General features: G+C 42.3%; 4 protein-coding genes across 5 annotated transcripts; 2 read left to right on the forward strand and 2 right to left on the reverse strand.

Annotated features, from left to right (window-relative positions):
• Nucleotides 1–134: 134 nt before the first annotated feature.
• On the forward strand, nucleotides 135–5,416 carry nudc (nudC nuclear distribution protein). Its single transcript, XM_085149563.1, has 9 exons — nucleotides 135–345; nucleotides 1,014–1,091; nucleotides 1,201–1,410; nucleotides 1,509–1,580; nucleotides 1,698–1,811; nucleotides 2,833–3,027; nucleotides 3,122–3,205; nucleotides 3,310–3,428; nucleotides 5,127–5,416. Exons 1-9 carry the CDS (start codon nucleotides 271–273, stop codon nucleotides 5,176–5,178), a joined length of 999 nt encoding a protein of 332 aa, XP_085005689.1. The 5' UTR covers nucleotides 135–270; the 3' UTR covers nucleotides 5,179–5,416.
• Nucleotides 5,417–14,719: 9,303 nt separating this feature from the next.
• tbxta (T-box transcription factor Ta) lies at nucleotides 14,720–18,184 on the reverse strand. Its single transcript, XM_085147990.1, has 8 exons — nucleotides 17,757–18,184; nucleotides 17,224–17,488; nucleotides 16,779–16,913; nucleotides 16,608–16,669; nucleotides 16,460–16,521; nucleotides 16,173–16,346; nucleotides 15,960–16,083; nucleotides 14,720–15,869 (listed from the first exon to the last, which is right to left on the reverse strand). Exons 1-8 carry the CDS (start codon nucleotides 17,939–17,941, stop codon nucleotides 15,611–15,613), a joined length of 1,266 nt encoding a protein of 421 aa, XP_085004116.1. The 5' UTR covers nucleotides 17,942–18,184; the 3' UTR covers nucleotides 14,720–15,610.
• Nucleotides 18,185–55,766: 37,582 nt separating this feature from the next.
• Nucleotides 55,767–112,502, forward strand: arid1ab (AT-rich interactive domain 1Ab). Its single transcript, XM_085148023.1, has 20 exons — nucleotides 55,767–57,091; nucleotides 79,644–79,865; nucleotides 82,150–82,875; nucleotides 83,704–83,811; nucleotides 99,367–99,607; nucleotides 100,386–100,460; nucleotides 100,911–101,081; nucleotides 101,585–101,885; nucleotides 103,359–103,507; nucleotides 103,647–103,744; nucleotides 103,828–104,037; nucleotides 104,175–104,379; nucleotides 106,213–106,345; nucleotides 106,693–106,868; nucleotides 106,954–107,083; nucleotides 107,207–107,326; nucleotides 107,507–107,603; nucleotides 107,774–108,593; nucleotides 108,880–109,010; nucleotides 109,107–112,502. Exons 1-20 carry the CDS (start codon nucleotides 56,195–56,197, stop codon nucleotides 111,042–111,044), a joined length of 6,948 nt encoding a protein of 2,315 aa, XP_085004149.1. The 5' UTR covers nucleotides 55,767–56,194; the 3' UTR covers nucleotides 111,045–112,502.
• Nucleotides 112,503–118,913: 6,411 nt separating this feature from the next.
• LOC146493641 (uncharacterized) lies at nucleotides 118,914–120,424 on the reverse strand. 2 transcript variants are annotated; one of them, XM_085148028.1, is made up of 4 exons: nucleotides 120,297–120,424; nucleotides 120,156–120,214; nucleotides 119,033–120,072; nucleotides 118,914–118,967 (listed from the first exon to the last, which is right to left on the reverse strand). In XM_085148028.1, the coding sequence occupies exons 1-3, from the start codon at nucleotides 120,335–120,337 to the stop codon at nucleotides 119,036–119,038; spliced, it is 1,137 nt and encodes a 378-aa protein (XP_085004154.1). In that variant the 5' UTR covers nucleotides 120,338–120,424; the 3' UTR covers nucleotides 118,914–118,967; nucleotides 119,033–119,035. The 2 variants fall into 2 exon arrangements, with proteins under 2 accessions (XP_085004154.1, XP_085004155.1); XM_085148029.1 differs by having other exon boundaries at nucleotides 118,914–118,986.
• Between the last annotated feature and the right edge of the window lie 8,653 nt (nucleotides 120,425–129,077).

The following is a 129,077-nucleotide window of genomic DNA, read 5'->3' on the forward strand; positions in this document are numbered from 1 at the left end:
TCAACTGAATAAATTTAAAGTTTCAATCATGGCTCCGTTATCTTCTCTAGAAGCCCGAGTCCCGCCCTAAAACAGCGCCTTCCTTTTATTGGTTGCCTTAGCTATCAGTAACAGTGTATTGCTCCAATTGGTCGAAACAAGAGCAAGAAGGGGGTTGTCTCCAGGAAGTGTTCAGCGTGACTCTCACAGAACAGCTTTGCTTTCTTTCTAACAGAACTTGCTTTGCTTGATTTTCGCGCCGGTCCTGATTCCATTTCTCAGTCAGTCAGCATGGGTGAAGATGAAGAAAAATATGACGGCATGTTGCTTGTTATGGCGCAGCAACACGAAGGAGGGGTGCAGGAGGTAAAGCAGTGCATCGCCGTGCTAACATGCTAAAGCTACTGTACTAACGCTAACGTGGTTAGCCTGTAAGCTAGTATGTACACCGTGCCTATAACTAGCCACAAACACGAACAAAAAATAATGTTTTAAACTGTTTTGCAAAGTTTAGAAAATGATTTTGTTATTAATAACCATGGCTTTCGTGGACTAGCTTAGCTACTGTCTGCGGAGTGTTCTGGTGAATTTGGCATACATGTGACTAAGGAGACAGCACAACTTAGCAAAAAATGAACTTAGTTCTGTTTGAGCATGTCTATTAGATACTCCATAGCCCCGATAGAAACTATTAAAAGTAATGTTCGTTATTAGTAATTTTCTTACTGCAGTAATGTGACGTTGTGTCCCGGATGAGTGAAGGTTCTGGAAGAAAATGTATTTGCTAAAGGAGATCTGCTGTTATGAGGAAAAGGTGAAGGATGTGATCTGGAAACAGATGCATAAGCTAAAGCGCAACGAATGTTTGGTAACAATGGTGTATTTTAAGAGTCGTGAACACGCAGACACCCAGCATAGAAAAGGAAGGCTCTCCCATCCAAGCAGTAATTTATTTCAGACACAAAGTCCATAATAAAGCTGTAATCTGTTATATGGGTTTTGTAACTTATTCTTGACCTATTTTCTGTCAACAGTTAGTAAACACATTTTTCAGCTTCCTCCGCCGCAAAACTGATTTCTTCACTGGTGGAGATTCAGGTGCAGCAGAGAAGGTGAGCATTGCTGGTCCAGCTATACCTCGTGTCACATTCAAGAGTTCAGTGATAAACGCACAACTCCACCCGTCCCTCAGTTTTAAATGAAATCCCTTGTGTTCTTCAGCTCGTCAAGGATGCCTTTGCTCACCACAGCAAGCTAGCGCTGAAGGCCCAGAAAGAGAAGCAGATGAAACAAGAGAAAGAAAAGAGAGAGAAAGCTGAAAGAGCGGCCAAGCTTGCAGAGGAGGAGAGGAAAAAGAAGAATGACGACGGTCCAAGAATCCAGGAGCTGACAGACGAGGAAGCAGAGAAGCTTCAGACTGAGCTTGATAAGGTGAAATGCGGATTTCAAAATTTTCTGTCATCAGTGTGTCTCTGAAACGGTCAATTACACTCTGAACTGTTAATTTATGTCTGCCTTTTTTATGCTAGAAAAAGAAGGAAGAAGAGAATACAGCAGCAGCAGCAGAGATGTCATCTGACAAAGCCGAGAAAGAGAAAGGCGTGAGTGAGGAGTTTGACATGTACCTTATTACTTAGTGTTGACTGAGCAGTAAAATGGGGTGCGCTTAATGTTTTGTGTAATTAACTCTTATTCATGTTCATTTTCTTTTCCTTCAGTCTGACTCTGAAGGAGAGGAGGATGAGAAGGACAAGGATAAACTGAAGCCTAATTCGGGAAATGGAGCTGACCTGCCCAACTACAAGTGGACGCAGTCCCTGTCTGAAGTCGATGTGAGTTCTTTCTGGTTTCAGCATCATGCTGGACTTTACCTTTTCTCAGCTTGTGTTTACTGAACATCTGAATGGTTCTTTGAGCATCTCTCACCTCTCAGCTTTCAGTTGTATTCTCACCAAACGTACAGCTCCATCATAATGTTGTTATTACAGCTCAGTAATGTCACCTTTGCCTGAGTTTGCCAGTTGGATAGCACAATACGATGCATATTAAAACCCTCTTAATGTTTCCTGTGCATTGCCCTGTGCCTCTTTCTTTCAGGCGATGTGTTTCCTTAAACAGAATGCTCCAGAACACATTTGTATTTGTTTTCCATTGGCCTTTGCAGAAGGGGAAGATCATGACACTTGTTATGTGAATTCTACATTATTATTCCTTCCAGCTTTATTCAGATATGCCAAGAGTGTTGTGGAAAGAGTCAGAATACATACAGAATACTGGATAAATAAAAGGTGCTGGAAGTTGTCTTAAATATCTTTTAACATCGCCATTACATTTGAGTACCACCTAATGTGTTTGGGGTTGTTATAGCAACATGCGAGAAAGTTCTGTGACATTATTTGTACGCGACACAAGCGCGAAAATGGAGGGCGTCGACGTAATCTTATACCTCCTGCTCGGTGCGTGACTCAGACACCACAGTGTTGTTTCTTGTGTGGCCATATTCCTCGTTGCCAGGTTTCAAGGGCAGTTTTAAATTCATAAGGCGACACTGTCATAAGTGATCGTGCGGTACCACTGACTAGCCAATCAGTGGCATGCAATCTGTTGAAATCACATTATCAGATCTACCGAGATCACTCCAGCTCATTAGGTACTAAAAAGTGCCTGTTACCAGGTACTACCACTTATTGGAAAACCCTAAAATTCAAGTTGAGCCTGACAGTTTTGAGTGGAAAAAGGTTTTATTGGAGAGCAGTGGAATTTTTTTTCTGTGCAGACGAGAGTTTTATAAGCTTATAAGAACACATGTGCGCGTGTATAATTAAAATATTAATAATTAAACTCCTCCCACAGGTGGCAGTGCCCTTTAGCGTGAACTTCCGCATTAAGGGCAAAGATGTGGTGGTGGACATCCAGCGGCGCTCCATCAAAGTGGGCCTGAAAGGACATCCTCCAGTTATTGATGGCCAGCTCTACAACGAGGTGAAGGTAGAGGAGAGCTCCTGGCTCATCGATGATGGCAAGGTGGTTACTGTCCACTTGGAAAAGGTAAGAAGACATGTAGATGTGTGGCACACTGTGGAATTACTCGGTCAACTGGAGAGAGAGAGAGAGAGTGTGTCAAATCTTATTTTGATTTCAGATTAACAAAATGGAGTGGTGGAGCAAGATCGTCACTACAGATCCTGAAATTAACACCAAGAAAGTCTGTCCCGAGAACTCAAAGGTAAACATTCACACTAACTGTTTATTGTAGAAGGAACTAAAAGATTACTGACACGTGTGGCTCTTTCTGCTCCTTCCTCACTGTGCGTGCTTCCTGTTGAACAGCTGTCAGATCTGGATGGAGAGACGCGTGGTATGGTGGAGAAGATGATGTACGACCAAAGGCAAAAATCAATGGGCCTACCTACATCTGAAGAGCAGAAGAAACAAGATATTCTTAAAAAGTAGGTTTCAGTGTTGGTGCAGATTTTGTGTCTGAAGGCTACAGTAGACGCTAATAAACACCTGAACAATGGAGCCATCTACTTTTGAGCCACACTGTGGGTAAAATGGGCACCGGTTTTTAAAATTAAAGAAGAATCCAAACAAAGCTGCAGGAGAGATGATAAAAAATGAAATGTCATGAAACTAAGTTAATCACATTTTAAAGATGGCAAAAAAAAAAATTGGAAAAAAGATGGGAAAAGAATCGGTTGCCTTCATGTGAAATTGCAAAAATGTTTCTCCTGCAGGCATGTTTTGATAGTGTAGTGAAATGAACTGATACCACTGAGTAAAAAGTTTGTAGTATACTTTGGAAATTAGCAATAAAATATAAGTAAGTATATCCCAGTCAGTGAAATTGCCTAGAAACAATGTTACAAATGGAGAGCTGAAGTAACACGGTGTCTTTCTTGAGGCAGTAATATTTAAACAGTATGTATCCCAGTAGGCTGCAGGTCCATGTAGGATATGGTAAAGATGAAGAGTATCACGTTTGAATCCGTACATTAGGGAAGTTAACGTGCACTTGGAGCTTTATCCACCTCCACTCTCCAACACAAAAAACTGGCACAGCCTTACTTCTGCTGAGAGAGACAATCCATGAAGTTGCACTTGCTGTGTTTAGAGGAAAAACAAAACTTAAGCTGCAGACACTATAAAAGATTTAGCTTCTGGATCTTAAAAATTAAGCCTTAAACTTGCAATCCTTTTAATGGCCACCAGAGGGCGATACTTGTCTATGGAAATATGATCTTTATGTGCTCTGTCGCACATTTCGGCTCATTTTGAATATAAAATGAATTCAGTTGTGTTGATTTTTGTCATCGTGTCATGATGATTAACCACAAAGAGCTCATTGATTTATGAGTGCATGAACCCACTTTTGTTTTTGTACACAAATAATGATATATGAAGCTTTAAATTTCACAGCAATCTGTTTAATAAATGGAAACTTTGTTTTAGGCAAACAGTGGATGGTAACAATTAACATGACACAATTTCCTGTTACTCTGTTTAAAATTAACTTAAAAGAAATACATTGTCTACTGCTAATTTTCCTCTTATAAAAATTCTTCTATGTAGGAATTTTCCTGAGTGGGGGGGAAACAAACAAACTTCAGACTGATGTTTCAATGACTGTGTGAGTCAATGGTTCATGTGCAGCTTATTACTGTTTGTTGGGAATGACCCCTTTCCCTCCTCTGCTTCCTCTTCTAGCTTGTTAAAGCTGCCTCTGAGGATCTTGTTTAATTTTATAAAGGTTAAACAATACTACCATAGGAAGCGCCGTGGAGGTAATTGGTCTGAGAGTTTCTTTAGTGACACAAAGGTCAAATTGTGTCTGTCCAATCAAACATGTTGTGTGAAGGTGTCATCTCAGACGAAGCGTACAGCTTTTCATTCTTAGTAGAATTAAAATAAACATTCGCTTTGCAGCAGAAAACAAAGGCTTTTCCTCTGACCAGCCTGGAATGCAGAAAGTTTTTAGAATAATTTTACTTCATAGAAATTTGAGAAAATGTAACGTGCTCTGTTCCTTCCCAACTGTCATGCTCCATAAATGAACGAATCTCCCATTCACTGACTTCACAGGCTGACTGGACTTCGCCTTCTCACCTTCCCTTTGTTTCTGACTCTGACACCTTCTGTCTCTGCAGGTTCATGGCTCAGCACCCAGAGATGGATTTCTCTAAAGCCAAATTCAGCTGAGGCTTTCTGTTGTCAGAGGTTTTAGATTCTCGGTTCATGTAAATGACACCAGAGCTGACATCAGGCACCAACCAACTCCCCCTTCATCTCTCTGCTGGACATGCTTGTGCTGACGTGCATGTCTGAAGTGCATAGATTCATGTTTAAATCTAAGAGTTTGATAAATGTAACAGCAGTGTTCTTCCTTTGCATGTTGTTTCCATATTTAAAGATGTGTCTGGATTTTTTTTTTTTTTTTTTTAATAAATGGATTTAAAATGTAATTGAGTTCTGTTTCTGAACCATCAGTCTGAAGAAGTGCAATCATAAAACCAGGAAGCCTTTTCCTCCTCCTGCTGTGTAGATTTTGGACGCTCACGAGCTTCTGCAAGCTCGTGAGCTTGGAAAAGCCAAACGTAACGCTGCAGTTCCAGTGCATGAATAATTGGAGCTAATTTATCTGAATTTCAGGGGCGGGACCGCATCTCGGAACCCCAAGCGCTACAAGCCGTTCGTTTTGCTTCGTACCCACCCTCACCCCCTCTTTCAATTCATTCACTTCTCTAAAATGAACCTAAAATGAGGATGTGGTCCCAGCTAATGAAATGCAACGACATCATACAAAGGTTGAATAAGATGTTTCATTTTCAGCCACAAGAGGGCAGTGTCTTCCTGAAACATCAGGAGATGTATCAAAGGCGTTAGTGTTGGGTAGTTTTTGAATAGAGGACAAATCCAATCAATCTGATAGGAAACAGAAAAAGATGGCACGTTAGATTTTAGCTTTAACTGTTACAACAGAGTCACTAAATAGTTAAAATCTTAATTCTGAGGTAACGGTGAATAAGGGCAGGTGTAGCCAATTACATGCAAGGTTTTTTAATAATAAAAAAAAGTTTTAAAGTTCGCTTTATTTTACCCCATTATACTTGTAGTAAATGACATAAATATCGACTATATCTGTGACCACATACTGATTAATGAACCGGGAATTCACACTGTGATGAAAAAGTAGAAAATTCTTTAAATAAATGATTCAGTCAATGCTCATATTTGTTTGTTGTTTGCAGCTGGTGCAAAAATAAGCGTCTGTGTGTGCTTGAGCTAAAAAATGTTTAAAAATCAACTCTTTCATCTTGTAAGATAAAATAATTGGACTGGCTCTTATATTGCATTTTATTCACGATGCCTCACTCACACAAGCAACTTTTTTTCTGTGCTGACGTGCTGTCTAACATTCTCACGTTCACACTCTGATGGATGCATCAGAGAGCAACTTGGGGTCATTATCTTACCCACGGGTATTCGGCATGCAGACTGGAGCAGCCATATATACAAATAATTATTCTAACTAAACTGAGTATTAGATGACCTGCTCTCTCTGCTGAGCTACAGCCACCCTAATTATATTCTGAGTGATTGTGTTTGCAAGTTCTGATCAGTTACAGAGCAGCTAAAAGTGTTTCCACTCTTGTGTCTCTGAACTGCAGCAATCCATCATCTAATCAATCTGCCAAGTTGCACTTCTGAAGTTGTTGGGATGCAAACGGTGCTGCTGATAGCAGTGAGCAATAATTAAACATATTAAATGCATTCATTAAACCACATTGCTCTCTGAGGACTATTAGCCAGGCTATAACCAACAAGTCAAAGGCAGGCTGTCTTACTGAGACCACGCTGGATATCATGCGCCTCTGCTAAATGTTCCTTCCCTCAGGACCAGTTTGCTTACAAGACTCTTCGGCTTGTGTGACTGTCCACAGCTAACTGGACTGGGCTGTCAGGATGGTGAGAGGCTGTCAATATCACTACAGCTACCAGAGGGAACATACATTAGCTTATGCTGGTTAGCAGCTCCTCCTAATGTGTGAAATAGCTCATGTAGTTCAAAAACACTGTGCAGTCAGCAGCCTCATCAGGCTATCAGGCCCGCTGTCTGCCGACCACAGGTAACTATGTCAGTATTTGTCAGTATTTATCCTGCAAGCTCGGTGCGCTGTAGGAAAATTACAGGGCACTGGGCTTTCATTTATTCTGTCACGGCTGTCCAATGGTTGACTGGATGGTGTTAAAGTAGCAATCACAAAATCACAAAGTGGCCAGCTTGAATTAAAAAGCACCAGGCTTGTTTAACACTTACACCAACTGTGATAACCTTTTCAGCTTTGAGGCTGATTGAAAAGAACTTTAGACAAGTTAAATAGTTTTTGGTAACTAGACCCTCCTCATTATTAACAGTCAAATATTCATTTGTGCTTTAAATGCCATTTTTATTCTGTTCCCAGCTCCACTCTCTCCATTGTTAGTTTACACCCTGACATAGTAGCAGGTTGAATTCGATTGGTGCCATATATTTTAGTGAGAAATGTCTCTCTTCTTCTTTCTATCTAAGCCAAGTGACGTCTGAGCTCAGTCAAACTATAGACGAAGAAGAAGAAACATAATTAATCTGGAAAGCTCACTGTCGGTGACCAGTGAAGTGTGGGATTCACAAAGCTTCAGGTCACTTTGATTGCTGGCCAGGTCCCAGTTTTTATTATTGAAAATTTGTATTACACATATTTGCACTGCATTCACCAATCAAAATTTTAAAAATGGAGCCTATATAATACACTGTGGTCTATTAATCAGCTGCCAGAGCTCATAATTGTATGAAAATTATTATTATCCTGATTCATTTACATATTTTTGCCTCTGCTTGTCTTTGTATATTCAATATTTATATAAATATATATTAAATATTAGCATTTTAGTTTTTGAAGTAGCTCCATCCTGGTCAAAGAAAGTCACCCTGAAGCTTGTTGGGATTGTGGTTGGGTGGGGCGGCGGTATGACTGTGCAGGGGCTGAGGGCACGGAGGAGCCAGAATCTGCTCAGCTGACAGCAATGTCTCACCAAGGTACCAGAATTTCTTCATTAACAAAGACACACAGACATCAGAGGGACGGGGTTGGGGTTCTGGGGTGGGCGAGGCGGACGTTCTGCAAACACTCCTCACCGCTGCACTGACTCGCTGTTCCAGACTTGGCGACTTGTTTTTTTTGGCAGCAACCTCTCGTAAATCACCCACAAGGCCCGTAGCACAATGTGACTCACCGTTGTAGTCATGGTGTTTGTGAGCACTATTTCACCTTCTTCCGTAAGGCTAATTGGTGAAATTATTCCTGGAAGTGGAGGATGGATACGTGAGGGTACACCAGGACAAAGATGGGATGGGATTAGGAGAGGCTGTCATATTTTGATGCTCATGGTGCATTCATAGATGATAAAAACAAGTTTGACTTTGCCTCTCGTCTGCATCCAGCTTCTTTCTGACAAATCTTAGTTGGATCAGACTCTACACGGATAAAACTTTATAATTAGACCTCTCCGAGCCAATCCAGCATGTGGATGTGTTACTTAGAGTTCTCCATCCTCCACACCTGGGTGCTGAGCACACTCTGTAAAGCGTATTTGGAGCACACACTTCCAGGGGCGGCGAGGAGGCTGATGTGCAAAGTCAAACTCCAATTGTCAATTAGCAAAGGCCAACACAGGCTGCAGGCTCGGGCGTACAGAGCAGATCAGCCATCGTGGAGGACAAAGGCTTCAGTCAGCAGAGGGTCCTCTGGCCAACACACACACACAAACACACACCTTAACTGAGATGGCAGAGAGGGCCACTGAGCCCAGCAGGACCTGTTTACCATTCCAGACTGAGCAAAGACCAACCGCAAACATCCTCCAACTGCTCATAAACACACAGACACACACACTGAAGATGAAAATAAGGGTCGAGTGAATTTTTTGCTATTTTTTTTAATTTGTTTGTTTAATTTGTTTTGTTTGAAAATATATAAATACTGTACACAGATAAGAGTCAGGGTGTGTTTCATGCTAGTGTTGCCAAATATAACCGTAAATCCTCACAAAATGTCTGTTTTTTACTGGTCCAGTGAGAAAAATGTCTAAAAACATGTCAAAGTGTCGAATGACATTTTGACAAAGCTAATTTACAGCTTTATAAATCAATATGATCTGTTGCATATACTAAAGTCGGCTTAAACATGTATGCATTCTGTCCAGGAAGTGGCTCATTGTGTCTCACCTGAAGAGAATTATCACCTGATCCTGTAGCGCTACAGTCTTTTAATGTCTTTTACCTTCTTTCTTTGGTTTTCCGACCCTGCCAGCCCAGCCTCTCCTCAGACACTGCTGATGTGTCAGATGTCTGATCACCTGCTGCTGGAATATAACATATTTATAAGAACAGTAAAGTTCTTGTCTCCTCTAGGAGCTTACTTTACACTTTTAGCCCATTCCAATGTGGTTGATGGGCAACTTGATGATGTCATAATATATTGTGCATAACTATAAACTGTCAAATAAAAATTATACAATGCCTTTCTTAGATGTTATAGGTGCATAAAGGTATGAAACATCTCATTTCAGCATGTTGCTCGGTAACTGCTAGGCAACATAATGAGATTTGATACAGATGAGAACCTTCAGAGACCTAAGATGTGCTAAGTTTGGTTGCTCAGTTCCTGATCGTTTACAAAAGTTCACGGTGAAAGAAACAAACAAACACACAGATTGTGTATTCATGGACACAGCATAGGAGGATGTGCAAAGGCTTTGAGCACTGTTATTATTATTATTAATAATTTTATTAGTAATAGTTGTAGTAGTAGTAAAATTAGTATTAGTCGTAGTATTAAATCCTTCATTTAAAAATCAGTAAATGAAATGAAATCTGGATTTTCTTCCAAGAGAGCTCTGGGTACAACAAATATAACTTTAAAATAGATAATACAATAAATACACAATAGATTTTCAGTATTAAGGAAATGTTGAAGAAGTATTTGTGATCATAAACATAACCCTTTAAATGCTATAATGAAATAAGAGAAAGCAGCTTTATATGTTTGTAGCTTGTTAAATTTGTAGGCAGCAGAATCACTGAACTCAGTTCCTCTAAGTTCAGTGTAAATGAGAAGTGCAGCTAATGTGAAGAGTGTGTTTAAATGAAATAAGAGAGCAGGATTAAGTGGGCATTTATGAAATATAGCCAAGAGATGAAGATGCATGAACGTAAATAATCTACTGCAGACAGTAAACTTTGTAACACTTTTACACGTACGTATACAGAAGTCAAATTTGATCTGGATTTATTTCCACACTTCATATTATATGAGAGCTGCTGCTATGACAACTCAATTTCCCTCTGGGATGAATAAAGTCTCTCTGATTCTGAGTCTGGCATCAGGTATTTCAGATACACAACTTAAGTTCTGTGACCTTGAAGCATTTGAATATGGACGGGAAGCTGGATCATTTCTAAATAGCATTCATGCCGTTACATCTAAATGATATTGACTCCTACAGACAAAAAAATTATCTATCTTGTCTTTAAAAAAACAAAGGTGACATTTATGGTATGTACCAAAAACCGTCTATACATTATTGGGTATTATTTATGTATACGGTGAATAAGAAGTCCAAGAAAAAACCCTGAGGAACACCTGTGCTGCTGTGTGCTTAGTTCTTCATAAAACCATTTACCTGACAGCTCATCTAAACCAGTGATACACTGTAAGGGCCAGGGTGCACAATGAAATCAACAAAATGGAAATATCATTGACCTGATTATTCTCAATACTAGAGGATTTAGAGGATCATCATTTAGCCTGGAGAAATAGTTTGCTGATTTATAAGAAAGCCCTCCGCAAAGCCAGAACATCTTACTATTCGTCACTGATCGAAGAAAATAAGAACAACCCCAGGTTTCTCTTCAGCACTGTAGCCAGGCTGACAAACAGTCAGAGCTCTGTTGAGCCAACCAATACAATTTTAATCATTAGAGAAAAAAATACCAATAATCATCCCACAGATGTAATATTATCTACAGCTACTCTTAGTACCATTGATGTTAAGTTAGACTCTTTTTCTCCAATTGATCTTTCTGAGTTAACTTCAATAATTACTTCCTCCAAACCATCAACGTGTCTTTTAGACCCCATTCCTACAAAACTGCTCAAAGAAGTCCTGCCATTAATTAATTCTTCGATCTTAAATATGATCAACCTATCTCTAATAATCGGCTATGTACCACAGGCCTTCAAGGTGGTTGTAGTTAAACCTTTACTCAAAAAGCCATCTCTAGACCCAGCAGTCTTAGCTAATTATAGGCCAATCTCCAACCTTCCTTTCATATCAAACATCCTTGAAAGAGTAGTTGTCAAACAGCTAACAGATCATCAGCAGAGGAATGGTTTATTTGAAGAGTTTTCAGTCAGGTTTCAGAGCTCATCACAGCACAGAAACAGCTTTAGTGAAGGTTACAAATGATCTTCTTATGGCCTCTGACAGTGGACTCATCTCTGTGCTTGTCCTTCTAGACCTCAGTGCAGCGTTCGATACTGTTGACCATAATATCCTATTAGAGCGATTAGAACATGCTGTAGGTATTACAGGTATTGCACTGCAGTGGTTTGTATCATATCTATCTAATAGACTCCAATTTGTGCATGTAAATGGAGAGTCCTCTTCACACACTGAGGTTAATTATGGAGTTCCACAGGGTTCAGTGCTAGGACCAATTCTGTTTACATTATACATGCTTCCTCTAGGCAGCATCATTAGAAGACATAGCATACATTTTCACTGCTATGCAGATGACACCCAGCTCTATCTGTCCATGAAGCCAGATAACACACACCAATTAGTTAAACTGCAGGAATGTCTTAAAGACATAAGGACCTGGATGGCCGCTAACTTTCTGCTTCTTAATTCAGATAAAACTGAGGTCATTGTACTCGGCGCTGAAAAGCTTAGAAATGTGGTATCTAACCAGATTCTTACTCTGGATGGCATTACCTTGGCCTCCAGTAACACTGTGAGGAACCTTGGAGTGATTTTTGACCAGGATATGTCCTTGAACGCACATATTAATTATTATTACTTCCAGGCTGGACTACTGCAATTCATTATTATCAGGGTGTCCAAAAAACTCGCTGAAAAGCCTTCAGTTAATCCAAAATGCTGCAGCAAGAGTACTGACAGGGACTAGAAAGAGAGAACATATTTCTCCTGTTTTGGCTTCCCTTTATTGGCTTCCTGTTAAATCCAGAAATGAATTCAAAATCTTGCTCCTCACATACAAGGTCTTAAATAATCAGGCCCCATCTTATCTTAATGACCTTGTAGTACCATATCACCCTATTAGAGCACTTTGCTCTCGCTCTGCAGGCCTACTTGCTGTTCCTAGAGTATTTAAAAGTAGAATGGGAGGGAGAGCCTTCAGTTTTCAGGCCCCTCTTCTGTGGAACCAGCTTCCAGTTTGGATTAGGGAGACAGACACTATCTCTACTTTCAAGATTAGGCTTAAAACTTTCCTTTTTGCTAAAGCTTATAGTTAGGGCTGGACCAGGTGACCCCGAATCCTCCCTTAGTTATGCTGCAATAGACGTAGGGGATTCCCATGATGCATTGTGCACTATGTGTTAATAGACCTCTCTACATTAAATCATACTTGTTATTAATCTCTGTCTCTCTTCCACAGCATGTCTTTTATCCTGTCTTCCTTCTCTCACCCCAACCGGTCGCAGCAGATGGCCGCCCCTCCCTGAGCCTGGTTCTGCCGGAGGTTTCTTCCTGTTAAAAGGGAGTTTTACCTTCCCACTGTCGCCAAAGTGCTTGCTCATAGGGGGTCATATGATTGTTGGGTTTTTACGTCTATCTTCTGTACAATATAAAGCGCCTTGAGGCGACTTTTGTTGTGATTTGGCGCTATATAAATAAAATTGATTTGAATTGAATTCAAGTATAAATAATAAAATTGGAAAAAAGTCCATCTGTGTCCATTTGTTGCATGCAGTAAGCCCGTATGGCCCTGGATTTGGAACAGCAGTAAAGTGGAGGGTTGGGAGACATCAACATTTTATGACAGGACCTTTGCTGCTGCGATCTGCCCCACCAGCTGTGGGTCACATTGCTGCTTCATTGCTGTTTGCCTGTGGCCCCGTGACCCGCCAGCCTTCATTTGCACCTCGGTGAGGACCACTCCATCACTGTACTGTGGCCAAAACCTCCATGGGCCTGACACACACACGCACACACACACACACACACACACGACACCACTGACATCATGAGTGTGCAAGCCCCTCAAACCTGGAATTGGGTTGATTCAACCAGAAACCTGAATCATAAAGCTCATTTGGCTTTCTTGTGTGAGTTCACTGAAGCTGTAATTGTTTCTTCTTCTTCTTTTTTTTTAAATTTACACTCTGATGTAAGCTGTGGTCCCAGCTGTTCAGATCCAGTTTTCCAGTTATTGTTAATCTTGAGACTCTCTGTATATAATTTTATACATAAAATACTTTTGAGTATTTACTTAATTATGGAAATTTAACAAACTGCTTATTGTTTATAAACCCAAATTCATTCACTATGTGAATAATTTATAAACTATGAAAGTCTTTTTTTCATTTACAATTACCCACCTTTGTGGGATCAACTGACGATAGTGCACAATGCACATTATTATAACATGATGGTTCAGATTATGCTGCCAAATGAAAAGCTTGGTACAGTGAATAGATTCTGGTTTTGTTCCACTGTGTCCCTGCTAGTATTACATAGTTGACTTTGAATGAATGGTTCCATTAATTAGCATATCCCAGTGTATTTCATTCAGGTGTTAGCATATTGGGTCCATGTTCTTTGACTTTCCTCGCATGCAGTTCTGAACGTGCTAACTGTACGTCGCACATTGATGCAGATTATGACAAAAGGGTGCCAGTGATGGTAAATACCCCTTATAAATTTCTGAAATTGGACCATCAAATCATCATCTCAGTCACACCAGAGAAGCCGCATTCACTTTTAGTACAAGCATGTGGTCGGTGATATTTAAAGAAAGGTTGTGTTGCAGGGCCAAAGGTTTAAAGTTGAGGGCAAAGCGACACAAAGTTACACCTCGAGAACAAAACCTGTGGGGTCTAAAATAAGAACAGGTGTTTGGTACATTAGGAAAGTGTTTCTGTTAATTGAACCAGTGTTTTAATCAATCACTGTAATGAACAATAAAAAACAATTCAGCCAATGGCACTTGTTTGGTTTATGTAGTTTCCAAATTAAAGATTGTGTCCATCTTTAACCTCCTAAGACCTGGCGTCCACATATGTGGACATCACATTTTGGGTTGTCTAGACCAAAATACTAAATTTTGCTCTACAAGGGCTTGATATCCACTTACAAGGACATTATATTGCAAATGAGATCCACATATGTCCTCATATGTTGATCTCATTTTTCTCAGAAACAAAAATCAGGTAAAAAATAAATTAATTAATGAAAAAATTTATGTAATTCTTTGTTTTTACATTCATTAGATCCCAATCAGCCCAAATAGCCAAGAGAAATTAAAAATGCAGCCATTGAAAGAGTTCGCATCTTAGGATTTTTTCATAGTCTTCTCTCTGTGCTGAAATGTGAATCTGAATATATATTGTTTTACATTAACATGAGGTGCCAAGAATAAAAAAGGAAGAAATATTTGAGAAAACAAACATTTATAATTTATTATTAAATGACATAAATAAAACTCAAGAGAGTTCACCAGATACAAATAAGATAGGTTTATATATACAGACTCTTGTGTAGGGGGCATCTTTTTATTCCCTTACAAGATGTAGAAGGCACATGTCGCTCAGTCTGAACACAGAACATTTATATTGGACTCACAAAAGGCACATTTATATGAAAAAACACCGGACATTAATTTATTCTATATACACTCATATACACATTAATATTAGCAGAACCTTTCCTCTTATACAGTTAACAATAAAAGTGAAATGACTGAAGAAGTCACTGGGATGAGTGACGAAACCTTTGCAACGCTCCATCCAGATGAAGGGATACAAGTTTGGGGTATTTCCTTACCTGGATGATTAGCATGCATCAAGATACTCTTCAGTTCACTTTAGCTGTGTGATGTCAGCAAGGTGGTGATGCCACACAACCATGTTACAAATATAAAATAAGCATAGAGGGTTTACTAAGAGCAATAATTTCTGACTGTGCAGCTATTCTAAAGCTTATCTCTTAGAGGGAAACTGACTGATTGTCATCAATTTCAAAGTTCTCTCAGCTTTATTCAAGTCATCTTGTTCAAATATCTCTAGGGGTGGGCAATTATTATTTCCCAATGAGCTGGATTTGAAACTGGGACTGTTGTGGAGAGCCACACCAGTTTGCTTATAGAGTGCAGCTCTCCACAACAGTCCCAGTTTCTCATGTGGCTCCTTGGGAAAATTATATGCCCTCCTCTGCTCTAAGCTGTTTCACAAAATCCTTTTAGACGTGGTGAAATTTCCACATATTCTCCAGGAGCTGCGTTCATGTCTGTGGTCCTACTCCAAATCCCTCCGACCCCTGTAGACGATGGCCAGGTAGCTTCATCTGCTCAGTAGGTCTGAGCTACAGGCGCCCAGCTAGCAGTCAGCCTGGCAATGGAACTCTCAAACTGGGCTTCCCCGACCCCAACCTCACCCAGGCTGGGGTCGTACATTGGGGAAGGTGAGGAGACAGGCAGCGAGGAGGTCAGGCCTGTGTATGAAGAGCCCCTAAGGAACTGGGAGGTCAGACCTCCAGGTATGGAGCCCGAAGCCGAGCCTGAAGGGGTGAGCGTGGTGCCAGCTACTGACCAGAGGCTAGGGTACTGACTGTGGACCAGAGAAAGAAGAGGGTTGGAGTGACTTATTGCTTCAGTGCATTCCCAGCCTAAAGTGCAGCATAAAACCAAATAAGCTCACCTAGAATTGGATGTGGAGTTGGTGGTGTGGGACAGAGTGCCCATGCCTGTGGAGTTGGGGATCTGAAGAGCAGACCAGCTGTCATGAGTTGGCAGAGTCCCTGAAGTGTTGTCCATGTAGTTATCTGAAATTAAAATTAATGCACCACAAATCAAATTCCAGTTCTTCCATTTATTTATTTCATCAATATAGTATGTTGACTAGGAGTCTTACTTGTACTGGTGGTGCGGTGGGGGTAGTGGCTGGGGTACGGGGCCGCTCTATGGCTCCTCAGGCTGGAGTAGCGCTCGCAGTAGGATCCAGAAGAGTGGCCTGTTGTGCTGCTGAACTGAGGGGGGCTGCTGCTGGGGCAGATGGGACTCTGGCCTGGAATGAACCAACCTCCAACTGTGGAGGAAAAACGTGTACAACTGTGTTACGCATGGAAGCTGTCAGAATTAAAATATATACATATAACAACCAGCATCAGCCTTGATGCAAAGATGCCATCCAGTACTCACGTTGAGAATATCCAGACTGTTGACTGTCTGTGCTGTGATCGGACACTTCTTTATGGTCACTCCTGCAATCAAAAAGACAGGATTAGATGCTACATAAGAGCATGCTAACTTGACTCATTGAGGAGTAAGCGGAGTTCTCGGCCTTAACCTCTCCTTGGCATCCAGGAAGGCTTTAGCAAAGGGATTGTGCTTTATCTTCAGAGCTGTGATCTGAAAGAAGCAAATGGCTGTTAGCATTTCAGTCAATATGTAAAACACGTAAGCACTGATAACAGTTTCAGATGGATATTTATCCTCAGGCTACTCTAACACCACTGACCTCCTCATTCTGATAAGCAGTGACTGCAATGAACTGTGTTTCTGGGAAGGACTGGCTGCTGATCATCTTCTGGATGCCTCCCACCTTCACGATGTGTATCCTCGGCTCATATTTGTGCAGAGAATTCAGCATGATCTGTAAAGGAACTGATGTCACTATTTCATCTTTTTTTGCACTCAAGAGAAGACAACAAATGATGTCAAGTGAAAGTAATAACATTCACTGAATTATGTATATTAAAACAAATCATCTACATTATGATGCCATGAAATAACTCCAGAGTAATCCAACATTCTGAGAAAAGCACAAAACTCCATTTTGGTGTGTCTAAACCAGAACGTCATTAAATCTTTAAACATATCCTATGATTGTTTCTTAAAAGAAAAGGTTTTTTTTAAGTTACTGTTATTGTAACTAATAATCTAACTGTGCGTTTCTCTCTCACCTGACCGCCGCCGTTAAGTTTATTGGAGAGTTTGACTTTGCTGAAGGACACCGGCGCTTTCATCCAGTGCGCTCCGAAGTTTGGGGAATCCGGATGGATGTAGACGCAGCTCGGGCTCTGGGGTTCCGGTTTGCCTCCGGGAACCCACTCCCCGTTCACGTACTTCCAGCGGTTATTGTCTGCGGCGACGAAATCCAGCAGTACCGAGTACATGGCGTTTGGGTCCAGACCTGTTACGCTGGCCCTCAGAACCGGAAACATTCTCCTGAAAAAAGAAAAATAAGAATTTATGTGGTCTGTGAATTTACACTTTACAGAAACACAACTTTAATTAACATCTTTTAAACCTGCAAAGGCCTCAGAAACAACACAAACAGCGCTCACGTGCTCACGTGTGTCAGATTTAAAATCGTGTTTTTATATATTTTCAATTTAATTTCAAATTTGCAAACACATTTAAAACGCCGCACGTAAAATGCGCCCGGCCCCGTTCCCACAGAACACCACCAGGTCTCCCCACACGCTGGGCCTACCTTCCCGTCTTGGTGACAATCATCTCGTTGGTCAATTCTTTAAACTTGTTCCATAAGTCTGCGTCCTCCAGCGTCAGTTTAATATCCCTCTCGGACGCGTCTCCCTTCTCGCTGCCCTTCTGGAACTCGCTCTCCACGGCGCTGAGGAGATGCTCCAGACGCTGGTCAGGGTTGGAAGAAGTCATATTTCCAAGGTGTGTCAACAGACCTAAATCCGAAGGGAAGGGGCTCAAAGACAGCGAGACAGGCCCGAGTAGATACTGGTTTCTATACCTCCAGGCCTCCTCATTTAAGGGCCCTCAGGGACCTCATGGGGATGTGGGGCGTGGTTTATTAGCGGACTTCTCCGTCTCTAAACGCCGCCCCACTTCACACCGAATTTCTTTATAATTTATCAGTTTCTTTTCTTTCTTGTGAAAGAGAAACACGTGAAACACATATTTATTTCAACCAAAGTCCACGTAATCTATTTATTAAATGTATTGGATCATCGAATTCAACGAAACAACTCCGCTGTCAGAAAAGAAAAACTTAATGGGTAAAGTTTGGGATTTTTACTTTAACCCCCAAAAATATATTGCAGCTTGTTGCAGCTGAAGCCTTACACATTCAAAGCTGTGCATGCAAAACAAAAGAAGGGAAGCCAGGAGAGGGAGCCGTGCCTTTGAACTCAGTTGCATATTTGCAAATAGTGCTAATCTTTTGTTGTCTCAAATCCACATGGGTAGAGGACCGGTGTTTACTGAGTGAGGACCATTAGGGGAGACTCTGCGCTGCTGTCGTGCAAAAGTGTTGATGGCCCAACAAGTGATGCCTGAATTTGCATAATGGGCCCTGAAAACTCTTTTCATGGCAGTGATATTAAATATTTCAGAAGCCCTAGATGTTAAATACTTATTTAATAAACACTGTGTAATGTATTTTAAACCACAAGATTTACACCCAACGCAAAATTTGAGCACAAAAATGGGGAAAATGTAATTAAGTTAGTGCAGTTTTAGAATTGCTCCTTTACTTTTCTTTTTCTGTTCTGACATACATGGAGTCAAACTGTGCATGGAAGAGAGAGAGAGAGTGAGCGCGAGATAACAACAAACAAACAAAAAAACAGGAAATAATTATAGATGATCCCCACTATTTTCATTCTAATTGTATTTCTGTTAATTAGAAAGTTTTTTAAACTCAGTATTAATATTATAGCATTATAGCAAAATTATACGTGTGCTGCTATGATGCAATGGGTGCCATAAAATTGTTAAACAACAAGACATCGTTCTGATTTTTTTTTTTACACTAAATACAGTTAAATCAGAAAAAAATTAACAATCGTTTTAATGAGAATCAAAATAATATTTTAGTTATACGACATAAAAAGATGCACCACGCAGTTGTACTACATGCACATTGTTAACCCTCTAATGCCTGAACCATGAAATAATAAACATTACAGCTAGAAAATGATTTATTAAACTTCTGACACATGTTGTTAAAAATTAATATTAATTTGCATGTATGCGTTTTGACTTGTATCATATTTGACTTATTTATTTTATTTTATTTATTCATGCAGTTTGTTTAGTATTTGGGGAAAAAAAATTACAGAGAATAGAGAAATCTAAAAAAAACTCACAAAAACTGTACAAACCAAATATGATGCACTGGGCATTAAGAGGTTAAGTATTGTAATCTCCGGTGTGTGATAATATAACACGAAAAAGCCGCATTTTACTTGTACTTATACTTATACTGGTTTATTTTTGCCACTTTTTTGTGTCTGTGTCTGTGCTTTTCAATGGTGGGAAAGTGACACAGATTACTCAATGCATGATCTGAGGTACTTTAGTACTAAATGAGGTATTTTCTCTGTAAAAATGCAACAATTCACGTTTACAGAACAGAAGTTTGAAATTAAACAGTGAACAATGTCATTAAGGTCAGGTTCAAAATGTTTGTTTCATTTTGTTGACACACTAGTCTCAAAGGGTTTTACAGGTGTGTTTAGGACAGCTTTACATTTACAAAATAACATCAACAGACAGATAAAGCTGACTGTCTCAGTGCTGTAAGGATCACAGGTGAATTAAATAAATGACCTCAGTGTAGAGGCAAGAACAAAACTGGAACGTTTGATGTTTTGTTTTTAAAAACACGTTTTAAGAAAATGTTTTTACTGTACTGTCAGCTTGGATCGATACTCCCATAAACTTACACTGAAATTATTTTTTCAATTGCATTTGCAGCTAAGCATACAAATGATATATTAGCTAATTAAAAAAAATCAGTAATTTGCATAAAGATCCAAAAGCAACTGAAGCGAAACAAAAAAAGTGTTTTATCTTTAGTATTTGAGGTGTGAGGAAAAACCTATGGTAACAGTTTCTAACATATAAAATAATAAAACACAGTTGATTGCTGTAGATCTCAGCCTTTTGGGGGTTTTCTTTTCGTTTGTTTCTTCATTGCCTCTGAGTCCTCAGTCTGTGATGTACTTGGAATTGAGTGAGGGCTTAGGAGTGTGACTCCACTTTACTACACCACTTCCTCCAGTTCTACAGAGGCCATAAATGTAAAGGGGTTCTCTCACACCTTTCCATCCCGTATCATTCAACAGTCGCTTTCTTTTTATTTCAGAAGGCTGATAGAAAGACACAGAGAGCGTTAAAAAGAGGCTGCATACAGAACAGATCCCCCACCGACCGGGCCTTCAGGCTCCGCTAACCCCCTTCAGACACACACACGTCACAGGGAGCCGCCTAATTAAGATTTCATTTGACAAGCGTCGTGTGTGAGCGTTCTGTAGCAGCACCAGAACACGCAGTTGTCATGTGTTGCCCAGTGAGAAGGTGGATACATAAAACAAGACGAAAACATCCTCCCCGGGTGACGGGCAGAGTGTGGATGAGGAGCAGCTGCGTCCCACACGGTGAGCGAACGTCTGCTCCAAGATATGAAGTTTGCTTGAAAAGTTACCTGAGGTTTCTCACCGCTTTTCTCTCTCTCTACACACACACACACACACACTGTGCAGCACAGACAGCTGAGGGTTAACTGATTCAGGCCATGCTCTGGCATCAGCACACACTCACCTAGGTGAGAAATATTACAGAGGTCTGGTGCTTCACAAAGAGACAGTTATATGGATGCATATTTTCCAGAGGACTGCACTGGCCTAAAGAAGTAAACACAGGCAGGCATAGGAGTCAGCTCTGGGAAGAGAAAACATACAGTGTCCCTCTTTATCTCTCTTTGTCTCTCTCATATACACATACATAAAATGTTTTTTGTTTGTTTGTTTGTTTGTTTGTTATGGGGGTGGGGTGTTCTGTGACTGGTCAGAGGGCAGAAGAGTGCAGCTGTTATAGATGTTGTAATCCCAACAAACAGCAACATTAGAAAGAATGAGCACAAGATAATTAAGCTGTACCAAAGGCTGAAGGCACAACTGAGCCAGATGTGGCAGGTAAGAACCAACGTGGTCTGTAAGAGATGTTCCAGCAGAACTCAGGCACAACCTCAGAGGTCTCTGTCCAGAAGAGCGCAGTCCCAGGAACAGCTAAGATACTACACAGAACCCTCAAACTCTCAGGCCTCTGGCAGACGACCTGAACTTGATAAAAACACATATACCACTCCCAGGGGGCAGTGAGCGGTATACATGTATATCTACCATAGATAGATTGCTTAAAACAAGCAGAATTGTTCTTAATTGTGAACACTGTTAAATTGTCCTTCTGCTTCTGGATTAGTGTGAGTGTTTGACATGATGCTGGGTTATGTGCCAATGTTCTGGGAAAAATCTTTCAAGATTTTACCTGTTTCTATTGTGACTGGCACTATGGCAACAGCATCAGCTACTTATGTAGTTATGTCACAGCCTTTAGAAAGATTCATCACAGAAGTCGAAACCAGCCATGAGGTTGAGGCAGCAAAACATCTTATTATATTAACTTAACTGATAAAGTTTTTCCACATGTGGAAAATATAGTCACATACTTAAAGCTGGTCCAGATGCATAAAGCTGTAAAAAGCTGGAACAAACTAGTTTAATCCATTTGTTTGAGTAACTGTTTGAGTAACATAATAATACATAAATAAATAAAGTGAAAACAAATATATTTGATTTTCTTTTTGGAAAATTTTAAAGTAGTACAGACTCTCCATACTGTACCTAAGTAAAGTGCAGTGCATCTATACTACAAAACCTAAGTGTGATGCTTTTTTTTTTGGTGCACAGCAAAATAAATTCTTACTCTGATAACCAACACAGCACAGCGTGCACAGACAATAATTTAATGGCAGCAACTAAAATGATCAATAATAAGATTAAAAGGAAGCAACTAAAGCTACAAATCATAAAAACTGGGCACTTAGTAGATCTAACTGAACAAAGACACAGAATAAAATGTGTTTCAGTCCTCAGTGAGAGTTTATTAACTTGGGATGAATTATCCGTTTTTTATCTGGAGGTTTACAACACAATGCAATGCAGCATGATACTATATTTACAAAATGATACATTCAATATGATGAATGCAACTATACGATATGACATAATACAATGCCTACGATACAATACAATCCACTGATACAGTACAGTACAGCTGAACATCCTACATTGGTGGAGTAGACTGAAACTCTGTGAACTTTATTATATTCACCTGTCTCTCTTTGATTTCCACTGTAGCGTTACAAAGACAGAAGAAAAAGCTGCAAGTAAGACAACTTCCAACTGCTGTTTCCTTAAATCCCAAACCAGCAAAGAGTGAGCAACCCCCCAGCACACAAACACACACACACACACACACACACACACACACATTAGTCCCCTGCTATCTAGATGTGGATTGAGCCCTGAGCTCCGTCTGTCACTTTTGCGTTTCCACTTCAAGTTCAGGAAATCTAAACTTTCCTCTCCTAATCACCTGTCCCTTTGAAGGGGATAAAAAGAATTAGTGGGGACAGTAAATGTCCCCCTACCCCACTACCCCCCACCTCCACCCCCAGCCTAGCCAGCCTTCATCTAGGTTCCCCAAAGTAGATCTTGAGACCTTTGGCATGCTAATGATAAGCGACTGAGCTTTGACACTACAGGAACTGACCCAACCGAATCTGAAGGAGAAGTGCTGACCACAGGAATCACAGTTTCTTACGGCTACATACTGAGCTTTTACATATCTGATAAACTAATAACTGATAAAGCTTGAAGTATTTCTTAATAAAATGCTTTCTTGCCTTTTCCCAGATTAATCCTTCTTTGATATAATGAAAACACAAACAACTAGACGTGATTTCATTTGGGATTACGTTTCTTTAGGACACATTACATAAAAAATATCTGCAGGACGAGTCCTTCAACTTACAGCAGCAAGGAAAAAAAGCACACATACATTTTTTTTATTTTCTATTTGTAAAGTCTCATTGGCTAGTTTGATTTGAATCTTTACTGGAGCTTTGACACAGCTGTTTACGCTGTCATGAATCTGCCGTCCAAAGGAGAAACTTCATTCATTCATTCAAAATCAGAAATTTGTCATTACTTCACCCAGAAGAGGAACAGAGGAGGGGCCCCTCATCCAGGATTAACAAACAACAGAGTAAGATTTAGCAATCACACAGAGTTTTTTTGCCATTTCATTAACTTTCTATAAATAAAACTTGTTAACATTTAAATGCGCTCAGTGGTTTGGCTTCTTTCCAGCTCTACTCTGTCGAGTTATCAAGTGTATTTTTCAGCTCCAGCTGACAAGCAAGCAGATTTTCTTGCTCGAAGGTTTCTTTTCTCCAGCGTGATCGGGGTTGCTTGATGCAAATATGGGCAGCTGAGTTCAGCAGACACCAATGTGTGAAAAAACACAGTTAAATCTCCTTGCTGCAGCCCCCAGCTGTGTGCACATGCACCCACGGGCACACAAACACATACTACCAGCAGACCCTGTGTGAGGTCACGCTGTAGCCTATCTCCCTCTGACATGAAGAGGGATGGTGCTGATGTGCTGAGAGGCCTTGAAAGACATTAGTAAATATTAACAGATATTTCCGGGTGGATTACCTGAACCGGGCCCCACTGTCTGCTGGGCATTTTATAACCTCAGTCCCTGATGCAGAGCGCTTTCTCTGTCTCTCTGTACAGACCTGAAGGAAGGGAAAGTTTTATTGTTTTGTTTTGTTTTTTAGTGAGCAGGCTGAATGGGCAGAGGAGCGAGAGATCAAAAGGAGCGAGGCCAGTTTCCACTAACAAACAGTAAGTGTTAAAGAGAGAGAGGAATAATGATAGGTGCAAGCCGGGAACATTATTTACCCAGAGTCAGAGGACGTGTGACTTCAGAGCTCATCACCCTCTTCCTCTGCCAGCACTTCCTCTCTCTCTATAAATGCACAATTAAAATGAGATGTTCACACACGACGGCGTCACCTTCCGGCGCATGACCATTGAGCTGTCAGCATCTTATACAGAGGATTGGTAACAGCACATTATATATGCAGCCAACCTGGAAATGCCAGTGAAATGAAATGAAAAAGAAATGAAAGAGAAAACAAGTAAAGTCAAATGACTCGGATCCTGTAATGCATACAGCTTCTTTAACCTATGAGTTCTAGTCAAGCGCTACACGATATGGATTTTCTTTGTGTGTGTGTGTGTGTGTGTGTGTGTGTGTGTGTGTGTGTGTGTGTGTGTGTGTCTAACAAAACAAGGTAAAAAGGTGAAATACAAACAGAAAGATGAGTTTCATTGTTGTTGTGATTTTCTGTTAAATTCCCTTTGAACTTCAGCTATAATTTGAAAGCACGTAGCATCATGTTCATACAACCCCTCCCTTGCTCCTTCTCCTAATCTCCTGATTTAAGTAAGAAAGAAAATAATATTTAAATTTATTTATGCAATGTTTGTGTTTCCTTACGTTGGTTTCAGTGACATAACTTTGATAAATCACACTGTTTTGAAAGGCCACGATCTAAACTTTACATATAAGTAATATTCCAGTGTTTCCTCTCTGGGTTAGCGGGCGACTTTATTAGGGATTTTTTAATGAATTGCAACTTTCAGATCTCAGAATCTGTCTTCATTTTAAACAGTTATGTGACAAATGTGAAAAATAAATGCCCTTCAAAAGAAGAGAGGATAAAACAAAACTGATCACTTGCATTACTGACATTAGCGCAAGTCGAAAGCACGCGCAGAATTTCCTAAGCTAACAGGTTTCTCAACAGTTGTGCTTACAAAAATGGGTTAAAGTTAGATATTTTACATATTGGAAACATATTGTTTCCAATATGTAAGTTTTTTACTTCATTCTTTTAAAAACTCCATAGTTGGAGAAAGAGAGACCTCACCTTTATAAGATGTGTCATCTGGTGCTGGGGACTAGTTGTGTAGCTACTTTTGTTGGTAATTAAACTTTAATAATGACTCAAGTAACTAGCTGATCAGTAAATATTCAGTTCAGTTATCAGTTGTGTTATTTTATAAGTTACCCAGCCACCAGAGTTACTCCATCTGGGCCAGTTTCTATATTCTATTTTTAATAACTCCCTGAAAAAGCCGTACTAATCTTTTTTTAATGTTACCACCAAGTGAAGCTCCTGAGATGAAGAATATATTTTATTATAATCTTATAGGTTCAGATGTAACTGTAATGCGTTCCTAACACTGAGATGACCTGTCTATGGTTTCCCCACTGTTGTTGTCGTCTGCTGCTGTCACAAAGCTCTTCTTTGATTCTGTATCGTAGCTTTACTGATGCCTTGCTCCTCAGTCTTATACATCCTGTTTCCAACAGGCGTTGCGTTCTCGGCTGCAAGGAAGCATGACAGCCTGTGAGCCGCGGCAGGCTGCCTCAACCTCTCTGAGTGTCCATGGAGTCTGCAGGACAGGCAGCGTTATAGGTGAGAGGTGGTGTTAGGGAAGCTTCCCTGCACCGTAAACAGAAGTAGGGGGGTAAACAAAGGGGTTTGAGCTGCTTTTATTGCCTTCCCACGCCAGGCAGAGCAGCAGCAGCTGACTGGAAAGTGTTACCTGGAATATGCCTAATCGCGCCCCCCGCCTCCCCTTCACCAGCAGACAGCTCATCTGAATGCAGGCGTAGTGACCCAGGTGTACAAACAGCAAACAGTAGGGCCACATCAAAGGCTCTCATTAAAAGACAATAGAAGCAGATCTCCCCCTTCAAGCCCTGCCAGTGCTTTTTACCACAGAGCGTGGGCGATCCACCCTATCCCCGCTGAGCACACCGCCCTCCTCAGTGAGTCCTGTGGTGAACTGCTGCAGAGCCGCTCAGTGCAACGTATAGAAAATATTTCTGCAAATATTTTGTCATTTGCATGTTTTCATCACTTAATAGATGCAAATCTGTTTTGTGTGAGCTCTCATGTTTCAAGCACCACTTTCAAGTTCACTCCATGCATCAGTCAACATTTATGTCCCATATAAATCCAGCTTTGAAAAAGAAACTTTAAAAACACTGGACTGATATGTTCCTTCACCTCCCCAAACACACACACACGTGTGTGCTCAGGTACAAACACACATACACACAGCTACACAAAGTACTTTGACTGAACTTTCTTTTAGCTGCTCCCTTATTCACACAGCAGATTGATCTGACTACTTGATGTGGCAGATTTTTACATCAGACGCTCTTCCTGGTGCAAAAAAACCCCACTCACTATAGCAGACACTGTTGATTAATCAAATTCAGATTACATTTGAATTAGGAAGAATGATATCGTTATTGAAGCGGTGACTTTTTGGACCTATTTGTAAAAAAAAATTGCAAATACTTTGAATCACAGCTTGCTGTGATCAATTAAAGACATGCTTTACTCAAGTAAATCTTCAATGAACTGTTGTTTTTATCTTACTGATATAGTGACAGAAGCATTTATGTTGGGAAAAAATAGTAAAGAATATTAGAGAAAGAGCCCCACTGGTGACAGTGGGGAAGAAGAACTCCAGTTTAGTAGGGAAAAAGACTCAGAGAGGAGCTGCCCTGAGCCCCAAGCAGCTGGATGGTGAGGAGAAATGAGGAAAAAGGAGCAGGAGAGACGATGAATGAGAAATGGGACAAAACACAAATTGTGCATGTGTGTGTAAATAAATGAATGAAATAAATGAAAATAAATAAATAAATGAAAATCAATGGTTGCCTGGAACAGCAGAAGAATGTGCTGCCAAATGTGCAGTTGGTAGCAGTGCTACATGAAGTCAATTAAATTTTTAAAACAGATTTTTTTAATCAACAGGACATCTCTCTGTGCAGCCATGTTTGTTATAAGCAAAAACAGCTTCTCGCTGGCAGCAAAAAGGATTTCGCCATCATGCTTTTTCTCCTCCTGGTATCAGCGTCTTCATCTCTGACGTGGACCTTGAATTTTAAATTGAGTCCCTAAAGTCAAAGGTGGAAAACCTTTTGGATCGAGCTGCACAACCACTAGCTAGGAGATGTGCACAGCGGGAAGACATCATTCCTGCAACAAAATAAATAAACACACAGACGTTTTAAAGCAGCAGCCTAAAGGCCGGCGCTGCGCCGTTAGATGTGAGCTGGCCTGGGAAAAGCCTATCTGGACTCCACAGACAGCCTCCAGCTTTGATGGGGAAGCCTCTTTGTAGTTGGCCTGGAGATGGCTTGTTAGTCAGTAAAAGTGAGGGCTAAATGGCTCCCTAACAGGAAGCAGTTTACACGGTGACGCTCAACCTGCCTGTGGCCTCTATTGTCCTGAGCCCCATGTCCCACTTCATTACGATTTCCATAAGAAAGGAACAGTAATTGCCCCTTTTCTTCTGCTGGCCCTTCATCTTGGAGTGTCTTTTCTTTTCTTTTTCTTTTTTTAACCCCCCCTCCTCCTTCTCTCACTCAGTCCCTCTCCATCAGTCTGCTCTATGTCCCTGTAAAGTCCAGAGAAACCCACAGGAAAAAAGCTTTTTTCTATGTTCATTCTTTTTAGGGTGTAAAAACCAAGACAATATTTTTCTTACAAACCCTTTTCTTTTCTCCATCATTACAAGTATGATTTTCAAATTTAGGAACTGATTTAATGTTGCTGAGTGCACTTAAATAATATATTTGCAGCATCAACTTCCCAAACTACTGCAAACATTTAGAAGTAAGCATCACAGCAGTTGAAGTGGAGTTCCTGAGATTTTCCTGACCTTTGAACTGAGCTCTGACACGTCTACATGGGGGCCCAGCTGAAAAGTGCAGAGAAAACCTGACATGCTATGCCTGGAAATCCACTTCAGTGAGCAAAATTACTGAAATTTCATGATGCGCCACGGCCTTAAATTCATTTTAAACAGATTTCAGTGCTTTGAGTGAAATGTAAAAACTTTCTGGAATAACGAAACAAACAATTACAACCTCTGAAACCAACAAAGCCGGGTCAAAAACTGCAGTTCCTCTTATGGCCTCTTGAGGCTGGTGAAGATTGTGCTAAAATTTACCATTTAAGTCACTAAAGAAGTCGTTTGTGGTCCAGTCTAGGCGAGTGAAAATGAGTCTGTTACTCTGTCGTAATGTATATATCTGTCCTTTTCACCTGTACAGCTTGCTAACCAAGCCTGTTAGGCTTAGCTGATAACTTAGCACTCTGATCCAAATGTGAACAAGACAAAAAACAAACAAATAGTGACAAAAATGTGGGGTCCTAAGTCAGCGGGTGATGTCATGGTCTGTCTTTTATACACAGTCTACAGCATCCACCTCAGCCACTGTCTGAACTTCTCGTGAAAGGTTTTTATTACCTCTGATGTTTTTTTACCAGATGAACTCTGCTGTCATTACCTTTACTGCCCAAACTTTTCTACCAATCAGTTTGTGACCTAAGTGATGCTGACGTCTTGGAACACTGCATGTCTGTAGGCCCTGCAGTGGTTAAATCCCCGCAAGGATAATAATTATTGCATGTTAGAAAGGCTCTGTGTATCTGGTTATTTTGGCTCGAGTACTTTTATGTCAATGAATTTGTATTTTGAGACTCCATGACTAACACAGCTAACTTACACATGTAAAGGATAAAGACGGGAAAATGAACGTGGTGTTTTGATAAAGACACATTTGAAGAGGTCATGAAAGCACCAATAAGGACTGAAATGAATTAGAAACATATTATCACATTAGGCTATTCACATAAGTAATGCACACCATCACTTTTCTCAACCATTTACTTTGCTGAAGGTTTTGAGGAATCTGTCTATCGCAGCTGTTACAGAGCGAGTAAATACACACCATGTAAAATAGAAATAATTTAAGCGTGCCTGGAATCAACACGTCATAAACAAGGGAGGGGATATACACACTCCCTCACACATTTTCTCACACCGTGCCCCGTCACGGGTCAGCCATGGCTCACTTTGAACTTCTAAGGTGACAAAACGTAAATGCAGCAATAACTTCTGTGTTTCCGTGACCTTATCAAGTCAAAAATGTTGTTTTGCACACTCATTTAGGGAGTGGGATACCTGGATCTTCTCCACACTTCTAAAATTTTTATATATAAACTGATCTGTTTGAAGCTCTTGTGTATCATTAATAAGAATTAAATCCAGGCAGAAGTTCACCTTGGGAAAGGCTGCAGGTATAGTTGACTTCAAGAAAGGGGGAGGGCCTCCAGACCCCCTCTGTGAGTTGAACTGTTTTAATCAGAGCCCCCATGGAGGCCCTGACAAAAGAGCCCGGTCAGAATCACCGTCTGCTCTTTTGTTTCACGGAGAGCCATGGAGGCTGGGAGAGGGCTGCAGGCTCAGCCGCTGTGCCCGTCACCACAGCAGGCCTCCTGTTTATTTGTTTTGGAAACTGTTTTATCCCAGGTGACAGTAAAGGTAACAGATTCCCACTGTGATTTACTGTGCCGTAAGTTTTTTGTGTTTTTTTAACCAAACCACAAAGAACGGCTGTCAGCTGTTTTCATGGAAGGGACGCACAAATAATTTCTTTCTATGATGCACTAATATTTCTGTAGCAGATGTACTGCATAAATGTATTTATATGTTTAAATAAAATACAACATTTGAGCAGACAGTGTTAAAAAAAATATTATGACATAACCTGATATAAACTGTGACGGGCTATATGACCTTCAGAGGTAGTTACTTGTTACGTAAAAATGCACGGATATTTTTCAGTCCCAGCTTCACAAATCTGGGAACTTTCTTTTATATAGTCACTATTTATAGTTTTATACTTGTGTTTTTATAGGTACTAAGAGAAAGTGTTGAAAGGTATTTTAAATGAAAGACATTCTGTAGTCATGTGGGGTTGTAGGATGGCTCTCCTTGGATGTCTCCCAACAAGTGACAAGGACAGGATGCTTCTTGGGTCTTTACGGCAGAGGATGATAGCTTGATCCCCCTAAAAAGCTCATACTTAGGGTCTGCAATCACAGTGTCACCAGCTTAAACTCCTGTACAAATCCAGACTGCAGCCAAGCTGTTAAAGGCTTGTGAAACGAGGTATCTTTGTTGTCACTGTTACCTTAAAGTGACTCTTGTGCATCTTAGATTCTTCCATCCTTGACTGGATTTACTGCAATAAGCATGCCTTCATTTAAAGATGTGGTCAAAGTCTCTAAAGCAGAGGCAACATTAGCAAGAGACAACTCCCCCCAAATAGCAAAAATTGCAGTTCCTCAAACAACCACTTGAGGCAGCCATCTAAAGAGAGCCTATCTCTATTCACCTACATGTTAAAAATGCCCACCTTCACAGCAAAGATATAAGATTTTACAGCTCAACACAAAAACTATTTGTTATTTGTCATCATTGGATTTGTAATGTCAGATCCTGGGGCAAACTTTCGACTTGGTGTAGGAGTACTGGTACCTGGGCACATCAACAACAGGCCGAAGTGGAAGGTGAACAGAGATGAACAGAGAGGCTGTATGAAAGAAGGAGATAAGTAGATAAGTGCACACTGTGCAGGAAAATGAGGGGAGGTTTTGTATCAGTCTGTTATGACAAGATCAGTGTGCTGGGTGAGCAGTATCAGACTGAATAAACTGATCAGAACAGACTCTGTGATTGGCTGCAATCTTAGCTTATCTTATTTGAGTTACTGACCTGGACTTGTTGACTGTGAAATTGTTGTTTTTTATAGCTGTAATAAGCCATATAATCCATGCTTTCTGATAGAAACATATTAAGCTTTGAATGCTAACTGGCATAAACCTGATGACATCATTAGGACATCATCATCTTCATCAGTTTGTCACCCTTGAGAAAGCAACAACCCAACAGATGACTTGTATTCAGACTGTATTCAGCAGCGTGCACGAGCTGAGGGAGACGACCAGTTTGATGGAGTGACCCCTGTTTTCTCAGCAGCTTCATGATGCTTTCGGGGAATAATAAAAAAAAACGTTCATCCATCGTCGCCAAAACATCACAGATTGATTTGATTCAGATGTCGACTTTGTCGGGAGCTCAAATAATTACAATCAAATTGGAAAAAGACACAATGCTGGCTGAAGTACGACAGTGGTGATGACTAATTGCATCGGCATGGCATAAGTAATGCCAAGTAATGAACTGGCTGATTTATAATAACCATCAGGACCTCAGAAATGTGCACATGTATCTCCTACAACTCTCATGTCACTAATCTGCCCCCTTAAAGAGACACAGCTGCTGATACTCTTTCAAGGTTTGGTGACATTTTCATTGATCCTCGTGTTGAGCTCTGGTTAAATTGCCCCCTGGTGTTTATTACAGTGGAGGAAAACATCTGTACAAATGAATGGTTTGTGCTGGCTCGATCTCAGCTCAGGCACAGCTGTCAGGAGGTCCTGCGTTCACGGCCAGTCCTTAAATAATGCATGGCCACCCTCTGGTGGCCACAGCAGATATCGCTGTGCCCTGTGTCGAGTTTGGTGAGCTCTCACACACCAGCCTTTTATTATTGCTGTGCATTACGTTGGGTAGAGTAATTTAATCTGAGCCCAATGTGAACCACAAACAATGTACAATGTGTTATTTTTCCAACAGCACGCGCAAGATTGATGATGAATAAACCACACTCTTATAAAGAGGTGACAAAAATGCATGTGTCTCCACAGTTTCACTTTTGTGGACCTGCTTTTGTTGCCATGAATATTACATTGAGAATCAAATTATGGGTACAGGCTTTGTGAATGATTGATATAATGCAACAGCATGCAGTAAAAATGACTAGTGGATGTTTTATTCATGAGGGGTTAGATAAACAATAAAATCCTGGCAGAAACATGAACACCCACACGGCAAATAGATTCATGAGACTAGCAAACACATTAGATTGTTGTATAATCGTTCTTTTCTTTCTTAGCCTTATCACTTGAAAATGTATAAATTTCCCTAGTTTGAATGTAATTTGAATTCTGGTGTCAGCAGCAGAGAGCAGAATATCCCTCTCCGCTTTGAAGATTTCGACTTCAGAGAGAAGCATTTTTTGAGCACATCTCATCAGGCTTTATGGAATTTAGATAAGTGAGTTTGCATTCATGTTGGACCTCTTTCCCTCTTTCCCCCGATCTCTGAATTGGACACTTTCATTTGCGCCAGTGTCTTTCACTGCCTCCAAACCATGACAAACAGATGCATTAGCTCCCTAATTGCTGAGTATTACCAATGAGATGCCTTATGAGTTACCAGGGTTGCCTCCTAGAAATGAAAGCCCTGGCCAATTTGCATGGGAGGTAATTGAATCGCCTGCAGCGAGAGAAAAGAGAGGACGTGCTACGCATTACAGCCCAATTGGCTTCTCTGAGTGTGTGGCGTGAAAAGCTATTTTCAAGCGCTGAATGCCAAGGGTTTGCTCTCTCATTCATGTAGAGTCCACTTCTCGCAGCCTTTCCCATCCACTCCAGCTCCAGTTTCTCCAGGCCCGGCTGATGGCTGTTGAAAAGGTAGTGGAGGGGGGGCTCAGGGGCCCTTGTATTTATGGGGAAATGACCAATCCCTACTTTGTGCGGAAACCCTGAGAGCCTTCGCTGAGGAAGAGAGAATAAGGTGGATGTGGAATTTGGAATTAACAGTAGCTTTACAATTGTCTCTGAAAAATGCCCTGGGACAGCCGTGAGATGTACATGTCATACATTATCTACGTGTGCAAATTGAATGAGGTGAGGATTCATCTTCAGACTCAGACACATTTGTATTTCCCCCGTTAATGTGACAATCACACACCGGCAATCCCACCAAAGTCGTATCTTTTTTATTGACATTTTGATACTTCTTATTTCTTGCTGCAGCAGTTTATAAATTTGCTGCTTATTTGCATGTTTGGCACCCCTTTGTCTCATCCTACCACTATGATCATTTGTATTTTCATACTGATGCCACGGTCTTGTCCCACAGCAGGCAACATATGATAAACATATCATAACACTTTTTTTCTTTTTGTTAAAGAAAAAAGAAAAAAAGAAAGAAAAACGGCAAATTAGGTTACCAAAAAATGATTAATTTCCTCTTGCAGAGCAGGTGGCAGTGTGCACCTCGGACCAATTTTACACTCATCTGCACACCTACAGCCAAATTATAATCACCCATTAGACCAACAGTTTCTTCCGCCCTTAATGTGGCAGCTACTCTGCCGCACGTATAAACAATCCAATGAATGTATTTCAAACCTGATTATAGACTTTTCCTGACCCGTTCACTTTCCTAACAATACGATCAAGCAGATACTTATAAAAGAGGACCTTTTGTTTTATGGGAACTGGAGTCATGAAGTCCTGCTATCTGAATATTAATATTAGCTGAGTGCCTGGACTTCCTGCTTTTTATACACACATAAGACTGTGAAGCTAAATTCAACATCTTTGCCTGAATAAAACATATCAAAAAAAAGACACGAAAAAAAATTGCTGGCTATCATCATAAGGGATTATTCTCCCCGTTAATCAGAGACTCGTCTTGTTGATGAGATGTCATTTGGGATCTATCATCAGCTTCTTTATTTTGTCTCCTATATCCTTTAAGATGTCTCATTTTAAACATGAGAAAGGTTTCAATTAAAATACTCTGTGTATGTTTAATGCCTTTAGATTAAAAAGACAAGCTTTCCAATGAGTTTTTTCTACTCTTGTGCTGGCTCATCAGCTTCACATTATGTTTTTCTGTCAATCTGGTCAATTTGGGAAATGTGTGCGTTTGGAAGGAGGGGGCTTCGAGACTCAAATTTGGAGCTAGACAGAGAACGATGTGGCTGCACTAAGCCCCAGTGTTAGATAAATAAGGACTATTTTAAAGTCATACAGAGCCCAAGAAAGCCCTCCCTTAATATCCAAAAGTGTACTGCTTAATTCCCGTCAGCTCACTGTGACGTCTTCAAACCTCACGTTTTCTACAAGCAGCAGGTCAGAATTTCTATGCTATTCACTTCGCAGCAATGGAAAGCAACAAGAAAGCATCCGCTATTGTTATTGTTTTATTAAAAAAGGAATAAAAAGGCAAATATAAAAATAATCTCAGGTAATTTAATTTTCTGTTGATCAACCAACAGTTTAATTAACTGATTAATTTCAAGTCAAAAGTATAACTTGAGCTTTTTAATGTTTTACATTTCTGATACTGAATGTCAGCGACAGAGAAACCCTCACTGGCAGGTTTCTTTAGCAAAGAGTTAAAATGCAGGTGAAGGTCTGAGTACACACACATGTTCATATCTTTGACCGGGGCCACTTTTCAGCATATTGACTGGAAGACATCAAAATCGTCTTATTACAATACAGCATAAAATGAAACAGCAGTACAGCCAATAGTGTTTTACAACCTCCAGTCACCACTTGGGTAAAGTCTATGGTATATATTCTTATCTGAAAATACAGAACACTTTAAAAATATGGTTGCAAGCCATATTCAATATTCAGTTCAATTCACTTCAACTGAGTTCAATTGTATTTATATAGCATCAAATCACAATAACAGTTGCTTCAGGGTGCTTTATATTATAAGGTAAAGACCCTACAATAATACAACGAAAATCCTTAACAATAAGACCACCAAGTACTTGGCGAAAGTGGGAAGATGAAACTCCCTTTAAACAGGAAGACCCCTCCAGCAAAACCAGTCTCAGACATTGGCAGCCACTGCCGTGACCAATTAGGAGTCCAATACCATTTTTATACTATCATGCATGTTATTGTGTATTGTGCTATTGCTACTGTGGTGGAAACCTTAATAACCCAAGTATCAGTCAACTTTAAAAATGACATGACTTTAAATATCTGTGTTATGGGTAACGTGGAATATGTACTCACCGAACACCTTTCGGTACAGTTGAGAATAGTGCTTCACCACCGTTTCATACAGCCTCAATAATAACGCCCAATAACTTACAATGTCTACAGAAAAAGACATTGTAAGTTATTGGGTTACTGGTAGTGGATTGAACTGAACTCCTCTGGTAAAGTATGTGAATGATGGTATGGTGGAGATAAAAGGGATTTAGAACTACATAATTGCCAAGTTTATTAATACTCATCATGACTTTGTCCGCTGCCTTTGTATTGCTATCAAAATGTACCCATAATTATCACAAAATAAGTATTTTATAAAAATACAAGCCCGTAATGTAAGGCTTTAGGGGTGATCTGGAACGCTGACTGTGAGTCAGACCTTTAGCCAGATTCCAAAGCATTGTGGGAAGCCTTCCCCGAACAGGACAGGCTTCAACAACAACAGATTCAAACACATACACACATGTCCAGTTACTTCTGACAACATGCTTCCCCGTTAGCTCTTAGCGTTGGCATATAGATGTCTCTATGATGATGAATAGACAACACCAAATCAAATAAATGAAGTCTATTATCAAGATGGCTTCAGAGTAGTGAAAGTGATGTGACACTTAGGATAATATTAATTTCCTGCCCTCTGTGCATCACCCTGACTCCTGTCAGCAGGACAGACAACAGCAGAGTATCCTTCTCCTCTCCATTTGCTCTCTCTGCATCTCTTTTCTGACTGGAGCGCTGAAACGGGAAACACACACCTCTCTTATTTATTTCTAGCTAGTTGTGGAAGTGCAATCGGCCTCGTTCAAGATTGACAATTTTATGCTGTCAAATTAAAAGAACCCTCTGAATTAGCGAGATAATTGCATGCAATCTCCCTTTAATGGGGCTGTCAGTGATTACTGGCTGCCTCAACCAGCCCTATCAGTGGCAGGGGAGGGGAGTGTGCTGAAATGAAATGTCAATCATATTAGCATAAATGAGTAAATTAGTGCAAGTGGCTCATTGTCAGAGCAAATCAGGCCTGATGTGCCACCCTTCGACCCACAGTGGGGACTGACACTGTGAGGAAGGGAGGATGAGGAGGACGAAAAAACAGAGCCGGCAGGGAGGGAGGGGTAAGACAGACAAAGAAATTACATGTGAGCACATGGTGCTGACAGCTTATGAGATGTACGATTATTATCTTCAACTGGTGAAGCACATTGTTGTGGCAAAGAGCAGTCGGCAATGATTCCTCTTCATCTGCTCTCGTGTCCATCTATTTAGGGCCGCGTGTGCTGCCAGCTGCAGATGAAACTCCAGCTTTATAGGCTGGATAATCATGACACAAGAGGAAGAAATTTAAGGAAGTTCTGAGTCAGGCTTTTAAGTGCACTTCCTCAACATTTGCTTAAGAGCTCTTCCGTTGTTTTTTTCTCACAAAGGGTTTCTCAAACACTTACGTCTTACATTTTGATCACATTGTAAACACGAATAAAAGAAGGGCTTTTCCTCAGCCCATATGTAGCTTTTATTAAGGCCTGGAACAAGGACTTATTTAAAATGTACTTAGATGAGTCACCTCAAGTACAGATTCTACGTCTTATTTTCTCACTTCTGTTTTTGAGACAAGGCGAAAGCGGAAGGTAAAAGTCAGAAGTGTTCACACTAACGTGGAAGTTGTTCGTGTATGTTTTAAATAGGCTTTAAAGATGCATTCAGCTGATAATGGGCAGGCTTAGACTAGTAGGTCGTTTGCACACTTTAGCATTGCGCATTATCCTGATGTAGCAGTATCCACAAGCTACTTCACATGTTGCAGAACAGAGGGACCTTTCCTCGTTCCTCAAAACATCACTTATTAGAGTGATGGTTTAAATATAAAATCAAGCACACGTCCAGCATTTTGTGAACAGTTCTTTAATTCAGTTCATTCCTTTGTCCCATCTTAATATTTTTCTCTTAACAGCCAGTCTCAGATAATGCTACTTTGAAGATCAGCATCCTGGAGTTGCAGTTTTCAGCGCTGACAGTGAGTCGGTTGCTTTGTTGTTACCATTTAATAAAGCAGCCGTTCCTCAGACTGCAGACTCTGATGTACTCGCGCCTTCGCTCACTTTGGACTCCCACTTTTCTGTTTCCCACTGTTCTGGTTAGAGCCAGTTTGCACTCTTCAGTTAAGGGAATAGTGCACACTGCACCACACAGTGGAACATTTCTTACAACAACAATGCAGTGGCTCCAAACACAACCAGTCAACTTTATCACTTCAGCAGTGTAACATTAAACGCAGCCTTTAAACGAATACATTTGCATTAGCTGCAACAGGCCATAGGAACCCAGGAGTGATGGTTGCTGAAAATGGGTTTCTACTAAGAAGTCTGATTAAAATCCATTCCATTAATCATTATTTATAGCAACTTCATTTTAAATACATTTCCATCTCCTTTCCTTTCAAAAACACGGATATTTCTAGTTGACTCCAAACATGCATTCGATTATCGTGCGTTTCTGTGTGTATGTGTGTGAGAGTGACACCTTACACATTACAGGCAGTCAGCTAATCCACTGAAAGTGTATAATGCTGATGGGTGCCACTTAAGGAATCAGATTTGGGATTTACTGAAGAGCATTTCTGCAAAGGAAAAGACTTTTGTTTTAGCACTTTTATTAAATCGAAGCTCTCAGAAGAGGCAGATTAAATATCCGCTTCTTTCAAACTGTTGCCTAAGCTTTTTTGTTATGGCCCAGGTTCACATAACCACAAAGGCGGTTATGCTCTCGAGCCTCGGGACCCAACAGACATTAGAAAACTATTTGAAATGCTATGTGTTAGCATCATCTGCCTTAACTGTGAAGTCAGTGCAGTCCCCCTTTAGGAAGTGTTTTTTTTTTCTCATTTTGTTCAGAACAAAGTTTGACAAAACAAAAAAATTTAGTAAATCTAAGAAGCGTTTGGGCTTTGGGTTTGGTTGACAAAATATCTACACCCTCTAACTCTTTGTCTGAGTGTGTGTGTCTCTCACACACACTCAGACGTTCAGACACGCTCAGCTCTTTCCTCTACAATTTCCCACAGGCAGCGGGGACCGAGTGTAAATCAAGGCAAAATTCCTCCAGTTCGACAATTCATTTGTCCACAGGCTTGTTAGGCAGGAAGAAGGAGGAGAGGGAACGCGTGTCAATAAATCATCTGACGCCTGGCTATATTTATGCCCACAGCAATGAGTTTAACAAGGAGAGCAGTCCTTGAAGCAATATCCTAAGTGGCACTTCATCCCTGTCTCCTTCTTCTACACCCTCCTCCCTCTATTACCCACCCCTCCACCACCGCCACCACTTCCTCCTCCTCATCCCTCAGGAGGCTTCTGATTGTGAAGTGGCAGAAGATGCTTCAGTTGGAAGCGCGCAGACGGAGAAGAAAAAGACGGGCCTAGACACCCGCCCGCTGTCTCTCAGCTAAAATTATCCCGCGAGCCGCAGAGATTTTGAGAACTTCATTTCCTTGTTCATAATTAAACTCCTCAACCTTAATCTGACCCAGTCATTCTCCTGCTGGAGCCGAGCTGGGGCTTCCTGCAGCGCTCACTGAGCCCTTCTTATTACAGGGATCAGAATTCATCCCCCACTTCAGCTGCCAAGTGTGGGTCACCCTATTCAATTATTTTTTGCCATTCGTGGTATGTGAGATGATAGATACTGGACTTCCATGCTAGCATTTACATGCTGGTGAAGCGAGCACGAGGGTTCAGGAAAGGTAACTAAATCTCCACTGTGAACAATATCACTGCACAATGCCGCTCACTACAGAAAACCCTTTAAACGCAGCCCTTTCCATGTCATTGCCTGCACTGCACACAGACTACCAGCAGGTGGCAGTCCTGAACCAGCTCTCTCTCTTGCATGTCCTCCCTGCTTCTTTCCCACACTCTCCCACCCACTGCTGCTTTAATTACTGGCATAAAAGAGGGAGCTGTTTGTCCTGTTGGCTCCTCGTGGACTATCAGCATTGCTCAGACTAAGAGAGACGCTCTTCTTGTTTTGCTGTCAAAGCAGTTTCCAAAATTAAGAGTAGCCTGGCTGAATAATTAAAAAAAGAGGAACAATCAACACTAAAAATAGCAGCTGACCCTACCTTCTCTGACCCTCTGTGTCATTTAATCTCCTTCAAAGAGAGATGATTATGAAGAATGAAAGAGCACGAGGGAATCAAACACATCTCCTGTTGTTAATTTTGCCATGAAACCAAAAGGTGCCACGATCAACATGCGGAGTCGGCCGCTGCCACAGCTACACCTTATGACCTACATGAGCATGAGACAACATCGAAGACTAGGAGAGAGCATGTAGGTTATCAGACACTTTGACCAGCTGTGACAGAGCGATAGCCTGGAAGTGCGTCTGACACCGTGGCAGTATTAGTAGATTTGTCAGTGTCAGACCCTGGTCTCTTAGCATCGGTTTAATATCATAGAGCTCCATCCGAGTTAACCCCTCCGCTGTGTGGGAAGGAAAACAGCAGCAGCAGCCATGATGTTCAGCTTCTCCCGCATTGTCTTCGCTCCCTTTTGATTTACCCAGACCCAGAAGTGTGGCCTTGTGCCGGGCAACATGATTTGAACCAGGGTGGAGAATGGGATACAAGCTCAACTCCATTCATGAAGCTCCCTCATCGAGGGGGTCGCAGCGGTGAGCCTCTGACCTCTCCTTTCTCAATGGGTATTGTGTGGGCGCGTGGATCGGAGGGTAAAACAATCCATATAGGTTTAACAGGCATGAAGCAGAAAGGATAAAGCCTTGTAGACACTGGAAAGAGAGGCCGTCGCAGAAGCCAAAGGGCCCTGCCCTCGGCATGCTGCGGGTCAAGGGCAGCAGGGGAGTCTTGCAGGGTTAAAGGTCACCGACATGCTCACCTGACTCGTGCTACTATCTCATCCCTTTGAATTTGTTGCCTTTCATATTTGATTCCATTTCACTTTTATGCAGTCAGTAGCAATGAACGGCTGCATTCAGTGTGCAGCAGCCCAGGCGAGGGGATTAGCATGCTATGACCTGCTTTGCAATCAACACAAAAAATAACCTTTCCTTTGTTTTATATTCATCTCTTTCTTTTTTCATTTTCTTTTTTTTTTTGCACCTTTCACAGTTTCGTGTATGATCCCACATTATATGCCCAACAAGACAGCAGCAGTGCTCCCAGTCTGTATCCACCCCACGTCCCGCTGTAGTCACCGTGCTCTTTAATTCAACCTACTTTTGTTTTTTTTAGTTGCTCTGATCTAAAAATAAATAAATAAATAAATACATTTTTAAAAATCAATCTGCAGTTGAATTCCAGGATTAGGACCTGTGCGTCAAATTAATTCAGTTTTACCGGGCTATGGAACAGATGGCTGTTTCATTCAGGACTCGGGGTAGTTTTGTTGCCTGGCAATCTCGAGCCAAACCAAATCAAAGACCATAAACTGTCACTTAGGGGCAAGTGGAGTCTGGTCCTGCACGCGATCTGACTGCGAAAGCATCATCATTCGACCACATCGGGCTACTTGCAGAACCTGGTCAGAAATTAATTGATAGTTGAGATGCAAAGCCGATAAAGGGAGCTGCTCCTTTTGGCTAGCTGTGGAGAGGAGGGGTAAAAACTCAAATTCAGGGTCTCACCTCAGCAAAACTAGCTGTGAAACCTGGTGTTATGGGGAGTGTTAAGGGACAGCACAAAAGGCACCATATTTGAATGGCACAGATGTACTTTTATAGTCCCCACAGGAACATAGCAGCTAAAGTTTGGGGGTTTTTTTTATTCTAGACAGCCTACCTATGATATTCACGGCTGAGATAACAACAATGCTCCAAAATGAAATGCTTTAAATACCAAATAGCTCCAGTTTAAGGTTTAATGTCAGCTGAAGGACATGTTGACTGTATGATAACTGGAATACTTTCTTACATTTAAAATTATAATACAACAAGTGCAGTAATTACAGGAGTTTGTCCACTTGCTCACACCGTTGATGAAGTTCAAACACACTTCTGGACGTTGAAGCTATTCTCGCTTGTGTGGTGGACAATGCGAGCTGAATAAGCTGTTACTCGGGCAGATATGGCGAATAAATTTATATTTCTCGACAGTTATGTGTGAGTCATTATTTTCTTATGTGATTACTGTGTTCATTGCACCCAGCAAACTTGATGTGTGCTCTATAATAGAATATGAACTCCAACGTGAGTGCTGCGGGCCTGCTTGTTTTATAGGGCTTTTCTACTCGCTCCCTCTCGCCGCTCTCTCTCTCTGTGTCTCTCTGCCTCTCTCGCTCATTGAGTCAAGGCGGGAGTTTACAGGAACAGCAGGCAAGCAGGCAGGGCCTTGTCACACGGCGGAACAACACAGGAATGTATTGTATGCGTTAGAAAGACAGGACAGTGGGGCGAAATAGTGCGCCAAGTTTCCTAAACCTGTTCTGCGGACGTTGAAACGCATTATATTGTCTATCCCGTGAACAGACGATTCAGAGAAACTATTGCACTTTGTTTTATGTGGCGTACCGGGTAAAAACGCTGTCGTTTTGTGTTGTAAAACAAGAGTCACATACACGCACACACAAGTGAGCCGCGGAGGAATCGTTAAGGTTGCCAGTGAGTGCTGCGGCGCTGAAAGCACACACAGTAAATTGAGGCTCCGGCTTCCGGGAAAACACGGACTGGATTTTGATTTTAATCTGTTCCAAAAAACTGTTTTTAAAAGTGGGAAAATGAAGAAGGGAAGTGTAATAATTTTTTACGTTGTCCTCCAAATATATTCCGCCAAAGTGTGACAGTGAAACGTGTCGTTTTCAGTGCTATTTTTGTCATTTTCAGTCGGTGCTAATGAGCTGCCTGCCTGTTGGAGGGAACGGTAGCTGTACTATGACCTCTATCTCGACTTGACAAGCTTCAGCTCAGTGTTGAGAGCACCAGAAACCTGGCTGCACAGGATGTAGAACTGGTTATTCTGGTGGTCGGTAAACTGGAACATCCTCGTGTGGAGAACAGCCTGGGTCAGATAGTAAAAATGCTCCACAGGCATACAATTGAAGCTTTGGAGGGGTGTGGGGCTGCTGAATTTTCTGTACTATTAAATATTCAGGGCAGACATGTTGAGATGTGGTGGGAATGTTAGCAAAAAGCTACCTTCCATGTAGCCTATAAACGTAAAGGCGAGTTTGTCATACTATAGTTTGTAAACAATTATAATGAATGGAAATTAATTTAAGAGAATATGTGTTTGACTAAAGTCAAAGTAGCAGTAACGTTATACTGTCATGTCAGACTGTTGTAGAAAAACACTAATATATATCCATACAGTGCATTTATTATTGTAGATAGATGAAAGTGATTCAAACAGTATGGTTCTTAAAAAAAAAAAATTCTTGCCACTCCAAGTTATTTGTTAAGACGTTTATATGCATGCACTGTCCACGCCATCAAAACAGCCCGTTTTTTTAAAGAGCATGTTGAAGGCCAGGTCTGTGTGACCACAGACATGTTTAGATCTCCACTATCTAGACGGCGGCCCTCATCCTGTGCAATCTCTTCAGTCTGTCTGCCCTGGAATGCCGCCACTGACAGCAATTCTTCCCTGGGACAACAGGGAATTATTTGGAAAGGGTGACAAAATCAACACACCGTCTGCCGATTATCCCCCTGCTATTCTGGGTCCTTTGGCTTGGCTGTGTGTTCAGAGCATCAAAGAGCCGTCGGTCTGAAGGGAGGCGAAGCGCGGTTTAATCAAACATTTTGGGGTGCCTCTGTTTTCAGTGTCATGTGCCACCATTTCAAAGAAATGAAATACTAAGAAAAACAATCGGGAGAAATCACCCCCTTTGGAGCAAAAAGACTTCAAGCCCATGCACATGTGAATCTCCATTTGGGTGCATTGGGTCTTCTTGCAACCGAGATCATCTTTGGGCCAACTTCAAACAGTTCCTTATCGTCTGTTTCTGCGACACGAACTGCAATCATTTTTTAAACCCACATTTTTGCATTAATATTTCAGGTCATTGATGGGCGGCCAATTATCGAGTGCCACAAAGACAGAGCGTGCTACATGACGTTCGATTAAGGAACTAGAGGAAACATTGGAGTCATGTCGCGAGAGACGCTTCTCTTTGGATTTGGACTCCATCACCTGGTGCGTATGCCCCTGCTTGGCCTGATAATACCCTTTCTCTACCCAGGCCCTTTCTTGATTGTCACGTCTGGTTGACACAAAGTGCTGCCACACGGATGGGGGTTCACCCCTCCCTTGAAAGCCCAGCTGTCAGTGGTTACATAATAGCTGAGCCTTGTTGGGCTGGCCGGATGGCTTTGTGTGCTTGTCACTGAATGTGATTGTGGGTAAGATTAAGCGGCGGGTGAGAAGCCACAGTTAAGGGGTTCCTACCTGGTCTCCTGCAGAGATGACAAGAAGAAGCAGAATCAGAGGTTTTGGAGAGTGCTTTAATGTGGCTCTGCGAGAATTGCATCCTCTTTTCACACCACACATTGTGTTGATGAACAGCGCTTCTCGCTTACATCCTTGATGTTTTATGTATTGCCTAAGTAAAGACCTCAGAGGGGAAAGCTCAGCTGCATGGGGGGCCGATGAACTGAGCATTCAGTGGTGATATATTTAAACAAATGGCATTAACCAAATGCTTTTTTTTCCTTTTTTTAAACATGGGTCTAAAGCTGTAAAAAAAAAAAAAAAAATCCTCCACGCAGATTCAAGAACCAAACGCTCTGATGAATTTTTTTAGCCCTTGGCCACAATCAATAAGTGCTTATGAAATATCATATAATGAATTCACCTAAAAGGGAAAAAAGGCACTTTAGAAATCACAAACCAAGACCAGGACATGCGTGTGATTCCAGTAAACATGATTTAATAATAACTCTGTTATTGAGCTTGAAACCATAAAATTCACGGGAAGTGGGTGGGGGTTGCTAATTTATTGTAGAGAAACCTGATTTCCCCTGGGCCTATTGCATTATAGCACTCTTTACCCAAGGAACGGGCAGGAACTGCTTCAGCTGGGGTACCCTCTTGCCCTGAGAGTGGATGGTCACAGTGATTCCTATCAGATCAAATCTCTCCTAAAACACCTCCAAGTCCTCAATCCACAGGCTAATGACTTGGTCTGCTGGAAGATACTCTGCTCCCTTCTCCTCTTCCTCTCCGTCTCCCTCCTCCTGCCATTCCAGACCAGCTTTTTCCTCTCTCCCCTGCTTATAACAGAGAGCCAAGCCTTACATTAAATCTGTGTTTCTGCATAACCGGCCTTGTATGTGTTTTTTTTTTTCTCCTCAGTCTGCTCGGCCCTCTGCTGTCTCCCTCTCTCCTCTTTCTCTTGCAGTGGAAATAGCGCAAACCAAGCCAGTGCCTCACTATCAGCGCTTTTCTGCACAACCTGAATTCTTCCAGCACAACAGCAAATAAACAGCCATGCAAAAAGGGGGTGGGGGCTCTGAGTACAGCACGACAGTGCCATTTAAAACTGTGGCTATGGAAACCCCTCTGTCTTTTCTCCTAATATATGTTTATGTTGCTGGGTTTGATTGACAGATAAAGGCACACTGGGGGAAGAGCCTCCTTTAAAATGCATTGTCTTCAGCACCTCCTCCCTCTCTTTCCTTTTTTTAATTTTCTCTTAAAATAGGCCTCTCTGGCAGGTTAAAATGAGGCAGAATAAATTACTTTAGCTGTGTTTTGCCCTTCTCTCTCTACTGTCTTGATTTCTACAGTTGCAGGACAAAAATCGCTCTCCTCTGTGCCTGAAATTTAACATTGCTGTTGTCCCTGACTGTGTTCCTAGAGCTCCTTTTTTATTGTAACAGTCTCAGCTAGGATTGCGTATGTGGCGCCTGCTGCTATCAAACAAGGGATATCAAAATCTCTCGGAGAGGCATCCGGCCAAACCCTCGAATAGGAAGGTTCAGGGTAAAGATGCTGTTACGCTGGGTTTATAATTGAAGAGATATTAGTTCTCCTTGTCTGTTTTTCATTTGCAGTAATGACTAAAGCGAATAAATGACACTTGTTATTAAGAGGCACTTATTTTTTCACGGCACAGCAACTCTGTAAAAGTTATTTATTAACTTATTTAAATCCAAACCAAATACTGTGCTGTATGCTAAAGGAGCATACAGTCATATATTTGCACCTGTGCTGCTATTGATCCATATTCCTCCACCTCTTGTGTCATGCCAAGAGCTTTTTAATGAATCACTTTCCGTTTGTAATGCTTCTGTAACCTAATGCTAAGTTGTGTTTGGGCCAGTTGTCTGGAGGAGACAAACCATACTACAGAGACACATGCCAAACAAAACCCTTGGTTGGCACTATGATGTGGGCATCATGCCTTTGCCAGCCTTCACTCTGTAGGGCCTGTGCCAGCCTTTTATAAATGCCCTATTTGGCAAGAGCTGTGCCCAGCAGTGTCTCTTAAGGTTCTGGTTCAAATACCCTCTTCAAATGTGAACCCAATCCAAAGCCTAAATGATCCAAATGATGCGTTCCAAATTGTAAGCTCTCATATCACATTCAGAGGAAATCGTGGTTTATGTTTTATCAACTCCACTGGCAACAGATGGAGAAAATCTGGAAAGTCATATGCACAGCCTCGTTTTACTTTATTGTCACACACTACAGTACATTTTGTTCGTTAATCTCAGCATCCTTGTCCCTTTGCCATGTGTGGAGAATAGGAATGGAGCTGCAACATATCAGCGTTCACGGTGGGTTTTCCAGGTATTCAGAGGGGAGGTGCGTCAAACCACAATTGCTGCAAAAGAGCAATTACAGTTAAATGTTCTCTTTCATCAGCATTTCAATGCAAAGATTTGAAATCTGACCCTCAAGCCAGTACCACCTCTATCTTCATCCACCTTCCTGCAGGCCAACAATCAGTACCAAAGAATAGTTTCTGCCCTCAGAAGCCTTGTTGTCCCCTATCTCAGCACCTCCCCGCAGAGTCAAGATAAAGTTTTGTTTTCACAGTTGACTAGTGGGTGGGTGGTGCTGGATTCCCCTCACCCCCCCACATACACACTGGCTGCAAAAGGTCATTCTTGACGTGTGCCATGGGGGCATGCTCGCTGTTATCCCACATGCCGCCTTGCAAATGTAGTGTTTCATGTGACAAAGTTTGTCCCCAACTTTTCCTCCTGTTTCAGTGACTCTGACACTCACATTCATTCCCTTCTTCCTTCCAGTTTTCTTTGTGAGTAAGAATGATCGCACCTGAAACAGCACAAACATCAGCCCCCATAAGAGGGAAGAGTTCAGGCACAACGAAAGGCGCATCTGTAAACAATGGGTAAAAGACTGGGACAAGAAAATGATTCAGCTGGAAACAGCTGAATTATATATCCACTTTCAGAATATGAGAAGATTGGTCTCTTGAGCATCTTCAAGAGCCCAGGGATTGAATAACATCAGCCGTTTTTCAATATAATATCTTGTAACAACATACTGATATTATGTGCTGAAAATGGTTTCTCCATAAAAATAGACTCTATTTTTCCGTGCTGGATAAGTACAGCAGCTCGCAATTCTTTATTTCATTTTTCACACCATCCATTCATTCATGTCCAATTCATCTTCTCAGCCTGCCACAGTTCATATTGATGCATGCTCAGGGCTGTTTTGTAACAGGTAGCTTAATCACACCAGTCTTCAATGTGTCAGTTTTGTCCGTCTCTCTGCTAGCCCACTCTGCTTTTCATTAAGTCTGCATTACAGTCTGCTATTTCACCTCCAAACAAACACAGGTCCCCTGACTGCCACCGCTGATTGGAAACTTGTAGCTCCTGAATCCCTAATTCAAACAATCATATTTGGTTCAATTAAACTTTTAAATATTCATTCATTCTTTCATGAATATACTGCATGAGTGGAATCTAAAGTCCAATCTGTCATGTGCATGTGGAAAGGAGAGCAGCGCCATCAACATCAAAGTATTTTTTGAAATGAATGAAATCTTTTACAAGCGTTATTGTATTAAAGTATTTTTAAGGCAATACAATGCTTTTTTCTATTGTTTTGGTGTTTTAGATTTATTTTCACACATTTAATTGTTTGTGTTTTTAAAATTAATCATTGCTTGAAAGGAAAATATCTCTTTAATTATTTTATAAATCGATAAACTCCTTTTTCAGTCTCACAATGCCAGATTTCTGGATGATCTCACTGTCTGAAAATCTTTGTCACTCCATTGAGACAAATATGAAGTGAGGGACTTTGTGTGATTATAAAGTCATTCAGGTCAAAGCAACAGCCAGCCTCTGACAGCGAAAAGTTTGAAATGACATATTTGGAGAAAAGGAAGTGAACAAAACACCTAGGAAAACGGATAAAGTACAAGAAGCCCTCTGACAGCACCTCCTCCAAGGCAGCTCAGTATTTACTTTTAAATACTTTGTTCTTTTTAAATGTACTTTAAGAAGTTTGTAGTGCAGGAAAAACAAGCACAAAGTGCATGATTTTGTTATTTGCCCTGCTGAAACCCATTACATAGCTAGTATAATTATTGGTTTTATTTATGTGGATACAGTACACGTGTAGCATTCATGCAATTACTTAATACATTTGTTTAAATGTTTTTTTTTATAAGTAATAAATATTAAAAAATCATAAAAAAAAATGAAGTTTTTTTTTTTAATTCTAAAAAAAAGGATTCTTATTCAGGAACAATTTGTATTTAAATGGTTATATCCTGTTACTGTAATGCACATAACAGTCATAATAAAATAATTTGATATTTAGAATCCCCATATATCATTCTTCATACATGGTGTCAGTACAAACAATGGCAGTGAGGAAAATAAGGAAAATAGTTCTATTTTAGCTCTATATAGTATTATTATCACTTTCACCTTCAGATCAATCTATTGACCTTAAAGGAGAAGTCAAAGGTCAGATGTGACATGATATTTTAAATCCTTTAAATCCTACTTTCTATGTTGAAAATAAACATCACACTTGTAAGAATCAGATTCGAATTTATAATGCTTCTATATTGGTGTTAAAAGGGAGTTTTTCCTTCCCACTGTTGCCAGAGTGCTTGCTCACAGGGGGTCATATGATTGTTGGGTTTTTCTCTGCATGTATTATTGTAGGGTCTTCTTTTCAATATAAAATAAATAAATAAATAAATAAAATTGAATTGAATTGAATTATTCAATTTTCTAAAAAATAAATAATTAAGTTAACTTTTAAGACCCTTGGGAAATATAAGCCAAATTTGAATGGATCCTTAAACAGACCAAACCAACTTTTTGAGCTAGCATATGGTCAAAAAGAATAATTCAATTCACTTTTATTTAAAATCACAACAACAGTCACCTCAAGGTGTTTATATTGTAAGGTAGAAGCTACAATAATATATACAGAGAAAACCCCAACAATCATGTGACCCCCTATGAGCAAGCACTTTGGCGACAGTGGGAAGGAAAAACTCCCTTTTAACAGGAAGAAACCTCCAGCAGAACCAGGCTCAGGGAGGGGCGGCCATCTGCTCCGATCGGTTGGGGTGAGAGAAGGAAGACAGGATAAAAGACATGCTGTGGAAGAGAGACAGAGATTAATAACAAGTATGATTTAATGTAGAGAGGTCTATTAACACATAGTGAGTGAGAAAGGTGACTGGAAAGGAATGATTGATTGAGTATGATTCAATGCACACATGCACGTAAATGCTATTTTATAATTTAGATTTTTCAAATTTTCAAATTTATTTAACACAGCTCTTGAGTGCTTGACTTCTGTAAATTAGTGTTTACAGAAGTCCGGTGCTTTCTTTTGATATACATATTGAAAAAATATATTATGAATATGAATTTGTTGGCGGAGTCTTCAAAGATGACTATTAATATTAATGAATATTAGCCAAAAAATTCACAGTAGTTGGCAAGTACAAAATAATATGGTGTATTAAATGCTATGACGTCTCAAACTTTGTATTTAAACATGTTTTTGTAAAGCTAAGTCAAGACTTACAGGTATACATGAATCTGAAAAATTTAGCAGCCAAATCAGTTAACATATAAGTGTTGCACTTACACTCATATAAATCTTTTAAGTTTATCTTAAAATGAGGAAATATAACACAATGCACCAATAAGCCATCTTGAGACTGGAGTCGAAGAGCACAGAGAACAGTAGGGTCCAGAATAAAGGACCCTCCTTTAAAAACGTAACAGACTTTAACAACATAACAGACCTCATGATATTTGTGCAAGTTTACCTCTGGCAGAGTACAAACTGTTCCACGAAGAAGAAACTTTATTACGCAGTTACAGGGTGGTGTTGTTATGAGAGAGCTAATTGTCTCTTTATTGATTAGGATAGCATGTTCCTACACTTCAAAAACTTTGATAATAAGTTACTTGAAGGGAGAAAGAAACTGCATTGCAATGAAAAGAGAATTAAGTCTTTCGTAGAGGAAAATTTTATTTTCAAATCAGGAATTCACTCAATGTTTAAGTTTCATTTTAAAGTAAATTTTTAAAAATATATATTTTAAAAGCAATGTGGTGTTGCTTTGTTGCAGTGCTTTTTGAAGGCTTCTTTATTTCATATTTAGTGGTAAATCTGGTGGTAAATTCCACATACATTGAATGTTACACATTGAATTAGCAGGGGGATGTATATATATATGATGAGATGAGAGATGAGATAGCCTTTATTTGTCAGTTGCAGGTCTTTTGCCCACAACCGAGATGACAGACCTTGCCGACCGTACATACAATACACAAACATCACATTGGGGAGACAGGTCAGGCTAGGTAGCGAGGAAAAAAACATCGAAATATGTAACACAAAAGGATAATACAGGAATGCACAGATATCAACACACCATAGCACAATAAACACAGACAAGCAACATGGGAAAGAGTTCCAGTGTGTACATCTGATCTGCGACCGCTGCAATCTTTCGACTGCGCCTCCAACTGACCCGATGTCCACATCACAGGGGAGGTAAGCGTTGGAGGTGGCGTTGGATCCGGGGTAGGAAGGGTGATGCGTCGGTGAGTGCTTATCAGTATCAGTATATGTATGTGTGTGCGTGGCCATACGCGTGTCCATATATATATACCATTTTGCAAATTTAATCAAAGCAAAATAACTGGTTTGCAATACATCAATTAGTACTAGTAATAAAACTTTGAATACCAAACTTCTGTCTGACTTTCCAAACTGTTTCTCTGACTCTAGAAGCTTCGAGGGAATTTTTCCACTAGAAAATTTCGAATTCATTCCCATAAAACTGACATTTTACAATAAGGCGCATGCAGCTTTTACAAGAAACTCAGCGGGGTGTGTTCAGATCTGATGCTGTAAAATTTAGATACGGTCGGACAAAAGTCGTGCATGTCTTAAAGTCGCTGTAGGTAAATTATAGACTGAATACTCAGAAATTCACTCTGTGAATTAAAAAAAAACTGATAACATATCCACTGCATAATGGTTCTCAGAAAAAAAGTGGATATGAAAGCATAGAACAGAAATTGCTGTGAATGATTTCTGTAACTAGCTAAGCCTAGCAAGTACAGAGACTTTGGCTGGCATGTCTGACCATAGAGACTTCTACAGGAGTCATAAACAGGTTAATACTTAGAAGCTAGAATATAAACTTATTAAAAATAACAAGAAGCTTTAATTTTTTTGGAGGAATCCAGGTTTTTTAATCCCCTATAGAAGCCTGTGGTGGTCTTATTCTTCCCATATATTTGGCTCCTGCTTCATAGCTGAGAGACTGAAAAGATGCTGTGTGTGATTTACGGGGACCTGTGAATCACACACAGCATTGTTTTTCAGTCAATGAGAAGCTCACACGCTGGGCTCTCTGACCCACAATGGAGCAGTTCCTACTATGCTCACAGTGATGAGTTTCCTTACTACAGAGATGATTCCCCTGACGGTTTCTTTTCATCCCTGCTGAAAAGAGAGCGAGTACTTCTCTGTCCTTGCAGGGTGGACACCGTAATTTTGAGTGCTCTTAACCTTGCCTGGCTTTGTTGAGATCGGGAGTCTTTCCTTTGCTTCTCATGAACACACTGCGAGAAAATGGAGTGTTTAGAATTCAGCGCCGGTGCCTGTGTGGACTTTATGAATTTGGGGACTTGGGAAAAAAAATGCCCCCTAGCAAATTATCACCCCACACACAAAAAAGGTGGATGAAAGTGCTCCGGTGTAACCTGAATATGTCCTATCGGCTTTGATTTGAAAGCCTGTCATGGGGCATAGAAGTCCCCTAGTCTAGTTTTCACCTAAGGAACAGAGAGAGGATTTCAGTGCTTAGGAGAAAATAATACAAGGACTGATTGAATGTGTGCTCTGCAGTTCAGGGTGAGCTGTGGCCACTAGCAAAAAGTTTGATTCCATTTGATCAAATCAGGTAAGAACAATGGCTGAAAGATTAACTTGAAACATGACCTCATAAGGTTGCAGAATAATTCCCAAAGTGCTTTTTTAATATCCGTTAATCTATCAAAGCAGTATGTTGGGATTAAATGTATACTGTGGCACCTGACTGTGAAGGCCGGGCCAACATATGTGGTTTGCTTTGTCTTAAAGCCAATATAAAAACTGTTGTCCACATTTATTAAAGAATTGTGCAGGAAACCATGCAGGTCACCTACTGGACATCTCTTACTCTAGCACTGTTTACGAAACAGTGGGTGTATGTTTGCCAGGTGTACATTTAAACAGCAGGTTCCACACACAAACTGTCTGGGAACAAGCCGGATGCCAATTGCACTTCGCAAAGTGGCACTTCCTTCCTCTACACACTCCAGACTATGCGTTGAACTGCTGCCTGGCAACCCTCTGGAAGGGACCCAACTGTTTTGATTGTGTGTGGCCGGGACAGCGCGGGTGTGGGATTGACACTCGTGTTGGGTGCAAGTGTGCGTAAATGATGGACTCTTGACAGCCATAAATTCTCAGCGTGTACAGTATTGTCAGGTGCGTGTTGTGTGTGGCTATTGTACACGTGGGTGTGCACCATGCATGTGCGCCTGAATTCAACTCCGGTCTTGTTAGGGAATTCCACACCACATTATTGGGTTGTCTTGGTGATTGTATGGCTTCATTCCCAGACTGGATCCCAAGGGATTAAAAGAAAAGCAAAACTCCTGAATGATCAGTCACCAGTTAACTCAGCTAGAGTGACACTTTTACAGTCCAGTGCTGAAATTATGTGAACAAAGTTGCTCTATTAAAAATGCATATTTAAGAATATCAAAGGCCTACATAACTGAACAGAAATGGAATATTTTTGGCTTTGTTGAGTTTGTAAAACATTTATGGCCCCAGCCAGTCCAGTGAAATGACTGTGTTGTATAGAAAAACCAGATATGATGATATGAATAACGAACACCCAGCAAATTTTTGCGGCTCTAAATGCAGCTGCTGTTTTCTTTCTTTTTCCCTTCTTATGATCAACCCCTGATAAGAAAACAAAAAAGAGGGGGCTGGATGAAGTCCAAGCTGCTGCCCTGGTGACGGCCAGGAAAGCCATGGCACCAGGGCCGAAGGTGATGCATCAAGCTCATCCTTGCAGGGAGGCGGTGGCGAAGCACAAGTAAACACTCTTAAATCATCGTCCTGGGACACATGAGGGGAGAGTGGGGGGTGATGGGGATGTAGCGAGGAGAGCGGAATGCCACATGACCCCCCCCCCCCCCCACCCCCCTCCAATCCCTTCTGGCTTTCCCTGAGCAGGCATTATCAATGGTCAGAGCAAAGACACAAATCGCAGTCCAGGTGAAACAGCTTGCAGGCCTTCATTGCTTTTTCATCTTTGGTAAAATAATTGCAAATTTGACAAAAGACACAGGGATCAAAACTGTGTAGGTAGTATGAATCTTTTCCTGCGTGTGCCAAGCCAGATTGTGACAGTGAATTAGCGAGTAGTAAGTTATCATGGTAACACTTTTTCATCAAGTCATCTGTGGGAGGCAACAGTTATAGTACAGGGACTGTATACGAGCAGCAGTATCAATTACTGTAGGTGGCTGTTGTCTGATTCAGCTCCAGCACTTCATAGAAAGAAACTCTGCTTTCGAAGTTTCATCCTGTCCCTATTAATTCGGTGCTAAAGGAGGTCCTCGTGCCTGCTGCCGCTGAGCTTGTCCGAACAGGCAGCGTGGCATTTTAAAGAAAACCATATCCTTGTAAAACAAGAGTCACATAAATAAATGCATGGCACTCTCTGCTGCACAGGAGGTCTTTAGCATCATGTTGTTGCTCTCCCACAGAGATTTAACATACCATATGATCTCAGGGCTTTTAAGTCATTTTGCAGCCACACAGGCGGCTGAAAAAACAGATAAATATTTTTCAAGGTGAACCCAGATAAATGGAGCACATTTTGAAGCCTCTTCTAAAATAGGACTGAGAACATGCAGCATAGAAAGCAGATTGCAGTGCGCTTTAAAATATATATATGAAATATATATATATGATATATATGAAAGAGAGAAGAGAGATTTATAATAAACAGCAAGTTTATGCTAAAAAGAAAAAGAAGCTCCCTACCCCCCTCCTCCCTTACAGCCTTCTATCTGCGCTCTCTGCTAACACACACACACACAGCACACACACTCCTCCCTTAGCCTATATAAGCAGACAGCAGCTGAGCTGACCCCCTCCACCCTGCATTCTCTCCTTTATTAAACATACAAAAGCTGTCTTTGCAGCTTTGAAATACATGTGGATATGTTTGTTGATTTCTTAGCAAAACTTCAGGAAGAAAACATGGTCTACTTCTGCACAGATAGTGTGAGCAATATGAGCAGAAAGCCCCGCATTGTAGAGAGAAAGGGCTGAGCAGAGCAGGGCGCTGCTGCTTCCCATCCCCCACATTCACATAGCAAAGTTCTGCTGCTTTTGCAAGCGGCAGTGCTGCCTTCACGTGCTCCACGTGAACGCTGCGAATGCACAGTGTCGCAGCGTTCAGGCGCTACAGCTCGGAAGTGAACGTTATTTTTTCACAGTCTTTTCACTTAAAGTAGTGAGCATTGTGTGTTATTCGATTATATGAAAACGAAAATACTGTGTTGTCAGGCTTGTCTGGTTTTTACATTCAAAGCAAAAAGCACGTGTAATGCGGTTAAGTACGTTATTTACGTTAATGTGCGCTACATTATTTAACGTATAGAAGGAAGGTGTCGTTTCGTGTGAAACAGTGAAAAACATTATAAAATGTTGAGTTTCCTCAATTTTGTTTATTACTTGTAGTTGTCTGTAGAATAAACCAATATTTTTTCTTTTAGCTTGTGACCTGTGTGTACGTCTTTGCTTTAAAGTCTTTGCTTTGCTGTTTTGTTTGTTTTTTAATCTAATGAATTCGACACTTGTTTCCTGTAAAGTAGCTAATGTCACCTTAGACCTATTAGAGCAGAATCTAAAGTGCTCCTTTCACTCCCCTGACATTTTTGTTGTATTTATAAAGGAGATTTGGCACTCTGATCGCACTCTAGACAACATTAGCTTATGGCAATTAAGATGTTAAAACATTTTATAGTCTCTTTCATATTTACTTAATTTTTCACTCCCTATAAGTCTTTAATAATAGACTAGGTGACGTTGATTAGGAAAATTCCGACAGCACTTGAAAGCAGCACGAGGGCTGATGCTGCTGCTAGGAGAGCGCGAGGCAGGCAGGCAGAGAACACGAAGAAAAAGGGGGTGGGGAGAGAGAGAGAGAGTGGTGGAGAGACTTAGGGTGTCTGTTCCTGTTAATTGTATAGGGCTACTTCATGCTTTCTCCAAATATGTCCTGTCCACTGTGTGCTGGAGTGAGGCTCGACTCCTACATGATATGTTCAAATATTCAGCGGCCCTGTCACTTTTCCCACCATCGCTGTTTCTCATTTTCTATCTCCACTTCCTGGTCTGAGACTGGCTCAGTCCATCCCCCATTCTTCTTCCTTTTCTGCTCCCTCTCTCTCGCGCGCGCGCGCTCTCAAACACACACATGCGCCACAAACATGCACAGGTTGTAATTTCATGCTTTCCTCCACTGTACCCACTTCTCTCATTTGCTGTTGTAGACACATGGAAGCAGTCACTTCCACCCATTAGCACACTCTTATAGAAGATGACATTGTAGCCTATTTTGTTCCACCCCTTTCACCAGCTGATAGAAACCCACAAATGTAACAGAAGCGCTCACAGCTTAAGCACGAACTGCACAGTTGTGGCTGAAATTTAAAAAAAAAAAAAAAAAAAAAGTAGTATGGCAAAAGAAGGGACGGCAGAAGTGTTTTGATAACACAAAACAGTCAGTATTTAGCAGTGAGATATATAAAGAAAGACCATGAGCACCAAGCACGTGGCTATTTGAAAGATATTTGAAGTAAAAATGAAATGTGGAAAATTCTGGTTATTTGTAACGACAAACAGAGCTATTCAACATTTACTTTGTAAAGTTACGTGTATCGTAGCAGGTAGTATCCCCAGTATAAAAGCATACAACTAAAATCGTGTTTTATTTACTAGGATTATATTATGTATTATATTATAACGCATATTGATGAATTCCTATTTAAAATGAAAGACAGCACAGAGAATTAGTGTAACTTATTTTCTAAATAAACATCTCTCCAGGAGACATTAGCTTTTTATTAATTTGCGTCATTTAATTACCCTCTGTACGGCTGGCACTTTATGCTAACAAACACCGCTTCTCGAATACGTCGACGGTTTTATGTATGCGCTCAGTTCAAAGCGTATTAGACCTTCAATAACGGCTCTCCTTGTGTATAAACAACAGGGAACAAGCAGTCCGAATCCAGTTGCTGTAGATTCCGCTCCGGGTTTTTATTTTCTCGCGACATGTCGGTAAGATGGCTGTATCTCGCGGAGCCTCGTGCTGGTTTGGTTGATTTCTAGCTCGCGCTCTCGTTCTGTAACAGAAGGCCCCCCTCCAACACACACACACTCAATTGTGTCGGTTAAATTCACTTCCCTGGCTCTGTATTTATACATTTTTTCTTTCACAAACTTTCCCCTCTCTGTTTTAACTTTAAACGGAGTCGCGGTGGATTACCGGATACCGGTCCGGGCGGAGGGAAAAGGGGGGAATGAACCGGGACAACGGGTACGTTGTTATAAATATACTTGTATTTATATTCAATGGTTATTCGAAGTTTGATTGTGTGTGAGTCGCCGTGCTGAGAGAGAGGCAGAGAAAGAGTGGGGGTGAGAGAGAGAGAGGGATATCATGGCCGCTCAGGTCGCTAGCGTCGCCACTCTCAACACTAGCCCGCCATCCGAACTAAAAAAGCCGGATCGGGACACACAGGAGGAGTCGGTACCGGGAGAGAAACAGCATGAAAATAAGGAACCGGGACCTGACGGCGGATCTCCTGGGCAGAAGGAGCTGCAGGACGGGACCGATGCTGGAAATGCTGGGGGAGGAGGGGATCCTGACATGAAGAACGGCAACGGGAATTTACCCAGGGTAAATAATAATAGCAGTAATCAGAATGATACAGGCGGGCCCGAAGGGAATAACCATCCCGGGATGGGACACCACCACCCGGGCCCCTTTCCTCCACCTCCTTACGGTTACAACCAGCACTACACCCGGGCCCCTTTTCATCAACATGGCGGACAACAAAGCCCTGGCATGGCAGCTGCATCGGGGCCGGGCATGATGGACTCTTACCCCCCTAATTCACACGAACACGGCTACCCCAACCATTACAACAACTACAGCCCGTTCCAGAACAGGACTTCTTACCAGGGCCCGGGATACGGGGCCATGAATTCCCCGCGTAACAACCAGCCTCCGGCTGGGGGGCAGCCAGGCAAGCAACAGCCAGCAGGAGGAACCACAGCTATGGCTGCCTCTTATAATAATCAGAGATATAACATGGGAAACCAACAACCTACGTCTACGCCAACTTTAAATCAGCTTTTGACATCCCCCAGCCCTACCAGGAGCTACCCGAATTATCCCCAAGGAGACTATAACAATCAGGAGGGGGCCAACAAGGGACCAGGGGATATGGGCAGCAGTCAGTATGGTGGGGTCCATCCGGCTTGGCAACAAAGGACCCACCATCCGCCTCCCATGAGCCCGGGAAACACTGGACAACCTCCAAACAGAAATCAGGTAAACTTCACTCACTGCACTGACACACTTTGGCTGACTTAAAGTCTCTCAGTCGCTGAGAAAAAGCACTGTAGAGTTGAATATTGCATTGGACCAGCCATTGTCTATGTAGCAAGAGCTCTAAAATGGCTGCCTCTCTCTCTCTCCCAATACCACCCCTGCAATAGTGTTTAGACAGAGAAAGAAGCCGCATATTCCGTCAGAAACAACTTTCCGAGACGTGGGTATCGGTGTGTGTCCCTGCTTGGTACAGGGCAAGAGTTAGACTAAGTAGAGCAAGAGTTAGCGGGGAGAAAGTGTGTGCGTGTGTGCAGGGAGATGAGGTGATATTTGTTCGCGGTATTGCTCTAGCCTCGCTGTCAGTGCTGTAACCGCTGTCATTTCTGCGAGAATCCGCAGCGAGTCCGGTTCTTTTCGTTGCCGAGCTCCCTCCGGTGCTATCAAAAGTTGTGTCAGTGGCTGTCGAGGCGATAAACAAGACGCAAATGACATCGATAGCCGTTAAATAATATTTGCATAATCATTAAGAAAAAGAGCGCTGTGTCTGTTAAAAAGCCGCTGCAGGCCGGAGTAGAGATGTGTCTCAGAGTCGGGTGAATGGCAACAATTCCATCCCGATAAAGTGTTTACTCGGATCAAAGTGTGATTGTGACCGCGATTGATTCGTCTCGACTTGAGGGTTTTCATTCATTGCGGGATCGGTTCGACTCGGTTCGCAGTCTTTTTTTCTCTGCCTCTTTCCTCCATGTGCCGCCTGTAAACACGGCCCCGGCGCTCGGAGTTGGCAAAGTGCAGATTGCCTTTGCTTTGGGATTTGAATTATGGAGGTAAAATCCTGCTGTCAGAGCCAGGAGACAGTTGGTCTTAGGTTGACATGCGAGCCGAGATCTGATTGGCTCCCCCATCCCTCTGCTCTCGGCCATTTATAATTGCATCTAATGGAAGGCTGCAGAAAAACAGCCCCCTCTGCCCAGTGTTCCTCCACTGCGTAAAGAAAACATAGTCTCTGCCTCTCTTTTTTGATTTTTTTGTTGTATTTATTATCATTTTGAGCGATTTTGAATGCAGCTATATGGTCGTGTAATTAAAAAGAATTGTAAAAACATATTTATTATTCTAGTGGTATCAACAGAAATCTAAAACACAAAGACTACTTATTTATCTGTAAATGCTAACCTATGATTTGGTTGCATTTTATTTGTGAAAGCATTTTGAGAATACAGTTTGCTCAGTTCCTCCCACTGCAGTAATTTGCATGATGATGTAGTGATGTGGAGTCACCGTTGTTTTTATTTGTGTGATTAACCTGGCACGTGCTCAGTCACTGCTTTGCTGTTATTGACCTGGCATGTAAAGTTTGGGGTTTTTTTTCTTCATTTTTTCCCATTTTTGCTTGTGGGGGGAGGGGGGTACACAGCGTGCACTGCTCCTTCAAGTCAACTGACTCCAGAACAGCAGAGAGAGTAGGTGTGGTCATATAGCCCCTCTCCTACAACTGTGTTCTGTGCTGTTTCCAGATCAGGAGTTGAGGAGACTGGTGTGGCCCTGAAAGTCTTGTGGCCACGTGATGGAGCCTGCCTGGCTGCAGTTGTGTTTACAAGCAAGCAAGGTGTCAGCCAAGTGTCACAGCTTTTTTTTTTTTCTTCTTCTTCTTCCCGGCAGGTAGCCTAATTTACTTCCACAGGCAGAGTATGTCAACAGTGCTTACCTACATCTTTCTCTTAAGAGATAACCGTCCCTTGTGTAGTGTTTTATGCTACAGTTATGTGTCATAGGCAATGTAGGTAGGTAGAGTTGGATGCGTTTGAGAATATTTTGTGGGTTTTGGCTTAATTAATTAAACATATATAAGCCACAGAAGGATGCTTTATCTGTGTACATACAGGATTGCGGGAGGCATAAAATTAAACTCTTTATTTGACATTTGCTTAAAAACAACATTTTTACATCTCTTCTGTATTCTCATTTACTTTCAGTGTCCGTTTTCTCAAAACATTTTGCACGTGGCTTTTGTAAATGAAACGTGATAGATGGGCTGTTTGTTTTTATTTCCCACCAAAAGATGTTTCATCAGACTTTTCATCCAGAGAGGTGAACCCACCACTTGTTGCTTTAAACTTTTAAGGCGACAGCTTTTCACACATTTTGATTGCCACTTTCGCTGCATCCACAACAAGTTAAATTGCCTGCACTTAGAGCCGGATGGTGCACAGTTGTAGAGTGGCTGCAGAAGTGCTCGGTTCAGTGTGTTTTAGAACAAACACCCAGATATTCCGCAGCAATTGGACACGGGCCGTGTTTGCTTATCGCCATCGCTTTATACAAAAAAAACCCCCACATATTCCAGGACGGATGAGGGGTGTTGCGCTGAGTGCGCCCATCTTTCTCCAGAGGGCCCCTCGCTGCTGTTTCCAGGAAAGTTAGGATGCTCCTTTTTACTTTCAGTTTGTCACCTCCAACATGTGGAATAGTGTCTGTGCCCAGGGACGGCATTAAATTTAGGCAAACTGGGAATTGCTGCTGTCAGGGTGGATGAGTTCAATTTGAGCAGGGTCCAGCCTTTATTGCTGTAGAGTTGCCATATTTACATCACTTGCATAAATATTTGATGTCGGCAGTCAGATACATGCAGATTACGTTCCTGACATAGCATATATATTAAATAGCGCACATCTGAATCCTATCTCGTTTTATTTCTTTTCAGTTGAATATATTTTAGAAAACCTTGCACATTTTTCTAAGTGTCAGTGTGTCTAAATAGCATTTCTTTCATTTCTAAACTGAGCATTCATCAGGTTTGCGTAGTACTCAAGGTGTCAGATTGAGAGTTATGAACTTCAAATAACCCTTTTTTTATATTTTCTATCATATCTGATTGTGTCAAAGAAATGCCCTGCCACCTTTCTTGGAATTTGTTGCTATGTTTGTGGTCGGTGATAGATTGTTAGCACAACATCTTTAACTGATTCAAATGATATTTGTGGGGGAGCTTTAATTAATTATTAAATACGCTGTAGAAGGTGCTCAGCTGTAAATATTTTAATTGCCAAGTACCTTGTTATTGCAGTGTTTCCCACACATAGACTATACTTGGGCTAGCTGCCCAAATGTAGGGTGCACTAGTGTATCTTTTTATTACTTTATCCATTCTTTTTAATGGTAGTGACCAGAGTCACCCTTGGGTAGGGTGGTTAGGTGCCTGCTGTGCTGGTCCTCGATGTCGGTCCGCTGTTTGCAGTGTCACATCTTGTAGTTTGACAGAACTCCACAGTCTTAAACCACACCAGCTGTAGTTTTTGTTTTGCTCTATAGAACCACCATAAGCTAGAGGGCAACTGCAGTTGAGGGAAACACTGCCTGATATGCTCAGCTGCCTCTCCAGTAAGTCTCAGTGGTCCTTGTTCTGCTCTGGAGGTGTGTTGAATGCTGGACGGTCACTTTAGTGTGAACCTTTGATGCAGGTGCCTCTACTGCACTAAATTGACAGCTAAATAGCAGTGACCATAGCAAACTGTCCAGCCAGGAAATGGTACTGGTCAGTGCTTGTTGGTTAGCAGTAAGTGAACTTTCAAAATGAGATACTGTGATGTGCCTCTACAGCTAAGTGTATGTGAAATGCTGCAATTAATTCCCAGAGGGTGTCAAACTCTAAGGCTACGTTCACACTGCAGGCGAAAGCGCATCAAATCCGACTTTGTTGACCCTATGCGATAGAGGTGGGAATCACCATACATCCCACGATACGATATTATCACAATACTTAACGCACGATACGATGTTATTGCAATTTTTTAAAATATTTTGCGATATTCAGATTCTGTACATAAAGGTAAACTTTATCAATATTCATTTTATCTAATATCAAAGTCTCGCACTCAGTCTTTCTCTCATTTCAGTTTTATTGTTGACAAACTGAACGGTTTGTATTACAGTCTAGTCCAACTTGAATGCAACCATCTGGTACAATTATAGCTGTTCTGAACTATGCAATTTATGAAAACTATGCAGCCCCTTCAGCAACTGAAGAATTTGAAAGTAAATTAAAACAAAATATAATTTTACATTAAATAAAAAAGTTTTAAACTTAATTAAAATAAAACATGTCTTAAATTAAAATAAGTAAACTGTCATGTTTATTGCTGCCAAAAAAAAGGTTAAACACATTTGGACAGTGAAGGAATGTCAGGATTCTTGCTCAGAAAAAGGATCAACATGCTCTGAAGTCAGAGCACAAAAACCTTTTTTGTAACAAAATATCGATTTCTGCTGTCCCTGTATCGATACATTATTAGCAAACAAAATATCACGATACTACACAGTATCGATTTTTTCCCCCACCCCTACTATGCGACCCATATCCGATCATGGTATGACAGTGTGAACGGCACAAATCCGATATTTTCAAATCCGATCTGGGTCACTTTTGTATGTGGTACTGAATCCGATACATATCTGACGTTCTAAAACGTCTTATCTGACGTTTTAGAAAGCGACTGCTGTTGAATGGTCATGTCGCGTTAAATCCACCTTTTACGTCACTGACACAAGACAGACGCCAATTATCAGCGTCGGAGAAGACATCATGAACGCTTCCTGGCCATCCAGTGAAACTGTTGGGAAGACAACGTTGGAGAAACGTGAACATTTTATTTGTACTGTATAATCTGCAGACTCTAACAGAAATCTGCAACTATCCTTTGAAGCACCGCTCCTCTCAAAACAGCAACAAGGACAATTATTAGGCCACATGCAAATAACAAAATAACTTTATAACTTAAAACAAAATTGGGAAACGTAAAGTCCGAAACAAGTCTTTATATTAAGGCCATCAGTCAAACAGTACTGTTTGGTCTGGGTCTAAACAGAGCGCGTTGTGTGTGACGTCTTCTTTTGCGCATGCGGGCCGCTTTGAGGGTTTGCACTAGAGCGCGTTTGCTGTTACATTTTATTTGTAGTGTGAACGAGCAGACGAAAAAAATCTGATTTGATCAAAAAATTGGAATTGAGCATTAAGACCTGCAGTGTGAAAATGGGTTTAAAAAATACTGCACATGGATTGCTAAGTGTTCTTTGGTAGCAGTCACCCCCAGTGAAAGCAGTGAATTATCATTAAAATATGCAAACAGAGGTTATGATGAGCTAAAATTTGTTAATAGAATGATTTAGCTTGAGAATGCATTAGCTTTGTTTGTGTTTATGTCCTTTTAGCCTTGTATTTTCTCAATTTCTTCCACAGGAAGACTGATGTCAAATCCAATACTTTTCCTTCATTGGATTTAAATCCGTGGGTGCTTTTCCAATGGGCTAATGAGCCTTCAGAGCAATTCCTTGCAAAAGAATCCAAGGTTTTGCTGGAAAGCTGGAGGATAATTGAACATTTTTTGGTTGTTAAGCAAATGTAAAGGTAGCAATGACTGTATTTTAGCAGAAGGCAAAAGGGCTTTGACAAACTTATCATTAGTGTAACTGAATTGAGCAGACTCACAGTAACTTTAACTCTACAAGAGTTTGTCTTGATGTCAGTGGTCCAGGTGCAGAGAACACATTACCTTAATGGATATGATCTAAGACATGGTGTGTGGAGGACAGGATCTTTCACTAAGGGCAAATAAACACGTGTGGGACCCAGACTGTTTTCAAATCATAGCAAAGATATGTCACATGAGGCCACTGCTACATGCTTGTTATGTTTAGTCAGGGAGATTGTATGTTTGATGTCTGACTGCAGAGTTTGATGTGGCAGTCAGTAGACCAAAGTTCAGGTCAGTTTTTCACAGGCTACGCGCTGCTGAAGTGCTGCCGACTACATTTCAGCAGAGTTTATTAAAGGCTTCAGCTCTTCTGTCATTAGCAGTGGCACGATCAGCCTTTTAATTGGTGGCTCTGGTAATAATTCTGCAGCTGTTGTTTTGTTGTTGTTGTTGTTGTGTTTTTCAACAAGCCCCTCAACTGCCTTGGGCCACCTGCTCAAGATGAGTTAATGCGTTAATTGAATGGTCGATAAGGACTCATATTATGGGTTTCCATAACACCTTGCACACAAACAAATACTCTGAAGTGGATTGTAGTGGGTTTGTTTTGTTTTGTTTTTTTTTGTTTGTCTGGAATGGTGTAACGCCAGGTGTGTCCCCCACCTCCCACCACCAGCACCATCACCAGAGATGTTCAAAAAGTTTCCCTTTTTCACGAGTAAGGCCACAATTACACATTTATTAGTTTATTTAATTAACCAATAATGACAAAGCACAATAAACAAAGTTGTAGATTAACTTGGATTTATTGTTATTATTATTTTTGTATGTACTGTTTGAGAGCGTGGGGATTTTTAATGACATTGTTTGCTGCTGAGAAAATTCTAATTTGCATTTGGATTGAGTTATTTTTTTAGTTTATTTTTTCCACTTAAAAATTGAATTAGAAAATAAGTGAAGATAAGAGAATATTTCCATAGTGTCAGTGACTAGTTTCATTTCAGTCTTTGCCAGCTTTTTTGGGTCCAGCCTCTTGAATCTGTGGAAAATTATCTCTCCTAAAATTAAGCGTGCATAGTTGCCTCAGTTTAGTCATTGACAGGAGTACCACTACTGAGATACCGACTGTTTATACACATCACTGTATAGCACACTATCTACCGTTATTCAGTCGCTTGAGAGCCTAATGCTGGTCTTTGACAGCTGGGCCAGCAGTTTCTGTTTTGTTCCTGTTCACTAAACACAACTCCCAGTTCTAAGAAAACACACAGCACAACTTCCCACTACTGTTTGGACCCCTGTTTAATAGGGCTTGGTGCCGCGGAGAAGAGGAACACTGGGCATTCGAAAAGGAAGTTCACTCTCGGCTCTTTAGTCTGCTCTGCTGAGTAATGATTCTCCACAGGCCTCATGGACAGCATGCTGCCTCCTGGCAACTGTATTTGTGTGTATGTGTGTGTGAGAGAGACTGAATAGTGTGTGTGTGTGTGTGTGTGTGTGTGTGTGTATGTATGAGGGAGAAACGGTGTCAGTGATACCCGGGGGAGGGGGTGGTGGTGGTGTTTTGTGAATGATCTTCGTCTGCCCCTGACAGCTGTGTGTATTTCTGTGTAAAGTGCAGCAGTTACGTGGTTGTTGTGTGTTTGTGTGTCTGCCACTGCCTCAGGATCCTTTGACCTGCTCTTACTCCACGTGTCACCAGCCATCCGTCTTTCTTTACTAACATCGCTCTTTTTTTTTTTTCCTCTCAGCCACAGCACACAGCTGTGTGGTCCAGCTCAGTGTATTTTTGTTGTTCTTTTTTTGTTTGTTTTTTTCCTCAGCTCCTTGCTGTTCCACCGGCATCTCCCAAACTTTATTGATTTCAAGTTGTCTCTAAAACAGTTTGTGTTGGGAGTCTTTGGTTTAATGACTCAAAAGGTTAATACAGACACTGTCATGGTGGAAATGACTCGATCTGAATAATTGTATCCTCTTTGTTGCAATTGAAAATACATTGGGAAAAACAAGCTCCTCGTGGACAAATGTCAGGCTTGGGCTATTGCATCAGGGCAAGCTGGAATGTAAAGGTAATTCATTTCTTTTGACATTTACCTTCTAAAAATGCTTCGGATTAGCATAGTAATATCCTTCTCTGGGCCTGTGTGGGACTACAGACTTCATTTACATGACGTATGGTGTGTGTGTTTTTATGGAATAAAGTGGTTAACCTTTAAATGGGTGCAGTTGTTGATACTCTGTGGTAGAGAATGATGCTTCCTCCCAGCTTTCATGCATCTCTCACCTTTGATCTCCGCAAAGGGGGGAAAAAGCCAATGGCTCATCTATAAAGCAGGGGAATAAGGAATATAAGGGCACAAGATGCTGCTGATATTTCTACCTTCATTTCCTTTGTGGAACTCGGCCGTGATGTGAGCTGGAGGTGTAATTGTGCCCGCTGGTCATTACCTCGCTTTCTGTTTTGCCTAATGTGATATTCATGGGGTTTTTTTTGTTTGTTTTTTCGTTGTTGTCAATAAAAGCAAAGCTGTGGAAATGACAATTCTACAAAGCCCCATGTTTGAGGGGAAAAAATTCTGTTAGTAATTGATAGAAAATAAATGTGTAACAATGAGGTAATAAAAAGCTACAACATCAGAAGCAAATGAGAAAAAAAGATTTTCTGCCTTCAACAAACAGATTAGTTGATAGAAAGTAGTATTAACTGTTCTAATTAATGATCATTTATCTTTTTTTCAACGAATACAGTTGGTTGAACTTTTCAGATGTTAGTACAGTCATTTTCTTTTTTTTTATTGTGTGACCTGCAATTTCTGATCTGAGTCTGACTTTCAGTCTTGCTACAAAGCATATTTTGTTATATAGAAAATTCAGTTTATAGTAAAATTAAAACAACAACAACAGTAATTTGTTAACTTTTATAGATTAGTGAACCTTGATCGCTCTGACAAAGGTCAGTATACTGTAAAGTAGTGTTGGAAAAGAACTTGTTAGCAAACCTCCAGAATTCTAGGTAGCACTGGGTGTTTCTTTCTCACTCTGTCTTTGTGCACTTCAAAAAATGCATACTAAGCTTAATCTATCTTTGACCACAATAAGATCTGAAATAACTCCCAACGAAGGAAAGGAGATCTGATCCGAGTCTTTGGTGAAAACAAGCAAACAAACAGGGCATATTGCTCATTCTCAAATCAATAACTGATCATAGGGACTGTGTAACTGCTTTGTAATTGTAATGTCTAGGTATGTTTTCAGAGAGTCACTGCTGGATACTTTGACATGCACACAATACTGCTAGATAAAGTATTTTTTTTAAGCAACTGGTTCCACATTTCTGTTTTTTCACATTCTTAGTCTTTCATGTTAACAACTACAATTTTGGGGTTTTGGACTATGAGAAAGCGGCTATGTTTGACAGTTTTTGTAGATGAAAAGATGAAGTGTCTGATAGAGGAAATAACTGATTAGTTGAAGCCTTGAAGTGAATCCCCTCTGGACTGTCGGTGAGATAAAACTTAAATGTCACTTTTGTGTCTGGAAATGTAAGAGGCAAGCTTTACTGCTCTTTGACACTAGGGATTATAAAGTAATCTACTTAACAGTTTAATTGACAGTGCACATAATCAGTAGCAACAACCTTAGCAGTAACTGACATCAGAACAGTTCTTACTGCTGGAGTCTGACTTAGACTCTGTTTAAAGTTCAAAATGATGCTATTAAAAGTAAGGTACTTGTTGTTGCTTGACATAAAATAAATATCATACACTTTTACAATAAAAACAGGCCACGTTCCAGTTCAGTATCACAGTTGGTTCCTGTACCAGGTATCAGCAGCCTGTTTGGTTGATGGTTTGTTGGGCACATGGATGAGCAACCAGTGCTCAGTAGGTGCAAAGTTGCACAGGGACAAGCAGAAGAAGCAGTTTACTAGCGGTGTTGTTTCTGCCTTGTGTAGCGGCTGATTTCTGATGTGCCAGGTTGGTGCCAGGCTGCTGCTAAGATTGTGCTGCTTTGGTGATACCTGTGGTGGCATGGCTGTAGAAAGAACAGTAACGGGCGTTGAAATATTTCTCTCTCTACCTGGATATTTGCATGAGCGTGTATGTGAGAGGCGATTCTACCCACAGGAGAGTGCAAATTAACAACCCCAACGGTCTCACTGCTCCAGTTTACTGTCTCTCATTTGTTTTGAAGCGTGTTGAGAACAGTTTTTTTCTTTATTTTTTTTTTTACAGCTGTCTAGCTTTATTTATGTTTGTGTTTAGATTATTTTAAGACTAGAAAGTCCTGCTGCAAAGTACAAAACCCCTTTTATTTCATTAAAATGACCCATCTGTGATTCAGATTATGACCAGGCATGTTTTCCTTATGTTGACAGAGTGTCTGACGTCAGCATCAGAGTTGTGACTCTAACCATGAGGCAGCCAGTGACCCAGCCAGGTCCTTAAGTGGCTTCGCCTCATTCAGCAGCCAGGGTATTTTTGGCATACTAGTGAGTGACACACTTATCGTAATGGGTCGTCCAGGGTTCCAATGGTCAGCCTGAATAAGCATCCTTCTCGGCAGCGCCTGCTGAGCCTCGGCAACGTGATGTAACCGATCGCTGTCTTGCCTCCAATGCTGACAGAGCATTGGAGGAGTTGCTGTGCCGCTAACCCATCGAGTGGCTTATCTCCGAGCAGGAGAGAAGAGCAGAGACCACTTTTTCTTCCATGAGCGTTCCCGTTAAAGTGTTGGTGTGACCAGAGTGCCAGTGCCACTCTTGAACTGTACTCAACAAGCCACACAGGTGTGCTTTACAGGATGAGTGTCCACTGTAACTACATTTTAACAATATTCTAAGGGCTACTGTGTAATTGTTAATGTGTCATTAACACAAGTTTCATCAAGTTTCAAATTTTTCACAGGTTATAATTGAAGAAATGTTTTGGCTATGTTTCACAGTCAAGGTGGGCTTAGTGTAGTTTAAATTAGTTCAGTATTCTGCTTTTTTGAAACCTGATTTGAAAGTAAAAATACATTTTCAAAATGCCTTTTGTTCTGTTTAACAGTGTGTTGATAAGTTCTTCTACAAAGGTGCAATATACATGTACTACTTTCTATTACGCCACTGTTGCATGTTGAACATGTGGTTTGCTGCCTGCTGTTTCTCACCACATGCTGCACTCTTTCCACTGGCTTGCTCTCAGCCCTGCTGATCTCCCATCCAACTCTCCTCACCTTGTCTCACTCCTGGGACACAGCCGCTGTCACCTGGAAATATATGTTTGGCCTGACAGTTTGACAGCTGGGAGTCACAGCCAGTGTTCACTCTCTTGTACCACCAAACCTTAACATTGCACTGACAGGTCAGGGAGTTTTCCTACGCTTTTTTTTAATACTGGGTGGTAACAGAATGATTTTCTGATCTACCTAATTGGAGAGCCACACACACTGAGTCCATCAGTACAGTGTGGGAACCAGTTAGCACCTCACAGCTATGTTGTTAATCATCAGCAAAGAGTTGCTCACATGTGCCAGTCGCCACAGTCATGTTGGTACTGATGAGTTGAGTTTCTTATTTTTAAAGTTATGGTCAAGTAACATTTTTGGTCAACTGTGCAGAATCATGATTCTGTATAGTTCTAACTACCTATGGTCATGCAGTGGTTAGTGAAGTCCTACTATGGAAAGCTCAGCTTATTCACTGTCATGGTTTTAGTTCTTTGAAAGCAGTCGCAGCAGAATGGCAGACACGCATTGGCCATTGACTTTTTAACGGACACGTTGTTAGCATGTTTTGTTTAGTCTTGAACTTAATGAATTGATGCTTCTTTTTTGTAACAGAATAAGTGCAGTCACAGGAAACCCAGTGCCAAGTTTGGGCTTTAATGTAACACCCCAGCTGTATTAATTTAACAGAAACATGATTAAGCTCCTGTATTTAACACATATTAGCTTCATTTCATGGTGCATATATGTTTTAGCATAAAAATGTCTAATAATTGTTATAGTAACAGATCATATTTCTGCAATCTAACCACAAACCACTTTGAGACAGGGGAACTGGAAGTAATTATTCAAAGCTTTACAACATTAATAAAACTGCTGACAACCTTGCTGTAGTTTTCACCTGCCTTCTCTACACGTACTGTCAGAAAGCCAGGTGTTTCCGATTCCGCTATCTTTAATAGCACATGACTAGGGTTTGAGTGGTGCCTACTGGTTCTTTAACTTTATGAACTCATTAGTTTGACAGTCACCCCATATTCACAGGTGTTCTTCATAATTTCGCTTGGAAATATGTCAAATTATACCTGTTTTTAAACCATATCTCTTGAGCTTTTCTTTCCATCTCGAGTGTGGATGTTTAAATCGGATATGAACAAACTTTCAAAATGCGTGGATGGACACAAACCACTTGTACTGTTGTTATTATGTCTGGAATTTCTCCTTATTTCTCAAACTGTCACAGAAGATGGCTGCCCCTCCCTGAGCCTGGTTCTGCCAGTTGTCTCTTCCTGTTAAACAGGAGTTCTTCCTCCCCACCATTGCCATGCTTGCTCATAGGGGACATCTATCCATACCTCGCTTCATCTTGATCTCGGGAGAAGTAGTTTGAAAAAATAAATTTGAGGTTGAGTTGTTACCAGATCTCCCATTTTTTTTGTTGGAAGATTGAGTTGTCTGAGCTCATGATCTGGTGGGATGATGAGCAATTTAGTTGTTATTATCTGAGTATTTTTTCCCCAAATGCAATTGAAAGTTCAAAAGCTACAAAGTAGAGCTCCAGTTAAGTTGTTTTTGTCAAACTACATTGCCATTAACTGAGCCAGCAGCATGTGCAGACACTGCTGTCTGTGCTGCCGCCACGGTTTATTTCTCCCTGTGTGATTGTTAAATGTCAGAGTAAAGTGGAAGCTAAAGAAAGAACCGACTAGTCTTTAAGGTTTTACAAATGTTCTGCTATCAAACCTTATTTTAACAGACCCAGGAATACCTGTAATATATGCGACATCTACCTATGGCTGCTTGTCAATGGAAATAAAAGTGCCCAGAAATGCAAAGGGTCCCTTTTAAGCAGCAGTGCTTTCCTTTATGCCTTTTAACCCAACCCTAATTCATGCAAGAGCAGCGCCTTGTTTTTTTCCTCTAGCTCCTACTTTTCTGTTGTCGCCGCTGTTGTTCTTCTAAGCTTTAAATAGCCCTGGAAAAGCTTCACTTCTTCCTTCATCTCACAGAGATGTGAAAGCAGATTTTGTCATCCGAGTGCACGAGTTCCCTTCTTCCTCTCCTCCCAGAACAGCTTTTGAGTTCTTTGGAACAGCTGGGTGAACATCTGGGTGTGTAGGGTGCTGTTGCCTCTGCTCAGTACGGATGATAGCACCAGCAGGCGCCGGCTGCCGCCCCCTCTACCCAGTCCAATCCTCGTGCTTGCTTTTATTTAGAGTCATGCAACGGTCAGCACCAAGTAGAGGTTGATGCATTTGGAAAGCTAAGACTTAATTGTTTAATTGAGAATGTGCCCCCCTTCCATAGCTTGCTTACTGTAGCTTACAGGTATAGATTTTTCCACAACTATTTGGACACATTGGTAGGCTTTGCTTAAGCTTTCCTTAAGCTCTTCTGAACAAGCACTCTCAATTGTTTACTACGCTGGAGGTGGGACTTTGCTCTGTTTGGCGCTCGGTTCAGTTATTATAATGATCGCACAGTTTTTAACACCCCTGGGAAAATTTAAAAACTTGTCTTTTAATTCGATTTAAATAATGTTATGAATTATTAAGGTAATAAGAATTTTTAATAAGGTTTCCCAAAATGTAATTAGCCCTTAGATACTGATATCCAAATGGGACTAACATTACAGCCTGGGGCAGGTCTTGGTCATCATTTATTTAAATGAATCTGTATGATTGGTCATTGCTGTAGTGCAACTTTTTTTTTTTTTTTGGCATAAAGCTTCTGTTGCGTTTTTATATTACTTGAAAAAATGTCTGTACTGTGCTGATGTGAGACCTGAGTTCTGGTTTCAGGATGTTGCGTTTCCTGATATGTCACGTTGAAGAATATGAATGTTTTTTGTTGTTTTGGTTTTATAAGGACTTTCTTTTATACCAATCACTATAGCCTTAGTTTAATAAATGCTAAATGATGTCAAAACATGGACAACATCAAGATCAGTTCATATTACGGTCTAATGTAATTAGGACACATATAAAGAGTAGGAATGGAAATGGGTTAAAATTACAGCTAGCTAAATTATATTCCAAATAATCTTTAGGTGGAACGTTTTTTAAATCCAGCTGTCCAAGTTTGGTGCTATTTTGTCACTGTCTTGTATCATTTAAAAAAAAAAAAATCTGTTTTAAGTCTAATCTTAAAAGTGCACAGTGTCCTAAATCTAAACTGGGAGCTGGTTCCACAGAGGAGGGGCCTGAAAGCTGAAGGCTCTGCCTCCCATTCTACTTTTAAGGAACCACAAATAAGCCAACAGTCTGAGAGTGAAGTGCTCTATTGGGATGATTTACAATGACTTTAAATTTGCTTCTGAATGTAACAGGGAGCCAGTGAATGCAGTCAAGGACAGCTACAAGCAGCTTAGCCAGCGACAGGATTGCTTACGTGTAACAGTAACTCTGGGAGCGATGAAGGCTAGAAATTCTAAAACAAGTCATCAAATTTATTTGGATGTGAGTTAATGAAATATACGGTTTAGGTATATTTTATGATGATTTTGGTTTTTTCCCTTGCATAAAAGATAGGATGACTACCACCAAAATCAAAAACTATACATGTTCCAGATGGGAGAATAGTTAATTTAAGCATTATTTCCACATTGAAGACACCCATAAACATATGAGTAGGTGAATTGAGAATAAAATAATCCCTACAAGTGTAAATGGATAAAAATTTAACAATACCGTATTTTTTGGACCGTAAGGCGCACTGGATTATAAGGCACATTAAACGAAACAAAACAGTCAGATAAGTCAAACTTTACTCAACTCATTCCTTTTGCTTCCTCCACTTCTATACCATTGATTCATTAATGTTGAATTCTCTGGTAGCGGCTCTATAAACACTGGAACAACAGTATATGTTATTCCAGTGTTTTTCTAATTTTTGCTATTTAACTTTGCACTGTCCACTTTCTGCTGTAACAAAACAAATTTCTCACGTGTGGGACTAATAAAGGTCATCTTATCTTACATTAATGACTAATCTCATATTGTGGCTGGATTACCTCAGTTGTTCTCCCCTACTGAAGTTTGGTCCGTTTACAGCAATTTTCCATGCGATTGCATTTGTCAAAAAAAAAAAAACATCGGGAACTTTTATCAAGTGGAAAAAAGTTAGTGTTACGCTTTGTTATGCTAACATAGCTGTGTCGCTAGCGATCACTAGCACAGCATTATATACCATCTAGTCCAACTTCAGTAACCCTACAAACCTCACTATTGTGTAGTTTTCTGTCTTCATTCATGTTGGAAGTGATAGCAGAGCTGTACGTTTTCATTTTTTTCCAGAAATCTCTCAGTCAGAACATGATATATCATGTTTAGATAACTAGCGAAACAAGCGAGCTAACTTCCTACTAACTTTATGCTAACTTCCTGGTAACTTCTAACTCCATTAAATTGAATAAATTCTGTTTTCATGGATGCCTGGATGTTAAACTTAATTGTTACACCTGGTAAAGCAGCAACACTGATCATTTTATTAAAGATGAAAGAATTTACACAGTGTTCGTTTGACTTTGGGACCTGACGCGGACGAAGTTTTGGACCCAGATTACTATGAGTTGCGAGGCTCCTGACTACGGTAGCCATAATGCTCAAACAATCCATCAAGCGGTGCGGCTTCGTAGCTTAGCAAAGTCCTACTAAAATATTTTTTGACAGATTTTTGAGCACCGTGTACCACATAAAACCGAGGTCAGTAAACACAGCCAGAATTCATAGATAAGGCGCACCAGATTATAAGGTGCACTGCCGATTGTTGAGGATTTTAAGTGCGCCTTATTGTGCGGAAAATACGGTAGATGTAACGGCAATTTTTGCTGCTATACCATTTAAATAAATAAAGACAAGAGGTTTAATATTCAGCCTAGGTTCTTGGTCCTCTGTCTGCTGTATGTGAGTTTAAAGGGAAGTGTTACCAGCATGACTCCTCACACAGCTGTAAAAATGTCACTAGAGAAAGTGGATGAGGAACACCGTCGCTTACTGTGGAGGAAAGTGCTTAACCGACAGCGACAGTGTTCGGAGCTTAAACAGTGAAGTCGGGTCACACTGGGCAGCTCCCACTGTGAACGTGAGTGCCGGCATTAACGTGGGGTCAGTTTTCGCTGCGCAGGTTCACCTGACGGACCCTTAGAAACAAATCTTAGCCTCTGACTTGACATTGGTGATAAAGAGCAGGATATCCTCTCTCTTTATGGATGTGACTTGTATGACGTAGCCACCGTCTGAGAGGGGCCGTAGCCAGCATGTGTTGTTGCTGTAGTGTGTTTGCATGTCCAAGGGCTTTAACACTGAACAGTAGTGTGTGTGTGTGTGTGTGCCGAGTCAAGGCCATGTGGCTGTGTGGCGGATTAAATTAGCAGCAGTCCCCCCCCCCCCTCGGTCCATCTGCTCTGCTTGGCCCCATAGACTCCAGCTTTGCACTCAAGCTTTGCCCCACCCTCTTCACCCTCCCCAGTGCCTGACAAATCCCTTTCCCCAACCCCATGTCACACACGCGCTTTTGACTAGTTGCTATATCCACCAGCAGCCCCTGTTATCATGACACAATATACTCCATGCAACCTCTTCTGCCAAGAGTGCTCTGGCTTCCCTCTATGCAGATTAGCCATGTGCTAATTGTAGTTATTTTTTTATTTTTTTTTATGGAACAGAGGGAAAAAAAGGAGGGGAAGCGTTTCCTTCAGAATTGATTAGATGACTGAGCAGAAAAAGGAAAGAGTACCGTGTTGTGGCTTGAGACGTAATCCAGCACGCATAGTTAAGGCTTCTGTGTGAGGAAGGTTTGTTGTAAACCTTTAAGTCACGTCGAGTCAAGAACGATGTGCCAGGAGTTTAGTGAGATTCTGCCTGCAAACAAACACCTCAGAGACTTGAACCTATTCTGATGAGGGGGTTTGTAATACATTTTGATGAGTGCATTTATACTGATATCCTTGGTTTTAGTGTAAATTTTATTGATTTAAATCTGTTATATATTATTCATGAGGAAATATAGTTCTAATCGTTTTTGCAGTGCCAAATTATTTCCATAGAATACTGGTTACTGGCATATTTTCATCTTTCGCATGATAAGATGCCAGTGACCTTTCTAAAGGTGTAAAAAACAAAAGAAAAATCAACCTGACAGGAAAAAGTGGTTGCTGCAACACTTTGTCACATACCTTTTGATCTGTGTTTGTCAGGGAATTCCCCTACATAACAGAACTTCTTTTTTTCCCCCCCAAGTCACATTACTTTTATATGCTATACTAAAAATTTAATACCCACTGAAAATGAATGTTAACTTATTTTACACTCTGATTTATGGCTAAATGCTGAGGACAATGACGGGCACACCACCTTGCCGGTTATATAACAAGCAGTCTATTTCATGAGAATAGAATATCATAGAATATTTTATTTGTAATTGCAATGAGTTATTTTCAGATACCATGTTTTTTCTTTGTTGTCTGATTTGCTCTTTTATGTTATTTATGTGTGGCTAAGGTAAACCACTGGCATTCACAGGGTCATGGTAAATGTTAAAAATTAATGGACATCTATTATGATCCTTTTCTAAACCTTATTTTTATATTTGGACTCTATCATAATAGCTTTGCATGATTCACAAATCAAAATAATTCTTAATTTATCTTGTGCTGAGCCTTGCTACTGCTCCTCTGTCTGAAATGAGCCTCTATTTAACTTCTTATTTGCTTCTCCTCATAATCTTGCTACAGAAGATGTGTGACATGACCATATAAGGGATATGCTCTCTGATTCTCAGTGGCACCACAGAGATCCTACAGGAGAAAATATATATGTATGTATGTATGTATGTATGTATATGTGTTATGTATGTAAATGACACTAAATGGGGAAAGCAGATTATAAAAGAGAGTTATAATGTGACCAAGCTAATTTAGTGCTATTGTTACCCAGGAGTATATATTTCTAAAGGTTGCTAACATCTCATAGGGTTAGCGATCAAGCAAGAGAGTGCTACCTGTTAATTTGGGGGGTTTTGTAAGTCGAACAATAAATATAACAGTTTCTCTGAGGTCTTTCTTTTCTCCCAAATGCTGTGTTTTAATGTTCAGTGTAATTTGTTTGGTTGTGTCATGCTAACATGCTAAAAGCCCTTTCAAGGTAACACCAAAAAGAAAATGTTAAAATTGGTGAGCGCTCTGCATAGTCTGTTGAATTTAATATTGGATGCATCTTTGTTGTATATGAAAGTAAACTGGAACTTAATGTCTTAATGTTTTTTTCAGTCAAAACATAACATTTGAATTCTCTGCTGTACACTGTGGGGATTTTAACGGACAAAGTCAATTGGTTAGTCAAGAAAGGGGAAATAGTTCAAAGTGTTAAATGCTGTTCTAAAATAGACTCAAATGTTTATCATTCACAGAGGGGCCTTTGTTGAAAAACTGGAATTGAGAATCTAGCTTTTAATACTGTATGCTGTAAGAAAGTAGTCTTATAAATTCCATGAGATGGACCATATTTTGCCAGTAAGTGGCAGGTGGCAGGTTTCTCTGCGAGACCTTTATTGTGGCCATTTGTCTTTCAAAGCACTTGCACTCATCTCAGTAGTGTTGCGTGCCTTATCGTCTTTCCGCTGTGTCCATCTTGACCTCACCACTAAAACCACTGACATTCTCCTGTGATACATCAGAAACGATTCTCTTTCTGTCCTTCGCCTTGAACATTCAACCACCAACCATGCCCATACTGTTAAAGATATGGCTGTTTCACCTTGAAATCCAGTGTCCTTTTAAATAGATCAGAAACTAGCAAATGATATGTATATATCCCCTCTATTGGAATTTTTTCCCTCAACCTTGTACTGCTAATCTTTGCTAACATAATTCTACTTTTATTCTTTTTTTTTTCTTTTTTTGATTTTGATAAAATTCTCAACTTGAGGAGCAGCAGCAGTGCTAATTCTGTAAGCAAGAGAACGATGAACAGACTCTTGTATAGCATTCACAGGCCTCTGTCTACAAGATGCAGTAAACTCTTTAGTTGGGTTAAAGCAGACATTCGCGCACCTACAAAGGCCTCTACAAAAGCTCTCTGGGAATTTGAAGGATGTGTAATGGTATGTCCGATGTGAACAACTTAAGCAATGCAAGGAAAATACTGGTAAACAGATCAATGAAGTGCCGAGCAGTAGGCCGGCCACAGCTATCTCCCAGCCTGCAGAGTACAGATGTGTTAACATGATCGAATGAGGCAGAGAGGTAAAACAAACACCCTGCGTTCCTCATCTTTATGCTGAGCTGTAAACCATATGCATTTAAACCCATCGAGCCAAAACATGAATGTGATAAGATTATATTGAGCGCGGTTTTCGACACGTCCTACCCATATTGTGTGGTCATGATGGCGATTCATTGGATTTTTGGAGTTTGGCTTCAGCTACTTTAATTATCCAAACAGGTTATTGAATGCTAATTGACTGACTACATTGCAGATCAAATTTTTCACATTGCCAGTAGTTGTTGTGATTTAACGCATATGTAAGGCAAAGCCCGCAAAATAGGGCTCAAGGTAGTAGTTATTTTTTATGCTTTACTGATTTCTAAAAAGGTCAGTGACTTTGATCCAGTGACTTTGCAGTTAATTATTACAATAGTTGCGTTACGTAGAAACAAAGTTTAGAAATCTGTTAATGCTGTGCTGCTCATTGTGGCAAGTCATAATCACAAATTATTGCGGTCAGTAATGTCATCGACGATTAAAAACAGTTGCTCAATTCAAGCTTTTGAAACATCATGCATTTATTAAACTTTTTTTTAAGAGTGAATTTCCATGAACTCATGAAGCCTGTCAGGTAGAGACAGCTGCTTGTCCCCACAATCTAGAGCCTACACCGTGGAAGGTCTGCGGGTGTATCAGAGAAAATAAATACATTTATACTGGCTGTATACTGGGAGAACTGGTCCACGTAAAGTGGAAAAACTGCAAAACAAGAGCATTATTGATTCAACGAATACGACAAATTAATTTTTCTTCTAAATTATGTTTTCATAATCTTTAGAAACAAAATTCAATGGAGTGCAGTCTACCTGTTTCTTCTGCTTTTTCACCTCAGAAAAGATTTAGAATGTTTAATAGTTATGACTCAAAAATAAGAAAATGAAGCCTAATTTAAATACGTTAACACACTTGTGAACAGTGCACGCTCACCTTCACTATCTCCTGACCTGATCAAAGCACCCCTATCTGCATCTGTGGAGTGGGTGATAACTGAGACACGAGAGGGAGAAGAGTGGTTGTTTCGGGAGCCGTTACTATGCACGTTCCACTCCGGGCTGGAAACCCCGATTGTAGTCAAGTCGTACTTGCGAGCTCTCTCCCCACTGAGCTGGGCGCCGAGCTGTCATGGTTCTTAATGGAAAAGCCAGTTTGTTCGCTCGTTTAGAAATATTCTCACTGCTGGCAAAAGTATCGACCGAAATTGGTGAGGGGAAGAAAGGTTGATTGTTTTATGGCCCAGTCATCGCTGGGAGATTTTTGTCTAAATGAGAAATAGATTTTACCTTTAGTGTGCCGGCTTTTGTAGTTTGTTTGCATGCTAGTCATTTTTCATGTGGATTGGAGGACATTACCAGTGATTCAGGCCTCGGTGGCACACTTTACAGATGACTCAGGAGGCTCTGTCTAACTGCTTAAGCAGCTCATTAGAAAAGAGCTATAGGATATTTCTGTCCAGTGAAAGAAACCGCTCCAGTTTTTTTCTCCTCCTCTTGGCTCCTCATTGCCATAATTGGACAAAAGAAACTTTTGGAAATGTGTAAAAAAAGAAAGAAAAAAAAACAGCAACAATGTGGTGTCTGCTTCACTGCTTTCTACCAGTCATCTTTAAGCTGTGTAGAGTGATGTTTGGACTCCTATCTTGGCATGACTGGGGGGGGCAGCAGGCATGGTGTCCTTTCTTCGAGTCTGGGGTTAAAAGTGCATTAGAGGTCACAGTGGAGCCTGTTACCTCTACCCCTGGTGCGGTTGGTAATGACCCAAGGGAGTGCAAGATACCCCATCCCACCTCCCACTGTTCCCACCTACTGCTTCCCTGCACAGACATCCAACACAACACACAAACACACACTCTTGTGAACCTGGAGGAGCTCAGGAGAGTTTGGCCTGGGGGAGGCTAGAGGGAAAATCTGGAGTGGAATATGTTATCTTGGATAATGTCGGTTGACCACGCTGACAGCTTGTTGATCCACCCCTTCTCCGCACCCCCCCACCACCACCTCCAACAGCTACAGTCTTCCGCAACACACACACATATTTTCACACACTCGCAAACACACAAGCCTCCTACTGAGTCACCCCCTACCCCGACCTCCCCCTCTTTCATTGCAGCACTGTCATTCATAGAGTGCCAAAGCCTGCTGCTTTATTAAAGCCCAGGAAGAGCAAGCCCTGGCCCGGGTTCAAACAGCAGTGCAGCTGGGACCTGTTACATTTTCGGCAGACTGCCCTCTCCGTCTCACTGGCTATAAATAGCCCCAGTGGTTGTCTCCCTTAACCGAGGAAAAGAGGTTTTTGGGGGAGGAAAAACACACCCGTACGCACACGCGCGCGCAGGCACACACACACTCACACTTGCACACAGATTAATAACCGTGGGAAGCAATGAAACCTTTGTGTCTGCTGCCCGAGGTCAGCAGGCCAGGAGGTGTTGCTACTTCAAAGACCCCGTTGTGGTTTGTACTTTCAGACGCCGCTGCGGTGGGTTTGATGGGAACATGCACAGGCTGTCAGAAGTGTGATGTGTCGATGGCATCAGACCATGGCAAACGAGCAGAAAACTTGTTGTGAATTGCTATTTGTTTATTTTTCCACTTGATGACCAGTTAATAATGCTGCAGTGGAATCCCATTTTATTAATTTTTTAGAAATATTGGATATACTTTTTTTTTTTCTCATGCCGGGGGAGTGTTGTGTCGGAAGGGATCCCACCATGTATTATGTACACACAAACACACTGTCACCGACTTTATGGCATAGACATTTTATGACACTGGTTCCAGCTGCTGACAGATGAAGCTACCTCATTATAAACCACCACCAACCCAGAATATGCCATCTGACTCCGTAACATTCCCTGTTTTTACCACGTGAATCTCTACGAGTCCAGGATGCCCTAGGTCATTCCCCACATCCACCACCCGACCCCTTATCCTTACACGGCTTCCAGCTGAGAGGTGGGCACAGCTCCAGCCACCGCAGACACTTCCACTTCCTTAAGCTTATTTTCATAGAAACCTTTACCAACGTCTCTGCCGTAACAGTATCCACCCACTGGCACAATGATCTCCTGGGCCGGGAAACGCTCCTGGCGGATGTAGTGGGCTTATTCATTCATTCATGGCCAATTTTTTTTCCCTTTCTATTTGGAAAGTAAATCCACTACAGTTTTTTTCCCTCCCTTCTGCTTTTTGTTCTATATTTGCTTGATTACACTGTGGCTGGTTTATGATGCTCATAGGACACACTGCAGTGGAGTCATGCTGAGTAATGCCTTCTCAAGACAACTCACTAAAAAAGGTTCCTAAATAACTCTAGCTAAATTTGACCTGGACTGCATTTTCTCATCCTTTTCTGTCACATCACTGTGCTCGGAACAAGATCCCTTTATTTCTATCACTATAGAGCTTGTTAGGAGGTATGACTGAACCCTCTAATAGGGACTCTAGACATGCCACTACCATCAGCACTAAAATCACAATAATTGTGTGGATCACACAGTTATTTCTAAAGTCAGCTTCACCATACAGCTTTAATGTCAGAATTGTCATTCCAGCAATCTATTTTGTGAGTTCATGGATGTATCACATATTCTCTTTGTATCTTCTCCAGCCTCCAGGCCCAATGGACCAGGTAGGGAAGATGCGCAGCCAACCATATGGAGGACCCAACCCCTTCTCGCAGCAGCAGCAAGGACCTCCCACAGGGCCTGGACCCCAGCAGGCAGGCTCTTACCCAGGGCAAGGCTATGGCCCTCCGGGCCCTCAGAGGTACCCTATTGGGATGCAGAGCCGACCACCCGGAACCATGAGTGGCATGCAATACGGACAACAGGTCAGTAATGATTAACTTGGCTCTCTATTTGTACAGTTTTAATTGAAACCTTACACAACCAATATTTGCTGTTAAGACATTTCTGTGCAGATTATTTTTGAAATATCTGGTGACTTAGGCTAAATTCTTTTCATCAATTATGCTAGTAAATTTATCAGATTGTCCACTAAGTAGGTGATGAGATGTTTTTGTACATTTTGGTTTACTGCACCAATTTAAAAGTCCTTAAAAAGAAATGTAAAATAATTTGAATAAGAAATATGACAAGAAAAATATTTGTGAGGTGATATGTAGCAGTCGAGTTTAAAAAAGCAGCACTGTGCAGTCAGAATTTATTCCACAAATTTGTACCATCTAGTGAGAAGAAGACACGAACTAGGATAAGAAACGACAGCATGGTTTGAGAGGAGAGCCTGTAGTATCGATAGGGTAACACTCTTCTGCCATACTGCCAGAGTAATAGAGCACTGGAACAACTATGTCATTACTAGAAAGTCTAATCCAGGTCAAAACAACTCTTCGTTAGCAGAAGATATTTAACAAATGTCATCCAGGTACAGTGACTTAAAGGAATTGAAAGCCATTAAGGCATGACCCTGTTCTGGCTGTCATAGGGAAGATGGCGTGGTGCTGTGTGTGTGTGTGTGTGTCGATTACGTCGATGTCATATCTGAGCCCGCAGACAGTTATCTTAGCATAACAATTGTAATTAAGCAAAAAGCTAAAGATCTGAAGGACTTACAGTGTGACCCTGTGTCTGTTTTTTTAAACAAGATATATCTTGTAAACTAGAGAGGATAAAGTGCATTAACACATAGCCAAATAACGTTCACCTGCTCTGCTAGACATCAAAGAAATATCGGCATTGTCACCTTGAGTGTCTCTTACCTTGCATACTTAAACAGGACTTTAAATAATAAGTTATTAGGGTGGATGAAAGCCCCAACCAAAATTCTGCCTCTTCTGTCACACCAACCCTTTGCGCGCCTTCCTCAACTACATCCACGAACCTCCTCTGAAGAGTCCAACCAAACTGTGTTTCTGTATCTTTTTCACTTGAATCCCAAAAGGCTCTGAAGAAAGAGGAGGGGTGAAAAAAACTCTTTACAGGGATAGACACAAAAGAGAGCAGCCCATCAGTTTCCCACTGTCTGATTTATTTTCATGCTTGAAAGCCAAAGATGGGGGGGAAATCCAAGCTGTGTCGACAGGCACAGTGGGCAGCACCTTCTGACAGCGTTGTCCAATTGAAAACGGCAAACATCCAGTTTGCTATAGCTACTTACTCATAGCTAGGAATAAGCCCCTTCTTGAACTCTCTCAGCCAGGCAGTTCATCTTAACAGAGAAATGCATGCAGGGAATCCCGTAGAGTGAAGCCTTTTTCTTGTGCGTCCGCTGCCTGTGGTCTTGTGCCCATTGTGTGGTGTGATTATCTCATACTGGCCTGCCTGGTGTTTGACCGTGGACTCGATAAGTGCCCTGCAGAGAAGAAAACGGCTTCCCCGCCTTTGTCAGACAGATACAATACAGCCACTTCATGTTGTTTTAAATGTGAGGCCATTCTTTACTATCTTGTATTTTCTTATAGTTCTTGAGTAGCTGAGAACCCCCTCGCCCCCCTTCAGTCCCCTTGCGAAGAAGAAAAAACCCACACATGGCTCCCCCCCCTTCTTCTTTTCTTATTACAGTGTTTCCTCACAAGGTCAGCGCTTTCTCCTTCCATGTTCCTTGAGGGTAATGAAACAAAAACACTGGTATTGAAAGGCATTCCGCGAGCAGGTTCGGGCAGAATATGAAAAGGCTCATATTGAAGTTCAAGGAGATGAAGTCAAAACTCAATTTTTATTTTCATGCCAGTAATTTAAAGCAATACACGGCTGAATTCCGACACTTGGATGATTTTTCTTATGTGCTTTGACTGATCAGTTTATAGTGAGGAACACACCACTCAAACTGAGGCGTGGGGGGGCAGTTTGTCTTTTCTGTTTAATCTGTGAGGAAGATGAAGAGATGCTCTGATTACTCTGTGGAGAATGAATGGTAAAAAATGAAAAGGGGAAAAAAAACTAAAGAGGTGATTTTGAATATTGAGTTATTTTTATATATTTCTGCAGATCCCATCAGTACACATGCTGTATTCAGGTAGTGACTGATATTCCACAGAGGGGCTCCGGATAGTAAAACTGTGCCTGGTTGTGTCTGCCCGCACTTTCAGATCAAGCATCGCTAGTCTTCCCCTTTGAAGATAAACTACTGTTGATAACTGATATCCTATTTTCTAGATGTCAGCATATGGACAACAGGGCCCAGGAGGCTATGGACAGCAAAGTCAGGGCTACTATGGTCAGCATGGCCCTGCGCCTCACCCTGGACAGCAGCAACCTCCATACTCTGGCCAACCCCAGGGAACCTCTGGACCTTCATACCCCCAACAGGGCCATCCTTCACAGACTCCAGGCCAACACGGGCAGACAGGACCCCCATACCAACAATCTCAAGGTCCCCACGGCCCTCCTCAGAGTCAACCTCCGTATAGCCAGCCCCAGCAGTCTCAGCCAGGACAGCCACCCTATGTATCTCCCCAGCAACAGCAGAGTCAACAACAGCAGCAGCAGCAGGGACCTGGTCCGCAAAGTCAGCAGGGCTCTCAGGGCCAGCCTGGGTACCCGCAACCCTCTGGTCCAGGGCAGCCACCACAGCAGCAAACCCCACAGCAGCAGCAGCAGCAGCAGCAAGGGCCCCCACAACAACAACCACAACCACAACCACCACAACAACAACAGCAACAGCAGCAACAACAACAACAACAACAACAACAACCAGGAGGTCCACCACCTCAAGCCCAACAGCCTCCAGGTCATGGCCAGCAGGGCCAGCCATCACCATATTCTCAGACTCCCCCGCTGCAACAGCAGCAACAACAGCAGCAGCAGCAACCACCACAACAACAACAACAACAACAACAACAGCAGCAGTCACCTTATCAGAGGTTCCCACCTCCTCCACAGGTAATCCTCACACAAAACTCTATTAGAACACTTTAGCTGTAATTTGATGCGATGTTCTGTGTCAGGGGCAACTGTGTTTCCATTAGCAGGAGATTCCTGCGTTGACACATGCTCTTGACTTTACTGTACTTAATCAGTGCTGTAATGATGTCCGTGCCGATCTAACAGTGGCACTGCAAACTGCCTGCTTCCCAGGAAATGCCTTCACTTGATAACTGTCAATAGTCGGTTGAAAAGAACATTGCACGCTCAGCTTTCCATAGCAAAAGCACATGGAAGAAGTGAGGTGCTGCTCTGCAAGGGTTAAACACGGAAACAGCCATGAGAGCTTTTGAATAAACCTTTGGTGTGGCCCACTCAGAGCTGCTTTGTTGGTAATTAAGCTTTAATTACTTAGTTAATTAAACAGGCTCCTGTCTGTTAAATGGATAGTATGAACAACAGGAAATGGACCGCAAACAAGACCGTTGACAGAACGGGGCAGGTTTTAGTAGTTTCTTTTAAAAAATAAATAAAAAAAATATGATAAATTGAAGTTGAAGCACAAGCTGTAGAATAAGCAGCGAGTTTTCCCCATGCCATGTGAGCCCTGTGGCAACACAAACATGACGTACAGTAAATATTCAAATCACAGTCGGTCACGGCTCTCTACATTTATCCAGCCCAGTGGAGATCTGTTATTTGTATCAGTGTGACAGTGGTTATATTAGCTGTGCACTGCAAAAAGGGAACAAGCAGTAATAAATGCTCGACTCTGAGATTTTATTTTATTTATTTATTTTTTTACATTGTGTCCGTTTTGTCTCTTGTCTTCGTTCTTCCAATCAGGAACTCTCCCAGGATTCCTTCAGCTCACAGTCCAGCGCTCCTCCATCTAACCAGCCAAACAAGAGCAGTCAAGAAGACAGCATGCAGGCGCGGCCATCCAGTCTGCCGGTGAGGCTTCTGTCTTCGCTTTTAACTTCTGAATTTTGTAGCAGGTTTCATCGCCAGAACTCCACAGACCACATTCACAGACGCTCTTGATGAATATCCCACAGAAGCAACATTTAAACTAACATTTATAAACCATTTGTAATCGTAATCGCATAGTCAGCCCAACATGTAGGACAGCACTGATATAATTAGTGATGTTAGTCAGACTTGATTGGATTCAGAGTCTATAGCCATATGTGGTAGAGGAAAATCACCCAGCTCTAAATGTCATTATGGCTGCCTCTGTGAACATGTTATAATATTTTTCCTTTATTATTTCGATAGAGTGGAGTGGAGATTGACAGGAAATGTGGGGATAGAACAGGGGAATGACATGCAGCAAAGTTCTGGCTGGGTGTTGATCCGGGAACTAGGCTGCTTTAGCCGATTTGGTAAGCGCCTAAACCCCCTCGACCATGGGTTCACCCCTTAAATGAGATTTAAGCAAATCCCATCCTGGTTTTTCTTACTCTGTACCCATTTCTCCTGCTTGAAACTCAGACTAAAATTGAACTTATTTCTCAAAACAGTTGATGTTTACTAGGCTTTGCTCTGTGATTCAGTTTGAGTTACTTCATAGGTGAATTTGTATAGTGTCACTCAGAGTGAAGGAAACATACAAATGTGGAGTAAATGTTGGCTTTTGGATCCCACCGTGCAATCGATTGTACTTGTGAATCCAATGGTTTGGTAGTCAATCTATTCAGAGCAGTGTGATGGAAATGTTATACATGATCACAACTCTGTGGGTATCATGTGCTTTAGTAGAAAAAGGCCCAATATTTTGTTCTGCAGATGTTAGTGGAGTAATAGCTTTGTTGCTAAATTCACAGTATCTTGAGCATTTTCTCCCTCCTAGATGGAATATTTGAAACCAAGTATCTCCCACCCTCTTCCTAACTTCCCCAACATGTCATGGCAGATCGTTGTCCCTCTCCTGGAGCCTGGTTCTGCTAGAGGTTTCTTCCTCTTAAAGGAAGATTTTCCTTCCCACTGTCGCCAAGTGCTTGCTCATAGGGGGTTATCTGATTGTTGGGGGTTTCTCTCTGTTATTCTAGGTTTTACTCTACAATATAAAGTGTTTTGAGGCGATTGTTGTTGTGATTTGGTGCTGTATAAATAAAGTTGAATTCAGTAGTATCTGGATATCAGTGACAACAGCACAAGAATTTTTGAAGGAGAGGTAAAGAGCGCTATAATGTTAATTTAGACCCCTTCCCACAAGAAGCTGATAGTATGAGCAAGCAAAGTCACGGTTTCCATTTGCTCTTAAAGAGCAAAGAAATCAGAAAGCGGAGAAAAATAGTTCTGCCTGGATAAGGATTGTTGAAAGTGAAGCAAATCTCGCATCTGATAGCCCTCTGGCTAAGATAAAGGTGAGAGAACCCCCCAACCCCACACACACACACACACTCACCCTCCACCAGCCCTCCACCCCATGCTCCGTGTTAAAGAGGTGTCTCGCTGTAACACGTTGCAGTTTCCATGGCAGTGTTTATAGGTCAGACTGCAGATCTAACCTCATTCTGGGCCTCAGGGAAGGAGAGTGAGAAATGAGATCATTAATAAGAAAGAATGAAAGTGAGGGAGCAGAGTTTGGAGGGGTGGGAGGGGGGGAGATGTGTGGGACTGAGGGAGTGCAAGCAAATAACTTCAAATAGTGTGAGTGATTGGTTTGAGTGGAAGATGCTGAAAGAGGGAGGGATGAGAGGCAGCGCTGTCTATGCCAGTAGGGGATGCCCTCAGGATGTGTTTCCCTCCTCTTTTATTTATTTCCCTTATTTATTTATACACCTCTCTGTGGACCTGGCCATTGGTCAGGAAGGCTAGGCCAGGGCTATTTTTATTTATTTCTTTATTAATATTATTATTATTTTTACTTTCAATCTTCTCAGGGATTCCCCATCAGTGTTGTCTGATTGGCCGACAGAGCCATTAATCTGGTTATGGCAGTGGTAAACAGATCTCCTCCTCCCGTTCTTTTTCCTCCTCATCCCTGCGGCATGCACACCAAAGTGTGTGCAGATGAGACCATGCTAACTCAGAGTATAACCCTGCCAGCCTGAGTCCGAGCAGCTGGGGTGACACCTGCAGGTGTTAGAAGTAGATGTGCATCGATGATACCTGTTGTACAAGGTGCTGAAGTTATTCTGTAACCTCTGCCAAACTATAAAAGCGGCAGAAAATATCACCAACAAGTCAGAAATGCTGAGAAAAGGATTTGTGACTATGAAACTCTACAATAAAGAGTGGTGTAAAAACTCCAATGCTTTGTGCAATAGAACTGAAATATGTGTAAAGACTGCTATCAGTAAGAAAGAAATAGTACTTAGCCCAGTCCTTTCCCCGAACTCAAAATAAATGGATGTGTTGTTAAAAAAAGAGCCACACATTCATTACAGCCTGCATCACAATTCTGCTGTTGTTAACAGGACACCTGCTTATACAGACAGTGGTCCTTACTAGGGCTGGACGATATGGCCTAAAATTCATATCGCGATATAATTTGAAGCATGTGCGGTAACGATATATATCACGATATATTATTTTCTTCTGTATAACATATTTTCCACACTATAAGGCACACTTAAAATCCTTTAATTTTCTCAAAAAATCGAGAGTGCGCCTTATGTATGAATTCTGGTTGTGCTTACTGACCTCGAACAGATTTCTGCGTGCAGAAATCTGTTAAAAAATGTTTTAGTACAACTTTGGTAAGCCGCACTGCTTGATGGATTGTCAGAGCATTATGGCTGCCGTAGTGAGGAGCTTCACAGAGTAATCTGGGTCCAAAACTCCGTCTGTTTCAGGTCCCAAAGTCAAACGAACACTAAGAGTTAAAAACGGTCTAAATTCTTTCATCTTTAATGAAATCATCAGCGTTGCTGCTTTATCGGGTGTAACAATTAAGTTTTACATCCAGGCATCCATGAAAACTGAAGTTATTAAATTTAATGGAGTTAGAAGTTAACAGGAAGTTAGCTCGCTAGTTTACACCTACACATTTCATACCATGTTCTGACTGAGAGATTTTTGTAACTAATTCAAACGTACAGCTCTGCCATCACTTCCGACATAAATGAAGACAGAAAACTAAACAGCAGTGGCGTTTGAAGGGTTACTGAAGTTGGACTACCTGGTATATAATGTTGTGCTACGTGATTGCTAGCAACACAGCTATGTTAGCATAACATTAGCACAGTGAAGCTGGAGGATGAACGCCAACTTTTTTTCCCACTCGATAAAGGTTAACGTGAGGGATTCTGGTGGTCAGGGACAAATGCAGTCGCATAGCAGGATGCTATACACGGAGCAAACTTCAGTCAAGAGAACAACTGAGATTATTCACAATACGAGGTTAGTTATTAATATACTGCAACAACACGGGAATAGAACAGCTGCGAGAGAATTCAACATTAATGAATCAATGTTACAGAAGTGGAGGAAGCGCAGTTTTTGGCTTTCCCCATATTTCAAAAGTGCTTCATCTCTTTGCTATGACTGTAGCTCGCCATAATTTGCAGATGATAATGGTTTTAGCCCCTGCGATGCTTTCGACCAAAACAGGCGCAGCTTGATTACATCATCAACATGCGCTATCGCGATAGAGCGATATAGTCAAAATCTCTATCGTTGGCCAAATTTATATAGTTTCTATTGTATATCGTTTATATCGCCCACCCCTATTCCTTACTACTATCTAGTTGAGGTAGGCAGCTCGGGCTATGCTGCGTCACACACATAACATGGCACTCTCTACTTATACCATATAACAAACACAGCACAAATTGGCGGTCTGTTTAATTTTTATGTCGCTGCCCTGCATCACTATCCATCCCTTCTAACACCTCAACGTCCACCGACAGGCTCTAAAAATTATCACTCCAGTTTTTGTGCATGATTTCTGGGGACCTGTGAGCTCGGAGCCCAAAAACCAAAGTCTAACTGCTCTGCCGTAATAAAATCATTTCAAACGTGAGGTCACTGCAGTAAAGAAAACAAGATGCATACTTGTATAAAAAAATGAAATGATAATAACATTTGTGACCAAGGAATACAAATATCAAAAAGAATTAATGTAGTAACTCGCTAACTTGAGCCGTTTTCGGGCTTGAATGTGAAGTTGCCCTTTGTCCCGTGTTGAACACACCAGGAGACAGTCAACCTCGGATTTGTTGTCACCACTGGAAAGCCTCTGTTTGGTTTAGGTGGGAATTGGCCTGGATGGGTACCTATTGCATGTGCTCGCTTTGACATTATTAGGAAGCAAGCCAAGTTTGGAAGTAATATGTGTAATATCTGATCTGATTATTATTGAATTTTTCTATTTTAACATGCAGTTCCCCCAAATAACCGAGAGAAAGATTTACAGCTGCAATCATTTTGAAAACTGCTTTACTCATTGTCCTTCTGCTGTTGCTTTATGACTGTGTGGGTGTAGCTTAAATAAAATAATCATTTAAAAAGAAAAGAAAAGATCATTTAAGGGGTCTTGGTCAGACTTGTTGGGGTTCATATGTGTTGGTTTGACCACACATGAAACCAAGGTTGTATAAATCAAATGTATAGAAATGTTTTTGTGTGTGTGTGTTGTCCACACACAAATTCTTCCTTGTATTCTAGCCCAATAAATGTGGAGGTTTTATGTGGTATGATTATTTTTATTTTCCACTTATTAGTGGATTGATGAGCGTAATAGATACAAATTTTCCTGTTCTTGTCTCAAAATAAGTAACTGGTACTAAATTGTGTTTGTACTTCTCTCGTTTAGGAAGCGTTTGCTAATCTAATCTTGAATAACTAATTAGCCTTACGCCAAGCAAAGGAGCGTATTTAAGTGCATCTGTCAGAAAGAAAGGTACAGGTTTATTTTGAAGGGGAAAAAAATGTTTATTTTGTAAGAACCTGCAGTAATTTGTATAGACTCATTTCTTTTAATCTGCCTGAGATCTTGTTTGAATCCCGATCCAACAGCGACTGAGGGGTAAATGCCATTTAGCTACTTTAGTAGCATTCGTGCAGAGCCAGCCAGACATCACCTCATCGAGAGCACAGATGGGTCTGTTTGAGGCAGGTGCTTAAAAACCCAGCGTCTGTTAGGCCGCTGCTGAGGTGGGAATAAAGGTGTACAGAAGGCTCAGTGCCTGCTGGAAGGCGCAGGTAGGAGAGCAACAGTCGGTTTGAGAACAGGGCTGCGGATAAGAAGTGGAAGAGAGAGAGATTAAAACATAGAGAGACACACACACATGTGCGGTCAGAGTGGAACTAGCTGAGCAGGTTCAACTGGTTCCTGGTTTGTTTTCACTCTGGCTTCAGGAGACACATGCACAGTTTAACTGTTGAGTATTTACCTTGCTGTTCATTTGATCAGTTCTGAGGAATCCTTTTTTATGTTTTTACCGTTTGGTTATCTAACTGAAGCTTGTCTTGGGGGGGGGGGGGGGGGGGAATACAGCAGCAAAGTAGTAGTCTTTGTGGTCTTCGAATATTCATCTGGCCTTATAACACTTGTGGCATTTCAAGGAAAGGAAATGAATTAAGAGATAAGAAGTAGGAGAGAAAAAAAGGGTTTGTGTTCTTTTTTTCGATCAAATACTTCACATTATTGACTCTGTTTGTAATGAATAACCATAGTTCATGATTAAAGGGGGGGACTCTGTCTTTTCTTTTTTAAAAACACATGAATGACTTAGCTCTTCTTGAGGAAAAGTTTCTTCTGCAACGAGTTTGATGTCTGTGCTAATGTCACACGTCTGGGACACACCTTTAATGTTGACGTGTGATGCTGGTCAGATTTTTGGGGTGTCCGTGTGTGTTGTAGTAGTAGCCCTGCAGACGTGAATACTCGGGAACTCGTTCATCGAGGGCCCATCAGAAGTAAAGCAGGCGTCTTTCATACTCCTTAGATGTGACACTTCCTCTCTGTGTCAAACCGTGGAAAGGGGAATAACTAGCAGGTCACCATCAAGCCCCGCCACTCCCACCCACCTCTCTTCTAGTCTTTTTTTCCTTCTTTTTCTTTAAAATCCCCTTCTTGTCCTTTCCCAAGTCTTTTGTACACCCTTTCTCCACTGTGGGGCTAATCCCACTCAGGACCGCCCACTGCTTGTGGTGCTCTTCTTTTCTGATGTGTCTGAATGTGCTCTAGACTTAAGAGGAAGGTCACATGTTGGTCATACACTTGCACTCGAGTTTGTTTTTTCTCTCCTCTGTCCTGGTCCTCTGGTTTCTCTTCTTACAATAAGAGTCTTTACCGTTAGGAGAATGTATTTCCCTAATTATGCAGATTCTTGAGCCTTATGTGTAAAGTCATTGATGCATTTCTGCTATTTGTGTTCTCAAGTTCCTGTTTTTTGTTGTTTTGGTTGGACAGGCATCCACTGAAGATCCTAGTTTTCCCCACCTTTAAACGTATCACTGCTTATCTTGAGTCCCGCCTTTGCGTGAATCCACTCTTATCCAGAGCTCAGGGACCACCCACACCAACAACAGTTCTTCTCCCCCCCCCCCCCTTAATGACCTTTAATGTTATGTGCCAAGCCTTCTGATCTGGAACCGAGGGATCTTCCAGCCTTGCTGATCAACTCCGAGTCCCCCCCTCTCCTCCCCTCCCTTCCCTTCCCCTCCCTTCCTTCTGCCTCCAATCCCCATTCCCTCCTCAGCCCAACCCAGCTCTGCTCTCATGCGGCAGCTAAGCTTGTTTTTGCGACATAGCTCTGGAGCAATCAGCCTGACAAGGCCGGCCCACTTTTTTTTTTCTCTCTGTCTCTCTCTCTCTTTTTTCTCCTACCCAGCCCAACCCCCTCAGCGCCTTTTTCATTATTACACTCTGTTTTTGTGCAGCGTTTCTTTATTTCTGTTTGAAATATATTTCTATATGAATATATTTCTCCCCCCTCTCTCTCTGACTCGTTCCTCTTTCTGTCTAAATTCTCGTTTTCTCTTTCCCTCGCCTGCGCCCTCCTCCCCCTCTCTTCCCTTCCTCGTTCGCTCTCTTCTCTCAGTAAATCAGCTTTCATAACGCTGTGCAGCGCAGCCTTGTTTTGCGAGGTTCTGACAGTATTCAGAGTCCTGGGCCAGTTTCCTGTTGCTATTCTGGGGGCCTTGCTTCCTGTGTGGACATGTCTTATTCAGATTCCAGGGTGCCTCCCCCCATTCTCCCAGCTCGTCTGTTTCTTTCTCCTTCTTTTCTTTAGATGATTTTTAATGAATGTATTTGAGGAAATTCAGTCTGTTGACAAAGTGTCTTGTTTTGCATTTACTTCACTGAATTGTTTCTCCACCTGGAAAAAAAACCACCCCAAAAACTTAACAAAAAAGCCCTGACACACACACACACGCACGCGCGCACACACACACACACACAGAGTGCATCAAGCACTCTCCCTTCTGCGCTCTCTGCACACTCACTCACTCTCACACTCGCGTGCACACTCTCCCATGCCCCTCCCCTCTGCCTCCATTTTTGCTGGGCTGAGCTAGTTTTGCAGCACAAAGACTGTGGCTGACTGCAGCACTGTATGTCCCTGGCTTTCTCTGGCGCTCGCTGGAACAAGCTGCTGAGCACGGACTGATGAAAAGAGGCTGACAATGAATTTAACTCTCGCTCTGCGAAATATCCCTTTTCATATTACATATGATTTTTTTTCCTCCTATCCCCAGTTAATTCACTGCTGGTGTCCGTTGCTTTAGTAGCGCCCTCTAGACACACTGTGTGACAGTAAGAGGGAGGGGCGTTGCTGGTCTGGAAAGCAGGCAGACTGGCTGTAGAGGTCTGGAGCCTCCCCACCCTTCTAGCTCCCCCACCTCACCCCGAGGCCCCTCCAGCCCCCTCAGCCCTGCGCATCCCATCACCCCTCACCTCGGGCTGGGCAGCTGCCTGCCTCACTCGGGCATCTGTGCGCTGCCCTGGGACTCCCTGCTACTATTGTGATCTCCACAAAAGGCCCCCCACGCACACACCATCTCCCCATTATTCACAGCAATCAGACCCCTCCAACCACCCCCTCCCTCCTCCTCCTCCTCTCCACCGCCTCCCTTCATCTACTCTGTGGTAGCTCCACACAGGCTGCTGCAGTGTTTGTGTGCATTGCACACCTCCTTTTTTTTGTGTTACCCCCACAGTGAAGCTCAATTAGGCAAATGTGGAGCGTTTAAAAAAGACCTCCCTACTTATTGATTAAGATTCATAGTTGGCCTAGATTTTTATATTTTTTTTTGACTGCAAGCCTGTATCACACAGCAAAGTAAAAGCTGAACAGCTTTTACTGCGCATCAGTGTCAGAAGGATTAGATTTTCGTATACCGTGGCATCCTCCCTTTTTTTTGTTTTTGCTGGTTTACTCTTTCATCTTCTACTTTCTGGTCCATGTTATTATCCTACCCACGCTGCTGATAAAGTAGCAGTGTAATGTTGATCTCTCGGGAGTTTGAGCTTGCTCATCTGTGGAGGTAGTAGACATTGTGTCTGAGATATCTGTCCCCAGCAGGGTGCTGTGAGCGTTGTGACACCCTGCTGTTGTTGTCACTATCCACCTTTGTTATTTACCTTGGGGAGATGAAATTGCACAAATGCGATTTGTTAATTTCAAACACTAACTGGGGTTCGAGTCATCTGCTCGGTGGCATATATATATGGTAAGGGTGCATGGCGCACCTATATGGTGCTTTGGCTGTGCCTGGAGTTTCTCGTCTGTCTGTGCTGTGTGTGAAACCCTGTAATGGCTGCTGCTGCTGCTGTTTGAGGCAGGGGCCTGCCTTGCTTCTCCTCCTTTCTCCAGTTCTTCCCTCATAGTGGGATGGGAGTGCCCCCTTATGGTTGAGCTCAGCCCTGCAAATCTTGAGCTGGGGCTGGAGCAGCCTCTCCCCAGGTCTTTGGTTGACTTCCCATCAGCCCTTGGTACGTGGACACAGTCCCCAGATACAGGTGGAGGCTCTGGGGTGGCGGCTGACATGTCGGCAACGCCCACACGTCTGTCTTCTTTTCAGCAAGCCGCTGGCATTTCATGGTTATGTAGCATTGACTGGTGGTTTGACAGAACAAATATCTTAAATTGTACTTTGTCTAAGGACTGTGTGTCATTTGTGAATGATGAAGACAAGCGCTCTGATCATAGGCGAGAGATAATGTGCTTTTGGGCTCAGTAAGTCAAGTCAGCACATTCAGATTCTGAGCTGAGAGAAAGAGAAGAGAAACTGCTCTGAGAAAAAAAAAATTCACTTGATCTTAAGCTTGAAAGGGAAGCGATGACTTTTCCCATGACCCCATTCTGATATCAAAAGCCTACTTTGTCCTGAACAAGTGGTAAATGCGCAGCGCTGGAGTGCTCTGCTGATGAGGTCGTTGGCATATAAACATAAACATCTCCGGAATGAGATGGCAAAAAAAGTTTGAGCGTGCCCTGTCCGCTTTGTGCTTCCATGTTGTCTCCCAGGCCTCCCCAACAAATGTAATTAAAGGAGCTGGAGGGATATTTGGGGGGTGTGGGTGTGTGGGGGTGAACAGGGCTTTGGTACGTCTGCGTTTCCTGTAACAATGACGGGCTTCTTCTTTTGTAGTAGCTGACTGCACCGTGACCCTGCCAGGCACGCAGGGAGGCCGTCGACAGAGACAGACAGACCTAGGAATGGCAGCAACAGGGGGGAGGGACTGTGTCGGCTCTAACGTGTCAACCACGTGGATCACAGTAACCATGGCAGCCCTTGACATGCAGCCAGCTTCCCCCTCTTCCTCTTCCATCCCTTTCTTCTTACTCTCTTCACTTTGCCACAGCGGATGTGTCGACTCTGAGCGAGCTGGGTTTGTTTTGTTTTGTTCTTGCTGTATATATGGTGTTCAGCATCTGGAGGACTGAGAAAGAGGAAGCTTGCCAGCCCGGGCAGCGGGTGAGACTCTGAGGTCTGAAGATGACAGAATGAAGCGGGTCAGGGAAAGATGAACTTTGGCACCCCCCTCCCTTCTCTTCTTCCTCCTCTTCCTCCTCACCACCACCACCAGATCTAGTTACACCACTGACCAGGGTTACATGTTCCAGATATGTGTCATTAACTCCGAGCCACTACGCTGCTTCTTCCACTTTCTGCTTCTCATAACCTACCAAAGAAAAAAAAAAGAGGGAGAAAAAAGCCTGGCTTGGCAGACTAATGGCTCTGGTCGAGCTTGATTGATTCAGTGAAGTAATCTGCAAATGGAATACATTAGGACGGCAGAGAGCAGAGCAGATGACTCAGAGACAGCACGGGCGAGAGAGAAGTGGAGAATGTAAGAACTGTGGGAGCAGCGAAGATTTTCAGCATTTGTGAACAAGAAGTGCGTTAGAAGAAGGAGACGAAGAAGAATAAAATTCTGGAAAGTTTGTATCGTTTTTAAGATGAATTTAAAACGAATTCATCGTTCGAAACGCTGCTTTTCAGCCTTTGAAAGCTCCCGAAGTCTGTTCTGCACTTCTCAGCTCTGAAGTTCCATGTTAGGCAGTGCTGGGAAAAAGCACAAAATGGCTGCCACAGAGAGGCTTTCTACAGAAAGAGCTGCAGCTTCTCTGCTGCTCTCTCTGCAACACGGCTCACCGGTCCTCCCCTTTCTCCCCCTGCACATAGAGAAATGGCTCGTTTCTGTGTTTTCATATTGTCAGTTGTCATATTTGCCATTGATAATGCTGCTGTGACCTTCCTTCAAGCTGCCCCCCCCCCCCTCCACACACACAGAGTCACACACCCCACCTGTGCTCACACGCTACTCCAACTTAACCACGCCACCTCTCAACTCCTCCTCATGCCTGATCTATGTCCTCTCTCCTCCTCTTCATCATTTGCCTTAAATAATGAGCGCGTTGAATAGCAGAGCCTCAGCAGCATCAGTATCACCAGCATCCACCACCCCTCCCCCTCCGTCCTCTCCTCGCTGTCCGGCTTGTGCAGTCAGCAGAACAGGCTGGTGCTGTGCAGTATTGAGCTGGGAAAAATCAATGACTGCAGAGTGGGAGTAGGTAGGAGCTTGTGTGTGTGTGTGTGTGTGTGTGTGTGTGTGTGTGTGTGTGTGTGTGTGTACAATTCTTCTGCCTATCCAAGCTGAGGAATCAGAGCTGTCAGATATTTACAGAATGTTAAAGAGCTCAGTCTGTACGCTGCATACGTGCCACTGTAGCAGTGCACACGGGCTGCACAAACTGAGCTTTTGCCGGCGTTATCGGGCCATTAAGGGATATTTTAATTTTTGCGGTTTTCATGCCGTACCATGCAGCGTTGTCACAAAAACACATTTGTTTGTTTTTTTGTTTACTTTTCTGTTTTTCTCAGATGTTATGTCACTTTAAAGTCCTGCTGATTTATTCTGGTCCCAGTCTGGACCTGTTAGCACCAACCAGCTTCTTTTTGTTTCTTACAGATATTCTGTAAACTGGAGGAAAATAAAAATGGAAGACTGCTCTCACAACTTTATTCCAGCTAACTCAATCCCAGCTTTTTGCTGGACACATGATGCACACTTCAGTGTATCAATTAGCCATGCACGCCACACGGTGGACTTTAAAGTGTGGCAGGAACGACGACCACTAACAGTCCGTCTCCAAGTTAGGAGTTCAATTTTAGCACCAGAACAATGCAAACGTGGTTATTTAAAATGATTCTCTTGAGCTTTAATCAGTGCTGTTTGGAAATGGTCGTTGGAACCCAAACACAGCCAAAGATCGTTGAAATCCTGGTATTGTGTGATAATATGGTGGTCGTACCTTTAACCCGCCATCCTAACCCATCTAATCTTGATTGGTGTAAAGTGATAGTTCCTTTAATGGCATGATTCTTGTCTCTGTGTTTAGCTGGTGGTCATCAACCTCTAGGCTTCAAGACGACAACATAAATGTGTGTTTCATGCGTAACTAGTTTGGAGTTACATCACTGCCAACCTTTGATTAAAAGTAAATCTGTCAACTTAAAAAAGGCTTAATAAAAAAGGCAGAAGCTCCACTTCACAAACTACACACAAACTAAACTACACAAACTATAATAATCAGACAGTTTACCTCAATGCCCAAATCTTAATATGGTTTAAAAGCCACTGTGTGGCGGTACTACCAAGAATGACGACTGATATACTCGATTGATCTTGTTCTGCTTTTACACCCCCATGGATCTCTAGAAGTACCCCACATCCACGATCATGTGTTAAATCCTTTTTTCTGTCTCATAATGACAGTTTGTTCGTCTTGAGTGTGCATCCTCCTGCTGAGGTGTGTCTCCTCAGCTGAACCCACTAACTGAATCCTTTCCTCTTTGGTCTGTGTTGAGGAAGCTGTGGTTTAGAACTTGTTTTGTGGCTGAGATTTGACTCTGAGCAGCAGCTTCTGAGTCTCTGTGAGTACCAACTACAGAGGTGGTCATCGTGGCATCTGGCCAGTCGGAGCCCTTCAGATGGAGCCGTCTGTCAGATGACCAGTCTTGTGATCTCTTGGTTGGGAACAGGAGAAGGAGGGGGTGGGTGTAGGTCAGCTGACGATGCTGGCTGCTGGAAAAAGGGTTCCTGCTATGGTTGTTTGAGCAAAGAATGTCACGCTGTTCGGTTCCCTGTTCTTGAATCCAAAGCACGAAGACCTAATGATGTGCCTCTAACCCACTTTTGCATTTGCGAACATTAATTGGGCGTCAGCCAGGGAAACACTTTGGAGTGCGATACTCCCTTCCTGCTGCGTTTCACGTGGTTTTGTTGGTGCCGTATTTCCAGTGTGGGTCAGAGAGGCCTGGGTTTGTGCAGTCACCGGAGCAGGAGAGGAAGAGCCGGAGGGAGGGAGGACCGAAGGAACGGGGTGAGGGTGGATTGGAGGGGGAGGGAAGGGTGGATTCTGAATCAGCGTCGTCCTCCTGTCACTCCCTCTGGGGTTCCTCCATCAGGTCACATCCCAAAAATAGCAACGGGCGCCGTTTCAAGTGCAAAACCGCCGGCTTCGGGGCTGCAGCCAGCCTGCGAGTGTGAGATTTCTATGGGAATAGTTGGCCACAATCCAATGAGTGCTGCTTTATTTTTCTCTCCCACCCCCTCCTCCTCCTCCTCCTCACTCCCTCCCATTTTTTTCCCTTCCTCCGATGTGACTGGCAGATGAGCTTGCATTTCTGAGTGAGCACATGGTCTCCACGTGAGTGGCCAGTGTGTAAACATTCACCTTCCCACAAACATAATCATTGCCGGCTGCCGTCCTACCTTCCTGCCCGCCCGCCCGTCTTTGTGTCGCAGCCAGCGAGGCTCAATAACAACACCACATGGCACCAGAGCCCGTGCCCAGCACCAATTATTTCAACTGCCTCCCGAGATGACTCGCTTCAAATGTTTGTTTTTTTTCCCCCCACTTTCTCTTTGCAAGTCAAACTCAGTTCTCCTTGCCAGCACGGATCATTATCGGCATTATGGGAGTGATGTGTGGAGTATTTTTAAAAAGGTGGGAAAAGAAGTCATTGTACCCAAATGTATTATTGAACTGTAATAGGGCTGGCAGCCTTCTATGAGAGAGTAACATACACACCCCGGTGAGGGCAAAGATTGCTGTAATGCATCAGTGCCCATTTGGATTTCCACTCACTTGATTTGACTTCTCTTGACTTTGACATGACACTGAAAATAAAACAGCCTCACCCTCCTCATGCAGGTCAGGAGGAGAAAAGCCTGAATATATTCATCATTTCTTATTCATTTCTCCCAAATGTGATTCCCAGAATGCAGCCGCTTTCTTTTTCCAGGTTTTATACGTTTTTAGAGCCTCATTTACATCCCAGCGCACACACTCTCACCCTTACCTTTGATATCAAGTACTTCCACTTAATTTCTCTCTTCCCATCATAAGCTGAGCCTCCACAAAGAGTGGCAGAGATTTTTTGTTTTGTTTTGTCTGATGAAACCTGAACAGTTTGCTTGTTCTGTATTTGCAGCCCATATGCTCATCAGTAGGGATGGGTATCGTTTAGGTTTTATCTGATACCGGTGCCAAACCGGTACTTTTGAAACGGTGCCGGTGCTTAAACGGTGCCCAAACCGGTGCTTAAAGAATGGAAAACACAAAATTGGTCCAAAAACCTCTCATGTTCAGCTGTTTTTTTGTAAAAAGATAACAATGTTAGTCTTTTCTGCAGGTATAGGGCATATATGGTATCACTCTGGGCTGGAAGCAGTGCTTAAACAATGGAAAAAACACAAACTTTGTCCAAAAACCTCTCATGTTTAGCTGTTTTCCACTTTTTCTTCGGTCATTTTAGCCTTTTTGGCCAGGGTGAAGGGAGTATCTGCCATCAAACAAGAAGACAGCCGCATGTAGCTATGATGGTGTTTGCTAGTTCACGTTACATGCATTAATTTAATAACGCGGTTAGCTTACTCAACGTAAATTACACACGAACAACATTAAGCTACTCACGCAGAGAAGAACGGCTGCTGCTGCCATCATCATTTCTGCTACACTGGCAGGGCTAGGTTCATCGGATTTAAAGTGTGACCTCCTTTGACAGTATCAGCTTAAAGCACTTGTTGCAGGCTGCTGAGTTTGCATCTTTTGCTGTAAAGTGCAGCCAGACTTTTGACCGCTTTGCCTTGGGCATTTTTAATCTGTAGCTCTGCTCTAAAAGAACGTACGTACCTGGACCCGCCTACTATCCTCCAAACGTAAAATGATTGGCTAGAATCTAAAGTGTATCATTCCATACCAGTTGGTGGCGGTAATGCACCTTTCAGTTGTTTGCCAACCGCCAATAGAAATGTAAGGAAGAAGAAAGTGTATCACAGCTCAGGAAAAAAAAGCACCGAAATAAAGCACCGAAATGCGCGCTGCTTTTCGGTCTGGTTACTACCGTTTATGTCAGAACCGGTGCCATGATGGCACCGGATACCGGTACCCATCCCTACTCATCAGTTACTTTTAAAGGCAACTTGTTGGACAGTGCGTCTTTTTGCCGCAGCCCCGATGCCATGATCATGGTTGTATCACAAAGAAGAGAATAACTCCATAACTCTGGTGGATTTGCGCGTCATTTGTTACCAGAACCATATCTGAACATTTCATCTTTGATTAAACTAGCATGCCTTACTACAGCAATTGTAATGATATGATATCTATCCCGGTGTACCTACTGACTGCACTTCACTACATATCAAGTTGATATTGCTAATTGCTCCCTTCATAGCGACACGTTTAGCTAACGGCTAGTCATTACAGCTTGAGAACTGTAGCATTGGCCTTTTTCTCCTCGTCTGTGGGCCTCGCCGCTTTTCTGGAGCTGCTTATCTGCTTGGTGGTTCTTCATGTTAAGGAGAACTCATCAGCAGCTGAGTCATCATCGCTTCACAAAATGATGCAAATGCTTCCACAAGCTGTAGGAACTGATACTTTATGGAAAAGCGAGAGCGAAATGTGTTGACTTGTTATCAGTAACAAGTTGGTGATGTGAATTGTAAAAATAAATTTGTTAAGCCACTTGTTACAGTGTAAACGAACGAATGTAGTGTCATCGTCGACTCATGTTCTGTTGCTCTTCTCCTTCAAGGATTTATCCGGCTCCATCGACGACCTTCCCACTGGTACAGAAGGCGCTTTGAGCCCGGGTGTCAGCACCTCGGGCGTGTCCAGCAGCCAGGGCGAGCAGAGCAACCCGGCCCAGTCACCCTTCTCCCCGCACACTTCACCTCACCTGCCGGGCATACGTGGACCCTCGCCGTCACCTGTGGGTTCCCCAGCTAGCGTCACCCCTTCTCGCACCGGCCCCCTGTCCCCCGCTGCTGTGCCAGGTAAACGCACAATACCATTAATACTGTTGTTTCAGACCTACAGCAGCACACAGCTAAAACATTATTCTGTTTCTACTCTGCTTTAATACAGTTGTTTTAGATCTTCAGGTCTTTAAGTTCAGTCGTTTTGAAATGGTTTTTGAAATCTGAAATTCAGCTGCGAAAGACTACGTAGGGGGATTTTATGGCAAGGAAAAATGTGAAAATTAAAACCAAGTTTGTTCTAGAAGATTAATACATAGCATTATGTGGGTGTCAGTAGAGAACAGGATAAAGTACAAATGCAGAATATTTACAGGAAAATCACCATAAATATGATGTCCTGAAACAACTGAGCAGTTATTTATTTTCACTTGCCAAAGACTGCTAAATGTAAAAATGGACCTGCTCAATACGGCTAACCAACAACAATAATTTCAATGTCTTTGTAGTCAGCTATTCATCGTATCCAGCAGAAATCCTGTCTGACATATTTAATAAAAAACAGACAGATTTAGAGTTTTAATTCAAAACTCGATGCGGATCACATTTGTAATTTATGAAACGATTTGCAAGATATGGAACTTTAGGTTTCTCCTAACATGATGCTAGTAAACCATTCGCTGACGGAGAGACGGAGGTTACAGTGCCACCCTCTGCTCATTGTGGAGAGACTGGCTCACACTCATTTTATGGCCAGTATTTCAAAGTTTAAGAGCAAGCATTGATTGTAAATAAAGAAGACAAATTTCCGCAGTTCCCACGGTAATTTCAGACCCATGTCATCACTGTCCCGCAGGTAATCAGATGCCTCCTCGGCCGCCCAGCGTCCAATCAGACAGCATCATGCACTCATCCATGAGCCAGGACAGAGGTGAGTGTGTTGGAAATGTTTGCAAACAGAAACCTTTAAAGAGTATCTCCTCGTGTGCTCAGTGGCCAGGAGTGTGTGCGCCGCATTCTCAGCAGCTTTTAGGTGTGATTGTTTGCACTTGTATGCATTCCTCCCATCTGCAAGCACTCCCCCAGGCTGTGCTTCTAAATAGGAATGTGCTCTACTTGCCAGGTCAAATGAGAGCAGGCAGACACACTGTACTGTTGTGTTTGTGAGGAAGTGAAGAGCTTGAGCCATAATGTGTCGTGCAAATGTATGCTAAAGCAGATGTAGCGTGGAGTTTTGTTTTTTGTTTATTTTCTTGTTTAACATAAGATACAATAGGCATCTAATTATTACCACTTAATATTGGTTGCAGAATTAATCAAACTTTGATATGTGTGTGTAAAAACTAAGAGTGTTGCTTAATGTTCCTTGTCTTTTCTCCAGTGTACATGCGCAATCCTCAGATGCCTCCTTACGGGTCCCCTGGACAGACTGGCTCGGCCTTATCTCCACGCCAGTCTTCAGGAGTCCAGATGCATGGTGGGATGGGCCCTTATCCTCAGAACAATACCATGGGAAACTACGTCCCTCAGGGGGGCCAGTACGGCCCGCCAGGTGAGACACGAGGCTGTGAGTGTTGGGTGGTGTTGCTTTGAGGGCCTTCTGTACAGCAGGAAAAATAAGAGTGCAGTGTCTCCGCTCTGTCATATCAAGCAGACTTTTTTTTCTTTTTTAATACTAAAAATATTATGAATGAGTTTACAGTGGTTGTCCTGTGACCATCACAGTTTCATAGATAGCCCAGATTTTTTTTCTAAGAGGCTTTGAAGTTTCCTCTCACTTCTTACATTCATGAAATTATATCAGTGCACTTTGAAGTCTCAGATGGTTTCTGTGGGCTTTGAAGAAGTTCTGCTATGAGTCATAGCAGAGCAAGGCGGGAGCCAGATAAAGCCCGCTTCATCAGGCTGCTTGTTCTGACAAGCTGAAGTAAATTTAGAGCCGGACTGGTGAAACTCTTTATCCCGTCAGTGAGAAGTGACTAGATGAGATCTGTTTTAGGCTGAAACACAGCAGGAGGGCATGAAACTCTAAATGTTGATCTGTAACACTTTCAGGTTATCCCAGGCAGCCCGGCTACACAGGGATGCCCAACGCCAATTACCCCAGTGGCCCCGGCATGGGTGGCTCCATGAACCCCATTCCCGGTCAGGGCAGCGGGGCTCCGTATGGAAGCATGCCACCGGGCAGGATAGGTCCTGGGCAGATGGGCACTCGGCCTTACGGTCCTGCCATGGCCTCCAATATGGGCGGCATGCCTCCTCAGGTGGGGTCCGGCATGTGTCCCCCTCCGGTCATGACGAGGAAGGATGGTGGTCCTTCCATGCACCACGGACCAACAAACTCTATACACAACAGGTGGGTGCTCCTGGCTGCATCAGTGACGTCTGTGTGAGCCTGTGACTGTTGAGGGTCATTGAATTTATAGCTTTAAAGAGATTTTCTCATCACTTTGCTGTGTGTGTGTGTGTGTGTGTGTGTGTGTGTGTGTGTGTGTGTCCTTGGTTTGCCTCACACACAATCCAGTCTGTTACATGTTTTAGTGCTTGAGTGGTGGCAGTAGCCCAAACACTTATCTATCACAGAAGAGGAGATGGTCTCTGCAATCACTGAATCACATCCTTCCTAAGCAGGGATGCCTGTTGAGCCTGCAGAGAAGCTCTTGTGGGCTTGGCAAATGGTACCCTGTGACTTAAATTAATGTTTCCTACAAATTAAACTGAACTCTGTGAAGGAAAAGACATAATTCACTCACGCAAAGTCTGTATTTGCAGTGGATCCTTTCAGGGATTACTTGTGACTAATTATTAGTCGATTAAATAGGTGAAAATAATTAGATTAGTCAACTACTGTAGAACCACTGAGAAATAAGTTAGAATTAGCACAATAATCAGAAGAATACTTTCTGGACTCAACGTTTTGATGCTTATGTTTTGTTTTTTAAAAGGAAACACGACCATATTTGGACACGGCCCTAAGGTTGTGTCTATGAAATGTTTTTTTCTTATTATTTTTGTACTCTTTGCTCAAATTAAGGTAGAAAAATAGAATGCTAGAATTGCATTCACCAAAAACTGCTGCACAGACATATTGGATGGGCTGGGTAGTACGATTAAGTTGACAGCAAACCATATTATTTGTCAGAAAATTCCATTAAAATTTATCCAAAAGGGAGCAACAGCACAAACACCGTGAGGAAGTCAAGTTCAGAGACTCGAATTAGCAGAGCTGAGACGTAGCTCACCTCCAGCCGCCTGCGTCAGCGCATCTGTCAGTCATAGCGGCCATAAAAGTCTCTGAATGTTTAAGTCAGTCACTGTGGACTTGTTCTACAGGAAAATATTTATAGAAGCCAAAGCCACATTTTTTGTATCAGGCTGTGAACACGCTTTTTGAAACATCTGAGTCTGTGGAGACTGACTTTCTTTTGGAGCCAGGTTCAAGTGACCATTGTAGAAACAGCACTAATTTCACTCTGACACAGCCTCGAGATACCATTCATTATCTGGAATAAAATTCTGCAGAACTGCACTGACTCACAGGGATTTTATCTACCTTACTTCCCCAGCTTGCTTGTTTACAACGTCCTGTCACAAAGAGTGGGACTGTGTGCCCTGGCAGTGGCAAGTTGCTGCTTGCCGTCTTAGAAACAACATGTTAACTCGGTTTGACATTAGAAAAATAGAAATAATTAGTTTAACTGACCAGTATTTCTAGTTTCTGCTACAGGGGTGGCAACTTTTAATCATCCTGTTGACTAGTGCACATCCATTGTTTCTTTGTGGTTATTGTTTTTTAGCATTTCTTCTAATCAAGCATTCTTTTCTGTAGGCCACCCAGCTATCCTAACATGTCCCAGGGCATGATGGGAGCAGGCTCTCCGTATGGCCCAGGCATGAACAGCATGCACAGTATGATAAACCAAGGTGGGCCAGGGCCGTATCCAATGGCAGGAGCAAACATAGCCAACAATAGCCCTGGTGAGTACAAGTGAAACTATAGCCCTGATCAGGTGATTGGAGTACAGCTGCAGGCCTGAGGGTTGTGTCTATAAAACAGTTTTATAGACTGGTAATCGTTTTATTTTTATACCCTTCTGTCATTGCCCCGTTCTCCCAGGAATGGCTCCAAGTTCAGAGTTTGGCATGGAGAAAATGAATCCTGCTCCGAAGATGAACAACAAAGTGGACGGGACTCCCAAGCCAGAATCCAAGAAGGTACACATCCAAAGTCCAGCTTTTTTTCCCTTGCCCTCCTTTTTTCTCGTTCTTACAATTTTCTTCCGTCACCCGTCCAACAGAAGTCGAGCTCTTCCACCATCACCAATGAGAAAATAACCCGTCTGTACGAGCTTGGCCCGGAGCCAGAGAGGAAAATTTGGGTGGACCGATACTTGGCCTTTGCTGAGGAGAAAGCCATGGGCATGAACAATCTGCCCGCTGTGGGCCGTAAGCCCCTCGATCTCTTCAGGCTCTACATATCCGTCAAAGAGATCGGCGGCCTCACCCAGGTACACCTGGACTTCCACCTGAATTTGATGTGAATCCTTCAGATCAGAAGGACGATCGTCGGTGATTTAAAAATAAATAAATAAAAAAAATTTGTATACAGCTTTCTGAACCACCTCCTTCCTCTCTCGCCCACCAGGTGAACAAGAACAAGAAGTGGAGGGAGCTGGCTACCAACCTGAACGTGGGCACGTCGAGCAGCGCAGCCAGCTCGCTCAAAAAACAGTACATCCAGTGTTTGTACGCCTTTGAGTGCAAAATGGAGCGTGGCGAGGACCCTCCCCCAGACTTCTTCAACACGGACACCAAAAAGAACCAGCCCAAAATCCAGCCTCCCAGCCCAGGTGAGCGCTGCTGCTCCGCTTCACTGTCACACAGTTTACTGCCTCCTTAGATTTAAAATGCAATGAATGAAGCTTATTTCAGATTTCCCTTTCTCCCTTGGGCGCAGTTTGGATTAAGTACAATTCATCACATTATCTCTGCTCTATTTGCCTCACATCAGCTGTCTATAAACTAGTCTATTTTATTATATCCCATTAATTGCCGTTTTTAAAGCCATTCATAGAGCATTGTTTGTCATCCCATGTAGGAGCAGCCACCCTCCATAAATCGCTGCTCCCCTATATCGGAGGAGTTATAAATGACGGCGGCGTAGCTGTAAGTCCTTTGGACGGTTCCACAAACACATGCCTTGGGGGAATAGTCCTTGGCATTTGCACAGGACATGACGAAAGACTTGTCCTTTCCGACTTCCCCACTTTGATTTTTGTGGCAACGGTGATGACAGCAGAATGCTAAATGTTTCAATGAACTGGGTAAAAGTCAGTGGATGAACTGGCGCTCATTCATACCAGTTGTTAAGGGTGAGGAGGTTGCAGCCAGGAAGGGTCATTGCTTGTTGCATGAGATGCTGTTTATTTTGGAGGGGACTCCTTGTTTATAGCTGCCAGGAGCAACCACACCGGGAGCAACCACATGCTGCTTCAGTCTGGCTGAGACCCAGGCTGTCAGACACGGGGCACTGAGTCAGCGCCGGGGTGTTGTTACAGGAGACATCAGGGTGCTTGTCAGCTGGCATCAGCCCTCTAGTTAGTACGAAAGAAGGGCAGGGGAGGGTTTTGGGGGTGGGGGTGGTGGAGGAAGTAATGGCAGGAGAAAGGCATGAGGTGATTTGGCGATAGCGATGCTCCGTCAGTGGCGTGTCCTCGCTGCCTGGTGCCTGGCCCTGGGCTACAGCAGCACGGCAACACTCCCTGGAGATTAGTGCTGAGCCAGAAATGATGAATGGGGGAAGAGGGTTTTGTGTGTGTGTGTGACTGTGTGTGTAAAAGTCACACGATTCTCTCTCTGACTCTATTTCTATCATGCCCTCCCTCCCTTCATCTTTAGTAGAGGGAAATCCCTGCCCAGAGGGAGGAGGGGGTGAGGGAGGGTGAGCCAATGAATGTTGTGTGCATGCGTGAGAGCTCGAGAGGCAAGAGGGTGATGTGAGAAAATGTGAATAACTGTGACCTGCCAGTGACCCGGGTGTTGTGTGTGTTCGTGTGTGTGTGCCAGTTTAATGAATGGGAACCTGTGACTCATCAGACTGGCTTGCTAATAGTGAGAAGTCCTGAGCTGAAGTTAAGGATGATTGCTAGTATGTCACACACACAACACAAACAAAATATCAGTCACACACACACACACATTCACACATAGCTGGCTGTCTCCTGTCTCTACAGCCCAGGCAGTAATCTGTCACTGTGAGGGTTTACATCACTGTTTCCTGGTGGTTCCTGGAGCCCAGCGGTGGTTGAGGAGGGGGCAGGCATCCTGTGATGAGCAGGAAGATTCAAGATTTTTTGCTGGCTATGCACTCAAAAGCCAGTCAGCTCGACACAAACTGTGTTCCTCTGTGCAGCGCTCAGGAATTTCTTAATGGGATTTAGGATTGCCAAAAGCAGCATGTGCTCTAAAAGCCCCCAGCAGTGTTCTGCCTAACCCGCCTCACTATCAACTATCAACTATCAGCTCTTGCCTTTATTCCTCGAGCGAGGAGGAGGAGGAGGAGAGAGGGATGTTCTTTGAATTCTCTGGGATCTCTGAGTGTTACAAACCAGAGCACTTGACTGTTTTTCTTTTGTTTGTTTTTTCTCCCACTTAGTCATTGTGTGTATCCTTGTGTTTTGCAGCTGGTTCTGGATCCCTGCAAGGACCCCAAACCCCTCAGTCCACCACTAGTTCAATGGCAGAGGGGGGAGACCTGAAGCCCCCCACACCAGCCTCCACCCCACACACGCAAATGCCCCCAATGCCTGGCGTAAGGTACGATTCAAAAACCAGTGTCGTGCTTCTGTGGCGTTCGTACTAAAATCTCCACCTGTGGTGAAATTGGATCAGAGAAGCAAGACTGGAATACGAAAAACAGCAAAATATGCTTTAAAATCACTGATGGGGTTCTGTTCACAACAGGAATATGAAAGGATTATAGTTATAAAGTATGCACTTTGGGCTTAGAAGACTACAGTAAAAACTGTCTTCTGTGTCTTGTTAGAGGGACAGACAGAAAACATTCAAAAAAAATAAATTAACAAGAAAACTTAGAAAAGTCTTAATTACTATGAATTTTTCACATTCCACATTTTGCTAAAAAGCCATCTGTTTTCCGACAGGAGTAGTGTTAATCTACAGGATCCCTTTGCTGATGGCGGAGACCCGGCGTTTCCCAGGAGGAACGCCATGACTCCCAACTCTCAGGGCTATCAGCCTGGGATAGGCACCCCGGAGATGATGGGTCGGATGGGTCCTTACGAGTCCAACAAGGACCCTTTTGGAGGCATGAGGAAAGGTGAGCACCGTCCATGTAACCAAACCCCAGGTTCTGTAAAGGTTCGTTCATAGCCATAACTAATATTATGTTTATTTATTTTTAGCAGGGGAACAGTTCATGCCACCCGGCCCCAACAGTGGAATGGGGGAACAGTATAACAGAGGTCCACCAGGCCCAATGGCCAACATGCCAATGAGCCAGAGGCAACAGTACCCGTATGGATATGAACGAAGGTAAATATACTATAGTTGTAAATAAGATAAGGTGATTGTGATCTGACCTGTGCCATTTCAGTGTCCTTTTGTCTTTCCAACTAAATCAAATCACTTCATGATTATTGCTCGTTGCTTTTATAGACAAGAGCCAGGCATGGGCCCTGATGTCAACATGGGACCGGGAGCTCCTCAGCCCAACATGATGCCTTCTGGAGCTGACACAGGGATGTACTCGCCTAGCCGTCCTCCACCACAGCAACGGTCTGTACCATTCAGGGCAGAGACTATTCTGTATAAAGATTAAAAGGAGAGACATGGTTGCATGTCAGCATTTTGTCAGTGAGATCATTGATAGATTTAAAGATATTTACAGAGTTTCTTATTGTAACTGAATCGTTTACTGAAATGAAGAAATATAGTAATCTGAGTGTGTATTTTTAGGCATGAGTCCTATACAAATCAGTTCCCTGGCCAAGGAGCTCCCCCTGGTGGGCCTTACCCAAATCAGCAGCCAGGAATGTATCCACAGCAGCAGCCAGTAAGAACAGTTTGTCCAGCATTTGCAGTACTCCTATTATTACTTGGGTTTCTCTTTTCAGTGTTCATGTAATGTACTATGTTCTGTTCCAGCTGAACAGAAGTATGAGCTGTTGCTAAAATTATTGTGCTCGGTTGAAGATTGTAATGCTCAATTTTGTGTGCTGACAGAACTACAAACGTCCTGTGGATGGTGGGTATTGTCCTCCTGCCAAGCGCCATGAGGGAGAAATGTACAACGTTCCTTACAGTGGGCAGCAACAGCCAGGACCCCAGTCCTCGGGGCCCCAGGGCCAGCAGGACATGTATAATCAGTATAATGCATACCCTGGAGGGGAGCGCCGACCGCCAGGCCCACAGAACCAGTTCCCCTTCCCCTTTGGACGGGATCGAGGGCCATCATCTGCAGGCCCCAATTCCCAGTCCCCGATGCCTCCCCAGATGATGGCAAGTCCCATGCCTTCAGGCCCCGATGGTTCCCAGGGCCCAATGTGGCAGGGCCGCAATGAGATGGGCTACCCCAACTATCCCAACCGACAGGGACCCCCTGTGTCGGGCCAGGGTCCCGGCTACCACGGCATGAACCGCTCAGAAGATATGATGCCATCAGATCAGCGCATGAACCACGAGGGACAGTGGCCTGGCCACGCCAACCAGCGACAGCCTCCGTTTGTCCCCGCAGGCTCTGGACCACCCATGACCAGATCCCTGCCCTCCACCTACTCGGCTTCCCAAAACCACATTCCTCAGGTGTCGAGCCCAGCATCCATGCCCCGATCCATGGAAAGCAGAACGTCGCCCAGCAAATCCCCCTATATGCATCCTGGAATTAAGGTGCAGAAAGCTGGACCTCCAGTTCCCGCGTCCCACATTGGCCAGGCTCCCGTGCAGCAACCCATGATCCGGCGAGATGTGGCCTTCCCTCCTGGCTCTGTGGAAGCTACCCAGCCCCACCTGAAACCCCGCAGGCGGCTCACCATGAAAGACATTGGTATAAAATTTGATTTGCCTGATAACTTGTAACATTACACATGTAATAAACAATATGCTTATGTCTACCTGACCTGGATTTACCATTTGATATTTCTCAGTTTGCGTTAAGACAGCTTTCAGATACGAATTGCGTATTCACACTAGGTGACACAAGTATGTAGTATATATTGCATGTAGTATGGAGTTAAAGTCCCAAGATAAGTAAACCTTTACATGTTATTTAAAGCTGCAGTGACCGATCATGGTTACTTTTAGTTATATTCATTCTGTTTCTATTTTCAAAGGCACTCCTGAGGCTTGGAGAGTAATGATGTCATTAAAGTCTGGCTTATTAGCTGAGAGCACCTGGGCCTTGGACACCATTAACATTCTGCTGTATGATGACAATAGCATTTCTACTTTTAACCTTTGCCAGGTAGGTTGCACACATGCACAACCTGTTAGCATTTGTTTCTGTCAACATTTCAGAATGACTTGTCAAATTTAGTGACCACCTTCTTTGCTTTCACAGCTACCTGGATTTCTGGAGCTGGTAGTGGAGTACTTCAGACGCTGTCTCATTGAGATCTTTGGCATCCTTAAGGAGTATGAAGTAGGAGACCCTGGCCAGCGCACCCTAATAGACCCCAATGCAGCTGAGGACTCTGATGATGAAATCCCCATGCCTGAGGGCGAGGACATGAATTCGGACGAGGAGGACGAAGAGGATGAGGAGGTAGAGGAAACAAAGACCAACCCTGACACTTCTTCACTGGTCCAGGTAAAGGAGGAGGAAGAGGAGGAGGAGGAGAACTCCCACAAAGATAAGTCTTCAGAGGATGAGGAAGATGAGAAGGAAAGGGAGTCTTCTATCAAGGAAGCCAATACCTCTACCTCAGGGTTCTCCCACGACCCCAGTATACACTCGGAAAAGCCCAAACAGGCTAGCAAGTTTGATAAACTCCCCATCAAGGTGGTGCGGAAGAAGAATCCCTTCCGGCTAAACCGCTTGTCCAAGCTTGGGCAGCGGCAGAGCTTTGACAGCGGCCTGATACACTGGAGCGTGGGTGGTGGTGACACTACTGAGCACATCCAGACCCACTTTGAGAGCCGGATGGAGCTTCTCAAGCAGCGAAAACAAACAACAGCAGCCGCTGACAACCGCAAGAAGGTCAAGGTGAATGGGACAGCGGCAGCAGCAGAAAACCCAGAGAAGCCTAAATCCAGTGGTGACGATAAGGTTCGGCAGCAGCAGCCCCAGTTTTCTGAACCTCACAAGTCTCCAACAAAGGCTACAATGCCTCCTCTTCCCATTGGCGCACCAGTCACTGCCACCATTGACGATGTACTATCCGCTCGCCCGGGGTCGGTCACGGAGGAAGTAGTTCGTGGAGGTGCCGAGGAGCAGAAGGAGAACGGCAAGTATTTGTTCAGCATCAACCCCGATCTCCAGAGCCGCCGCAACATCAAGATCCTGGAGGATGAACCTCACAGCAAGGATGAAACGCCACTTAGCACTCTATCAGACTGGCAGGACTCGCTAGCTCGACGCTGCATCTGCGTCTCCAACATTGTGAGGAGCCTCTCCTTCGTTCCTGGCAATGACCTGGAGATGTCCAAACACCCTGGCCTCCTGTTGCTGTTGGGCCGCCTGGTGCTGCTCCACCACAGGCACCCTGAACGCAAACAGGCGCCTGTTACCTACGAGAAGGACGAGGAAGACGAAGGCGTGAGCTGCGAGAGAGACGAGTGGTGGTGGGACTGCCTTGAAGTGTTAAGGGAGAACTGCCTGGTCACTCTGGCAAACATCTCCGGCCAGCTGGACCTTTCTATCTACCCAGAGAGCATATGCCTGCCTCTCCTTGATGGCCTGCTCCACTGGGCTGTGTGCCCTTCAGCAGAGGCCTTGGATCCTTTTCCCACGCTGGGGCCCCACGGCTCCCTTTCACCCCAGAGACTGGTCCTCGAGACCCTCAGCAAGCTCAGCATCCAGGACAACAACGTCGACCTCATTCTGGCCACTCCGCCATTCAGCCGCTTGGAGAAGCTCTACGGCTCGCTCGTGCGACTCGTCGGCGAGCGCAAGGTGGCCGTCTGCCGTGAAATGGCAGTGATCCTGCTAGCTAACCTAGCCCAGGGTGACAGCCTTGCAGCGCGAGCGATCGCTGTGCAGAAAGGCAGCGTGGGCAACCTACTGGGCTTCCTGGAGGACAGCCTAGCGGCTACGCAGTACCAGCAGAGCCAGAGCTCCCTGCTACAAATGCAGGGTGGACCCCAGTTTGAGCCTACTAGTGTGGACATGATGCGGCGGGCAGCGCGGGCTTTGCACGCCCTGGCTAAGGTGGAAGAAAACCACTCTGAATTCACTTTGTACGAGTCGCGGCTACTGGACATCTCGATGTCCCCACTTATGAACTCTCTGGTGTCCCAAGTAATCTGTGATGTACTGTTTCTGATCGGCCAGTCATGACAGCCGTGGAGAGGTTTCAGCTCTGCCTCTTTCTATTCCCCCTAAACCACCTTTTTGTGTGTGCGCGTGCGTGCGTGTGTCTGTTAGTTGCGCGTGAGTGACAAAAGCAAAACTTTTTTTTTTTAGTTTTTGTTTTTTTTTAATTTATGCAAAATCAACTCGGATTCCACTGTCTTTCTTACCCCTGCTTCTCTCTATAAGGAAGGAATATCATGAAGTAGCTGTTGATTTCAAACATCTGAAACTGAAAGAAACTGGCAAAGAAGAACAGACTGGGACCCAGGCATAGGACAGAGTGTGCTGCTGCCCTGTAGAAAGGACTTTTTTTTGTTTTTGTTTTTTTTTATTGAAAAAAAAATCTCCAGAAAGAGAAAAAAAAAAGAGAAAAAACTGTAACCAAAGTTGCTGTCTCGTTTACAGTGAGTTTGGGGGATACACGTGTTCGCTTTCTCCCTCGGGGGAGGTGGGTCGTCAGGGGAAAGAGGGCACAGACTAAACAATATTATGGTTCATGTTTGGAGGCTACATAGACTCATGGACTGTGGTGTGGTATAATTGCTGTAACTTTGGATGCTATATACTCAGCCCCACAGGAACCACATTATTGGCTGTGAACAGATGTCTGTCATGGGAGGCCTGTGCAGTAGATTGTAGGACTTTTTTCTGTACTGTACACCTTAAAAAACTGTAAACATACTGTAATAATACTGTTTCACACTGAGATCCGCTGGCTTGGCAGCAAACTGTAGTTTTTAAAATCAGTTTTAGTTAAATGTCGAGAGAGAAAAACGGCTTTCCCCCCAAAGTACGGTGAACCTACAACACCCCGACCTCTTCTCTTTGTCCCTTGATTGTATGACTTGACCCTTATATTCAAAAGTCACCTCTTTAGGACTGGTCCTCAACTCTAGATGCAGTCCAAGCTGCAGTGTATATATGATGTTGTACATTACACTTTCTCTTTCTCGACTTCTGTTGCTCTTCACCGTTTTTAATCTTTGACGAGTTTCCCTGCATCGAGAACGCCATGTGATTACTTGACGCCCGCCCTCTCCGTTACTTCAGCGCCTCACCCCGCTCGTATCATGCCGTGTGAGCGTGGGGACGGGGGTCGTTAAGCTGCTGTCAGATCCAGCGCCACCCCCTCCTCTCAGTAAACACAACTTCAACTTTCTGTTCGTCTGGGTGTAGAGAATATTAACACAAATCGTTTCCATTCGAGCTCCTTCATAAACGACAAACTAGACCTTGATGAAGAAACTGTTTTTATTTTATTTTATTTTTCAGTGATGCGGATTCTGCATATTTGTATTTCAGATGATGTAGCTAAAAACTTGATGTAAATTCCTCTTTTTTCCTTTTTTTTTGGCTTAATGAATATCATTTATTCAGTATGAAATCTTTATACTATATGTTCCACGTGTTAAGAATAAATGTACATTAAATCTTCGTAAGACATTTGCTGTGGATTTATTTATTATTCTTCTTTACATGGTTGAGGCCGCAGTGAATAAAGCCCTGAATTTTTTATTTGGCTCGCATTTCACTCGCGCTGAGACAATCTGATACGACTAAAGCAGCTCAGAGCGCTTGTGTTTTGCTGACGCTTTTGATATTTACACACGGATGCGGCGACACGGCACATCTCATCTCTGTGCAGTATGCTGCTTATTGAATGCACAGCCATGTTTTCCCATCCCTGTATTGATTGACATCTCACCCCCATGTTACAAGGCTGTCCTTGTCCCTGGGTCGCACATGCTGATATTTACATATATATTTACATTACTTGGGGAACAGCCAGAACGCTTCGATACATACAGATAAGCTAGGAGCTGACATTTACTGCGAGAAAAGCTGACTTTTTTTCCCCCTCCAGAATATCATCTGATGTTTTGACAAAAGTTGAATTCAGTTTGGAGACGGCAGAGCACCTGGTTTAATGTGTGATTGGGGGGGGGGGGGGAAGCACCCCTACTTATTTAACTACAGCCGGCAGGATAATGAAGTTTTAAAGTATTTCCATTCTTGTCCTCAACGGAGAGACAAAATAGCATCCATAAAAACAAAACAGTCAGCATGAGCTAAATGTGGCACCAAGTACGTTTTCAAAGCCTGCTGCCGCTTCTTGATGTTGTTTTACTTTAGTCGTATTTATTCAGCAAGTCTCACTGAGATCAAGACGCAGGAAAAAAGTAAAGTCCTGGCTTGCTTTAGTGTGTGACTTTAGTGAAATGCTTCAAGGCAATGGATCTAAAATAACCCCAAGTGCTATAGATAAGTCCCAGAGATCACCCGCAAACTCAGATCATAATAAAAGGAGAGATATACATAAGGTGCAGCTTAAACAGCTCTGAAGGCTCACCAACCAATTTAGTATTGTACGTCTCGCTCCCTACCACTGAAAATTTGAGTCAACAAACGTTAACATGCTTTTTTTCTTATTTTAAAATAATGAAACTGTACTTTGAGCTCAGAGACTGTGACTGAAATTGCACAGAAATCATTTGTTTGCTGATATATGTTGAGCTGTTTCAAATGTTTGATTTCAAATAATGTTTTACGATGTTGCTCCATTTTTGCTCACTTGCATTTTGTAGTGCTAGCTAGATGGCTACATGCTGAAGTTCTGCAAGAAGAGCACTGACTGCTGTGTACATGAATACACGGCAGACATAAGAATGGGGAATGGGGGCCGGCTTAATGGTAAGTGGAACTGTGGGACGATTTGCAGGACAAGTATCACCTGAAAGCAACGCCAGGCTGTAGCACACACAAAATCAGCTCCCTTTATATTAATATGTTTTAATTTGCCTAATTTGATTTAATTGATTATTGATCGAAGATGGCAGGTCACTGTTCTCGATGGCTACCATTAACCCCTGCATGGGATTATAGTGTTTCCCACAGAAGTAGACAGCGTTTGTGGGAGTAGAAGGAGGCAACATGCAAAGTTTGATGGTGTGCTTCATCCTTGGTGAGCTTGATCTACACATTTGGACCTACTTTACTGCTCAAAGGGAATCACCTGATGGTTTTAGTCCTCTCTCTAATACTATAGAGTCTTTACTTACAATATAAACAATCAAAATTCAATGAAAGAGGTGCTCATCATTTTTATATATTCAAGTGCATAGTGTGGAAGATGTCATAGGGCTTTGAGGAAATCAGATGTAAAGCACAATATTTATGAGCGTTTTAAGTTGTAAATCAGTCAGATTTGACCCAAACACGACAGGAAGGTTAATTTTGTCCCACTGTAATCCCTTCAAGTCATTTGTCAGTAATCAGAGTAAGCAGAGGTCTTTATAGAGTCCTTGTAGGTCGGTATCATGCTTATACTGCAACTCACCAGTGAATTATTTATGTTTGTAGAAGTCAGTTACATCTCTGTAACGGCTCGTTTTGACAGTGACCAGTTACTGTACACATTGATTGGGGGTTATTTTCAGTAAGTTTAAGTTTGAATAATCTTTGATCAACACCAAAGAGAAACTAAAGCCTAAGCAGTAATTTATAATAGAGAGGTGATGTTTGTTTTAAGGCGAAGTGGTTGAGTCTGTGCCGAACAACAGACCTCGACTTATGGAGCCAGTTATGAACTCTTCTTCTCTGTCAGCATCTCAGTAGATCCCTACTAAGGAGAGCCATTAAAACAACCCCCAGTTCATCTACGAACCTACTCAGCGCCATTCATACCGCCACCTGAAACCAGCTGAGGCCTAAAGACATCTGTCATGGATTTCTTTTTTTTCAAAGAGCCATGACAAACACTCTTGACAGCCAGTAGTAAACACATGCTGCCAGAAATTTTCCAGGTCTCTAAAGAGATTCTCGAGCCGTTATAATCACATCAACAAAGCACTTAACAAATCTCCCAAAGCCCCGTCCCACTCATCCAGAGAGTCTTCCAATGTACAGTAGTGCTGGCAGCACTGATTCCAGAGCATGTTGTGCTGAGCTGCGTACACACTGGAAACGATTCACTCGTCGTGCATCGCTTTGAAGCTGCCAGCCGGTCGCTTGCAGACATTCCAGGCTCCTGTGACCTTATAATGTATTTACTAGCAGGTTATATATGTCAATCATGGGTCGTCTTCACTCTCATTGACTTCAGTCACTAACCTGAAAGTTTATTGCAGGTCCGGTCCACTTTGCCTCACCAGCAGTTATTTCACATGTAATTGCATGAAGTTGCCAAATATCTTTCACCTTCTATGGTCTCTGGTCACCACGTTACTTCCAGTGTGGACACGTCCCCTTTCTTTCCCTTCCTTACAAAACAGATTTTAGATGAGTAAGTACTTTTTGATTGCCAACATCTGCAGTTGTTAAAGCAGTAGATGATCATATGCAGCATGTAGAAGATTGGAGCAGGTTTATGATGCTTTATATGCATCAACTGAGGAATCGTGTCTTTCATTTTATTTAACATTTACACTCAGTATTTAATTTGTATGAACTTTTTCCTATAAGTCAGCCGCCTCCTCTCTCTGCTCTAAAGACATGGTGCCCTCATCTGGTCACAACATCAAATTACAGCGTGTATCTGCATAACTGCTGTAAAAGTATGTCTTAGGGAGCAACTCTAACACACTCACTTCTTGTATTGGGCCAACCTTTATTTCTTTATGCTTCCAAGGAGCCAGACTTTGTTATATTTTTTTTTTTTAAAGCTCTCGGGTTTTTCAGTGGATATTGGCTACTTTTGCACAAATTTCCACTCCTTGTACTTGTACATTTTCAGAAAATGCTTCTTTTTTTGTTTTTTTGTGTGAAGTCACTTAACAAACACCAAAGAAACTCAAGGGATGAACCAGTGTTTTGTTTTTACAAATAACACACAACTTTGCAAAGAACCAGTTTTAAATATTTAGTTATTGTGTTCCTGACAGCCTAACACAAAACAATTTGTTGAACAGCATCTGAAAAGTCATGCTCTTAAGAACTAGAAAAAGGTATCTAGCAATGACCTGACACAGGATTTGGCATCTGGCTGTTCAGGCGATCCGTCTACTGTTGATCAAAGCCTCATCTGAGATGCTTTCAGTGGATCAGTGGCTGTCAAGAAGCCACTCTTTAGGAAGGGAAATGGGGAGAAAAGACTGAGGTATTCAAAATTACACAAAAACCGGACTGAAATGAAATGGCAACAGGTGGTATGGAGAGCTGAAAATATTATTTTGGTTTTATTTGTCATCATTATATATGCAGGATGTCAGGAGAGCAGTACAAGGCACAAGAGTATCTACAGTCATCTGTAAAACATGAATAAATCTGTCTTATGTCAATATACTCTACCGCTACTATTATCCTGAATGTAAAAATCCCATTACACTTTTTCAGGATAGAAGTATAACTTTGGAATAATGTAACAATTTAAAGAAAGCAGAAACTCTGGATTAAACTAAAAAAAAAGGAGGGGAAAAAACAAGGAAACGATAAGTAATAAATAAATTATTAATAAACGTCACAACACTGACAAGGAATGGCGACAGCTGGATGCTAGCAAACATCTGTATTTAGCGAAACAACAGGTTACTCTGGCAAACCAAAAAAAGTTAAGTACGACCAAGAATAACCTTCATACATTAGAACATAAATATATAATGTTCTTAAAAGCACAAACTACACAAATAAGAATAAAAAATGCTGACTCCGTCACACCTGCTCCAGAAATGTCTGATAATTAGGCCAACAACGTCACTGCACGATTCAACCGCAAGGGGGCAAACTAGGCTTTTCTGATGAGGGCGCTCTCTCTCAAATAAACAATGATACATCGTGTGTGTGTGTGTGTGTGTGTGTGTGTGTGTGTGTGTGTGTGTGTGTGTGTGTGTTCAGGTCATTTACTGTCCCTCAGGTTGGGGTATGTTGATACATAATGAGCAGCCAGACATGAGCCACCTTCTTCTCCCAGGAGTTTTGTTTAGCTCACTGGAGTTTGGACTTAAAGAGTTTGTTTTGTGGCATCTTGCATAAAAGGAAAGCCAGAGGCTGGAGAGGACAACCTTAACGTAGACATTACATATGAACCTTATTTATTTAAATGGTTTTCATATTATTATCATTGTCCCTTTAATCAGAGTGAATTCAGGAGGGAGAACGTAAAGCAGGCCATTATCCCCTTATGATAGTTTGCTTTGTAGCTCAGTGTACATGGGTGAATATGGATGCACAAAAAGTGCAGTTGTTTACTGTGAAGCACTAAGGAACATGGAAGGTCATCAACAGCTCATATATGTATATTTTTTGTTATATTAAGTATAATTGATATGAATGATCCCACAGTTCTGTTGTAATAACTTCAAACTATATATGTGCCCTTGTCAAGACGATGGGTCAGATTGGGAATCAAAAGGGGAAGAGGAGGATAGAGAGGAGCCTCATCCTAAGTACTTTGGCTTATATCCTTTTTGTTAATCTAAAAAGACCTGAAAGTATCAATGAGCTGAACATGCATTTGGTGATGCATAAATAGTAAAGGGACTGTTCTTATATAAAGCACATTTCCACTCTACTTCAGCACTAAAAGCACAACATGTTTCATTCATAAAAGCTTTTATTCTCCATCCAAGTGCTTTCTATGTGACATTCACAATAACAAATGCACCAGGAATAACTCAGGGTTATTTGTATATACGGCACCAAATCTCAAACCAGAGGTTTATTTGCAAGGTTTAGTGTTGATGACAAGCAGTCGACCATGAACTGTAAGTATAGGAAAACAACATCCTCAGAGGATTGGTTTTGGAAAAGGGTCTTCACTTCTGCTCTTTTATGATGAAATGTTTCAGTGCACTTTAAAAAAAAAAGTTTTGCCAAACAAAAAACATGATCACTTTGTGTACAATTATCAAGTGTTCAGTGAGTTACAAGTGTTTTTCCTTTGATAGTGCGGGATGGTTGTTTCTGTCCTGATGTGCAAGTGCTAGATAGCACTCAGGCTAGCTGCAGAGCTGATGCATTCATCTGTAGGTCAGAGTGACCTGCTGGGGGGTAACAAACAAGGACACACGGATTTTCACAATACATGCCAGGACAGACCAAGGAATAGAAATCCACTCCTTGTTAGAAGGGTGCTCTTGTGGACCCAATATATCCACAGCAGGTCTTCTGGTGCACTTTTTGGGTCCTTTTAACTCTGTGCCATCAGGCACCGTTTCACAGCGATTTTAATGTTTTCTCTAGAAATGCAACTACTGACATAGTCTGAACAATACGTTCAAATTAAAACTCAGAAAGTGAGTTTGCAGAGAAATTATTGGAATGTCTCCTTACAACGCGACCACAGCTGAACCATGACTCAGCAGCTTGAGCCATCTGTCTAAACAGATTTCAGCCAAGACTTAAAGAGAAAAAAAAAAAAAAAAAAAAAAAAGTCTCCAGAAAGTAAATAGCCCAGTCTCCCGTCCCCCACAGGAAGCAATTGAGATGTTTCAACTGATCTGACTCAGGACATCATTTTGTAGGCTGGGCGTTTACGCACAGCTCTTAACTGAGTCACGTTTGCTTTAATCTGGGCAGAGCTAGGTGCAAGTCATCCAGGCTAATACATACAATGACACAAGTGTTTACAATAACTGGACTCTTGAGAGGTACATTATGATGCTGCACAGTGCATTGCTTATACTTCTCAGCTGCTTTAGAGAACGCAACTTTTCATAAGTCGTTTGCAAATAAGCTAGAGTAAGATTGTGTGTTCCCTGAAGTGGATCTTTGCATCAGGAGCAATCTCCCCCCAAAGAGTAGTTTAGCATCACATCATTTACTCACTAGAGGGCACCAAGTCTACATCCATAGACACACAAGCTTTGGCTTTTACTAGTACCTCACAACTGGGAGATGAAGTCAAGACAGAAGACAAGATTTCAATTTAATAATTTATTTAAGAAAACATTCATCTATGTCTTCTTGCTGCACCTGTTGGTAGGAGAGACACCTTAGATACCAGCCAGACAAACAGAACAAAGTAATGAGATACTCACCTTCTAGTATCTTGGACGTAGCTTGATTGTCATCCATTTGGCATGCGGATGCTCAGATTTGCTTGGGTTGAGATATTCCATCTGCTGTGGGGGAGGTGTGGTAGTTTGTGGCACCTGCTCGACCTCTTTGTCACCACGCCGCCTGATAGCATAGCCTCCAAAGTGTTCAGGGATCTCATAGATCCTGCTGTTACTTCCATAGGCAGGCAGACTAGGAACTTCCTGGGCTGGATTCCCGATTCCCCATGGTGCTTGAAGAGGGTTGCTACTGGTAGGCCTCCGCTCTGCGAAGGTGTAGCTGGGTTTGTAGCTCACCATCATGTTCGAAGTGGAAGACGGCATGTAGCCTACTCGGGTGCTCCCAGTATTTGCAGGAAGCAATGGGTTTCTGTATGATTTCCTAAACCCATGGATGGGGAAGTCTCTAGCAATACTTAAAGGTTCAGATTTATGTTGAGTGACCCGTTTTGCAGGAGCACTTGCTGAAGTTTGCCCCCGTACAGCTGCACTGGCAGGTTTCTGTGCTACAGAATGCTGAGAGGCTGGTTTAAACAAGGAGCTTCCTGTAAGAGATGCGGCGCTGCTGGATCCAGCCTTGCTAGTTTGGGGTGCACCCCACTGAAATGGCCAAGTCCTTTCCTTGTTGCTATCAGGAAGCCTGTTCTGGTTTTGACCGAGTCCATTCAGCGAGTTCCCACTTGCAACAGAAAGGCTAAAAGAGGAGCGGTTTGGCACCTCCTGAGCATTAACGCCCTTCATATTTGTGTACCAGTTAGGTTTTGTCTCCAAGCTGCTCTGCACTAACCTCACCAAGCTTTGGGCTGGTTCTGAAACAGTCTGTTTATAGCTGCTAGCAGAAAGCCCTTCACTATAGCCTCTGTTAACTGTAGTCCCTGTGCTGAGGCTACTGCTGTGAGCTACTCGTGGAGAAATGAAGGCCTGTCTGATTTGATCCTGGGAATAGCTGCCAGCTAGTCTTCTTAGGCTACCATCTTGCTGTGAAAAGCCAACATATCCGTTACCCATCTGGGGGCTATATGCTGAGAAAGAAATAGAGTGTAAGCCCACTGTGGTAATAAATCACAGCACTAAAATAACTTAAACATATAAATTCCCCACTTACTTCGTGTAGCCCATGAACAGCACACATGCTCTGCTTGAACTAAGAAAATCAGCAATATCCTGCTCAGAAGAAAAACATCAAGGTCAGGAGAAATGGGACAACAACAAGGTGTAATAGAATAGCTGCAAAGTAGAGCCTTACCCCAAACCAGCTCCACAAGCCCTTCCAGATTTCCAAAGCATGCTGCCTTACTCAAAGCAACAGTAACACAAACACTCTGAAGCTGCTCACTCTGCATGTGTGTACCGCAAAGAGGTGACATTTCTTGCAACCTGTATCCAATCACAGGCTAATGAGCAGATTGTTTACAGCTGCTGTTGTGCTGCTGTCAAGCTGAATGCTGGAGATTGTTCCAGAAAGCAGGTCTGACAAAGTCTCATCCTGAAGTCAGAGTCGATTAACTCGTTTTTTGGTTACAGATGATCAGTTAGCTCAGTCGACTGTAACTTTGTTTTGTTACGTGTGTAGGGGTTGTGGAAAAAAAAACATCATCATCACCATAGCAACTGGGAAAATATAAAACTGAGCCTTAAGTTTATAAATCATTTTGGGAATTTTTCTTTCACCTTTATTAGAGAATTTTTGTAAAGATGAGACAGGAAAGTAGAGAAGATGTGCAGCGAAGGGACTCAGAGGGGTCAGAACCAAACCTGGGCTCTTATATTGAGACTCATGCCTTCTGGTCATCTGCTCAACCACTAAGTTAAATCAGCATCCCATAGAGCCTTAGGTTTATTTGGGGGAATAAGGAACATGAGTGTCAGTGTGAATTATAACATTTTTCTAAAATAAATAAATAAATAAAAATGGAGGGGAGCACTTTCCTTTCGCATCATCTGCTCAGTCATCCTAGCTTGAATCTTTTATTAATAGACCAAACTGGAAATTCATCAAACCTTCAGATTTATTTTTCTTGTAAATCTCAATATATTTTTTATTATGCTTTAACCTGAAATAGAGAAAATGCAAATGAAACCAACTGAATGTAGCACTATGGATCAAACAGATACATATAGAGCAGCTCAATTTATATAGCTCCTCATATCTAGAAGTTTACTTACATGTTTTTATACAGCATCAAATCACAACATCAGTCAATGAAGGTGCTTTATAAAGTAAGATGAAGACCCTACAATATTACAACAGTGGAAAGGAAAAACTCTCTTTTAACAGGAAGGAACTTTTTACAGAACGAGGCTCAGGGAGGGGAAGCCACCTGTTCCTGATGGGAGAAAGACAGGATGAAAGGCATACTGTGGAAGAGAGCCATCCATCCATCCCAGCTGCCATAGGGCGAGCGGCAGGGTACAGCCTGGACACATCACCAATCTCACACTGGGTTAACGCACAGAGACAGATAACCATTGACAGCTATGGGCAATTTAACATGACCCCGCTAACTGCAGATCTTTGGACTGCAGGAGGCAGCCGGAGAGAACCTCAGAAAGGCCCTAGCCAGATGGAAGAGTCAGGACCTCCTTCCTATAAGGCAATAGTACTAAGCACCACACCACCATGATGCCCAAAAGAGTGTCAATTCAATTCAATTCAATTCAATTTTATTTATATAGCGCCAAATCACAACAAAAGTCGCCTCAAGGCGCTTCATAGATACAGAGAAAAACCCAACAATCATATGACCCCCTATGAGCAAGCACTTTGGCAACAGTGGGAAGGAAAAACTCCCTTTTAACAGGAAGAAACCTCCGGCAGAACCAGGCTCAGGGAGGGGCGGCCATCTGCTGCGACCGGTTGGGGTGAGAGAAGGAAGACAGGATAAAAGACATGCTGTGGAAGAGAGACAGAGGTTAATAACAGATATGATTCAATACAGAGAGGTCTGTTAATACATAGTGAGCGAGAAGGGTGACTGGAAAGGAAAAACTCAATGCATCATGGGAATCCCCCGGCAGCCTACATCTATTGCAGCATAACTAAGGGAGGATTCAGGGTCACCTGGTCCAGCCCTAACTGTATGCTTTAGCAAAAAGGAAAGTTTTAAGCCTAATCTTAAAAGTAGAGATAGTGTCTGTCTCCCGAATCCAAACTGGAAGCTGGTTCCACAGAAGAGGGGCCTGAAAACTGAAGGCTCTGCCTCCCATTCTATTTTTAAATACTCTTGGAACAACAAGTAGGCCTGCAGAGCGGGAGCGAAGTGCTCTAATAGGGTGATATGGTACTACAAGGTCATTAAGATAAGATGGGGCCTGATTATTTAAGACCTTGTATGTGAGGAGCAGGATTTTGAATTCAATTCTGGATTTAACAGGAAGCCAATGAAGGGAAGCCAAAACAGGAGAAATATGCTCTCTCTTTCTAGTCCCTGTCAGTACTCTTGCTGCAGCATTTTGGATTAATTGAAGGCTTTTCAGTGAGTTTTTTGGACATCCTGATAATAATGAATTGCAGTAGTCCAGCCTGGAAGTAATAAATGCATGAACTAGTTTTTCAGCGTCACTCTGAGACAGGATATTTCTAATTTTAGAGATGTTGCGCAAATGGAAGAACGCAGTCTTACATATTTGTTTAATATGTGCGTTGAAGGACATATCCTGGTCAAAAATGACTCCAAGGTTCCTCACAGTGTTACTGGAGGCCAAGGTAATGCCATCCAGAGTAAGAATCTGGTTAGATACCATATTTCTAAGCTTTTCAGCGCCGAGTACAATGACCTCAGTTTTATCTGAGTTAAGAAGCAGAAAGTTAGTGGCCATCCAAGTCTTTATGTCTTTAAGACATTCCTGCAGTTTAACTAATTGGTGTGTGTTATCTGGCTTCATGGACAGATAGAGCTGGGTGTCATCTGCATAGCAGTGAAAATGTATGCTATGTCTTCTAATGATGCTGCCTAGGGGAAGCATGTATAATGTAAACAGAATTGGTCCTAGCACTGAACCCTGTGGAACTCCATAATTAACCTCAGTGTGTGAAGAGGACTCTCCATTTACATGCACAAATTGGAGTCTATTAGATAGATATGATACAAACCACTGCAGTGCAATACCTGTAATACCTACAGCATGTTCTAATCGCTCTAATAGGATATTATGGTCAACAGTATCGAATGCTGCACTAAGGTCAAGAAGGACAAGCACAGAGATGAGTCCACTGTCAGAGGCCATAAGAAGATCATTTGTAACCTTCACTAAAGCTGTTTCTGTGCTGTGATGAGCTCTGAAACCTGACTGAAACTCTTCAAATAAACCATTCCTCTGCAGATGATCTGTTAGCTGTTTGACAACTACTCTTTCAAGGATTTTTGATATGAAAGGAAGGTTGGAGATTGGCCTATAATTAGCTAAGACTGCTGGGTCTAGAGATGGCTTTTTGAGTAAAGGTTTAACTGCAGCCACCTTGAAGGCCTGTGGTACATAGCCGATTATTAGAGATAGGTTGATCATATATAAGATCGAAGAATTAATCAATGGCAGGACTTCTTTGAGCAGTTTTGTAGGAATGGGGTCTAAAAGACACGTTGATGGTTTGGAGGAAGTAGTTATTGAAGTTAACTCAGAAAGATCGATTGGAGAAAAAGAGTCTAACTTAACATCAATGGTACTAAGAGTAGCTGTTGATAATATTACATCTGTGGGATGATTATTGGTAATTTTTTCTCTAATGATAAAAAATTTATTTGTGAAGAAGTTCATGAAGTCATCACTAGTTAACGTTAAAGGGATGGTTGGCTCAAAAGAGCTCTGACTTTTTGTCAGCCTGGCTACAGTGCTGAAGAGAAACCTGGGGTTGTTCTTATTTTCTTCAATTAGTGATGAGTAGTAAGCTGTTCTGGCTTTGCGGAGGGCTTTCTTATAAAGCAACAAACTATTTCTCCAGGCTAAATGATTATCCTCTAAATTTGTGACACGCCATTTCCTCTCCAGATTACGAGTCATCTGCTTTAGGGTACGTGTTTGAGAATTATACCACGGGGTCAGGTACTTCTGATTAGAGACCTTAGTTTTCACTGGAGCTACGGTATCCAGAGTCGTACGTAGTGAGGAGGTGAAATTATTAACAAGATAATCGACCTCTGTTGGAGTAGCGTTCAGATAGCTGCTCTGCTCTGTGTTGGTACAGGGCATTGACGATGATAACAGTGGCTGGATTATATTCTTAAACTTAGTTACAGCGCTTTCAGAAAGACATCTACTTTGATAAAGTCCACTCTCCACTGCTGCGTAATCAATTATTGTAAATGTAAATGTTATCAAGAAATGATCAGACAGGAGAGGGTTTTCAGGAAACACTGTTAAATGTTCAGTTTCTATGCCATATGTTAAAACAAGATCTAGAGTGTGATTAAAGTGGTGGGTGGGTTCTTTTACATTTTGAGAGAAACCAATTGAGTCTAACAACAGATTAAATGCCATGTTGAGGCTGTCATTTTTAGCATCAACATGGATGTTAAAATCACCCACAATAATTATTTTATCTGAGCTCAGAACTAAATTAGATATAAAGTCTGAGAAATCAGACAGAAACTCTGTGTAAGGCCCAGGTGGACGATAGATGATAACAAGTAAGACTGGTTTCTGAGTTTCACACCTGGGGTGGACAATGTTAAGCATCAGGCTTTCAAATGAATTAAAAGTCTGTCTTGGGCTTTCATTAATTAATAGACTGGTGTGAAAAATTGCTGCCACACCACCCCCTCAACCTGTGCTTCGAGATTTCTGGTAGTTAGAATGACTCGGGGGTGTTGATTCATTTAAACTAACATAATCATCCTGCTGCAACCAGGTTTCTGTAAGGCAGAGTAAATCAATTTGTTGATCAATTATTAAGTCATGTACTAACAGAGACTTGGAGGAGAGAGACATAATATTTAATAATCCACATTTCACTGTTTTACTCTTTGGATCAGGTGTGGATACTGTATTGTTCTTTCTTTGTAAATGTTTAAGTTGTTTGTTGCTAGTTTTTAGTTTGTTTTTTGTCTTTTTGGAAGCTGACACAGTCTCTATGGAGATGGGTTTTTGGGGGGGTAGCAGGAGGAGAGAAGCTGCAGAGAGGCGTGTAAGACTGCAACTCTGCTTCCTGGTCCCAACTCTGGATAGTCATATTTTGAGGGGTTTAATAAATTTGTCGATATTTCTAGAAATGAGAGCTGCTCCATCCAAAGTGGGATGGATGCCATCTCTCCTAACAAGACCAGGTTTCCTCCAGAAGGTTTGCCAATTATCTATGAAGCCCACATTGTTTCTGGGACACCACTCAAACAGCTAGCAATTTAAGGAGAACATGCGGCTAAACATGTCACTCCTGGTCTGATTGGGGAGGGGACCAGAGAAAACTACAGAGTCCGACATTGTTTTGGCAAAGTTGCACACCGATTCAATATTGATTTTAGTGACCTCCGATTGGCGTAACCGGGTGTCATTACTGCCGACGTGAATTATGATTTTATTGAATTTACGTTTACCCTTAGCCAGCAGTTTAAAATTTCCTTCAATGTCAACTGCTCTGGCCCCTGGAAGACAATTGACTATGGTTGCCGGTGTCTCTAGCTTCACATGTCTGAGAACAGAATCACCAATTACCAGAGTTTGACCCCCAGCGGGTGTGTCACCGAGTGGGGAAAAACGGTTAGACAAATGAACGGGTTGGTGGTGTAGATGGGGTTTCTGTTTAGGACTACGCTTCCTCCTCACCGTTACCCAGACGTCTTTCCCCAGCTGCTTGGGATCTGCCGGGGAACAGCTAGCGGGGCCTACGCTATCTTCGGCTGCACCAGCTACAGGGGCCTGGCTAGCTAAGGGTGAGTGCAGGGTGCAAAGCCGAGTCTCCAGTTCAGTAATCCTGGCCTCCAGAGCTGCAAATATGCTACATTTGTTACAGATATCATTACTGCGAAAGGAGGCCGAGGAGTAACTAAACATCTGACACAATGAGCAAGAAAGTGCAGAAGGGACAGGTGAAGTAGCCATGGTGCTAGCAAGTCGGCTACGAGCTAAGCTAGCGAAACAGTACAGAGACAGTGAGTGAATACTTTGGCTATAAATTAGGTAGTGAGTACACAGAAAGTGTGCTTCGGATGAAGCACGTGAAGATTATACTATGAAAAAAGAATGTATTAAAAGTTGTTAATTAAACTGCTAAGCAAATAAGCTACTCAGAAACACCACTGTGTTTGAGCAGGAACAGGAAGTGATACTATACCACAGAGTGAGCGAACACCAAGTGACAGCGTCAGAGATTAATCATCAGCAATAATGATTAAATGCAGCATAGTGAGTGAAGAAGAAATACTCATCATAGGATTTTCAATCAGCCTCTAGGCCCAGGCTCCTCCAGCAAGGCACCAACAAGTAAACCGACACTGACTTCAACGGGCCATCACAAGGTAACACCAATCTCAACATTTTCAAAAAGGCAAACCCAGGAGTTGAAGAGGAGTTGGAGGAGATTAGGAAATCGCTTAATTTCATGTCTGATGAACTGAGCAAAGTGGCTAAACAACAGGGTATGCTACATGACCTAATGGATGAGATAAAACAACAAAAAAACTTGATAAAGGAGAAGGACAAGAAAATAGACAACTTGGAACGGCAAATCGAGGACCTTGAACAATACACAAGAATGGATGACTTATTGATAAGTGGACTGGAGACGCAACACCGAACCTACGCCAGAGTAACAGCTGGCGGAGGTAAAGACGGTGAAGATGCCCCAGTAGAGGAGCTGCAAACACTTGAACAGCAAGTGATAAAATTCCTTCAAATGAAGAATGTAAGTATTCAGAGCCATCATATCACCGCATGCTCCCCAGAAAAGACAGTAAAACAAAGCCTCCAAAAGTTGATTCTGTTCATCTGGACGTAGCGTTTTGTGGGAGAAACGTTTCGTCACTCATCCAAGTGACTTCTTCAGTCTCAGCTGACTGCAGGTTTCCCCAATCTTATAAACAGTACATTTGCATAATGACTGAAACCAGCCCACTGAAGGAACAATGGGCTGTGAGGTCAGTTCCTTAATCATAATTATGCAAATTCTCATGACCATTGATCAACAACCACTGATCAGAGACCACTGATCAATGGCCATGAGTACCATTCACAGAGAGTTGGGGAATGGCTGCTATCAAAGCATTGTAAGATGGCGAAAGATGTACCCTTAGCCCCCTCCTCGATTCAGAGATGGTCTTTCCCTTTTCACGTAAATGGCCTCCTTGACTCTGCGCTCAAACCAGTGTTCTTCCCTGTCCAGGATGTGTACATCCTCATCCTTGAAAGAGTGTCCACTGGCCTGTAGGTGTAAATAGACTGCAGAGTCCTGGCCTGACGAGGTAGCTCTTCTGTGTTGTGCCATCCACTTCGCCAGAGGTTGTTTGGTTTCCCCGATGTATAAATCCTGGCAATCCTCCTGGCACTTAACAGCGTACACTATGTTACTCTGTTTGTGTCGGTGGACCAATTTTGGCGCAGCATGTTTTGGGGTTTAAAAGCCACAGAGACCCGGTGTTTCAAAAAAATGCGTCTCAACTGAAGAAGAACAGCACATCAAAAAGGCCCTGAGTAAATGTGGTTATCCCAGCTGGACTTTTGTCAAAGCTGGAAAGGCACCTAAAGAAAGCTCCAGCCGATCCAGGAGAGAAGGACAACCGCTGCCCAAGCGAAAACCTGTAGTGATCCCATATGTGTCAGGAGTATCAGAACAGTTGAGACGCATTTTTTCGAAACACCGGGTCTCTGTGGCTTTTAAACCCCAAAACACGCTGCGCCAAAAATTGGTCCACCCCCAAGGATCGGGTCCCCCGAATGAACATTTAACGAAAAAGACTGCTGAAATTGCAAGACAGGCACGCAGCCTGAAACAAAATAAGATACAAGCGACCTGGACGAGGAACTGCAAAGTAAGGATAAGACTAAATGGCACTCCCAAAGAAGCAAAAGTTGTGATGATAAGAGAACTCTAAGACTTAGAGCAATATAAATAATCAGGAATCTACTATGGAATCTATTGGAAAAGTGACGATTGGATAATGAACAATGGGTATGGAAAGTGTTTCTGGCCTTATGGCTCAAAAACAACAACAACAACAAAAAACACATGCATGACAAGTTTGGACACAGATTATAGGTTTCCATTCAGAGATATTGAAGAGGAAGACTTTGATTATGAAAAGGACTGTCGAGGTGGTTATTTTGCCACACACGCTGAGAAAACAAACTTCAAAACGTTTAACTATGCAGAGCATAACATGCATGACCCTGAAAGTAACATTGACCCAGATAACCACTTCTACAATAACAACAATAGTACTTGTGAGTACTATACAGATGACCAATTCAATATGAATATTAAAATGGCAAATGCATTGTTGGTCATACATTTCAATAGAAGCCTGTATAAAAAAAAATTCAAAAATTAAAGAATGTTTAAGTAAGTTAAAAAAGTTTAATATAATTGCAATATCAGAAACATGGCTTGATAATGAAGCTAGTGAAATGGAAACGGAAGGATACGAATTATTTACAATGAACAGGGTGAATAAAAAAGGAGGTGGTGTTGCTTTATATGTACATAAAGTTTTGAAATGTAGTCTGATTGAATGTATGTCAAGCGCCATAGATGACGTATTGGAATGTGTTACTATTGAAATCCATGTTGAAAAAGCTAGCAATATAATTATAAGTTGCATCTATAGGACACCAGGATCATGCCTTGACACAATCAATGAAAAACTTGCTGCTATGTTTAGCAACCTAAATGATAAAAAATGGCAAATGGCCTGTATTTGTATAGCACTTTACTAGTCACTAAGGACCCCCAACCAGTCATCCACCCATTCACACACTGGTGATGGCAAGCTACATTGTAGCCACAGCTGCCCTGGGGCGCACTGACAGAGGCGGGGCTGCCGGACACTGGCGCCACCGGGCCCTCTGACCACCACCAGTAGGCAACGGGTGAAGTGTCTTG

This window comes from Neolamprologus multifasciatus, chromosome 22 (assembly GCF_963576455.1).
Source record: "Neolamprologus multifasciatus chromosome 22, fNeoMul1.2, whole genome shotgun sequence".
In the NCBI taxonomy this organism is placed as follows: Eukaryota; Metazoa; Chordata; class Actinopteri; order Cichliformes; family Cichlidae; genus Neolamprologus; species Neolamprologus multifasciatus.

What these genes read in the sequence shown, in the direction of transcription:
- LOC146493641 (XM_085148028.1), bottom strand. Translation starts at nt 120,337, where the DNA reads ATGCTTTGGAAATCTGGAAGGGCTTGTGGAGCTGGTTTGGG. An exon ending in GCTTGTGGAGCTGGTTTGGG is followed by an intron (nt 120,215 to 120,296) that starts GTAAGGCTCTAC and finishes TCTTCTGAGCAG; the next exon opens with GATATTGCTGATTTTCTTAG. An exon ending in CTGTTCATGGGCTACACGAA is followed by an intron (nt 120,073 to 120,155) that starts GTAAGTGGGGAA and finishes TTTCTTTCTCAG; the next exon opens with CATATAGCCCCCAGATGGGT.
- tbxta (XM_085147990.1), bottom strand. Translation starts at nt 17,941, where the DNA reads ATGACTTCTTCCAACCCTGACCAGCGTCTGGAGCATCTCCTCAGCGCC. An exon ending in ACAGTCTGGATATTCTCAAC is followed by an intron (nt 16,347 to 16,459) that starts GTGAGTACTGGA and finishes TTTCCTCCACAG; the next exon opens with TTGGAGGTTGGTTCATTCCA. An exon ending in AACTCCACATCCAATTCTAG is followed by an intron (nt 15,870 to 15,959) that starts GTGAGCTTATTT and finishes TCTGGTCCACAG; the next exon opens with TCAGTACCCTAGCCTCTGGT.
- nudc (XM_085149563.1), top strand. Translation starts at nt 271, where the DNA reads ATGGGTGAAGATGAAGAAAAATATGACGGCATGTTGCTTGTTATGGCG. An exon ending in ATTCAGGTGCAGCAGAGAAG is followed by an intron (nt 1,092 to 1,200) that starts GTGAGCATTGCT and finishes TGTGTTCTTCAG; the next exon opens with CTCGTCAAGGATGCCTTTGC. An exon ending in TTACTGTCCACTTGGAAAAG is followed by an intron (nt 3,028 to 3,121) that starts GTAAGAAGACAT and finishes TTTTGATTTCAG; the next exon opens with ATTAACAAAATGGAGTGGTG.
- arid1ab (XM_085148023.1), top strand. Translation starts at nt 56,195, where the DNA reads ATGGCCGCTCAGGTCGCTAGCGTCGCCACTCTCAACACTAGCCCGCCA. An exon ending in GGTTCCCACCTCCTCCACAG is followed by an intron (nt 82,876 to 83,703) that starts GTAATCCTCACA and finishes TCTTCCAATCAG; the next exon opens with GAACTCTCCCAGGATTCCTT. An exon ending in GTCCCCCGCTGCTGTGCCAG is followed by an intron (nt 99,608 to 100,385) that starts GTAAACGCACAA and finishes ACTGTCCCGCAG; the next exon opens with GTAATCAGATGCCTCCTCGG.